The 101,049-nt window shown below is 33.1% G+C and overlaps 1 protein-coding gene and 1 long non-coding RNA gene across 2 annotated transcripts; one reads left to right on the top strand and one right to left on the bottom strand.

Annotated features, from left to right (window-relative positions):
- Positions 1-37,215: 37,215 nt before the first annotated feature.
- On the bottom strand, positions 37,216-38,502 carry LOC146993434 (uncharacterized). The gene is made up of 3 exons (XR_015038605.1): positions 38,347-38,502; positions 38,105-38,188; positions 37,216-37,472 (listed from the first exon to the last, which is right to left on the bottom strand). It is a non-coding gene; the product is annotated as an uncharacterized LOC146993434 (long non-coding RNA).
- A 4,057-nt stretch (positions 38,503-42,559) lies between these two features.
- On the top strand, positions 42,560-100,168 carry LOC118189022 (pseudouridylate synthase TRUB2, mitochondrial). Its single transcript, XM_035359551.2, has 7 exons — positions 42,560-42,929; positions 56,817-56,933; positions 72,238-72,318; positions 84,733-84,876; positions 85,156-85,228; positions 99,363-99,499; positions 99,821-100,168. The coding sequence occupies exons 1-7, from the start codon at positions 42,806-42,808 to the stop codon at positions 100,129-100,131; spliced, it is 987 nt and encodes a 328-aa protein (XP_035215442.1). The 5' UTR covers positions 42,560-42,805; the 3' UTR covers positions 100,132-100,168.
- Positions 100,169-101,049: the final 881 nt, after the last annotated feature.

Genomic DNA, 101,049 nt, shown 5'->3' with positions numbered 1-101,049 from the left:
AAAAATGGATCCAAAATCAATAATAGCCATTATTAGAGATATTTAAGATGATGAGTTTTTATGTTTTTGATAGTAAGTTTGGTAAATTAAAATCGTTGTAAACAGGAAAGCAGTTTATTTTTTTGTAAAGAAAAATTTTTTGAACATTGAAGTTGGTATAGAAGAAGTAAGTGTATGTGAAATAGTAAGAAAAAAAAAAAAATTTTTTTTCTTTAGTTGGGGGACAAGGACTTAGAAAATGCAACTGTTAAAAAAAGTGTACTACGAACATCTGTTTGTGCAAATCAGCTGATCTACTTTGTAAATCCAAATGCCATAACAATCAAACTTGTTGTAACAGGTAATAAAATGTATTAAAGTAGTAGTACTAAAGAAAAACATGCTACAGTTTTCTTATTTTTTTAGTTACGTGCTTATTTAACTCTACCTTATATGTTGTGGTATTTCAATTCCTAGGTTTTTAATCTTTTTTTTTTTTTTTTTTCCCTCGTTTTCAATCTTAGAACTTTGTATTTATCAAGTAATAAAACAGAAGCTGCTTACAGTATCATCTGTATTCAGGCTTACAGTACTGGATATTAAGATCCTTCAAGATTCAGTGTTATTCAAGTTTGGCATGTTTGATAGTGAATACAAGTAAAATATGTTACAAATAAGAAATATTTGAATTTCAGTTATTATAGTTGATACTCAAGTCATAAAAATGTTATTTATTCCTTGTTAGTTGAAATCATATTTTAGGATATTATGAGTTAAATTTTGTAAACTATATACTTAAAAAGAAAAACCTTTGAAAATTTGTCCTTAGGTGATAAAACAATATTAAAATATAGCATATAAGCATAAAATTAGAATTCAATAGCCAAGCCAGGATTTAAATTACTAAAGTTTAAAATGCTAGATTTAAATTACTAAAGTTAAAAATAGTGTGAAGACAGTCTCATGTTATTTCGAGCTTCCCAATAATGTTTAAGTAGAGAATTCTTTGTTAGAGCAGGACAAAGAAGGAAGTGATCACTATCCATAAAGCCAGAATGGCAGAGATAATCAAGACTATTAAAAATTCCAGTCTTATTCATATGGACAGCCCAGCAATGATATTCCACTGCTAATCAAAACACAACTATTGTATCTTCACAAGGGCACCAGTCTAGTAAATCATCAAAATCCTTGAGTTTTTCCCTCAATGTAAATTAAACAAAACCCTGCTGAATTTTAAGCTTCATGGCTCAAAGTTTATCTGAGACATCTATGAAAGTCTAAGAATGTTGTTGAAACTTGAGTTGGAAATTTGTATCTCATGAGACATGCACAGTTGTCCAGTTCAGTATAAAAGTAACTCTTAGGGTTGTTTTTTTCAGTGCCAGTCAAGGCGAAGAATCTGATTTTGCATTTGTTCCAGTTTGTTCTTTAAATCCTCAAAGGCAGTTATTAATTGAGTACTGGAATATTTCATTACAGTAAGTAGGTTTGTAAGTTGTAAATAAAGTGAAAGTTGCATATCCCCACCTTACTCCTGTTGTTTAATTACATTGAAACAATTATTTATCCTTAACGTTAGTTACTCCACCCATTAATTCCAAGACCAATTCCTATTTAAGACAATTACCATGTAGTTAAAAGTTTAGAAACAATTATTTCAATGATAATTCCTCCAATCCATTAATTCCAAGACAAATTTCTATTTAAGACAATTCCCATTTAGTTAAAAGTTTAGTATTGAGGCACATGGATATTATTATATAAAACTCCAAGTCAAAAGGCTTGTGACACAATACAAAAGTTATACAGGCAGGCATGTTATTTAATTGGCACCAAGTACTCAAGTCTTCATGACATCATTTAATTAACTATTTCTGTGTACCTTTTTTGAGGATGGAAGATTATATCACCAAATTTTCAGCATACATCAATACATTTACATCCCTATCTTCTAACATAAATATAAGATTGTTGACATGTATATTACAAAGGAACAGCTGAACATAGTATCCTAGGGAAGATGGGACTGAAGTTGCTTGTGATGAGATATGAGTAAAGTGTAATGCAATATGTTGTGTTATTCATAACACAGTGCATTTATTATAAGACAGATCATTTAAAAAAATCATTATTTGAGTTTTGCATTTCTATTTTTTATTTTATTTTCTATTACTTGATTCTCCCTTTAAAACAACTGTAATAATAGAGATACAAGACTGAAATAATGATTTTGTTTCTTACCTGCTTTAAAATGAACACACTGTATGTCAGTGTTAGACTAATATCAAATTATATGGAACTAGAAGCATATCTTCTGTCCTTCATTTCTTTCCAAATTCAGTACCAAGCATCATTTCATCATGTGGTGGAATATGCGAATTAAACTGTTGGTCATACAGGTATAATTCCACTGTGCTAATGATGCAGCCATCCAAATTTTGATAGGGAACACCCCTGGGGATACATCTGAGTGTCTTCCATTTCTCGTTCCCTGCCACCAAACCACTCAAGAGGACTTTTGGCTCACTAGTCTTTTTAAATGGCCGCATATCACACACATACTATTACACTAACAAACATCCATGCACTCTCTGGAATTTGAACCCAGGCCCAAAGTAGTATACTTTTAATGAAAACATAATTATAAGGTGGCAGATGAAATTTTGGTAGTTTGAATTTATTTGACATTTCCTATGTTATTAATTTTATGTGTTCAATTGTTATTATTTTCACTTCTATGTGCGGTTTTTATTGTTTCTTTTTCGTGCCGAAGAATTCAATGAGTTCATAGTACAACATCAGTAGTGATGCGATAACTTTTTTTTTTTCTCACAGTTTACATAAATACAACTTTACAATGTTTGTAAATAATGCTTTTATATTCAATTATCTGGATTTAATATTTAAAGTAACAATACTTTTCCATTATGTGTCTGCCACCCTTTTTGACACCTGTGAAAGAGAAGCTAAACACATGTTGAGACCTAATGGTAGCATTATTGGTGGACTGTGTGTATGAACAAGAATAATTAAATACCCACATACTATTACAATAATACCTATAAGATGTGTGGCAGATGCATAATGGAAAAGTACTAAAGTAACTTCAATTAAGAAGAAGAGCTATCAAAAGCTCAACATTGGCTGGGAAATTTGTGAAAAGTATGTAATATTGAGAAAAAAATTGTGAGATTTTGCATAAATAACTAAAATAAAATAAATTGATATAGTTCAAGAAAAATAACTGAAAAGGCTGGAGGTAAAAATCCTGAGTTCATGACAGTTACTTCTGACTATGATCCTAGTATAAAGTGACCACATTTTCATTGAGACAAACCGGGACAAATGGAATGAAATGAAAATTGTAATTTAGTTATGAAAGCAGACCAATAATTCAAAAAATATATTTTATTGTATACATTCATATACTTTTCTATAAATATACAAAAATATATTTATTATTAACTATTGATAACTATAAAATATTTGCAAAAAACAATAATTTGAATATTATATTTTTTAATTAATTTAGAATTTTATTTAAAAAAATTATGATTTTCATTCACAGTTATATTTTTTATCTGAGTGAATACTTTGCAATAGATTCGGATCATTTATTGAAATGTCGTGAAATTTCTCACATGAATTGGTCAAATTATATTTTATCCTTAATACAGATTTTAGAGTTTTAATGTTCAACTGCATTTTTTCAATTGTCCATATTTTATTGATACTAGAAAACACACGTTCTGTTGCTGCATTTGTTTCTGAAAGAGCGCGTGTTCTAAAGTTTTCAAAATATTTTCATAAGGAATATTATTCTGTTCAAAATGAAGGAATAACTCCGACCATTTTTTAAATGTTTCCGCATTTGCAGACAACCAACATTTCATTTTTTCTTCAGTAACATATCTTTTTACCAATGACACCTCATCAAAAAGACCATTTTCACAAATATTATTTTTCAGAAATGGTTACTACTATATTAAAAAGATTTTTCTACATATTCCCATAAAATCTCCTTTTTTAATGTCACTAAATTCTTTTATATTCAATTTCTACGCTTTCACAAAAATCCTTCAAACTTTCAACACGTGCAGTATATATATAAAAATATGAATAAATTTTTGCAATAATATTTTCAAGATCCACTGGAAGTAATTCAGATGCTGTTTGAATAGTACAGTCAAAAGTCTTTAATCCGGACTCGTCGGGACTTCGGCGATTCCGGATTATAGATCATCAGTTTAAATATGGTAAGATCGCATGCAGAAATTATAAAATTAAAAATATGAAACCGTAATTTATAAAATAATGAGCAATTATGATCGAAAGGGTATCAAAATTTACAAAAAAAGAAGCTTAATATTTATTTGTTTACTTTATTAAACATTTCTTTCAACGCACGCATGCGTAAAGCATACATTACGCATAGTCGAAATTAGAAAACTGCAACCAGAAAACTATTTGATTTGTATTCGTGATATTTCTAATGACGAGGAATTTGATTTAAATCATATCAAAGACGGAGTAGATCGAGATGTAATACATTTAGTAAGGAATTATAAGCCGACTAAAATAAAAACATCTGCCCTGAAGATAACGATAGTGCTGACAGATCAACTTTCAGTTCATTGCTCGCCGCGACGTCCCCGCGCAGAGCAGCGTGAAATTGATAAACAGATTTCGGAATGGTAGATAAACAAAGGATAGGCCTTTATCCATTTTTTGTAGCAATTCCACTTTTTGTTTGATGGACATCGAAACATACTTTCGTTTTGTAGATCCTTTGGGAGCTCCAGCATCGGAAATTCTATTTGACATAATCGAAAGTTCAAGCTTACTTTTATAAAATTGCTCTTACAGTCTGCAAAAAATAATAAGCCGGATCCAATCCGAACATTAAGGAACAACGCAATCATCAACATTAACTGTAATAGATAATTAGATAATTTTAGCTTATACCGTCCGTTATTAAACGCGCACGCGAAAACGTATTCTACGCTTGCGCAGACGCATATGCAAGTCGTAAAGGTCTTGCGCGCACGCGTAAACGCCTATGCGCATGCGTCAACGCGGCGCATGTGCAGAAAGATTTTAGCTTTGAGATTCGGATTATAGATCATTCCGGATTATGGGTGTCCGAATTAACGACTTTTCACTGTATTGTGTAGAATGTGTGCTGGACAAGCTACTCTAATAATTTTGTGGTTCAAATGTTCGTTAAGTTCGTAAAAACGTTATTGATGCTTCTTCTAGCTTTTCCACCAAAATTTGCATTAGTGTTATCCTCACAATAGGCAATGATTTTATAGTTCAAATTATTATTTTTTAAAATAGTACTTATTGAATCAAAAATTATTTCTGAAGTTTCACCCGGCAGTGAAATAAAATCTAATATTCTAATATTAATTTCTGTTTCTAGATCAAAAAGTTTAACAATTGCGGAAAATAATTTTAAATCTTTGTGGTTGGAAGCATCATAATATATGGATATAAATGTGCATTTAAAATCTAATTGTTTCTGCAATTGTGAAAAGAATATAGTGAAAAAATATTACAAATAATTGCTTCAGTTTTTGTCGTTGCATCTGCAAATTTTTTGTCGTACAATGTTTTGATCATTTACGATGTACAATCAATTGATCTGAAACTTTGATTGTGGTTCATAGTGTGGAAAGCAAATAGCCCTTCAGCTAATGCTAGCTGTTCCTCCATTAACAATAGATATTCCTTGACGAGACGTAACGACAATGATCGAACATCACCGAGTAAATCTAACTCGTTACATCACCTATTTTAGTGTACTCTGCATATATTTTATGTGTTTTTTTATTTATGTATTTTTATTTCTTTATATTTACTATAAGAATTAATAAATAATAGGTAATATATTTTAACAGTACATTTAAAATAAGAAATGCAGATGTTTTCTAAAAAAGCGGGACATTTTTAAAAATCTGTGCGGCACGGGACAGTCCTCCAAAAAGCAGGACTGTCCCGCCAAAATCAGGACGTGTTATCCTAGTAATTTTGACATTAGTAATAATGAGATCAATAATTGAATTGCTTTAGCATTTTTCTCTTCATAAAAGAAATTGAGTAATGTACTTCAACATTGATGTGATAAGATAGAATCCTTCTGTAAGTGAAGGCAAAGAACTGAAAGATCTGCTAGAGAAAGGAGATAATTATTTTATTTTAGAAAATATTCACCAAATCATTGCATCAGGGACTTGAACAATGGAGATCATAATTAATTAATCATAGTGAAGAAAAAGACCATGCATTTTGCTTCTGTTTTAGCTGTTTTTCAGTAATAAAAAATCACTCTCTTATGATGGTTATAAGGACTTGGAGCATTTACATCTGCCTCTGAAATGAAATAAAAGATGTCTAAAAACCACCTGAAACCTCATGAGAGCTGGCACTAGAATCTGTGCGGTCACACCAGATGACATTATTTAGAAATAGGGGCCCACCAGCGGCCGAGCGGTAAAGTCGCCGAACACTGGTAGTTCGGTCCGAGGTTCGAATTCCGCAAACGGGCTGGCTGCATGGCCGTTTTCGTGGTTTTACCCATGTGTAACGTGTATACGAGCCAGTTTCTCTTAGAAAATCCTCCACAAAGGCATCCCTCCCCTTAGGCAGATAGCCCTCAAGGCTTTGCCATAGTTAAATAACCTAACCTAACATTTAGAAATAGTTGAGATTACAACAAGTGGAAAAAAAATCTAGTGTTGAAAAGGCCTAATCGTGAATCCCATAAGAAATGATTCACTTGTAATCTAAAATAAGAGACAGTAGATTCGATGCAATAAAATTATTAAATGTAGGCTTTAGTGTACAAAAGCATAGCAAAACATGTAATGGCCACTTCCCAAACTTCAGCTGAACTTTTATATCCAAATTGTTACTGAAAATATCTAAAAGACTACTTTAAATTATTTCAGAAAAAAACATTAAAGTAAGTTGGTTTATTTCATTTCTGGGACTAAATAAAAGAAAATAATTTATGCAGAAAAGCATTAAAATATAATGATTTATTTTGTTTCTGGGAAGATAAAACAGAAGAAAAGTTATGCAGTCAGGAATGCTAAGTAATGCGACATATTTTTAGATAATAGTCATTAAATGATATAAGCAAAATACATTATAAGGTTTCTTAATGTGGATGAAGGTATGTTCCATGTATAAAAATTTCTGAAAATTTCACGTATGAAAATATATTCTGAAAATTCAATTTAAACTGAATATTTATATTAACAAACATTTATCAGATGCAAATATTCTTGTCCCAAACATGTGTGCTCAAAGTCATGACAATAGATACCACATGAAAAGAATACATTTAGGAGTTCCATAAATAATGCATTAGGGATTTGAAGCACAGAGCTGATTTTTATATTATCTCTTTACATTCTCTGAATCATAAGAACTGATTGAATTAAAAATAATGCCTCAACGTTTTCTGGTGAAAGGTCTAGAAATTATGTGTTTTTATAATTATAAATATCAATACATATTTTTGAGGTTACACTGAGGAATTTTTAAAACATATATTGCAATGCTGACTCTAACTAAGTAGAGCATTACGTAGATATTTTTTTGCCTTAAGCAGAGGCATACCCCTATGTTTATTAAAATTAATGATATTTATACGCTTTCATATTCATTGAAGATAAATATTTCAAATCACAACATTCTAACACTTATAATATGTTCAATCATAGCTTTATATATTCAGAAAAATTATGTTACGAATAATGATCTATATTTATAAACTGAGAAATGTTTAAAAAATAGCAAATATCAAAGAAACAATAGATAGCAATGTAAAAAATGCTGTACTAGTTATGTAATTTTATATACAGTCAAAAGTCGTTAATTCGGACACCCATAACCCGGAATGATCTATAATCCGGACCTCAAATCTACAAACTTTCTGCGCATGCGTCGCTTTGACGCATGCGCGTAAGACCTTTACGGCTGCGAATATGCGTGTGCGCATGCGCATAATACGTTTACGCAAGCGCGTTTAATGTATAACGGACGGTATAAGCTAAGCTGAAATTATCTAATTCAGGTAATGTTGCAGATTGCGTTGTTCCTTAATCTTCGAATTGGATCCGACTTATTATTTTTTGCAGACTGTTACAGCAATTTTATAAAAGTAAGCTTGAACTTTCGACTATGTCAAATAGAATTTCCGATATATATTTACTAATATGTAAAGGATCTACAAAGCGAAAGTATGTTTCGAAGTCCATTAAACCAAAAGTGGAATTGCTGCAAAAAATGGATAAAGGCATATCCTTTGATTACCTAATCATTCCGAAATATGTTTATCAATTTCACGCTGCTCTGCGGGGAAAGGGAAACGACACGGCGCGCAATGTATTGGAAGTTGATCTGTCAGCACTATCCTTATCTTCAGGTTATTTTATTTGGCTTATAATTCCTTACTAAATGTAGTATTTCATCTCGATCTCCGTCTTTGATATGATTTAAATCAAATTCCTCCTCATTATAATTCGCTTCCGATAGTGAAGAAAGTGACACAGAGGTTATTGAAAACGAAAAAATTTCGATTGACAAATTAGTCGGTATTCTCGACACAGCAATTATAGGACTTGAACAGCGGAACTTTGTAACTGAAGAAGAAATTATGTCTGTTTATAGAATTAAAGAGAAAGTATTATCACATAAAACAAAGCAACTTAAACAACTTACATTGAAAGAAATGTTTAATAAAAAAAACAAATAAATATTAAGCTTTTTTTTTTTTTTTTTTTTGTAAATTTTGATATCTTTTAGATCATAATTGTTATTTATTTCATAAATTACGGTTTCATATTTTTAATTTTATAACTTCTGCATGCCATCTTACCAGATATAAACTGATGATCTATAATCCGGAAAAATCGATAATCCGGAATCGCCGAAGTCCCGACGAGTCCGGATTAACGACTTTTGACTGTATATAATTTAATTCTCCTTACCTTTATAGAACAATATCATCAATATTTTTTCCAGAAGGAATTTGATAGCTTAATTCATATCCTATACAAAGAATAGATGAAGATGTTTCATAATTTTTTATTATTTTAAGATTATAGAAGCTTCTCTTATCATCAGCAACAGTAACTGGGAATATTAGCCTTATTTCAGCTTCAAATTTCATTATGATTGAACTAGGCTGTAATTAGAGAATTATCTTCAAAAGATTTAAAGCAGTCTTACTGTTCAAATAACTGGTTTTTAAAGCTAGAAATTTGTGATGAAATTTTTATTTGTATATCATTTAGGTATTTAAATGCTAAATTATAAGCTTCTTCATTTGGATAGCTTAAATTTTATTAATGTTAATTTTTCACTGATTAGAAAATGAAAGTCAAAAGATAACTCGTTAAATTTACATATCTCAGTTTTTTTTTTTTTTTTTTTTTTTTTTGTTGTTGTTGTAAGATTAAAACGTATATTACTTCTTTCATTTCTACTACGAGAATTCCCCCCTACAAAGTTAGTTCTTTTATCAATTTATTACATTTTCACCTTCTCTTCAGATTAGGTTACTTATATTTAAAACTAAATATCAAATTTCTAAAAATTGTTTTCAGAAATAATTTTATGTCTTCATTCTAATCAACGACAATCCCTCTTTTTTATATTTATATAAATAATTCAATTCAGTTGTAGATTGTCAGGATTTCTTTGGTATGGGAGATGTGAAGAATTAGCAATGCTTTCGCCGGGACTCGAACCTAGACCTCTCGAATACGCACCGAGTATTCGAGGTTACATGAACACCACGAAACATTACACCACGAAAGCATGCAGAAAGGAGGGGGGAAAATATCTTAGGGAACCCAATCGCCAAATCCTGATGGCGAAGAATCATTATCCACCATCTTTTAGGTCGGGGCCACTGTAGAGTCATTAGGTTATTTTCGAGCAAGAGGATATGGGAAATGAGAAATACCCTCGTCAGGACTCGAACCTCGTCCTTTCGAATACGAAACGGATGTGCTAACAGTTACATCACGAAGGCATGCTGAAAGGAGGGAGAATAACAAAGCAAAATAAAGGAAATTTTCTCGTGGGAAATTCGAAATAAAATTTAGAATGCAAAAGTGGGCTATTGTGGTAATAATTGGCAATTAAGAAAGCATTTTTAGATTTGAATATAAGCTACCAGATAATAAATAAAGGTACAGCAGTGTAAATAAAAACTAAATAGTAGAGTAAAGCAGAAGAATTATTGCTGATTCCATGGACAGATCCCGACTATTTAAGGGGAATCATAATAACATACATATATATTGGGTTTTAACGAAACTTTCCCGCCACCTCAAATATCGTCTTCGCAAACATTATACGCTGGCGTGTTTAATCATATTTTGTCAAATGGATTTTGGCATTTGAAAAAAAAAAGAGATTTATTTTAGAACACTCATAGAGATATTAGGTATTTTTTGGAAGCAGAACAAGGGAAAAATTAGCAGCACCTTGGCCGGGAATCGAACCACAGACCTCTAGAATACTCGCCGAGTGTGCTGACCACTACACTACGAAGGCAGGAGAAATTCTTTATATACTCTCCCTTTTAAAGGGCGTCTGGGATTTTAGGGGACCCAATCGCCAAATCCTGGGTGTGGAGAATCATCGTCAACCACCCTTTTTGTTCGGGCGCCACTGTAGAGACATTAGGTATGTTTTGGGAGTAGGAGAAGTTAAAAATGAGCAACACCTTCTCCGGTAATCGAACCACGGACCTCTGGAATCCCAGCGTGCTGACGACTACACTGCGAAGGCATGCTAATAAGGCGGGAGAACTAGCTTATACACTGTGTTGTGAAATTTGTAAAAAATTATCGTTACTATTAAGTACAAGGTGTCTGAAATAGAACTATCACGCTACCAGATTAGAACCATCATTTACTTCCAATTCTGTTTCAAAAAATTAGCTACAAAATGTCACCAAATCATGTGCTACAGCTTTAAGTACTAATGTCATAACATATGACACTGTGAAGGTTTGGAACCGAAAGTTCAAAAACAAGGGCTGGGATCAAAAGCAGAGCGCTCTGACAGGCCTACTGACGTTGATGAGGCCCACTTGCGAGAACTTGTAGAAGAAAATCAGTATAGAACCCATCGAGAGCTTGCTAAGGAGTTAGACGTTAGTCCCATATCCATTAGCCGCGCTATACGTCGCATAAACTTGACGTATAATTTCAATCGCTGGGTGCCACATGAACTGTCTTAAAAGGATAAGGATATACGTTTTCGGGCATGCACTAATCTGCTCGAATATCAACGCAAGGACAAAATTCTGGACCGGATCGTCACTTGTGATGAAAAGTGGATTTACTTCAATAACACAGGCCGAAAAGAGAGTTGTTCTGTGGCCTGTGAGCCCGTTGGCAGCGTCGCAAAGCGCAATTTGACTAACAAAAAGATACCTTCCAGAATACGTTGGCTCATGCGAGCAGTGTGTGGTCGGGCGTTGTACTGCTGATAGAGGGCATTGGCCACTCCCTGAAGGTACAGAAGTGTCAGCAGCCGCAGCACATGATCCACGTATCATTGGGCCGTCATAGTGCCTTGAATACGAACTAGAGGTGACCTGGAATCGTAAGCAGTTGGCCCCCAAACCATGATGTCGCGCAGAGGAGCGTTCCACAATTGCTGCCGGGATTGAACCTGTCTCCACATCGACGCCACACTCGGAGACTATCATTGGAGAAACAGAAGCTAATCTCATCCTGAGAACACGACCTATGTGCCATTCCGTCGTCCACATCGCTCGAGCACGGCACCATTGCAGACGTTGGAGTGTATGATGTGGGGTCAATTGCAGTTTCTTAGCGGACGCCACGAATGCAGGCCACTAGTTACCAATCGACGGCAAATAGCTCTGGTCAATATTGGAGCATGCAGGGTGTCTTGAACATGCTGCAGAAAGGAGGTAGAAATGACTTGCGAGTGCGCCACCTCCTGTCGTCGAATGCGTCGGTCCATACGTGCTGACGTCACTCTGGCTGCACCGGCACCCGTCGAACTTGGCACATTTTCTTGTTCCAACCATCGTTGCCACAGCTGGTACACTGTGGACGCATCAAGGTGTGTGTCAGCTGAGGTTTGCCGTATGGACCAACCTGCCTTTCTCAGTCCGATCACCATGCCCCTCTTAAATTCTGCTGTAACTGTCTCCGTTGACGGCCTGGCATTCTCTGCTATTAGACGCGTCCTCTAAGATAAGAACAGATTTTGTACGATGATTTCCCTAGCAGAAATAACGGCACTAAAGTTGAACATTCTGCAGGTTCCTTCCCTTATATCTTTTTCAACGTGCGTTGGAGAGCTGCACATCTCACATCATTCGCATAATTCGGTGAGGTGCGTCTACCCTGAAATTTGCGTAATTTTTAGGCCTGTCCTGCTTGGTGTTGCATTTTCCAATGTTGGGTAGTGTATTTTCTCTCATATCCTTGTTTTAAACAGTGCAGATTTTTTGTACCGTTAGATAGGACGAAAAATAATATTCCAAATTAAGAGTTTTTGGAACTTCTAAAGTAATTTACCAAATTTGTACTTTAAAAAAAAACATTCAGTTTTTTTTATGGCGTTATTCTTGATTGTGACGAATTTATGATTCGAAATATTTGATTCTTCGTTTTTAGCAACGTACAGTTTCAAGTGATGAGCATTTAATTTGCACACAAATGTAGATTTCAGCAGGTAAATTAGGTACTAATTATGTTAACAGATGCGGGCTTGGAAGAGTTTGCCACGTTTTAAAATATTTTGAATTTTTGGAGAGAGATTATGTTGCAATAAGACATTTTTAATCACCAAAACGTTCCCTCAAAGCTATCGGCAAATAATGTTTACTTCTTAAATTTTATTTGAAATAAAACAGAGCCTGGTATATAACGCAATTCGAAAAGGAAGAATTTCCATATTAAAAATTAAAGGGCCTGAAATAAAAATAGAATTTTTATCTTATACAAACATACACATATACAAAGTGATTAAAAAATATCAACCAAAAATGAAAGGCAGATAGAGGGGATGAAATAAAGAGATTTTGTAATGGAATATGTGCGCTTAGAGGGGATACAGGCCGTTGTTGAGAGGTAAGTAAAAGCGTTTAGCTGGCGAAAATCATCGTTACTCTTGCAGATTTGGAGCGGCATGCATCCCTAAAAAAACACGAAATTCGGCGGTAAAGCTCAGAACCAAGGATACTGCCTTGCGGGATACTGGATCTTATAGGTCTTGGAGTTGACTTTTCATTTCCTTGTGCAACGAAGAATGTACAGTTTTGGAAAAAAGAGAAGATCAGAAGAATAAGTTATCTAGGATCTAGTTTGATAAGCTAGAAGATGAGCCTCTCACGGCAGAGGCGGTCAAATGCTTTTGCCACGTCCAGCATAAGGAGCGCAACACTTATTGTGAAATGTAGATCCGACGAATTCAACAATTCTCACGAGTTGGCAAATCATGCTAAGATTTTTTCTAAAGCCTTATTGATCGTTAGGTAAAAGATGAAAATATGGCTCGATTCTTGTAAGTATAATTCGTTCCTAAATTTTTCCTAGGCTGGATAACAGACTGATAGGTCGATATCCGTCAGGTTTGGTGAGAAGAAAGGTCTTTGCTTGATAACAAGGATCAGGAAAATAATTTAGTGTGAAACAGGCGTTAAGTATGCTGGCAAATTTACTGATAATATTTCTGGGCAAGTTACGAAGCATTTTGTTGGTGTCTTATAATGTCGTGAAAGAAAGGAGTGGCACTTAAAAACAAAGGCCATAAATTATTGATGGGTAATTTCTTTTCATCCCTCAAACTTTTTTTAAAATTTATTAAATGAAAATAAAACAAATGCATATTGAACTATTATTCTGTATAGGAAGCATATCCAAAATGATATAAGGGAAAAATTATCTGAATAGAGGAGAAACGAACAGTGCGTTTCACAAATGGGATGACAACTCTACGCTGGAAAAATAAGCTTGACATTTTCATGTTGATTCATATGCATAATCTAGTGGTTATACACTGACTACCAATAAGTATTTGGACACCTATGCAAATGATGATATCTGCGGTCCTAAGGTACGTCACGGACTCCGCCGGTATATATCGTGTAGGAAACAGCATCGGCTTTAGTCACGGGCAAGATGCCTCGCAGTTCGGAGCTCTCTGATTTCGAGAAAGGTATAATTATCGGGTATCACAAATGTGGCCGATCCTTAAGGGACATATCTAATGATCTGAAGTACCCAAAATCGACAGTGGCCTATGTGATTAAGAAGTGCAAGGTGTGCGATGATTGTCGGAATGTGCCCCGAGTCGGCAGACCAAAGAAACTGAAAGATAGAGACCGACGAGAGCTGTCCAGAGAAATTCGGAAGAACCACACCCAACCAATGTCCCTCATCCGCGAGGAGTTTCTACAGATATGCGGGAGTATTGTTTCAATGAATACCATCCGTAAGGAAGCACATTTGCTTGGTTTTCATGGTCGTGATGCTGCCCATAAGCCTTTGATCACAAAGTCCAACCGCGCTGTTCGGTTAATGTGGTGCAAAGCACATCGAAATTGGACCGTAGATCAGTGGAAACGGGTTCTTTGGAGAGACGAATCAAAGTTCACCCTTTACCGTTCGGATGGCAGGGTCTGGGTCTGGCGTCTACCTGGAGAACGTCTCCTGCCAGAATGCATTGTGCCAACAGTCAAGTTCGGCGGAGGTGGAATTATGGTCTGGGGGTGTTTCTCCTGGTATGGGCTGGGACCCTTAGTCCCCATTCATGGTAAGCTCAACTCCGATGCCTACTGCACTATTTTGGATGATAATGTGCTTCCTACGTTGTGGCAGTTTTACGGGTTGGACCCGTGTTACTTTCAGGACGACAATGCCAGTTGTCATGTTTCGACGTTAACCAAGGCTTGGTATGGTGCCAATGGAGTTCATCGAATGGACTGGCCTGCCAAGAGTCCAGACCTGAACCCTATCGAAAACCTCTGGTACGAGTTGCATCGCCGAATTCAGGGGTGCAATACCCGTGCAAATTTGGCGAAGGAACTTCTATGTCTTCTCCAAGCCGAGTGGAAGAATATACCACTAGCTGTCATACAAAGACTTGTGAAAAGTATGCCCTGGAGGGTCCACGCTGTAATTACCTCTCGTGGAGGCTCTACCAATTATTGATTTTGAATAAAATTATTTTTTCTTTTCTATCACAGGTGTCCAAATACTTATTGGTAGTCAGTGTAGCTGCTGGGAAGTCAAAACTCGAAATTGCAGCTTGTTGCTTTTCCCTCGTGTCTAACGTGATTTATAAGCCGCTTTCTCTCGAAGTCTTCGACGAACTTAAAAAGTTAAATTAATTAATTAAAGAAATTCGAGGACTATCTGTGTGGGAAGAGATGCCGTCGTAGAAGACTTCCTAAGGAAAGCAGGCACACATTCACGTTTTATATGAGGAAAGCCATGAAATCTTTCATGTTCGCCTGAATTTTAACCCCGGTTGACCTACCAGTGTTCAGCGATCTTACCACTCTTTCGCTGGTGGGTTCCTCCACAAAAGTATCCATATTTTAGGCAACTAGCAATGTACTTCTGAAAACTAATGAGCAGATTTTAACGAAATTTGCTATGAATATACTTTAATAACAGAGAAAGAGATGTACTATTCAAAAATCATTTCGTACATGCGCTATTGTCAATAAAGTTCACGATGCAAGGATTTCGAAAATCCACGTTGTGATATCGAACTAAAAATAAGTGTAATATGGGCTATGTGTCCTTCTCACAGCCAGACAGGTCGCGCAAGGTGACGCCATACTGGACATGAGGCAGTTAAGGAATCCCTGTGTCAGGCGATCCCACTTCTACAGCAAGGCAGTTTTCAACTTCGCTTTAGTTCTTGGAGGGGGAAATGGCGAGATTAAACTGGACTACCAAAAGCGTCGTCGAAGACATGTTTTATAGGATTAAGGTGAGGACATCTAGCTGGCCAGTCCATGTTGACAAATATACTTTACTTTATAAGTAATGGTTGACTAGCTGAGCCCTTTATAGACAACCGTTATCGTTTATTAACAGGAACCCACCACCAACTGCGCTCCTGGAAAGTCGAAAAGAGAGCTCTAAGATCTCTCTATACCTTGTAATAGTCTGGAAGCATTTGTCAAACACATGCAGGGTGTGTGGCTATTCAACATAATGCCTTTTCAAACCATTACACTTCCACAACCATAATGATCTTTTTTCTGATGAAGAGGGGGTAGTATCTTGTTGCATACTCTCTCCAGATAACAGAGGCGTAGCTAGGTTTTCAGCGCCCGGGGACAACTGAAGATTTTGCGCCCCTTTCTCTGTGCCAAGAACTGAAACATTTCATTCTAAAATTTCGTAACATCAATTTGGCGCCCCCTGAATGCTGCGCCCGGGGACAGATGTCCCCCCTTGCCCCACCCTAGCTACGCCACTGCCAGATAAAGATACGCTAAGAATCAGTGCCCCAGGATGAATCGCGGCTCACCTGTGAAAAAGCACGCTGCTCCGCTGAAATCTGGCTCAAGGCATGTGTCATCTATACTATGCTAAACATGCTCTCTTCCGTGCTGCAACCAGAGATTTTCCTGGCATACAGCCCTATCTCACGAAGCTTTGAGGCAGACCGTAAAACTCGAGTTACATTGACAGCACACATCTCACGTAACAGCTGTAGCGGTCCTGTGTCGCCGCCCTGAATGTGCTAAATTATGACTCTTTCATCGTTTTAAATGTTTGTGGACCTTGTCCAGGTCTTCTTGATATAGATCCATTGTGTACTTCTCGGAAGTGCATATAAAATAGGAACGCTATAGATCCATTGTACTGAAACTACTTCCGGAAATTGCAAATGACACTGGACTTTACATTGCAGCCATCTGCGCTTTTGACTGTCCTATCTCCAATCTACTGACAATCCTCCCTTATTCCATCATCTATACATTCTTGGCTACTAATTTTACCTGATACGTCATAAAATTTACCCCCACTCTTGCGAGAAACACAGCAAATGTTGTGAAGAAGTACAAGTACACAAATCGCCGAAAACCCTTCGTGCGGCCTATATCCCCTCCGCAGATATGCGTACGCTTTATATTCGACATGTTTCATCATAATTCTTTAGAGCCATAATTAGTATCTTTGGTTCAATACTTTTTGTAAAAATTGACATAATTTGCAAATTTTCTTAATTTTGCACTTCAGTGTAGTTATGCCAAAGCCGTCTTAACGCATGTGTCTATTGAGGAACACATGCGTAACCTCAAGTGCATACGCCCTATAGCCCCAAGTGCGTACGGGCCCTATGCTTATGCGTTTATATTTCACTTACATTTCATTTTTCTGAGCAGTGGCTAGCTACATATCTCTTCAGGTGTCAAACTGATGTTACGAAATTTTAGAATGTTTTTCATTCTGTAAATTTTACTACTTTCATGGGGAGGGCACAAATAACCACTATAATGGTTTGGTTTATTAGATTACGGCAAAGCACTCGAGGGCTATCTGCCTTAAGGGAGGGATGCCTTCATGGAGTACTTTTTATGGGAAACTAGCTCGTATACACCTTATACATGGGGAAAACCACGAAAACGCCCATGCAGCCAGCCCGTTCGCGGGATTCGAACCTCGGACCGAACTACCAGCGTTCAGCGGCGTTACCGCTCGGCCGCTGGTGAGCCCCTATAATGACTCTTCTCATTAGGGAACAGTAATAAAGGAGGGCAGAAAAGTGATTTGGATCGTGCCTTTCTAAAGGGCTTTACAACCTTTTTTTTCGCTGTTCTAAAGGATGTTTTCCGCGAAAAAGCGCGAATTAGGGAACTTAACAACATGTTTCAGCTGTTTTTAGAATGATGTCTGTTTGTGTGTGAAAATTTTTTCATCCACAATAACGCTTGCTGGAACTTCCAAAAATTCCCATTTTCCATATTTAAGCTTTCTACATTCGTACATAAAGAGTTGATTAGATTTTGGGCAAAAGTGGACAACTAGAAGTGGTACTTTGCTTGAAGCTCATAAGGCCTGTTTACACTACTTATACTCCAACCTAGAGCAAAACTTGTCAGCAGTCAATGTGTGAATGACATTTTTACAAATTTGAAAATGTGCATATAAAGCATATTTTTATTACCCATTTATTAATTTTTAATTAAATCATTAATTGTAATCCATTTAATTAGATTAGCTTAAAATATCTCTCTATATAAAATTGAATAAATAAAAATCTTATAAATTATATGCATATTTTATTAGAAATTTTCCTTTTATTAAAGCAGAAATATCAAAATTTACTAAAACATTATTGATGCATTTTAAATCACAAATAATCATAGAGAAAATTAGAATCCATAAATCATATATATTTAGGTTTCTGAATTCTGATTTCTACAGAAAAATAAAGTTTAAAAAAATTGAATTTTAGATACAGAAGAATAGTACATATAATGATAATAAAATTACTTATAATTTCTTTACAAATAATGAATATAAATATTTATAGGTAGCATGCTTAGTAAGATTAAGCTCTAAATTATGGAATTTTTTAAATAAAGTTTCTTTTCTCATTATATTTAACTTTTCAATTAGAACTGCTTCAAGTTTCATGCCTAAATATAGTTCAAATCTGGTCTTATCTTTTTTTCTTTTAATGGAAAAAAATTCTTTTGCAAGCTGTATTGGAACTTAGTATAAAAAAAGATATAAAGTAAAAAAAAAAAAAAAAATATGAATGGGTGCATTAAATACAAAGTAATGCTTTTTGCTTTAATAATAAGCAAAAACCACTACTTTGTATTTAATGCACCCATTCATATCTTTTTTAATTTTACAGTTTTTCTCCATACTATATCAAATCTGCATCTTCTTACTTTCCAGTTTTGGCATTTAAGACTTTTATATCAATGGGAACAACTAGATTTTTCTTAATATTAATACACTGGAAGTGATACTTTTAGCACTTGGAACAGGCTTTTGTAAAAAGACAAGAGAAACTTCTGAAATTTGGTATTTAAAATAGGTACATGATTGAGAACAACATATTATATTTATAAGCGTTAAATGTATTTTGGAATTGTGCTAAATGCTATGAGAATAAATTCATTATGAAGCAATTAAATGTATTAGCCTTAGTCCATAATTTCATATTTATTTCACTTTTCCAATAAAAGAATGCTTCCACCAAATGTAACTGTTATATGTTATTTTTAAGGATACAATTTAGCCACTATACAAAGAAATGGACTGACATAGTTGACACTATATTGAGAATTCTAAATATTTAAAAAAATATATGATTAAATCATTGATTTGTGAATCCGAAACCATATATGACCACACGATGACTTCCGCGAAAGTCATCCTGTGGTCATATATGGTTCAAGTCCACAGGATGACTTTTCATGTATCATTCTTTTTTTTTATAATTGATAGGAGGAATGAATACTAAAAAATGACTAGTGTTTATAATTAAGACTGAGCCATAAAGTTAACAAATTAATTAGATTTCATTTATAAATGATCAACTAGATGCTGATAGTTCACTTAAAGCTCGTTACTATTCTGTCAATTCCACGTCTCAAAATGGTTAGAGGCCACATTTCTTAAAATCTGAGGAATATTTAGTTGCAATATTTGAAAATAACAGAAATCTGGAATAAAAACAAGTGAAACGTATCATCCATCTTCTGTGAAATATACCATCTGCTTTCTTAACAATTAACAAGAATTCAAATGTAACTTTACCAGATGTCCTTTAAATTCTATATGGGGAACATATTTTTATATGTCCTAAAAGCAATTATTTTCTGAAAGCTTTACAAATATATTGCACAGTCAATCACAAAAACAATTGCCATTGGGACTTAATCTCTTCTTATACTGGCATGACATCCATCCATATAAGAGATCATTCAGCTACCATGCAACTAAAAAAAAATTATTTCAACAAAAAAGTGTTTTAAAGCATAAAAAAATATGTTACATAAAGACAATAAAACTTAAATTTATAATTTCACTTTTAATGTTACACAAAATTTAGATCCTTAATAACAGCACAATCAAGATTAAATATCCTGTTACATTAAAAACTTCATTAATATCTAATTCATCAATCATCTGCATATTTTGTATGTAATCAGCCTTTATGAAACCAGTCATACAAGAAGAAATTCCCAATAAGTTACCGAAAAATAGAAATCTGGTTTTCATATAAAAAGCAGGAAATTATGCTTAATTCTTTTCAGTCATTTGCTAAAATATATTTGAAAATTCCAGAACAAGTTAAAATGGGTTCCCGGATAAAAGACCACTGGACAAATCCCATTGTGATAATTGCGGGTGCAACAAATACCTATGTGGATAGCAGCCAGTGACACACTTATGAATATAATTTACTTAAATTTTTATTAAATACAGCAGTATTATATATCCATAACATTTAAATGTTAAAATACAGTAAAAGCTGGACTATCAACTAACTGGAAAATTTTTAATTTCAGAAAATTTAAGTGACATATAAAGCAGGGACAGGCCTCCAGAAACCCTGCTGATAACTTCTAAATTGTGAACAGATTTACATTTACACACCTTTCTTACATTCCCTCTTCCCCACTGCTATATCCATCATAGGGTTCTAAGAATTCCTCCACAGAATAGGCCTCACCCAAGGCTAACAGTAACTATAATAGTCCTTATTGTTGGCTCTGATTCTTCTCACCAGTTGTGGGAAGTTACACAGTTTAGTTCCCATTAGAAGTCCTTTGTTACTACTAGAGGGGAACATAGATTTCTTGTGGTGAGCAAACAGGACCAAGGTCACTGCATAGAGTGGAAATTTGAAGTGCACTTGAACACAGGTGTTCTACCAGAAATTGTTTTCACCTGTTTTACTAACAGATTTTTCATTAAATTGGTCCTCAAGTTAAATAGGCTATAGGTAACAATTTCTAAACATCTTTTAGTGTGACAGGAAATTAATATTGTAGCTATTTTGATTAATTATCCATCTACTGACTGAAAATCTTTGCCAGAACTTGACTGCAAAAATGGAAGATTCTTCAACATATAAAAAACAAAATAATTAAGTTTTGAAAAAGGTGAAAACAAGCAAAATTTAATGAAAGACTTTAGCATCGGATTAATTATAATTTATGACATTAAACTAGGAAAAAATGAATGAACAATGGTGATACAAAGTGCAAAATTATCATACAAAATTTAAGTTTTTGATATGCTATATCCTTAACTTGAATCATGATATTAAATAAAAATTGGCCATTTTCTTTAAGCTCCCACTGGAATGAATGGTGCAAATTTGGCAACATCTCCTTTAATTTTCATGATGACATTTAAGAAGAAGATATTTTAATTTTATATGCCAAAAAGCCTAGCAAATACATACAAATTTATATGTGAAGTTTTTTTTAAACATTACATAATTAATTGTAGGCTTTTGATTAGAAGCTGATAACAAATAAGAAGACAGTTTTTATAGTATTAGACCTGAAATTTCTTTCTCCATTAACAGGACTTTTCTGCCAATTGCATTTTATATATTATTATGCGGAAATTTTATTTATCAAGAATTTGCATATCCCAAGCATTTCATAGTCCATCTCTTACTGTGTAATATATACGAGAGTCAAAATATGTATTATTATAGTAGTAAATGTGCTAATGAAATAGCAATAAAATCATACAAACTTAATTAATGCAGTTAAACCGATTTTTACCATTTCATTGAAATTTTATTATCATTTTCACATATTTCTTTAGTTAGGGATAGATAAAAGAGAAATCTTAAAAATTGCATCCCTGACGCTTACTGAATATACAATTTTTAGTAAATGTGCAAATAAAATAGCAATAAAAATCATACAAACTTAATTACTGCAGATAAACCAATTTTTAACATTTCATTGAAATTTAATTATTTTCACATATTCCTTTAGTTAGGGTTAGATTTTTTTTTGTTGCCTACATAAAAGAGAAAGCTTAAAAATTGCATCCCTGATGCTTACTGAATATACAAATTTTATTTCATTTATGTAATGAATTTTTTGATATTTCAATCTTCGCTTAAGTTACATGCTCAGATTTATTTTGAAAGGAAGAATGCCTGGAAGTAAATAATTTTACATTTTATTCAAGTTGGCTCAATCTTGAAGGAAATAATTCTTAATATTTCTTCTTTATTACCTATTGCTATGTAACACCTCAAGAAGCGTTTTTTTTTTTTTTGCGATTCTTATTTTAAAGTTATTTTGGAAAATGCTTTCAGTTTACTTACACAGAGCATATTTCTTCATACCCTATGTATACATGAACTGATTTATTAGCTTAAAAACTGATCCAATATACATTCTTCCACTTATGGAATTTTTCAAAATAAGATGAAGACTGACTCCAAGACATTGAGGATTTTGATTAAAAAAATAACTTTTTCTATAGCTCCCAGAGAGAAAAATCTCCAATCAGCAAAATATGCACTGATCTGTTAAAAAAAATTCTACCTATGTTCGAACTTTGCAAAAGTTAATGTTTAATTGATTAACAGAACAGGGCATTGTAACGGTTTAAGCTATATCGACCACCACAACATTCTGAGAAAAAGAATGGCGGCTTTGAAAGTTCCCACAGACAGAGCATTTCTTAACAAATTCTCAGAAAGAAAGTGACCAGCAGCCACAAAACAAACTCAAGTTTTTGTTCCTCTTATAGTTGTCTGAAGGGAGACATTGTTCTGTTCCCTTTCATCAGTTTATAGGTGCGTTGTCTCAAGACCACCTGGTTTGAGTCCCCAGGCTGTCTTCATTATATCCGGTTTTTAATCAAGGTTCTCTTGCCAGTCAAGAGGCACTCTTAAAATTACGAACAAATGAGGATCCTCAATATTTTTTCAACATGCCCAGGACAACTTGAACAAAATCATGGAACGCAGTTTTAGAGAAGGAGTGAGAGTGAGTTACAGTAAGTGAAGAGAGAAACCTTCTCTTGGTTTTTCCAGCTTGGCCATGCGCAAATTTTATTTCGCTCTGCGTAAAGTGACATTAATATCTCTGCCAAGAGTTTACAGTGAGGTAGCCAGGCTCGCGTTACCTTACCAGACAGCATCCAACTTAGTCCGGGAACCACTGACTTGGAGAGACGATTAATTCTAAACAGCCTCTTCTTGAATTATTTTGAAACAAGAGCTTTTATCTAGAATCAGTGCTAAATGGAAACTTTATTCACAATGTCTGGTTGTTATAGTTCCCCCCTCACCCTACAGTGAGTTTATTTATTTTTGCATATAGCCTAGAAAGAACTCCAATAAATTTATTTACACTACCTCTTGCCTTCTGAATTCGTCACAGCATGGAGGACTTTATAAAGACTGGCTCATATTTATATACACAGTATGAGCAAAGCTATAAAAGCAGTGTGAAGAAACTAGCCTCTTTGCCAGCATTCAAACCTTTGTTAAGTGATAAAAGTTTAGAGCTGTTTTATTCACTTAGCCACAGGTGAAACTGATAGGGTCAACTACCCTCAGGATGTTTGTGACAGCAGTCGTATGCTTTTTTTTTTAATCAATTAACTGAATATTAAGAAGTTTTTATTGTGAAAACAGTACTTATTACAAACTAAGAGTCATCCTTTTTGAAAGTCGAATTCCTTGAACTAAAATTTTTGGTAAGCTGGCCCTTTCTTGAATTGCTTTATAACTGTTTTCTTACCTTCCTTTCTTGCTAAGTCAAAATCAGACAATATCCTTTTGCATTAGAGGTCATAGTAATGTCCTTTGTGAAATTTTGAAATACGAAATAGTTTATCTTGTGATGTTTTAAGAGAAGCTGCATGCCTTCTTGTGGCAATTCAAAAATGTATTAAAAGGTAGTTTTATAAATACAATCTACATTTCCTCCATTTGGAACACCATGAAAATTAACTATTTCAAATCTGCATTTTTATCCTAAGCTCTAAAACATTAATGCCCTAATTGCCAAATTTTTGATCTTAATGATAATCTCCAACTCTATGCAAATACGAATACCTTATTGTATTTTATTAAAATTAAAACATTTAAAAGTTGTGTTTTAGCTTCACACTGCTGGCAGTTACTGCTTCACTCTATAGATAGCTACTGATAAACATATATTCGATTACTTGCTGGGTTTTAATGGTTCATTAAAAAAAAAAAAAATTGAAACTAGTATATGCACTTTTGATATATAACTAGTAATAATACATTTGATTAACAACTTGTCTTAATTTAAAAATGTCAACAAAATAACATCTGCTAATGAGTAAAGAAAGTATATCTGACAAGTGAAAAATTAAGACTACTTAGTCAGTTTAGGACCACCGTTGTCTCTCCTAATATTAGTAATAATAAAAATTAAATTGAGATATTACAAATTTTCTCAGGGGGATTATTGAATACATTTTCTTCTTTGAAAAATAAAAATAGTTAGAATTCTATTAAAAGGAATGAATTTACTCATTAACATATTTAAAATGGAATTAAAAGCGAAGTGCAATCAACAAACCAAGTAATTATTGTCCTGACCAGAAATTAGTTGACTTTTATAATTAATAGATGCGAAAGAGTTTCGTCTTTTTCTCCAGTAAGAATCAAGATTTAAAAAGCTGTTTAGTAAAATTATTCAAATTGCTCATAAAAAAACAGAAACTGGTCCTTCTATCAAACTTGAAATGCAATCTTTAAATCGGAATATATAATTCTTATAAGAGCAAGTTTTATTTTCTTACCTGAAAAAATTGCTTCATGACACTTCTGCCTTTGATTATTTAAAAACAATGCAAACTTTGTAAAAACAAGTGTACAAAAACATATTCTCATAAGACAAAAATGAAAATTTAACATTAAGAATGTATGAAAAAGAAATTTTACATGTACATTAAATATATTTATGTAAATAAAATTTAAAAAGTAAATTCTTCTAGCTATTGCCTATGAGCTAAAGTGATACTTTGGTTCCTTTGCTAAGTAGTATAAACACAAAGTAAAGATTCAATTGTAATTCAAAAAGTAAAAACATAAAATATATGAAATGATAGTTAAGAAAATTAGAAAGCTTAACTTGATTTAAACTTTAAAGTTAATATGTAGAATAAAGTTTAAGCTATCTCAAAACACATTAGAAAAAATACTACCCCCCCAAAAAAACTACAGCTAAGCAGCGTCGCCTTGCATTTTCCCATTAACCGCTTAGTAGTAGTTTTTGTTTTTTAACATTTTTTTGTAGTATTTTTTCTAATATGTTTTGAGATAGCTTAAACTTTATTCTACATACATATAAACTTTTAACTTTGAATCAAGTTAAGCTTTCACCATTTTCTAACTTTCTTAATTAGTATTTCATATATTTTGAGTTTTTACTTTTTGAATTACAATTGGATCTTTACTTTGTGTTTATACTACTTTGCAAAGGAACCGAAGTATCACTTTAAATCATAGGCAATAGCTAGAAGAATTTACTTTTGTCGCATAGGCAATAACCACAGTGGGTTTATCTTTGGTGCTTCTATCCTACTGTCACTGTTAAAAGGTTATAGTACTAGAAAAGCATAAAAACAGTATTTTAACACATAACACATTGTGAAAATCTAACTTAAGCATTAACTATAAAGAATACTTAAAAATTCTTTTTTTCAAATCCATTGAGACAATATAAAAATACACAGGTTTCCATGCCACCCAAGAGGTACTGTGCAAGCTCGTTACCATGCTGGTTCCCCTAACCTAACATTTTTACATAGCTGCTCTTTTGGTAATGTCAATTCTGAACATTCAAAGAAAATTATATCAGCTAGTTGAAAGAAAAATGATAATTTAAGGCCTATATAAAAACTATGTTACAAGGCTTTAAACAGCCAATCTTGAAGTTAAGTACCATCAAGTGTTACTAAAAATAACAAGACAAGACCAATTTAATACGGGAAATACATTTCGGAATTAAATTTTACAAACATTCAATTCAAGGTTTAAAGCAAGAAGAAAGAAAATTCATACTAAATGCAGTCTTTGAATTTACAAGTTACGACAGTAAAATATATAAAAAAAGCTTAGGGCACAGGAAACACAAGATAAAATACTACCTACGTGAGTTTAATGCTATATCAATAGGTCAGAAAACAAAAATTAAATAATACTTAAAACAAATGAATTATATATTTAACATCTATATTTTCACAATCTCTCCACCTAATTGTGTGAAAATAAACTTACTAAATTCATATGAATTGAAAGCCTGTTTAACATCTAAATTTCTGCTAATCTGATAGGCATAATAACAAATGAATACTCCACAACCCATGCCATCATTCTGAATAGCGTGATTGGGAAACGAACAATACCAATTATCACACATATCTAAAACATTATTAAGGCTATTTTGCCACAAATGAATTAATGAATACACAGAATTTTGAATGGCATTAAAACCAAGTGGATCATAAAACTGAAACATTCTATCTTTAATCTTTGCAACAAGTAAAACCCAATGATTATTATTGATAAGAGCTGGAATAAAAAAGAAATCAACAGATGCAAAATCAGCTTTTTTCCATACATTTTGAGTTTTATTACCTGACTGAAAAAATGGTGTATGGTAACATTTGGCAGCTATAAAAGAAGTATTATAAAGAATGGTTAAAAAAAAAAAAAAAAAAAAAAAAAAGCATCAATAATATTGTCACTAAGCCAGCCAAGCCGAAAATTATTATTTACAGCCTTCAGGGCTAAAATTTCTTCTTTTGAAATATAAGGATCGAGAGATTTTATATCGAGAAATGTTAGAAGTGTTTCCCCAGCTGGAAGAACACATTTTGAAATATCAGATACATTAAGCTCAGGGGTAAAAGTATTATATTTAAGTAAATTGCTACCCTTAACCTTAATTGTGGTATCCTGTGATGATTTATGATCATTCACATTAATATTATTTGATAACCCTAACAAACCTTCCTTGACATTTTTTTTTTTATTATAAGTATCGGGATAATCTAGAATTTTACGTTTTATACCTTTCATAGATGTTGTACGAAACAGAGTTTGACGTGATAATTTTAAATTTGGAGCAACCTGAGTAAATGGCATTTTATCAGAAAAATCTTTCAAATGGTTTGATTTTATTGCACCTTTACAATTAGAAACTATATCTTTTAAATTCTTTGTTATACTAGGTATTAATATCTTTTGGATCGTCGGATGCGGCAACATAACTAATAATTCAGACATTAAAGTCTTACAAGTGTTAATTTTAGGTTCAGTGTTACACACAACAGTATCTGAAATAGCATTAGATTTTTTAATCAATTCTACAGGGGAGGAGTTTTCTGCATTAAGGATATCTGTTGCAATTACAGAAGGACTTAATTGCCTGCATGTAATTGAATGTATTTTATGTACGTGTTTACATAGTGTGCTGAAGTCTGGACAATTACACTTATATAAATGATGACACAGATTTAGACAGGAGAGGTTAATACACTTTGACATAACAATGATCTGTTTCTGAACATAGTTCATGCAACCGCTTAACTGTATATTGAATATTTTTATGTGTCTGTGATTTTATAGACCACAAACAAGGATGTGTTTCTGTTACATCACTATCAGGTATTTTCATTTCAGATTCACGTCGTTTATTATACGTTGGTGGGTAGATGCTCTCTTTACAGTTAATTTCAACTTTATACTTATAAGCCATGTAAATATCTTCTTCAATTATTAAAAGCACATTAATTAAATTATCGAGGCGTCTGTTAAATTTACGTTTTAAGTACATAGTTTTCAATTTATTGTGAAATGACTCGCAATACATGTTAGTATCCGTGAATGCATGAGGGAAGTTTTTGTATGCCATTGACCACAGCCTTGCTCGGCAATAATACTCCTCAAAATAATTTACAAACGATGGTGCAACAGCTCGAAACTTTTGAAGGAAATTATCCATCATAGAAATAAATAAAGAAGAACTAGTTTCTTCAAGCAATATAACTAAATAAAAATAAATTTCATCCCTAAGTTTTTGACTTGAAACCATTCAAAATAAACTAAGTTGTCATGCACGATGTACATGCCATTTACATAGTATATGTTTAATACCTGGACCAAATGCTTTTTCAAATGCAGGATGTGTAGTTTTATCATCATCTGTCATTAAACAATTAATATTAAGCTCAGGTATTACACATTTGATACTAAGAAATAAATTGTACATCGTATCCTGATCCAACTGATTTGAAATAAAATGTGCTACGGGGTAACCACTACCAAATTCATCTGGGACAATTAAATTTAGCAAATAAAAATTATACTGATTTGTTTTGCGAGTAGAATCTATACATAAAATCCAGCTACAACCTTTAATCATCATTTCTTTTTGCTCCTTTGTCTGCAATCCTAATGCAAAAGACTTATTTGCAAAAGACAGTGTGTCAAGGCCTTTCAGACCATACAATGTTGGTTTTCCTTGAGGTTTGTAAATAAGAATAGGGTCATACGATTCCTGCCTAAGTTTCTCAACCATGGCAGCAACAGAAAGTGAATCATCACTAAGAGAAGAAATCATTACACGCTTTACAGTAATTTATAGTCCTACGTGTTACAAAATTATCTTTAATACTTAAGCTATTATCACGTGATCCACTTCCATCTCGGATAAATTCCTGAATTTGATCGGTGGAAACACCTAACTGAGCATAAGTTTTGATTTGATCACGACAAATCTGACTAAGCTGTTGAAATTTGGTATTTTCAAACGACAGCTCATGATTGTGACCTGAGTAAAAAATAGCTGTCACAAGATCTTGTTTCTCAGAAACTAAAATTCTGGATGGGCATCTGAAGCCTAATGGTAAAGAACCTTTAAGATTTTTTCTACTTGAAATTGGCACTGGTTTTTTTTTGTGTTACATTGAAGTGACAACAATAATAATGGTATGCTTTAATTACTTTATGTTTATTCCTAGAACACTTCTTAAAAGAACTGAATATTTCCTTAGAATGACATTCTAACCACAGCTGAAACTCCACCATTGATGAAAATGTAAGCTCCTTCACATCCATCTCACAATTGTGAAATTCAGCCAAATGTTTATTATGATCACTAATAAACCGCAAGGAGATGCCTTGCAATCAGGAAAAATACACGGTTTACGAATATTTAAATTATTTTTAGAAGAGCAAAACTTCTTATGATGAAAAAGGTTACTGCGGGTTTTACAGTCTATCTCACAGTTGTCACAAATATATGATTTTGAATCACTTTCAGAAGACACAGATTTACACCTTTTTTTATGATTAAAAAATGACTGTCTTGAAGCATATGAGGTTGATCTTTACATTATGGTAACTTGGCGATTTTTTGGCGAAAATTTGGCAACCAACTCTCCTACAGCAACCCTCTATTTTTTTTTCCCCGCCGCCATTTTGTCTTCACTAAGTAAAGACATGTTTCTTTTCTTTTTATCTACTGAACACTTCTTCCAACAATCTAGTAGCCGAATTACACTTATGCTAGAAATTTTATCAAACAAAACTGCTTAATCATGACAAATATTCACTGCAAAATTCGGAAAAAGTGCACAATACCATACTCCTTACACGTTTTTCAAAATAACTCATACACATAAACCATGTACACGGCGACTTATTTTTACTTAAAAAAACATCCCAGAATTGCACAAAAATGGCATTGTGCACACTCTTCACTATATCCATGTACACTGCTTTTTTCTCATAAATTAGAAAAATTTCACGAAAATACATGACAATTTTCTCAATCTTTAAACCCGGTAAAAAGAACATATATGAAATTACCTGATCGCGAAAAAGTATTTACCCTTTCCAAATATGAACATTTCCACATATAAAATAAATAAAATATCCACAAACTTTTACCTCTAAATCCTCTATTACATTATACACGTCACCAACGAATTCATACCGCAAGCATTACAAATACTTAGTATCAAATATTTAAATTATTTCCATGCACGTTTACTTCAACTTAAACATGTACTAAATTCCTACAAACATAAAATTCACAAAATAAGTATCATTTAATTAAAATATCACTAAACCATGTACACGTCGACTTATTTTTACTTAAAAAAAACATCCCAGAATAGCACAAAAATGGCATTGCGCACACTCTTCACTATATCCATGTACACTGCTTTTTTCTCATAAATTAGAAAAATTTTACGAAAATACATGACAATTTTCTCAATCTTTAAACCCAGTAAAAAGAACATATATGAAATTACCTGATCGCGAAAAAGTAATGAACATTTCCACATATAAAATAAATAAAATATCCAAAAACGTTTACCTCTAAATCATCTATTACATTATACACGTCACCAACGAATTCATACCGCAACCATTACAAATACTTAAGTGTCAGATATTTAAATTATTTCCATGCACGTTTACTTCAACTAAAACGTATACCAAATTCCTACAAACATAAAATTCACAAAACAACTATCATTTAATTAAAATATAATTAAATTCAAAAACACTACTTAAAATATAAATGAGCACATACATTAAATTAATACATACATAAATACCCATTTCGAATTCACTTTAGTTACGGCCATGGGATCCAAAAATTCACAAACACTGTTTCACACAACACAGAATAAAGCCAAATACAAAATTTCCAGATTTTTTCCCGATTAAAGAACCGTAATTCGTCCATTAATATCACATGACATATCCCATGATCTCTCATTTCCCTCACACAAAATAATGCGTAATCGGAACTGAGTACTGCTCACATTATTACCAAAGTCCCAGGTAGTAACCTTTATCACCTCCAAAATGTCGCCAAACTACCAGTTACCATATTGTAAAGATCAACCAAAATATCCAAAAACTTTTACCTCTAAATCATCTATTACATTATACACGTCACCAACGAATTCATACCGCAAGCATTACAAATACTTAGTATCAAATATTTAAATTATTTCCATGCACGTTTATTTCAACTTAAACGTATACCAAATTCCTACAAACATAAAATTCACAAAATAACTATCATTTCATTAAAATATAATTAAATTCAAAAACACTACTTAAAATATAAATGAGCACATACATTAAATTAATAAAAATTATCTTACATTCCTAATTACTTTAAACTAAATCATTGCTAATAACAATTTTCCCAATAATACCAAATTCCTTTCCAGCTTACATTTAGAACAATGCATAAAAATAATATCCTCAAATAATTAAAAATACTAACTTACCTAATCTTCTTCAGAATCTTGATTACATGGCGGATACACTTTTCTAATTCATTCAATAAAATTATTGAAAGATTGTTTCTGCGAATTTTTCCTCCATACTTCCTCCGCTAAATAAAAAGCAAACTTCTCTTTATCACAATGCCTAAATACCCATTTAGAATTCACTTTAGTTAGGGCCATGGGATCCAAAAATTAAACAACACTGTTTCACACAACACAGAATAAAGCCAAATACAAAATTTCCAGATTTTTCCCCGATTTCCCCCCTTTTCCGATTAAAGAACCGTAATTCGTCCATTAATATCACATGACATATCCCATGATCTCTCATTTCCCTCACGCAAAATAATGCGTAATCTGAACTGAGTACTGCTCACATTATTACCAAAGCCCCAGGTAGTAACCTTTATCGCCTCCAAAATGTCGCCAAACTACCAGTTACCATATTGTAAAGATCAACCGCATATGACTTCATGCACACCTCGCACGTTCTTGGATATTTATTTTCTATTTCATCATTCTTTATGGTAGTACATAAATTATCTTTATTTAAAATTTTACAGTTACGTTTGTGTCTTGATAAAGTTTCTTTACAAGAGAAATCTTTCTTACAACATGGACAAATTATAGTCCTTATATTTGGGTTAACAGAGGTAATAACTTTGCAGTTTTCTTCAACATACCCATTTTCAAATTTCTGTACAATACTTTCACCCTGGTTGGAATCATTTGCATCCCCAAACTTAATGTTAGAACATTCTGAATAATTTTTAAGAATAGAAAACTTGTTAAAATGAAAATATGGATGGTAAGAATTAAAATTTGCACAAGAACCAACAACTGATGGGCAAGTATTGGAATTGGTGACAAGCTGAGTACATGAAACACAGCTGCAAGCCAGTAGGCTGAGAAGTGACTAACAACATAAAAGAAAATTTAGATACAGATGTAGTAGCATTCTGCAAATCTGAATCAGAGCAAACAAATGAACCCTTAAAAATTGGAAAATTCGACATGGAAGTACAAGAATTGAAACTGATACCAAGATGAGATGATGATGAATTGGAATCCGAAGAGCCTGCAGGTTGAGAATTAGACACTGAATTTCCAGGAAGTTCAGAAATAGCTGCAGTATCAGGAAGTTGAGATCCAGTAGAATTTAAAACACCTGATGTAGTGCGGAAAGTACATTCGAGAGCTGGAAAATCCAATACATCCAAAACACTGGAACTGCTATCCAAAATCGTACTAGAAAATCCATGTTTTAAAACATCTGAACAAAGTGGCTTAAGAGGTGGATCCAAAAAATTTACGCTAGTGCCAAGTGAATATTCAAGAATCTGATTGGAAAATCTGATAAACTCGAAATACTGGGATTAGTATTCAAAACAGAGCTAGTAAAACAATCATGCTTTAAAACATCTGAATAAAGCTGTTTAGAAGAAGAAATATGACACAATCTCTAGAATTACAAACCCGAACACTGGAAACTAAAGAACGTTTCACAACATCTGAAAAGAGTGGTTTGGAAACAGAAGCACCAAGATTACTACCCAAATGAGTACTCAGAACAGAAGGAATACTGGTTAATGCTGGGAAACTGCTAAGGGATGTAGAACAAAATGGTGCACTTACCTCTGCAACAGTCAAACTTCTCCTGATATCTTTTACAAAAATTTTGCCCAGCTGCTGATTACCTCTCCGATTTAGGTGTAAACCGTCTCTGGATAAACAAGTACTCCAAGAATAATCAAAAGAGCTGCAAAAGAAAAACCCATCTTTACCTTCGTATGTTGCGAGAAGTCTTGAATTTATTTTTAGTATCTTCCTATTAAGTTCTTGTAGGTGATACGTGTTACAATCTCGATATAAATCCCGGCATCGTGGGAGAACACCTGAAAACAGAATGACCTTCGGGTTTAATCGTTCAATTCCCTTATATAGACAACCATATTTACGATGAATTTCATCTAAATCGTCATTTGAATTATTGGTACCAACGTGGACGAAAACTAAATGAAAATGGTTGTTCATAAAGGCAATCAATCTCACGTGTCAACCTTTCAATCCTAGCTCCTGGAAAGCAACGAAAATCAACTTCGTAATCAAGTAAATTCGCAGACAAATATTCTTGTAAATATTTAATCATAGAATCCCCGATTATGAGTATTTTCATCTTTTCAAATTGCTTAGACAAACACATAACTAAAATAAGATAATTAAAACTCAAAATATCAGCGCTAATACTACGTACCCTACTACCACAGCAGCACGTGCAAGAAAAATGGCGAAAACCTGTATTGCTTACTTCCAAAAATTACATTTGGCTTCATTTTTAAATTTTGGCGCAAATTACGGTAACCTCTTAGTGTTGCCATCGGTCACGTGAGACCCGCTAACTTCCGTAAACTCTCAGCGTTTGTCGTCGCATACAAGGAGGTTAGAATAGATGGAGTAAGCCTTCCCCGTATGTTCCCATGCAATGAAAATGAAGCCATGATACGTCACGATGCGTGACGTCACGACTGATATGTGCCAGTCGTCAGCCATGTTTTTGCGACCCTTTAGGGTTGCAATTTCGGTTGGGGGCCAATCTTTGGCTCTTTAGCCGTATTAGTTAAAACTTTAATTATTTAACATTTTAGAGGACCTTTTAGAGAATCTTAAGTTCCGATTTTTCGCACTCATATAAAGATGTGTGACTTCTCTCTCGTAGTTTTTTAAAATGACGAATTTCTCATATGATTCATGATGCGTTTTTAAAACATTTTCACATATACTTCAAATTCATATATAAGTTACAAAAACTTTTTTGTCAACTTACTTCTGAATTTTCAGTTTATACTTTTACATACATGCATACAATACATGCATAATGTTAGACAACTCAAAATGTACTTTTTGACAAGAGATTTCCCGCAGCTGTATTCTTAATTTCCATGAGGTTATAATGGGTTTGAAATCACGTTTTCATATTTATGTAATTACTTTTCTTTTATAATTCAAGGTAGTTTCATGTATTATATAAAAATTATAAGCCTTTCAATACAGTACTTGTATGATAATTCTTAATATCTTAACTATACCATTTCAGTACTGATGGAGTTAAGCATATTACTTTTATTTACATTACATGTTAAATTATTTAGAGAACATTAAAGCTGTGGCTACAAATTTGTATGAAGAAAACTTCAGTAAATTTTAAGTTTCTAAAGCTTTTCTGAATCAAAAGTTACTTTTCTAAAATTGTAAGCAACTTTTATATGATAAGTGGATAAATACATGCTGATGCTTTAATATATCTAGCAAGTTCGCATTTTAAACTTCTGAAAAATTTAATAGCTTGTCTGCATAATAATTCTTGTTTTTCATTTTTAATCTACTTCTTGTTTATCATTTTTAATATGCAGTTTGAAGTTTGCTCACATGGAATCGAATGTTTATTATTGCAACAATTTGGTTAAAAATGTTATTTTGTGTGCATATCCAGAAAAAGGTAGCTAAAAGTTTTATGATTTTAAATACTGATTTGAGATATACACCTTTAAATTTTGATGTTTTAGCAGAATGCTATAAAAACTATTTCAATGCTCTAATGGCTGTGGGAATCTATATTTTAAAAATATATTTTTATATAAATTTAGCAATGTAAAAATTCCATATCAAAAATACTATTTTTGTTCTTTATTTAGCTAAAAAGAAAATTTTAAAAATTAATAAATAAAAAATAAAAAGAATACCTTTCCACACAAAATTTAGACACTATTTACCGATACATTTGCTATTGAGAAAATACTTTATACAGTACATAGAAAAACTGGTAAATTTATGAATTAAACAAGGGAAAAAACATACATAAAATTTAAAATTTTAATTTTATATTTGCTTTATATGAGTAGAGAATTTTATATTTGCTTTATAGAAATAGTGAATATTTGTTAAATTCAAATTTCATTCCTTGAAGCAATGGCACAAGAAAATTATTAAAATTAATTAAATTTTACTATTTTCTCGTGAAACAATGTTGTTAATATATTATTACACATATCTGAATATTTAATGATAATTCAGTACTCTTCTGTTATCGGGATGGAAATCAAAAATGTATGTATACACACATACATATGCATGGTTCATATATACATACATTCAATATACATCCATATAGAGATTTCTGAATCCAGTCCCGATAACAGAAGAGTACCAATAATTCTATAATTAGTTAATATCCTTATTAATTAATTTGCATAAGTAAAAACAAAAGTATTATTTAGCTTTAAATCTACATCTTTTGATAACAAACATATGCAAAATACTTGTACTTATAGTGAAAATAAAACAAAAATTGTTATTTTTCACTTTTTTTTCTAACACAGTGCAAGTCATTCCATTATAATCAAATTTTATTAAAACACAGTAACTGGATTTTTTCCATTAAAGTCAACACCTTTATGTAGAATATACATAAAGTCAACAGCTTTGTATAGAATGATATAATGCTAGACCTACTTTACCTGAAATTTTATTTATATTAATTTATGGGGAAATGCCAGAATAAATGCAAAAAAACCATCTGAATAAATCTTAGCCGACACTGTTATGATAGTATTTTTGTTTTCAATAAAATGTTTTTAAAGTATACCATTTTAGTTCAGTTTTCCCCCCTATTAAAGGAGCTACCCTAAGAGACATATTTTATTTACATATATCTCATTAATATGTTAAAAATATAGCTTAAGTGAGTTTTATGTGCATACTGTAAGGAAGGGGAAAGCCTTAATTCAAAACCTGTTTTAAAGCAGTAAGTAAATAAATAAAATACATTGCTTTTATTAGCATCTCAAAAAATAGTGTTTTGGCTTCTAAAAACAAATCCTAAGCATCACATCATGATAGATAATAATCTTACGTAAGAAGAAATATCTGATTAGGAATACATTCTTTATATTTATTTGATAAGATCAAAACATATATGCAACATCACATTATGAAAAATCCTGCGAATCATTACAACACTGTAAAACATTGATTAGTAAGGTAAACATCAGTTGATCATTCTTTCACAGTAGCAATAAATTTTTCATTTAAATTCTTAAAAATATGCCAAAACAAATTTACGATTGGTGCTTAAGATTTAAGGTCACACAAAAGTAAATTTGATTTAGCAGAGCTTGATATCTTCCATAACATAAAAGTAACTGCTACATGATGGAAGATTTTGTGAACAAAATACAAACATTTTATAAATACTTAACCTTAATGACTAACTTCAAATTAATCCAATAATGATGGAAACAATAATGTAATTGAGTACTGCAAATTTACTTTGTATGATATTTCTATGTAAAATCTGAAATTTATAATAGGTGAAGGACTTTACATTATTTAAACAATGAAGCCCCACTTCTGAAAGCGAGGACTTAGACAAGACATATAGGACATTAAAACATACATTACCATATTATTATATTACTCAAAATTATTACTTTCAATAATACTGTTCTTTTGCTTACTTAATGCATATTCCTATATATATGTAAAATTTAAAATTAAGCAAAAAAGTTATTTTAGTTTAATCCTGATTTTGAACAAACCTCTGTAGACTTTGAAGGCAATCAAATACAGGTTTCTCTTTTTTAGGGGCAAATCTGAAGAAATGAGACCTGTGTCTGATAGGCCTCGAAATCAGTAATTTTAATCAAAAACTATATCAAATTGAGGTTGCTTTTATGCCTCATTTTAAATATGATTATTATAATAAAATACACATTTAATTATATATATATAACAGCAAAATTTAAACAGTATTATGAATTATTATCTATTAAAAATTTCAATTTTTAATCTATTCTTAAGCACTGAAATTAAAGCTTAATCATATAATGCCTGAATTTCAATATTTTGATTTATTTATAAAACAAATTAATCCATTTTTAATATGAAACATTTTTTATGAAAACTATAAAACTTAAAAAAACATACATTTTAAAAACTGGATATCATTGAATGGTAGTTTGGTAAACCCAATGCCTTTTACATGCTGTGGGGTCAACAGTTGTCTTGGATTAGGCACATTAAACAAGGCTTTAGTTTTTTAAACCCATCTTTCCTAGAACATTCAAACTGGTTTTCTTCAAAATGCACCTTCAAATTTAACAAAAGCATGTATGAAGTTTAACATTAAAATCAAAAACACTAGTATTTAATTACAGTTGCATGTACTAAATGAATTTAATCACACTATTAAGAATGAAATTTTGTGAAAAATTTTAACTTTTATATGAAAATAGGACAAAATTAAGAATAAATAATTAAGTTTATGAAGCTTCCTGAAGGACACAGAATATATTTACCTCACTATACAGAATAACCTAAACAATTTATAATTTATGTAATACTTACCAATTTTTAAGACTGGCGCCAACTGATATATTTGGCGACAATACATCAGAATCAAAATACAGCATAGACCTTTAATACACTATTCGTACAGTAAAATTTAAATAAAAAAACGCCTATTACAATCCCAACTGAGACAAAGTTTACATGAAATATAGAATACAATTTTACAAACAGTATAAACTATTAGCAACAGTAAAAAACAGTATTGGCGATATTTTGCTGCACAAATGCACACACATTCCACAATTGATTTTATATTGGTAAAATCATTTCAGCGTCAATAAGTGACAGCTAAATGAAAGTACACATTTTGAAAAAAAAATAATAAGGGAATTTTTCTCATATGCTATGAAAAAATACGAAGCTGCACTTACTTCACAAAAACACGCTCCTGCGACCGAAATCCATTGATCTCGACCAGAAAGAATTACTTCTTCTTCGTCTTTTTTCATTTTTTGCTAAACAAAACATCCTAAAGTTATTTCTAGAATGATTTGACAATTTGGTGCAGCACATCTATCCATATTTCTCAAAATCAGGTCGAAACGATCAACAAAGCAATGCTGAACTAATAGCGAGTAGCAATAAAGTCAGAATAATAGAAATACTAAAATACCTGTTTATGGCATTTACTTATGAAATTAGCTGCGTAGCAGCGGGAATGATTGACATCCTTCACTACATTCACCAATTTTATCTGGCTGAGCAGTTTTAATACAATCATAAACAAAGCTTTCGTCTTATCCGTACGCTACACGGCAGCCATGCTGGCTCATCAGTCGTGACGTCACGCTGTCGATCCTTCCTCGGCTTCAATTTTGTGACGTCATGCTTACTCCATCTATTCTAACCTCCTTGGTCGCATATATCTGCAAACCTCCATTCTTTTTACAATTTAATATCTGTGTTGCCAAAATATTAAAACTTAAAATTATGCTTTATATACAAATACTATCAAACCTGGTACGCTGCTTCGTCCTATTCAGCGTGTCTTTCCATTGGAAGTGCAATTAACGGACACCCCCACTGATCCCATAAACGATAACTCTTTTACTAATTATATTTCTTCTATTTCTAGTGATGAGCATTCAGATTCTAATGACTCTAGTAACATCCTGCAAGGTACAAAATTGTCAAGATCGGGACGTGTGATCAAGGTGCCTCAGAAATTAATGCTAAACGAATTAAGTGGATTTAAAACACAGTAAAAAACTAATCAATTGATAGAGGTAAAAATAAAAATAGTAAGCTATATGCTAAACGGATTAAGTAGATTTAAAACACAGTAAAATACTAATCAATTGATCGAGGTTTTGACCACATAGGTCTCTTCGACCAGGTAATGTATGTCTTTGAGCCAACCTGAAGTCGACTCAAAGAGGCGGAGAATATTGGAGACGGCTGCTGCAGACAGACGATTACGTAACGGCTGGGCGAAGTCGACAGAAGGAGCTCCGCATTTGATTGGACTATGTTTTATTAATCTCATTTTTTCTTTAACTGCAAACTAAGCGGGAAAATTCCCTTTTCACTCAGTTATATGTATGCATTTGATAGGGTAATGTAACGTTTTTCGGCTTGTGTGAGGTATCCAAATTAAATCTTTATATTAATAACCCTGCTGTGATTATTAAATTTGTAACCTGCACGTTGTAGCCCTGAGAGTTGCAAGAAAGGAAAAAAGAATAACAATCACGTGATCTATGAGTAACAACCAGACAGTTCACTGCTTACTATAAATAGAATGGAATATATGGTTTTCCTATGTATACGATCTAGTTTCTCATAGAAAGTTCTCCCTTTCCTTAGAGAGCCTTCGAGTGCTTTGCTATAGTTAAATATACCATACCATACCACAGAAAGGACTATAATCTTTTTACAGTAGCTAGAAAAAATATATTGTAAAAGGAACCAAGTAAAACTTGACGCACATACCTTGGTCAACGTGAAGATGAAGAAGTGTTGTTAATCATGTCTGAAAAGCACAACATACAATATATAATATTTCGCACCAACATTAGCACGCATGCGAATTGAGTTGTTAGATCCATCATTTCGCATGATGTCGGATCCGTCACACAGACACTGGTATAGACCTTGCAAATCAAAGATGTGCGTTTGAGTGTTTGCCATCAGTGTCTGAGATGGAATTAACACTCGAACACGAAATTTTCGATTTTATCCGTTTAGTGCACTGTCTGTGAGTTTTTCACTAAAGGGATCGTACAAATTTTGGTTTCGTTCATTCGCTCTCCCAACACTGTTGTAAGTTCAGCTTGGAATTCTAATAGTCCTCTTTTCTGCCTCTCAGAGTGGAATGCGACCCTATGTTCTATGGTAATTATTGCTAATTTGGATAAGTACTATCACCCTTTTTAATTTGTAAAAACAGTTTAGAATCGCCCTGTATATATATATATATATATATAATTAGAAGATAAATTTTAGTACGCACGCTAAAAAGTTACCAAAAATTGTGGCTTCCTGAGAACTTTAACATAAGCATATTTAGTTGCTATGAAATGTCTGAAAAAGGAGAAATATACAACATTTGAATATTTACAAGTAAAATTAATAAAAATAGTAAGCTATATGCTAAACGAATTAAGTAGATTTAAAACACAGTAAAAAACTAATCAATTGATCGAGGTAAAAATAAAAATAGTAAGCTATATGCTAAACGGATTAAGTAGATTTAAAACACAGTAAAATACTATTCAATTGATCGAGGTTTTGACCACATAGGTCTCTTTTCTTTTGTTCTTATTACTTAACTCTTATAACTTATATATATATATATATAAAATATAGATAGCTATAAAAACTGCATTAGAAAGAAGTTGTAAAATGAGTTTAAACTAATTGATTATGGCAAAGCACTCAACAATTATTTGGATGAGAGATGCCTTTGTGGAAAATATGAGTTCAAATAAATTTAAAAAGGAATTTTATAACAGTAAATAAAAGATGGAATATCAAACAGAAATACATTAGAAAATGCATGTGAAATAATGTTAAGTAAACTGGTTATTAAGCGTTTCAGAAGCCTACAGTATTAATATTAACATCAACACAGTATCTACAGTATTAACATCAACACGTGAACAAACAACGTCTATTTTGAAGAAAGAACATATGTTTCCGCATAAGCTTTAGTTCCGAGTAAATGAATTTCGCCTTTCTCGGTTTATCTGAATCCTTGCAATCTTTTGCATCACTAAGACGGAGCGTTCAGATAAGTAGAACTTCTTTTCTCTAAGCTAAATCAAATATCTGTCACTAAAGTACCTTTAAATTCATTCATTTATTATGATCATTATTATTATTATTCTCATTTTATTATGTTCTGGCATTAAATACTTAGTAATTGCTTTAAATCATGTGGTTCTTTTTGGTTACCATCTCGTAGGGACGCTATCCTTATCAGTAGCCCTTATCAGTAGTGTTAGCCCTACCCATTGGGGCCCCTTTGAGGAATGTCTCGAGAGCTAAAAACACGATCTCGGGCCTCAATGAATGTACAGAGTTGTAGTTTTTGCTCCTTTAATCTATATTTGCTATCTATTTAAATTAAAAGCATGTATTAATACAGTGTGCCTCAAATTGATAAAATAGTACACATATAATAAATTATGACCATTAACTTAATAAATAAATAAAATGCTTATTTTTTTAAAAAAATTAATTAATAATAATAATAAAAAAACTCCGTAATTTATTTACTTATTTATTTTTGCTTATATGTTCTCGCCTTGTTTTGGATTTATGATTTTATCTGATGCTGTTTTCTGAATATATAAATATGTTGGAAACCGCAATAGATGATGTTACTTAGTTTAATGTATAACTTTGCATGATATTATATGTATCTTGATCTTATGTGTCTTCTGTTACTGTGTCTCAAAGTAGAGGCTAATATTGGTTTCCATGTAAAAAAATAAAAGTTTAAATTTAAAAAATTTTAAATTTTAGTTTCCCTGTTATAGCAAAAGTTAGCTTCTAAACTTGACTTATACTGTTATGTGACTGTACCCCCAAAATTTATTATTTTATTATTAATTTTCCCCATCTTTACCTCTATTCAGCTTTACAAAACACACTCATTACACACACCTGGAAGACTGTATTTAATGTAAATGATAACAACTTTGACTACACTCATGAACACAATCGTGTTTTTTTTTTTTTTTAACAAAATTCTCTTACTTCCTTTCCTTTTCTTTCTATAGGCCCTTTTTTTTTTTAATTATAAATAATTTTTTTTTTCCTCTCCATTACTTTTGGGCCATTTATTTTTTACTTTATTTTGTCCCATCTTTTCTTCCTGGCCTTTCGAACTCGTATAAAATATACGAAGTTCCTTTTTACTCTCCTCTGAAATACGAAATTGTCCCCCTTTCTATATACCTTTCCTTCGCACCTATGCTTGATTTTTCGCCCATCGGTGCAGAAAGACGTAGCGGGTGCAACAAAAGACATCTGTCTACTTTGTCTGTCTGTCTGTCTGTTTATCTGAATAACAAATCAGTAATTCTTAATGCATCTTTTGGACTATGAATACTTCTAAACATTTAATTTTTGTATATGGAAAGAAGAACATACACACACAATTCGCGCTGGCAATTTTATCATTAAAATTATTCTTTATTATTAAATATAGCGATATTCGTCGCTACTAAAAAACAAGAGATTTAATTATAAATAAAACGTTAAGCCAAAAATATGGGGCGGAATTGAAAACTTAAAATTCGATAATATATCTTGAAAAACTGCGAAACTTCGTAGAGAAACATTATACCGGAAGTAGAATTAACAGTTCCGGTTGAATCCTTGTTTGTTGTTGTTTACATCGAAAACTCATCAGTTCATGCTTGGCAGTTCAGAATTGTTTTCCCTATCCGATTTCCTTCGACAGGGAAAACAGTTTTCGCCGCATACAATAAATCGCCAAACTTAGCCAAGTCAAAGAATACACGTTCTCTGGCCAAGTGCCGCTTACTGCAAATTTGCCGTAAGGGCAGGTAGCGTGAAAGAAATTTGTCCAGTTTACGGAAGGGTTAATTCATGTCTCAAAAATGAAAACTTTTACTTACGCGCCAGATGTGTGGAAATGTCTGAATGGTATATTTTGCGTATATAAACCAGCCCATTTGCCTACTGCTCATGTTCGCAACACTCTGAAAATTGTACTGTGCCGAGGTAATATGAAAAATTATTATTTTTTTATTTATTTGTCCGTTTTAAGTAAGTTATATGTTAACTATTTTGATTTTAAAAATCAGAATGTATTTTGCAAAGAGACAATATTTACAGTTGCCTGGCTTCATTTGGATTGGACTATCTCTGTCTTCAGAATGATTAGGTTAAACTTGGAATTAGTCGGGCAATTAGGGATGAAGGATATAACCTATGCAAGGATCAAGCAATATGTATTTTAATATTTGATATTTATTTTCACCGAAATCACTGAAGAAAATGTATGCAAAAGTGAATCCTGTGCTGCAAGCAATCATGAAAAATTTTGAATCTGGGAGTATTTAAATGTTACTTGGTCATCTACTTTGTGAAAATGGAAACTGCCATGAGCATAATAAAATAACTATAAATCGTTTTCAAAAAGGAATTTAAAAGAAGTGTCAGATATATGGTAACAGAAGAGGTAAAAGCTTGAAAATGCAACTGAGAACAAATGTTTGTAAACTGAGAGCAAACATGAGGTTTTGTGCAAGTGATAATTTTCATCTCCCATAGTTGGGTCTGTCTCATTCTGAAAAATCTGCAGATGCTCTTTTCCATGGGAAGATAATAACGATGGACGTGGTTGGGCCATTTATCTTAGTATTTGGTAAAAGTCATTATAAGCCCAATATAATGAAGCACATTTAAGAACATAAGCAATGATTGCCTTTTCACTGTTCTATTTTTTATTGGAAGTGGAACTTTCAGCTGATGTGATGGCAGGTCCAGGTTGATCACTTCTAATACTTTCAGAAATGAAAATTTTGGTTTAATCCTAGTATCCGGTGCACACGGGATTTGGCTACTTTTGGCGACTTTATGATGAGCAGTAAAAATGGGACATGTACGATGAGTAGTAAACAGGTCATTCAAAGAATATATATAGTATATATTATATAGACGTTCTTTGGATCATTTTTGGTGTTGGCGATAATTTTCAAAATCACGCCAAGGCTGCACCGTATACTAGGATTTTACCAAAATTTTCTCTCTCAGTCTTTCATAAATTTATTGTTATTCCTGGAGAATAAGGGGTTGATCTTTACATTATGGTAACTTGGCGATTTTTTGGCGAAAATTTGGCAACCAACTCTCCTACAGCAACCCTCTATTTTTTTTTCCCCACCGCCATTTTGTCTTCACGAAGTAAAGACATGTTTCTTTTCTTTTTATCTACTGAACACTTTCCAACAATCTACTAGCCGAATTACACTTATGCTAAAAATTTTATCAAACAAAACTGCTTAATCATGACAAATATTCACTGCAAAATTGGGAAAAAGTGCACAATACCATACTCCTTACGCGTTTTTCAAAATAACACATACACATAAACCATGTACATGCCGACTTATTTTTACTTAAAAAAACATCCCAGAATTGCACAAAAATGGCATTGCGCACACTCTTCACTATATTCATGTACACTGCTTTTTTCTCATAAATTAGAAAAATTTCACGAAAATACATGACAATTTTCTCAATCTTTAAACCCGGTAAAAAGAACATATATGAAATTACCTGATCGCGAAAAAGTATTTACCCTTTCCAAATATGAACATTTCCACATATAAAATAAATAAAATATCCAAAAACTTTTATTTCTAAATCATCTATTATATTATAAACGTCACCAACGAATTCATACCGCAACCATTACAAATACTTAGTGTCAGATATTTAAATTATTTCCATGCACGTTTACTTCAACTAAAACGTATACCAAATTCCTACAAACATAAAATTCACAAAATAACTATCATTTCATTAAAATATAATTAAATTCAAAAACACTACTTAGAATATAAATGAGCACATACATTAAATTAATAAAAATTACCTTACATTCCTAATTACTTTAAACTAAATCATTGCTAATAACAATTTTCCCAATAATACCAAATTCCTTTCCAGCTTACATTTAGAACAATGCATAAAAATAATATCCTCAAATAATTAAAAATACTAACTTACCTAATCTTCTTCAGAATCTTAATTACGTGGCGGATACACTTTTCTAATTCAATCAATAAAATTATTGAAAGATTTTTTCTGCGAATTTTTCCTCCATACTTCCTCCGCTAAATAAAAAGCAAACTTCTCTTTATCACAATGCCTAAATACCCATTTCGAATTCACTTTAGTTAGGGCCATGGGATCCAAAAATTAACCAACACTGTTTCACACAACACAGAATAAAGCTAAATACAAAATTTCCAGATTTTCTCCCGATTTCCCCCCTTTTCCGATTAAAGAACCGTAATTTGTCCATTAATATCACATGACATATCCCATGATCTCTCATTTCCCTCACGCAAAATAATGCGTAATCGGAGCTGAGTTCTGCTCACATTATTACCAAAGTCCCAGGTAGTAACCTTTATCGCCTCCAAAATGTCGCCAAACTACCAGTTACCATATTGTAAAGATCAACCGAATAAGGTTTTAACATGTAGGTGGAGTTGTTTCTTTAATTTTAAAAGGCTGAATTTCCATCCTAGTATTTCTGAGCGAAAGACAGGACTGCATTCAGAAATTCGAATTGATTTTTAAGATATACTTATTACTAAAAAAAGAGTTTTATCATGAAATCGTGCTTCAGTTTCATAAAAGGAGCACTGAAGTACTTCTTATTTGGGCATCAGCTAGAATTATCTCCCAGACTAAGAAGTACTGGAGCTGAGCTCCAGCACAGTTTAAGCTGTGTGTTTGTGTTTATTTTTTATTAAGTTGATTTGTAGTATTAATAACAATTTCTTTTTTATCATTTATATTGTAATGTCTGTTTTAATGGTAGAAGTCCCTTTACACTGTCAAGAAGTTCATCTGAAGAGAGGTAACTCAAGTACGTGTATTTGAAAGGAAATTTAAGCTGACATTGATCATTTTAAGCATATGGGATAGGAAGTTTAGTCAGTAACACATTTTAAAAGTTACTATATGTTATATTATTGAATATGAATTTTAGAACCAATGTGAAAAATGTGATTTTTAATTATAAGTTCTTACAGAATCCAAATTTAGGACATTCTTTGATCAAATTAGTTATCAAGATGCTGCTAGAGTCTAGTATTTAATCGCTATTCTTGCATTTGTATGTAACAAGTTTAATCTGTAATTTAAAGTTTTTATATTCTTTGTGTTGTAGTTTTTTTAATCTGCAGGTGTAGTATTTTCATGAAATATTTAAATAAGGAGTATGTTCCATAATACAAAAGTGCTGAAAATTATTTGATTCTGTTTTGCATCTTACTGCTACTTATTCATTCACCTTCCATTCTTGGATTATTTAATTTTATTTTATTTATCATTAATGCAGTTTATTGCTGTTTATTTTTAATCATTATTTATTACAGAATTTTTCCTCACTTAGAAAGCCTTATATTGGACTATAGACTTTGAATTAAAAAAAAAATAGTCTCTTACAAAATAAACTATTTTTTTGTTTTGTCAGAAATAGAGATCACAATCACAAGCTAGAATATGTAACTGCATTTACATTTTTAATTGCATAAATGTTAACTCATATGGTTGAAAAATTCTATTAAATAATCACAGGATTAAATTAAATTTACATTATATATTAAACTAATTTCACAAGTTTATTTACAGCTTTTCAAGAGATACAGAACAACTACTTTAGCAGAAGCTAAAATAAGAATATGCAGAACGAGGGAAAACTATGCTTGGGAGAACCCAGGCCTTGCACATATAGTGTTTCAGATGCCATTTAGGCATGTTAACCACAATGCTAACTCCCAATGAGTAGTGAACACCTTCATATTGTAAAGTTAGTCCTAAAACTGTAAATCAAGGTTATAGATGTCGATAAATAAAGAGTGTAATGAGAAAACAAAAGTATTCTTTTAACTAAGGTGTCAAGGAAGCTACTTGTAAACTTGAGCTAAAATGGAGGGTGAATTCGACAGAATTATTACTTTTGTAGTTTTAAGTAAAGTTACATTGATCTGTTTCTTCTTGTACATGTTTAAAAACTCTAGATTTTAACTTTCTAAAGCCGGAGGTATAGCAGTTGTAACCAGGAAAAGAACGTTCTTTAATGCTGGCTGTGGTATAACTGTCGTACCAGCCATCCCCTTCCTATTTTAGAGAATCGCCTATCTGTAGATCTCTGGGTGGTCAATTGTCGCTCTCAGAATAGCCGCTGGCTACGCATTGTTTCCCTCTTCTTTTCAGTTTGGCTGCATTCTGGCAAAAACCGCTGGTTTCGTCTCGTGCCAATATACTTGAAAATCAAATAGAAGCCATCTCCTTCTCAAACGTTAGAGCACTGTCTCATAATTTTAGTGCTAACTTTTTTAGTACTAACTTTTGCTATGATTAAAATGTCAGCGATTTTGTACGCTGTTCAAGCTTACCATATTTAATGCTTTTTAATCATAGCAAATAAGATTAGATTAATATTTTAGATTTAATACCCTTCTAGAAAATAGCTGAAACTGCTTTTATCATTTACTTCCTTTTTGACCTTTTTTTTTTGGAGTGCATAAAACTCTTAAAAACTGTTAACTCTTTCAAAGTGCTTCTATTATGTAGGCAATTTTGTCTGATTTATTAGGAGATAAATAAGAGACAATTGCATGCATAATAATTTTTGTGATTTCTCATTCATTCAATGATTTCATTCAATGATTGCTTTGAATGATTTTCATTCATTGTAAATTAAATAAAACCAATTTATCTTTAGACCCTCTTTCAGGATGGCATCTGCCAAAAAGTATTTAAATATCACTAAAGCTCATGTGACTTCTACTAAATGGAATCAAAACATCAGTTACTTTGTATAATATTTCGGCCAGTTTTATTTGCTGAAATTCTTGTACTCCTCAAGAGATAAAGGGAATTAAGACAAGTTAATAAAAATTTTATCTTTAAAAAAGAATGTTATTTTGTCTGTAATAAGGTGTATGTCAACTTACTATTAAATGTATGAGAATTAGATTACGGAAAAGCAGGCGAACGCTATCTGCTTAAGTGGATGGATGCTTTAGTGTAAACCTTTTTAAGAGAAAATGGCTAATCTTTGGAATATGGTAACAGGTAGTTTGGCGACATTTTGGTAAGGTGATAAAGGTTACTAGCTAGGACTTTAGCAGTGTACATGGATAAAGTCAAGAGTGTGCGCAATGCCATTTTTGTGCAATTCTGGGATTTTTTTTTAAGTGAAAATAGGTCGACGTGTAGATGGTTACCGTGTATGTGCAATTTTTAAAAACGCGGCAAGCAGTTATTGATTCTGCACTTTCTCCCAATTTCGCACCTAATCTTCGTCATTTTTGTTCCATAAAAGTTCGACTAGCAGTTCGTAATTCGGCTAGCAGATTGTTGGAAAAAAATGTTGAGTAAAAAAAAAAAAATGCCTTTACTTCGTGAAAACAAAATGGCGTCCAAACAAAAACTAGCAGGTTGCTGTAGCAGGGTTGGTCGCCAAATTTTCGCCAAATTACCATAATCCAAAGATTAACCGAGAAAATTGCTCGCATTTACGTTCCTGATCGAAAACTCCACATGTAATTAACCCATTCTCCGGGTTTGATTGGATTAATTTTGTTCGCTTACTGAATTACATCAGAGCACACAAAAATTACCTGTATAAAGAGAGGGATGCCTTCGTGGAGGACTTTCTAAGGGAAGCTGGCTTGTATTTATGTTACACAAAAACCATGAATCCAACACTTTAGCCGGGATTCAAACTCGAGCGAGCTACAAGTATTCAGCCATCATTACCGCTCTACTGAAGGTCCTGTAAAAAATTGATAAAGAGAAAGTATTGAAATAACTGGTTTAATTTACTAACCTATATTTCTCAATCGACAATACATAAATTAGGCATATGAGGGGATTATTTGTGAATAAATAAGCTGTATTGCACTATTTTCCACTATTTCATATTGCAATGGAATTATTGCATTTCAAAGTTATTTCTCATGAATTAATTTTGCTCCATTCAGGATTTTTTATATTTTCAAAGAGAAAATTTCATACTTTAAATAAAAAAATACATGAGAAGATACTTTATGCAAAATTTGGTGTAAACAGTTTTCTTGATTTTGCTTTGAAAATATTCTAGGGTAATCGTTTTTATTACTGGAAGAAATATGAAAAACGGATTTACTATATTGGCAGTGTCAACACCCAGTATTGCCCTTATTCTTTTGAAAACGTGAAAGATTACTCTTTCTAAAATAAATTAGAAAATATATTGTGTGCAAAGAGAATATTCGTTGAAAAGGAAATAGACTTCAACCTTTGGATATAACGATGGTTTTAGATGAAATTTCTGCCTATGAAAGGAAATTGACATATAATTCTTCATAAACATTTAAAACTGTACTGAAAAATACTTTTGATGATTGTATGTATAGGTCACGGATTTTTTTTTTTTTCCTCAGCTAACATAAAAAAAGCCAATTTTACAAAGAAAAATTCTCGTTAAAGATATACCTCCTTTGCCTGATAGTCCAATGTAATATTTGTTGAAGTTAAATGATGAAACACAACCAGTGTATCTCTGATTTTCTTTTTTATATTATAATAACAAAATTATCGAAAAAAGCAGATTTAAAGCTCTGTTATTGTTATGTAAAGCTTTATTATTGCTGTAAGTTCATCTCAAAATCTAGTTGTATTGAATCTCATTCTAATCATCTAATAGTAATAAATATTATTACTGAATTTATTATTATAATTTCATTAAATTAGTCATTACCATTATTTTGTTAATGAATATATGTTATTAAAAATTGTATTCCAACCTGCAGACTTACAAAGCTAGTTCGTATTTATTATATTTTGTAAAACTTTGTTTTGATTTTCTAATTTCTATTACAAAAATATGTGAATATAAATGAAGTGTGAAAACAAAGTTATAAAATTCACAAATTATTGCCGAGATTGATCAGAAATAGTAAATGAAATATAAGCATTGCATACATTTTGTTCTAAAGTGCACTATTTATTTAGAACTTAATTTGGTACTATTCAGTTTTGAGGGCCGTCAAAAATCGGCAAACTATTGTTGATGCCAGTGCTGCCAAAAATAATTGCGGCAACCCTAACGCAAGAAAGGAAGTATAATACTAAATAACTATCTAAGATTGATGTTTTAATTTAGATGAAAGGTTAATTTCATATAATACTTTTTTATTATTACAATTTATATGAAAAAGGCTAAACATGCTTGAATGGAAGCATAAGAGTAAATAACTATGGCTAATCTTTAGAATATGGTAACAGGTAGTTTGGCGACATTTTGGTAAGGTGATAAAGGTTACTAGCTAGCAATAATCTGAGAAGTACACAGTTCGAATCACAGATTATTTTTTCTCAGAGAAATGAGAGATCGTGAGACATGTAATGTGACATTTTCTGGAAAATTCCAATCAGGATTTTAGCTAATAAGCACTTAGAAACAATTTCACTGCTAAAGTGCAGAATTGGCCACTTATTTGTTTGGTGCTTTTTACAAGAGTAAAAAGAATTGGATTTTTGTCAATTTTCTTTGACTTTTTAAGTGAAAATAGGTTGATGTGTACATGGATAAAGTCAAGAATGTGCGCAATGCCATTTTTGTGCAATTATGAGATATTTTTTTTAAGTGAAAATAGGTCGACGTGTACATAGATACCGTGTATATGCAATTCTTAAAAATGCGGCAATCAGTGGGCAATTCTACACTTTCTCCCAATTTCGCACCTAATCTTTGTCATGATTAAGCACTTTTGTTCCATAAAAGTTCTAGCATAAGCATACGGCTAGCAGATTGTTGGAAAAAATGTTGAGTAAAAAAAAAAACAAACATCCCTTTACTTCGTGAAAACAAAATGGCATCCAAAAAAAAAAAAAAAAACTTAACAGGTTGCTGTAGCAGGGTTGGTCGCCAAAGTTTCGCCCAAAAATCGCCAAGTTACCATAATCCGAAGATTCACCATAACTATTTCAGATCATTATTATAATTCATATAAAAATTGGTAAACATAACTGAATGGATGTCTGCATTGCTATTTCGCTACCGAGTTATCGCTAAAGCATAGTTTCATATCGTTGGTAGTTCAAACATAATTTTCTATAATGAATCATGCCTTTTCTTTGAAAAAATTCTCGGTAAAGTGCAGAATCGCCCACTTATTATTTTTCTGCTTTTTACAAGGGTAAAAACAATTGGATTTTTGTCAATTTTCTTTTACTTTTTAAGTGAAAATAGGTCGATGTGTACATAGATAAAGTCAAGGGTGTGTGCAGTGCCATTTTGTGCAATTCTGGGATTTTTTTTTTTTTGGGAAGTGAAAATAGGTCGATAAAGGAAGTGAAAAATAGGTCGATTTTTTGGAAGTTAAAGTAGGTGTACTTGGATACCGAGTATTTGCAGTTCTTAAAAACGCATCAAGCAGTGGGTGATTCTGCACTTTTCCCAAAATTCTATTGCAAACTTTTCGTCATGGGCTGTTCCCAAATTGTTAAATCCGTAGGATATCAAAAAAGGATTTAAAAATTAAACTAGTATTTCAATGGCATCTTAAGAAATATAGAACTATATAAACTTACGCAATCTGAAATCAGCGCGTACGCTAGATTTGTTGCGCTGTTAAATGGGCGCGTTTGCTACATTTGGCGCTTTTGCGCATACATTTTCGCTGCAATTTTTTTACGGTCCTCAAAACAGAATAGTACCCTTCATTTAAATGAAAGCAAAATAATCATCGAAAAAATCTCAAATCAAGCAGCCCATCTACTATGGAACAGTGTCTGACAAACATGTAAATTTTACTGCATCCATGGAGGGGACTAACGACTTTTCTCATTAGGAAAATATCAAAGAGGGGGCAAAAGTGTTTTGGATCGCGCTGGTCTGAGGGCTGTATTATGCGAATTTCAGCCCGGTTTTAGAAGGTTAAGAACAAGGACAGAAATTTTTGAAAGCATTGTTTGATTGATATTTTAATTTGAATTTATTGCCAAAAATGAAATACAGTTATTAAAGCAATTTTTTTTTTTTGTTTTCTTACAATAAAAGTCAGTTATGAAATAAACTGTTTTAATGTCTGTTGGCCGTTCTGCTGCTATGTTTATTCTCTTCAGCTTGAAATGAAATATGGGATGTCTGGAAATATTCTGATTGGCGAAAAGGCTTTAAATCATTTAAGATTTTAGGACGTATTTTTTAGCACATGTGGAGATAGATATTCAAAATTGCTGCTGTACAGTAAGCAACATCATTATGTATGGAACACCCTTTAGAGATATGGATCTGTCAATGTTTTGTATTGTAGTGTATCATGATATGTTAGTGCAAATGTGACTAATTTCTCTAGCAGAATTTTGAATAACAGTGGAACTTGTGGGGAAAAAAACCCTACAATAGATGCTAGTTTACGTTTGAACTAAAAAGTTACAGAAGAAAAAATATCGCAAAAGTAATTCTCTTATTTTTTTATAAAATTTAAATAGCTGGAGTACATTTCATTGCTTGTAGATATCTGAAACCAAGAGCTATGGTAAGCATCTAGATAATTTAGCAGCAACCTCAGTATTGGTTACATCCATTTCTGTGGAGTTATTGTTGTGTATTCTGGCTGACCTTCTTTTTTAAATTTCTGGTTGATATTATCTAGCTGTTACCTGCGGTATTACTTATGCAGGAGAAAAAAGGAAGTTTATTGACCAAGGTAAGATTCATCAGCTGCATGGGAGTTTGAATTTATTATCCCTAAACTGCAGCTCCATATCTTATTCACTGTATTGTCAATATCTGAAAGAAGAAAAGTTATTATTCTTGACATACACCCTGAAATATAAGGACATGGTTACAACAAGGAGTAGACATTTATTGGGAAGTCTGGCTAGTACTGAAAGTTGCCATAGCATAATTGTCCAGATACCTACGGTTAATTAGAACACAATTCATATACTGTTTGGTTAAATGAAATAAATGATAAAATTGAGTAGAATATCTCATTTTATATTGTTTTCTTTGTAGGAAAATAGTATGTGCGTTAGTAAAAAAGGGAGTTAAAGCTGTAAAGCTCGGTGTCTAATTGATATTTGAAAAGCTATACAGATGATTAAAACATCAGGGCTACTGATATTTTTGGTTCATTCAAAACACATGAGAATAATACCTTCTGCAGCATTTAAAATAACTAGTGGTCTTGCTCATGGGTAATTTTAAATAGATTTTCATATTTCAAGCTGTGCCCGATAATGACTGTGGAACGTACTTCTGATATGGACTCTATGATGTTTGCTAAGTGTAACCAAAACTAGATTAAAAAAGCAAGTGTACAGTAGTGGCCAAAATTGTGGACACTTTTGGAAATTTTTATGTTTTTGAACTTTGCTTATAGAAAACATTGCGTTTCACAAAATGCAAACGTGTATATATCATTTTAAATAGAATTTATTACTGAATTCAATACAAAACACAAACTTCAATTATTTGCAATACAAAAAAAGTTAAACGATAATAGTTATCGATATACATTAGATAGTGATGATTGCAGTGAGTTATCAGTACTTAGTAGGGTACCCTTAATTTTTGATTACAGCTTCACATCGACGTTTCATTGACCTGACAAGAGTTCATATGGCTGCACCGGACAGCAGAATTTAGGGAAAACAAAATGAGGGGCTTGGTAGCAGAATTTAGGAGCCAGAGAGACTGCATCAGGCGCTGGCCCTCAGTAAACCTTAAGTATATGTGGGAATTTATTTATTCAGTTAAGCATGTGCAAGAAATGGGCGTAAGTATAATAAATAACTAAACTAATACAATTCAGGCTTGTCTCAGTGCACGATAGAAGCAAGATAAAATTTAGCGGAACAACTTGTCTTTAGTTGCTAATATCATAATACATAGCCAAATATGTATAGTGAACAGTAGATAAATTTTATGATGAAAGCCGCTAATCTGAAGGCTTTCGGATATTGCAAACCAAAGGTGAAATTTTCCAATTAGCGTATTTTGTAAAGAAATGTGGAGAAGCATTAATAAATGAAGAATATAGAAAAGAAGTTTTTCACTGTGATGACAATGCTCCTCAATCATCAATCAATTACCGGATGGCGAAATCTATAGTATGATTCTAGATTCAGAAAATACTGCTACAGACAGAGTGGACAGAAAGACAAAAAAAAAAAAAAAAAAAAATTCGATTGACAAGCTAGTCAAAGTTCCAAACGTAACAGTTATAGGACTTCAACAATGGAACTTTGTAACTGAATAAGAAATCATGTCTGTCTATAGAATTAGAGAGAAAGTATTAGCTCAAAAAATGAAGCAACTTAAACAACTTGAAAGAAATGTTTAATAAAGTAAAAAAAATATTAAGCTTCTTCTTGTAAAGTTTGATACCCCTTTAGATCATAAATGCTTCATTATTTCATAAATCACAATTTCATATTTTTAATTTTATTATTTCTGCATGCCATCTTACTAGGTTTAAATTGATGATCTAATATGCGAAAAAATCCCAAATCCGGATCTGGGACTCTGTACTGTATAAATTAGACAGACGTCAGCTGCATCAACTCTCTAGCCCGCCAATATCAACTGTATAGGTTTTCTTCTTTCAATGAGGAACATTTTAGCAAATGATTTCTGCCTATTTCAAAATTCTGGTTGAACAGAGTACACAAAGAACTGTCATATATACCAGTGCAGTGCAGATATTTAGCCAGACAATCACGTGTGTTCTTGAAACGAAATGCTGCAACTGCAATGGGTCTTAGATATTACAAATTAAATCCTTCCATTTCCTATTCTTAATTTCTTTAAGTAATTGAACTTCAAAATTTTTCTTTGGTGTATTTTTTAGCATTCTTTTCATTGATGTAAATGTTACCCCACTATTATTTGACTGCAAAATTTCAATTCCTTTTTTTAGCTAGTTTAACAGCCCATTCATTACTAGTAATTCCAATGTGAGCCGTGATCCACTGTAAGAGAACAATCATCCATTTTGAGGCTAGAAGATAAAGAATTCTGCAAGATTTAGTAATTTTTTATTCTGCGACATTATGTGCTGAAATCACTTGAATGGCTAAAGGGTTCTGAAAAAATAACAGTATTTTTGAGTTTGATTGTTCTAACAATAATTTGTTCAGTTGCAACACTAATTGCCTCCAGTTCTCCATCAAAATTGGTTTGAAATGGACTAAGGGAACAGTAGACTGCAAAAAGCTCTGAATACACACCAGCTCCAACTTTGTCAAGCATTTTTGATCCATCAGTGTAAATATGAAGCCAATTATTCTGTGGATACCTGGAGTAAATTGTTTCCACAGCAGCTGCTTTTAGTTCACTGTCAATTGATGATGACTTTGTTTTAGCATACATCAAGTAACATTCAATTCTAACTGATCCTATGTGGATAGCACTTGTTGGTTTCAATAGTTCTTCTGTGTGAACATCCAGGAGTGAGTAGTATGATTTCAGTTTTAAAATGTTCTGCAAAAATCTCCTGATTCTTCGGGAGATTCTAAGTCTAGAAATATCATAATATCCCCATAACTCTGTCAATGATAATCTGATTAATTTTTTATATAGTATTAAAGTTCTGTCCTGAATAATTTTGTCCAGTGGATTGTTGCCTGCAAGGGCAAGCATTGAATGTATTGGAGTGGTTTCCATATCTCCAGTAACAAGCCTCAGGGCCTCCTTGTGAATGAAAGACTTCAAGTTTTGAAATGTTTGCATTGCTACAGGTAATCAAGGCTTCACAACTATAGCAAATTAATAGCTTGACATTTAAATTATATGTTTTATTTAAAGTTTCTATTCTACAACCGAATTTTACCCCTGTGAGTCTTTTAGTTACCATAAGCTTTTTTTCAAGCTCTGTCAAATATGTTCTCAGTATTTCTCCTCCAAGAGAGCATTTGTCAAGTCTCACTCCTAAATAAATAGTTTCTTCTGTCTTCCGGATGCTTCTACCATTATACTTCAAGTCCATATAAGTTGGTTGATGATCAAAGTAAATGTTTGGTACATAGTCTTGTCAATATTCACTTTCATTGATTTTCTGTAGATCATTCATATAATGCTTCCAGAGCCTGATTGATCCTAAGCATCATTTTATCATGCCACATGCATATGTAGTGGCATTCTGATCCTACCTCTGTTGTCAAGACACACACTGGCATCTCATTTGTTGTGACAATCTAAATTAAATAGCCATCCTTTAGGACAGTTAATTTCCCCTAGTTGTACTGCAAGGCAATCTGACAGCTCATACATATAGTGACAAAATTCTACAACCTTGTAATTATCTGCTGAGAGAATGTTTTCTCCAGGTGAGCAGCCCAAGTATCATGTACCAGTAAGACCCACTTTCACTTATCACTTTCAGAACAGGATTGAGATATGCTAGAAAGGTAGTTGCACCCCTCTCAGAATACAATTGAATTAACTGACCTGATGTAAAATGCATATGTAGTTTTATTAGAACAGTAGAAAAGTTTAGTAGAGTGTGTTGCAGACACCTAAACAGTTTAACTTATTGTATAGTGCATTGAATATTAGCTTATATAGCTGTCAGGGGAGGATTCGCCATTTATTGAAATGTAGTCTTCCTATTGTCACCATTTCTTAATAAAAATTTTTTTTTTTGTATTCCAAAAATTATAATCATTTTTATATTTCTCCAGTGCTAAATTTCGCAACTGTATCCGAGTTTTTTACAGGTGCTTATACATATTACTTTGTAACCGAGTTTGTAACCTTTGTAATCATGGTCATTCATAGTATCCAAATGGTTGTATATTTTTTCTTTTATTTCTACTCAGTTAAATAAGAATGTATTGCATTTCATTATTTATTTTCTTCTGTAGATTTAAATGAAATGGAGAAAAGGACCCCAAATGACTTGGTGCATTTGAAAGGTACCATTGCTTCTGGTAAAGCTTTTGAAGTAGAACTCATACCAAATTATGCTGATCATGAATTAGGTAATTGAAGTTATACCTCTCTTTAATTTAGTTAGGTTTTTTTTTTTTTTTTTTGTTTTGCTTATACAAAATTATCTTGAAGTAGTTCTAAATGTTTAATTCATTTTATTTGTATGTCAAGTGCAATATTATATTAGTTTTTTTTAACTTCATTTTTTCTTAAGTGGTACCTTATTTTATCAAATAATTCTGTTTATGTTATAATTTCAAATTTCTCCCCATTTAATGCATTTTTAAATGAAATTCAGGCTTTTATGATTCTAAAATTTGCATTTTTAAGAAGTTAATGATAATAAACATTTTCAGTAGTTTTTGATACAATAGTAGACTCTGTACAATTTATTGAATTGCAGAAAGTATTTTAAACATGTCTTTTTAATCATAATGTTTATTTCCAAAATGTAAATATAACTGAAATTGTTTCCCCTCCCCCCCATAATACATGTAAGGACTGTTATGAAAGTTTTGGAATTAAAAATACCACTCTAGGGCCTCTCATATCCACAGTTAATATGTTCCAAAATTTTTGTATTTCGCAGACCCCTTAAGGACCGGAGCGTGAAGAATGAAGCGCGGGCCCGTTGAACTGGAACGTCACTGGCCCGTGCATTTTCAGCAGTTAAGCCTGATTTTACAAAAACAAACAAACAAAAATCGTATAAAATCAGCATTTGGATATAATGACTTCAATTTTTGAAGTTGCGTATTTTATGTACTTGTTTTTTATATGTATTAATATGAAAAATATCACATTAATAGAAATAAATTAAACAGCCAAAATACTAAAATCATAACTATAACACAAATAAATACTATAAACATGAAAAAAATTCAAATATGAAATTTAAAAAAAGTAAACAAGAATTACCTGTAGGTAATTAAATTCCAATTTAAAATCTCTGCTGTGTGTGAAATAATTCAAAACAAGGATTGGCACAGTCCTACATTGCATATTTTGCACTCAAAATACCTTGTTTGCTTCTACTTTTCCTTGATTTTAGAGCACACAACACATCTTATCCTACCTTTATTACCTTCTCCGTCAACGTAAATTTTTCGAAAATGTCTTGGAGTCTTTGGTGATTTTGGACAAATTTTTAAGTTTTTAAGTAAGGTCTCTTAGTCATGTCTAACGGAATGAAACTGATTATAACCCCAACACATGTCCCAAAACTTCTTCAAAACACACCCAGAAATATTTCATCCTCAAATCCTGTAGTGTCCTCCCACGATGACCGGAATGTGATCAAGGAAAGATCACCCCATTGGCAGGATATCCGTTACTGATCTCGTCAATATATACAGTATATATAATTATACGAGGGCAATCCCAAAAAAAAGGTCTCCTATATTTTTAGATATACAAAGCACCATTTATTTCCTATAATTGCTACATCACTTTAAAGATTGAAGAATGCTTTATTTTTCAACATAATCGCCATTTCGGTCGATACATTTTTGTAGACGCTGTGGCAGTTTTACAATGCTTATGTCATACCAGCTTGCTGCCATGCCCTTCAGGAAGCGTTGAACCTCATCTTTCACCTCATCATCGGAGCAGAACCATAGCGGCGAAGAAGTTCGCGGGAAGAATCAACCCATTGCCGTTTGTGGTCTTCTGTCAGCATACGCGGCACCCATCTTGCACACACCTTCCGATATTGCAACTTTTCCATTAAAATCCTGTGGATGGTGCTTCTGGAAACCTCAGGAACCAAAATGCAGAGAGCATCCAGAGTGATCCTCCGATCTTTACGCATGAGTTCCTCAACTTTCGCGATTGTCTCGTCGGCAGTTGACGGCCTCCCGCTCCTTTCTTCGTCATGAATTTCAGTACTACTGGCTGTAAACTCTCTACACCACTTGCGAACGTTTTTGACATCCATGCACGACTGTCCATACGCTTCCGTCAATAGGTGGTGAATTTCAACCGGTTTAACGCCTTTTGTGTTGAAAAATCGAATAACTGCGCGCACTTCGCACTTGGCGGTAACGTTTATCGGGAGCTCCATTTCGAATGGCTGCCAAGCCAAGACTGAGCATCCGAGCGAAGGGCCTGTGTCCTTATGTGGTAGCGGAAAAGGCACCACTCACGACAGTGTTGCCAACAACCATATTAAAACTTTCTCTATGTCCCCAAAAAATAGACCTTTTTTTTGGGATTGCCCTCGTATTATGTACCATAATATAATGCCTCGGTCATTATATATTATGATCATTCAAGGCATTATATATAATGACCTCTTAAATCGAGTAAGAAAAACAAGAAAGCTAGCTCTTTCCTGAGAAATGCGAGCGAATGAGGAGTGAGACGCATTACACATCGAGAAAGCTGATAGTCTTTCCCCTTCCATAATAATGTTGTAATGTTGCTTTTTAATTAACCAAGAAAGTTTATGTTAAGTTTCAAAATAAATAGAAAAAAGGACAACTGGTTTAGAATTTTTCCATCACCAATGTTCAGTGACGTTACACCTGCTATAGTCAGTTGAATGCACTTTCCTAACAAAAAAGCAAATAACATAAACAAAAACAAACAGCTGGATGCACTTACCCACATTCTAATAATGAAAAAAAGCAAAGAACAAAAAGCAAAAACAAAACAAACAAATGCCTGTGCCCCTTTAGTTCATAGGCGCACTTATAAAGAGCCGCGATTCCCAGTTTGTTTATACCAATAAATCTATCAAAATCAGAAGCAAAAAACAGAAAGTAATGCCAGTGCATGAAGTTCAAATGCCGTATGAATCAACACGTGTGAAAGCAGTTAGCGTTTAGATCCATGTAGTGGCTTTTAAAAATTCAAATAAATTGTTACGTTTTAAAGTCACGTATATGCGGCACTGGGCTGGTAGAAGTGGAATCATTGCTTAGCGTATATGGGAGGCTGGGCTGGTAGGATTGGAATCGTTGTGCTGGATATACGCGACACTGGTCCTGAATGGGTTAAACATGAAAGTCAACACATGACTGGTTATGAAATCCTGCCGAACATGAAAGATGGCAGAGATGTTGCAGATCATTCCATCAGAATTTGAACAAGCAGATCCTTATTTAGGTAAGAAAGAGATATAAATTACAGATATAGCTTTAAAACTTGAGTTGCTTATAATTTTTCATGCTTCCTTTCAACTTGACAAGTGCACCGATGTTGATTCACATTCCCAGTTACTCATTTTCACAAGATATATTCACTTGGAGGACATCACAGAAGAGTTTTCATTTCATAAAACACTAAAAAATATTTTGAAAGGTGAAGGCATCATGGAGAGGATAAGTACATTTTTTGAAAGTAATGACTTACAGTGGAAAAATTTGTGGGGAGTGTGTATTGATAGAGCCCCAGCCATGCTTCAACCACCGATCTCCTCCAAGGTCATTTAAGAGCTCACGCCCAAAGCAAAGGGATTGCACTGCATCAAAATGCTTGAAAGATGTTCTTTGGTAACTGTAGTCAATTATGTAAAATCTAGTGCTTTCAATACTCTTCATTTTAAGGAACTACGTAAAAAACATGAGCTCTTATCACAAAGTTCTTCTTATCTTCACTGGTTATCAAAAAGAAATGTTGTTGGCTGAGTCCTTGAAGTGAAAAATAAAGTAAAAGTGTTCTTAGAAAAGAAGGAAAAACATGAGTTAATGATATACACTGGTGTGCAAAAATTAAGGACGAGACGGTTTTTTCAATATAACTTTGTACAAAAGCTTTCCAAATCAATACATTTAATACCGTAAGATCCCCAATACGTAAGGACATAGTAATGTAAGCAACACTTACTAAAAGAGAAATCAGAGGGATAAAAAGAAGCTTTATTGAAAACGTAGCATGGAGCGCAATGCGACTGAAGGCAGAAACATCCCTGTGATGGGTGTCCAGCAAGAAACATCCGGTCTTTAATAGGGGATATGATCTCCCCTGACTGCTAGGCAGGTTTCACAGCATCTGCCCATGCTTGAGAATGAGGGTGTCAATGAGTTGTTGAGGCATTGCTGCCCATTTGTCTTGCAGCGCCAATCGAAGCTCCGGAATCGTTACTGGTGGTAAGGTACGAGCTGCCAAGCGTCTGCCTAGAAAATCCCATACATGCTCGATGGGATTGAGATCCGGAGATCGTGCCGGCCAATCCATACGTTCAATATCCTCACTCTCTAAGAGCTGTTCGGCAGCTACTGTGCGATGACATGGTGCATTGTCGTCCATGAAAAGGAACTGCGGACCCATAGCGCCTCTAAAAAGACGCACATATGGAAGAAGAATGTCGTTACAATAACGGGTCCCGTTGACTGAACCTGCGTCGAAGATGTGAAGGTCTGTATGACTACCAAGCATGATGCCTCCCCAAACGAGAACACCGCCACCTCCATACCTGTCCCTTTCAATGATGTTCGAGGGATGATTGCGGCTTCCCCGCTCTCTCCAGATGAGTATGCGATGATAATCGCTACTCAGACTGAATCTGCTCTCATCTGTAAAGAGTACTCGTCCCCATTCATTGTCTCTCCAATTCCGGTGTTCCTGGCACCACAGAGAACGTCTTCTCCGATGGGCAGGCGTTAGAGGTACACACCGTACAGGGCGTCGTGCAAACAGACCGCTAACGTGCAGTCTTCTGGCCACGGTAAAATGCGATATCGGTCGTCCAGTCGCCTGTGTCGTGTGTCTAGTGTTTTCTCCCGCTGTCTGCCGCCTGTTTCTTCTGGCTTGTAAGGCAATATACCGGTCATCTGCGGGTGTGGTTCCTCGTAGACGACCACTACTAAACCCCCGGATAGCTGTTCCTGTAGTTTGAAATTGTCTCCAAAGTCGTGAAACGATGCTGTAAGCAATTCAGAACTCTGCAACCACACTTGTCACACTGCGGCCTTCCTCCAACTTCCCAATGATTCGACCTCGGGTAAAAGCATCCAGATGTCGTCTAACAGATTGATTATTCGCCATTCCTCGCTGAGGCAGCAACTCGGTGTGATTTTAACTGCTATACGGCGTGCAATCTCTTTGTCAGAAATACTGATCTTACACCGACAACATGCTTTATACTACTCAGACACTCCCCCATTACGTCTACCTGCATATCTGCGCATGTGCTACCGTACATCACCTTACTTAATCTCCTGATTGGTCTTTCTGTCTGCTCTGCCTCTTCGTTCAGCTGATATGCTAATTTTCCGACTTTGTCCTTAATTTTTGCACACCAGTGTATGTCATCAGGTGAACCAATAGTTGTTGCGGGAACTCCTTGTCTATAACAGCCCATCGAACAATAAAATTGCAAAGCTCTGGAATTCGACCTAGGTCACGTACAATGGTCGTTGAATAATGAAAAAGTATAGTCGTTTCATATTTTCCCTCTTGCGCAAAATGGGTACAATCTAGTTTCCGTTAGAAATTCCTCGACGAAGGCATTCCGTCCCTTAAGCAGGTAGCACTCACTTGCTTTCTCATAATCAAATAAACTGAACAAAATATCGTCTAAGAATTGTCATCTGATGTTTAAGAAATGTAATAATTGAGAAAGGTACTTCAGCAGATGCCATCTCTTCATTAAAAAAATCATATAAAACGTCTGAGGGTAAGTACTTTAAAAACTGCAGTTGTAGCAATTTATCCTTTCCCTAACTAAAAGTCGCACCGATGTACCCAGAAGAATCAGTTGATTTTTCTATTGGATAGGGGAAAAAAGGCTACTGTTTGGAAATATGCAAGGGCTACTGCTTTATTAGGGTTAAGTCCGAAATAAGATTATCAGTGTATAAAGTCTATGGCGTTTTGGGATCAAAAACTTTTAAAAGGACTTTTGAAGAATTACCTTTGAGCCTTTGTGAAACTAAACGGAGATCAGAAGAAGGGTGTATAAGACACCTTTATTCAAACACAAAATTGACAATTGACCCAACTTGTGTTACAGGTAGGCAACACTTTTGGCTTAACAGAAGTATGTAACAAATAATAATTTCAAGGCAAACAAAATATTTACTAAGAATATATGTTATGATAACACTTATAAGGTATTTCTCCTGCCTTCTTAGCATGCCTTCGTGGTGTAGAAGTCAGCACGCTAAACGCGTATTCGAGAGGTTCGTAGTTCGAGTCCCGGCGAGGACACTGCACATTTTTCTTCTTTCCCGATTTAAAAAATATACCTACCTAATGTCTCTACAGTGGCGCTCGAAATAAAAAAAGGTGGTGGAAGATGATTCCCCACCATCAGGATTTGGCGATTGGGTCCTTTTTCCCAGTTGCCCTTTAAAAGGGGGGTATATAAGGTATTTCTCCCGCCTTCTTAGCATGCCTTCGTGGTCAGCACGCTTGACGGGTATTCGAGAAGTCCATGGTTCGAGTCCCGGCGAGGGTATTGCACATTTTTCATTTTTCCTGCTTTAAAAAAATACCTAATATCTCTACACAATTTTCAGATTGGAGATACCGGCTTTGAATCGTGAAGAAGATTGAAATTTTACAACTTAAGCACAGAACAAATGCGAATAATTGCATAGCTATTTCATATAAATTGTTCCCATCTGCCCATCCCTCTAATTTATATTGTGTACTTCAAAATATATAGCTGAAACAAATATTTAGGATAGCTGTTCCTGTAGTTTGAAATTGTCTCCAAAGTCGTGAAACGATGCTGTGAGCAATTCCGAACTCTGCAGCCACACTTGTCACACTGCGGCCTTCCTCCAACTTCCCAATGATTTGACCTTGGGTAAAAGCATCCAGATGTCGTCTAACAGATTGATTATTCGCCATTTCTCGCTGAGGCAGCAACTCGGTGTGATTTTAACTGCTATACGGTGTGCAATCTCTTTGCCAGAAATACTGATCTTACACCATCAACATGCTTTATACTACTCAGACACTCCCCCATTACGTCTACCTGCATATCTGCGCATGTGCTACCGTACATCACCTTACTTAATCTCCTGATTGGTCTTTCTGTACGCTCTGCCTCTTCGTTCAGCTGATATGCTAATTTTTCGACTTCGTCCTTATTTTTTGCACACCAGTGTATTTCAATAATGAAAGCTGGATGTAAAGAGTAGGTTATTTATATGCTATCTTAGAACAGTTACACAAATTAAATTTGAAACTGCAGGTTAAAAAAACGCGCCATAATCACTTTGAGATAATATCGAGGTGTTCCTGTTTAAGTTGCAAAACTTGCATGATAAAGTAAATCTTGGAAACTTTGCTATGTTTGAACACCTTTTCTACGAGACTGAAGAAACAGGAATCAAGGAGACAGGATTGTAGATAATTTGCAGGAGCAAATTAATGGCCACCATCAAGCCCTTAAATCTGAATTTTCTTGAGTTCTTTGAGCAAAGAGCTGCTTGAGTACGAAACCCATTATCTTTGAATGTTACCATCATTGCTGATGAAGTGCAGGATAAATTTTTAGAGATGCAAAATTCCTGCTCAGTGCGTGATTTGTTTCAGGAAGAAACATTACATAAATTTTGGATTACTATGTGACATTTGCATTCTGAAGTTTCCATGCTTTCCTTCCGAATATTAATGTTATTTACTTTTACTTACCTCTATGAAAGTGGATTTTCAGCTGTTCTGCAGTGAAGATAAAAACCAGAAATAAACTGGATGTTCAAGATGACATGTAGTTGGTCTTAACAAAAACTCAATCAAGAATTATACCACTTGTTGCAAGCTGAGTCATCACCTTTATCTTTAATAATAAATATTTAATACAGTCAAAAGTCGTTAATCCGGACTAGTCGGGACTTCGGCGATTCCGGATTATCGATTTTTCCGGATTATAGATCATCAGTTTAAATCTGGTAAGATGGCATGCAGAAATTATAAAATTAAAAATATGAAACCGTAATTTATGAAATAAAGATCAATTATGATCTAAATGGTATGAAAATTTACAAAAAAAAAGCTTAATATTTATTTGTTTACTTTATTAAACATTTCTTTCAATGTAAGTTTTTTAAGTTGCTTCGTTTTTTACGTGATAATACATTCTCTTGAATTCTATAAACAGACATAATTTTACAAAGTTCCGCTGTTCAAGTCCTATAATTGCTGTGTCTACCGACTAATTTGTCAATCCAAATTTTTTCATTTTCAATAACCTCTGTCACTTTCTTGACTATTGGAAACGAATTATAATGACGAGGAATTTGATTTAAATCATATCAAAGACGGAGTGCATCGAGATAAAATACTACATTTAGTAAGGAATTATAAGCCAAATAAAATAAAAACATCTGCCCTGAAGATAAGGATAGTGCTGACAGATCAACTTCCAATTGATAGCGCGCCCGCTGCGGCGTTAAAGATAAACAAAGTTTAGATAAACAAACGTTAAAGTTTAGATAAACAAAGGATATGCCTTTATCCATTTTTTTGCAGCAATTCCACTTTTTGTTTAATGAACTTCGAAATATACTTTCGCTTTGTAAATCCTTTACATATTAGTAAATATATATCAGAAATTCTATTTGACATAATCGAAAGTTCAAGCTTACTTTTATAAAATTGCTCTAACAGTTTGCAAAAAATAATAAGCCAGATCCAATTCGAAGATTAAGGAACAACGCAATCTGCAACATTAACTGAAATAGATAATTAGATAATTTTAGCTTAGCTTAAAACGTCCGTTATACATTAAACGCGCACTCGTAAATGTATTTTGCACACACGCACAAACATATTCGCAGTCTTAAAGGTCTTACGCGCATGCCTCAGCGCGATGCATGCGCAGAAAGTTTGTAGCTTTGAGATCCGGATTATAGATCATTCCGGATTATGGGTGCCCGAATTAACGACTTTTGACTGTAATTAATAAAAAGTATAATTTCTTTAAGACCTAAAATATACTTTTCAAACCCTTTGTTTTTGGTTTGATTGAATAAACATGGTGGAAGGGAATGGACAACTTTTGGGGAGGAATGGATCAAGGGTCAGAATTTGAGGTTTGGGAAACACGATCCAGATCATTAGAAGGTTTGGTGAAGGTTTTACAAAATAGCAGCATTCGGTTTGTTATTTGCAGAGACACTGTGACTTGTCAAATACAAGCTGCAGATCATTTCTGAATATCAGGGTGCATTAAGATGTCTAGAAACCAGACTTGGTGAATTTCATTCCTCTTGCATTGAAATTGATGATTCTTATGTTTTTCGTGCACTTCATGTTTGCTCCTCCAAACTGTCTCTTGATAAAGAACTGAATTATTTCAAAGCAGTAGCTATTGAAATGGGTTTTTCACCCAACATTATTAATCAAGCAGTTAAAAAATGCTCATCTCAACACACCAAAAGGCACACTCTTGTTTTAGGAGATTATAAGAATTCTGTTGTCATTCCCTTCTTTCCTTCAGTTAGTTAAAGAATTGCACACATTTTGCAGAAATTTAACTTTCAGGTCGTTTATTCTCCTATCCATAAAATTCCGAATTCCATACTCAAGGATCCCTTTCCGGATATGAATTCCTGGGGTATTTACAGGATTCCTTGTCAGTGTGGTTTAATTTGCATTGGTCAAACTACGAGAGCCTTAAAATTTCGCGTTAAGGAACATGCAGCATATGTTAGAAGAAAGGAAACATAAAAGTCTTTTGTTGCCCAGCATTGTTGGTCCGAAAATCACATTTTCAATTTTTCTGCAGCCAGAATTACTCAAAAAACATCTTCCATTGATGAATTTGATTTTCTAGGGGCATTTCACATTCAAAAAAAATCTTTCTGTTCTAGTTAACGACCCTAATTCCAATTCATCTTTGCCTTCAGCCTTTAAGGAAATTATGTTTTAGTTCTCATTTTATCTACAGATAGCACCAGTAGCTTTACTCTTCTCCAGCTATTCTTATCTTATCAAATCAGTATATCTTATCTCGTTCATTTGCACTTTTAACAGCTGAGGATGATGGTTTGGTAAAACCATCGAAACTAGTCCTGTGATAATTTGAAAATATAATGCTGATTTTTTTTGTTTCACTTCTAAATTAATCAGGAAGTACCTAAAGACTTAATGGTAAAGTAATAAGAAATTGTTAATTTTCTGACAGTTTTCTTATTAAATAGGAGAAATTTCTTTTAAACAGAAATTTATACATTCAGGCCTTCTAGATATTTATGAAGAACAATTTTAAGGTAAAAAAATTTATTCCTCTGGAAATCAAGGCTTCAGTACTATTCTATGAATATTGAGAAACAAAACGAATATTAGCTCCTTTAAAGAACTAGAAACCCGAAAATGTTTTAGAGGCTTTTAATCCCGTATCTTTGCGTGATGGACTGTTGCTTTGATTTGGTATCATGATATCTGATCCAGGCTTTATCAGGGATGAGTATTCTTTCAGGACCTTTTTTTTATTTATTGAAGAAATGCCCAATAGTAGTGATAATGATGAAGCTTATGTTTTTCATTCAGTAAACATGTTCCATTTTGCATAACTCAAGACATTTTCTGGTTTTGTTTAATAATATGACATTTTGCTATACCAGTATTTAGCTTACTATTCTATGTGTACAGTCAAAAGTCGTTAATTCGGACACCCATAATCCGGAATGATCTATAATCCGGACCTCAAAGCTAAAAACTTTCTGCGCATGCGCCGCGTTGACGCGTGCGCGTAAGACCTTTTACGACTGCGCATATGTGTGTGCGCAAGCACAGAATACGTTTTCGCCTGCGCGTTCTGACGGCATGGACTACACAATCGTAAAAGCTACCATAAAGGCATACCCTACATTCTTCGTAAGCTATTTCAATAAGCTTCTGTCAGTAGGACTTTTTCCAACACCATATAAAATAGGGCAAGTGGTATTCCTCAAGAAAAACAGAGATCCTTCAGAAGCCTCATCATTCAGACCCATCTGCCTTTTGTCGGCGATGGGGAAGGTGTTGGAGAAGCTAATCATCAACAGACTGCGCCACCACTTGCATCTCAACGGTTATCTCAGCAGCAGCCAATATGGCTTCAGGACTGGTTCATCGACGGTGCATGCCCTCCATAATATAAAGGAGGCAATTCTGGAAAATAGACACAGCGGCCACCACACGGCTATGGTCAGCATAGACTAAAGAATGCTTTCGATACGTTGTGGTGGCCGGTTATCAAGCGGGCATTACGAAGGGCCAATTGCCCAAGTAACATATATAGTATAATAAGCAACTACCTGCAGGATCGGAAGCTATTAGCGGTGCATAATGCAGGCATTATCGAAAAGGTGCAAACTAGAGGATGTCCGCAAGGATCGTGCGCCAGGCCGCATTTATGGAACTTAACGTTCAATGAAGTACTGACAGCGACGTGGCCGGCGCACAGTAAAATCATTGCATACGCGGATGACGCGGCGCTTATCGTAAAGGGTACCACGCGAGAAAAATTGCAGAAAAATTGCAATGAAGTTTGCGCGATCTTTCATGACCAGTGTACCAAACTCAAGCTCACAATTGCAGAACATAAGTCAGAAGTCCTTTTAATTCCGAAAAAAGGAGGATCCTTAGTAAGACGACCCACCATAAAGATTAACAACCAACGCCTGCAGATAGTGGACCAGCTAAGATATTTAGGGGTCACTTTTGATCATAAGATGACCTGGATCCCTCACGTGCAGGATCTCAAACTCCGGACGGCAGCCATAGCCAAACAAATGAAACTCTTTTATGGTCACAAATGGGGGCTTAACCCCCATATTCAAAAGGTATTGTACACGACAGTCATCGAGAAGATAGTGACGTATGCTGCTGCAGTATGGGCCTACCCAATGCAAGGAAGGAAGGTCAGACATCTTAACAGCATGCAACGACCATTCGCATTGGGAATCACACGGGCCTACCGCACCACCTCCACCGATGCCATTAACGTACTTGCTGGTCTCCTTCCCCTGCACATCCGGGTTGAGGAGGAGGCAGCACGCCAACACATTTTGCACCTTAAGAAGGCAGTTACTTTTGATGATGAAACATACTACCCGGATGAGTACGAAACAAACTTCTGCCCTCTTGACGTCCACCCAGCAGAGAAAGGCAAAGGGATACTTATCTCAATTAATCCCACTGCAACTCATCACTCAAGGGAAATGACCATCTATACAGACGGGTCTAGATTGGACGAAAGAGTGGGATGCGCCTATGTCACCACGAAACAAGACAACGCAATCGAGAAATGGAAGGGACAGTTAAGACAACATAACAGTGTCTTTCAAAGCGAAGCAGTGGCAATTGCACAAGCGATTCGCTACCTGCACTCGCACCAGCATAGCCATGTCACCATTAAAACGGACAGCTTATCATCGTTATATGCCATTTGGAATGCTGATCATCCCTCGGAGATTATACAGGGAATCCAGAGAGATCTTAGAAGTAACCCCCAGTACCGCACAAAATTAGAGTGGATAAAGGCTCATGTTGGCCACTATGGCAATGAACTTGCCGACTAACTCGCCAAAGAGGCAACAACTGATCCGCCTGATGCACCAATTATCATCCCATGGCCGCATTCGTATTTAAAGAAGACACTACGCCTAAGGGCTACTGGCATGTGGCAGAACGAATGGGACCAAAGCACCACAGGGAGAAGGACCCACTACTTCATCGGCTATGTGGACACTAGCCGAAATGTAGCGAACGCACAGTTGGTAAGGTTCATTTCCGGGCATGGGCCCTACCCGGAATATTTCTTCAAGCGTGGCATAAGTCACACAAGTCAATGTGCATGCGGCGACACAGGCTCACCAGAGCACTATCTAACGTCATGCCCATTAACAGAAGGACTGCATATCAATCTCCCTGAAACAAATCGCCAGCCGTTCTGTAAATATATGATAAAACAGCGGCACTTTATTAAAAAGCTGGTACAGTTGATGGACAGACTGTCCGACTTAAATACAGACTTGTGTCAGCCATAGAACAACCCAGCATGTAAAAACAACTTAAGCATTTTAAAAAGGACATGTATTGCAATGTAGGAAAACTGTCATTCAAGTGAATTGTAAGAAACTATAATGTAGACTAGAAACTCACAGTATAAAGACTGCCTGTATTCATACCTGGAAAGTCAGTTGCATTTAACAATGTGCATGTACTGTGTAAATAAATTTCGGCAAATTATACCGTAAGACCATATATAATGAACCGATATATAATGTAGGCATAACGAATGTATGAAAGTGCTTATATCTGTAAGCAAAGTAATGTAAGGGAGTGTAATATATGTAAATATTTTTGTGTATCAGTAAGCTATGTATAAGTAAGTTATGCAATTTAAAGTAATGCAATATAAATGCAGAAATGTCTAATAAAAATGCATGGGTAACATATATGTTTTGTATTATGAATAAGGGATATAGGATGTCTAACGCAAAGCAATGTATGTATTGGAATGTCTATCTCATGTACTGGAAAATTATGCAATAAGTACCCAAATAACATGTAATGTAAGTAACCTGTAAGACTATTATGTTTGTAAATATTTGTATCTAAAAAATTAATCAGAATGTATCTGCAGGTATCTATATGCAACTGCAAGTATATGTAACCTAAGGTTAAGCAGTGTAGGTAAAATTAAGTAATATGTGAAGCAGGCGTGCCTGACTATGTATGTATATAAAAATAATGTAACGCAAGGCACATGTAATATTGGCATATGTAACTGTACATGCAAACTGTATTTATATGCAATCTACAAGTAATGTAGGTATATTTATTGAATTGTACAGCTAAAAACTGTAACTGTACACAAAAGTAATCCAACACAATGTAAGATTAATGTAATTCAGGTAATGCATATGCATTGTATGCCGGAAATGAGAGACAAAGTCAGTATGTAACTCTGTAAATCACGTTATCCATAGAATATGTTAACCAGCAAACAAGAATGTAATACTAAATATTAACAGCCCTTGTATGGCCATGTAATTGCAATTTTGAAAGACTCAAGGTTCAACTCTAGATATTGGTGGATGTGGCGCTACACCAATTAACCGACGGTAAAGGGGTGGTGCCCACGTCCCCCGTCGCATGTCGCATGTATAACGGACAGTATAAGCTAAAATTATCTAATTATCTATTTCAGTTAATGTTGATCATTGTGTTGTTCCTTAATCTTTGAATTGAATCCGGCTTATTATTTTTTGCAGACTGTAAGAGCACTACTATAAAAATAAACTTGAACTTTCAATTATGTCAAATAGAATTTCCGATTCTGGAGCTCCCAAAGGATCCTACAAAACGAAAGTATGTTTCGTTGTCCATCAAACAAAAAGTAGAATTGCTGCAAAAAATGGATAAAGACATAAAGAATGTGACAGAGAGGTTAGTGAAAATGAAAAAATTTCGATTGACAAGTTAGCCGGTATTCTCGGCACAGCAATTAACGGGACTTGAACAGCGGAACTTTGTAACTGAACAAAAAATTATGTCTGTTTATAGAATTAAAAAGAAAGTATTATCACATAAAAGGAAGCAACTTAAACAACTTACATTGAAATAAATGTTTAATAAAGTAAACAAATAAATATTAAGCTTTTTTTTTTTGTAAATTTTGATACCCTTTAGATCATAATTGTTCTTTATTTCATAAATTACGGTTTCATATTTTTAATTTTAGAATTTCTGCATGCCATCTTACGAGATTTAAACTGATGATCTATAATCCTGAAAAATCGAGAATCCGGAATCGCCGAAGTCCCGACGAGTCCGGATTAACGACTTTTGACTGTATATAAATATTCTCTTTCAACATTGTGTGTGCTTTCCCAATGTTCCCATTGTTCACAGATGGGGATAGGCACTCACCACTTGGCTCATCCTGCACACTATATGTGCCTTCCTTTAAACGGTCCCACTGCTTGAATATGACCAAACCGTTTATTCCTTCTACTATATATGAGTTTTTGGCTTATCCTGCACACCACATTTACCTTTTTTGAATGCTTATATTCCTTGAATATAACCAAACTCCCTATTCTATTATACATTAATTTCATAATTGGAAATGTTTCCTAGCTGCTTTTATGTAATTTAATACATAATTTGTTATTCTTTGTCAGGTAATGAGCAGTGCATACTTCTCATTTGCCATGGAAGTGCATTTTTTGGTTTGATATTAATTGAACAAACGATAACTGAATGATGGCTTTCTTTGCATTAAGTAAGCATGTCACAGTTTATCTTTATCTTAATGGGCAGTAATGAAAGAATGACCTTCATCTAATCAGTACAGTGATTCCAAAAGCTTTTGAAAAGGCTCGCAAATGTGTTTGATAATTATACATGTAGTTTATTTTTATGAAATTTTCATTGAAGTTATTTTTCATGTATTTTGTTCAGTTTCAGGTGCTCGATACCAAATTCAAGATATTAGAATAAAATGCTTATCATGGCTGGGAAGAAATGCATCTGGAGTTATACGTAAGTATAGTTATAACTTCCTGTCTTTTCAGTGTACTTTAATTTTAAAATACTAGAAAAAGATTTCCATGTTTTTAAATATGCTGTGATGCATTCTCTCTTTATTCTTTGATTTTTAACTATGGTGATTATATCCTTGTGGTATGATGATATGAATTGAATGCACTAGCCTTTAGGGATACTTCAGACATTCTGTCTTTTCAGATTTCTGCATAAGCAAGAAGTGTGGTAATGAAGGTTTAGGCCTAATAATTCAAAGACATATGTCTGTTGATTCTTTTAAAATACTGGATTAATTATGTAAATAAATATATATAGGTGTATGTTAACACTGTGAGGGGGTCATTTTAGATAGGGTCATAGTATATATATATATGTATAGTGTAACAAGTATTTATTAACAGGTTTAAGTTACACATGGACATTACATTTAACTTTAAGAAAATTACAGAGCAAGAGTGATATAACCTATCAAGTGGGACACTTGGCTTTTACTGAGTCCTTCTCTGGCTACTCACCAGAGGGCAGCTTGTTGCCACAGTTAGTCCAACAGTATATGTTAAAGGATTGGTTACAAACTCCTCCTCTGGCTCCGCCGATGCTCTGGCAAGGAGACAGAACTGGAGGATTTGGGAGCTTTTGTAACGTGTCTAGTCTAAGTTATTTTGGTTTCCTGGGCAAAGGGACCTCTCTTTAAAGCACTGTCCGGAACTACAAATTCTTGATTATTTTGGGAATGCAAAGTAACTTTTGGTGGTCTACCTCTCTTCCTGAGAGGAAGAATGGAAGAAATGGACAAGTTTTTGAAAGGTGTTAGTGCAGACGTATGGTATGTTCCTAACAGTTCTGATGATTTATGAAGGCTTGAAATGACATAGGAAGTAGGTGATTTCTGTGTCATTACCAAGTATGGACCATCACGCTTTGGTATGAAGTTTGAAGTCTTTTTGTTTTTTGCATTGCTATTGGGATGTAAATTGAACCATACTTTATCACCTGGTGATTAAAACACTTGTCGCCTTCCTTTATCATATTGCTTTTTATGTTGATCTAGCTTTATTTCGATATGCTCTCGTATGTCCTTTGTAATAGTTACGAATCGTTTAAGATAAAGTGGGATTTCAGGAACAAAGTTATCATTTTCAACCACAGCTTTGAAATCATGAACAACATTGTCGACTGTCCTCAACTCTTTCCAGTGTCCGCAACACTGGTATATGGCCTGTTATGTTGCAGACGGCCGTACTCATAGCGAAGCGAATAACTGGGAGTTTTGAATGCCAGTTGTCATGTGCATCTACAAGGATTGCCAGACGAGGTTTTTAAGTTTCTATTATTCCGTTCCACAGGATTTGATTGAGGAAAGTAAACTGGTATCAAGTTTTGATTAATATTTAATGTGCAGCAAACTTGTTGCATGACTGCACTGATAAACTGGGTTCCGTTATCGCTGATGATTCTTCTTGGTATACCATACAGCATGAATACTTCTTCGATGAAGGTTATAGCACAGTTGCATGCTGTAGTTTGAGCAAGAGGAAATAATTCAACACATTGCATAGAACAGTCTTTGACAATGAAGATCCATTGTTTTTCAGTGTCAATTTTTGGCAGTGGTCCAAACAAATCAATAGATATGATCTCAAAATGTTGAGAATAGACAGGGGTTCTTAAGCAGTTCAGCTGGATTTTGATTGGTAGCCTTGTAGCAGTTGCATTCAGGACAGCTTTTCACATAGTCAGATATGTACTTTTTCATACCAGTCCAATAATAGCGTCTGGCAATTTGTTGGAATCTTCCTTCCTTTTCATAATGTCCAGCCATTGGGTCATCATGGTGCTTTCGCATGATGGATTCACGATCGGCAGTTGGAATTACTAACTGGTCCTCTTCTGAATCAGAGTCAGAGACATATCGGTAAAGAACACCTTGATTTATTAAGGATCCCCATTCAGTCCAATTGGCACATTCTTCAGTTTTCTGAGCGGATTTGAAACTTTCTATAATCTTTTTAAAGTTTTCATCTTTAAGTTGAGATTCATGCATGTCTTTTGGACTTCTTGTGGGCATGTCCACTACAGATATGTTTGAAATCTTGTAAGGTGAAACGTCATGTTCCGAGCTTGGACGGGACAGCATGTCAGCGATGACGTTTGCCTTTCCAGGAATGTATTGTACTTTCAGGTTGAAAGAAAAGTCCAAAAGGCATTTTAAAGGTTGATCATCAGATGCTATAGTTACTGACGTCAAACCTTCCCCTTGAAGTAAAACGATTCCAAGAGCATAATTGCTTGCATCTGTTTCAAGAATATACGATTGAGTTCTATTTGCTTGCTTCAACACAGGAGGTGTTATGATCCAGTTTTTTAGAGTTTCAAATGCTTTTTGCTGGTTGAAACTCCATTCCTATTGGACTTTCTTCTTCGTCAAATCACTAAGAGGTTGTGATATTTCCACAAAGTTTTGTATATATCATCTAAGCGAAGTGGCACTTCTCTCTGTTTGCATACAGTTTGAAGAGCAAAAGCCTTTCGAAAACAGCTTTGAGATCGGAAAGGTGTTTCCCGAATGATTCTGACAACATGATTATGTCATCCAGATAGGTGAGGGTTAGGGTGTCCTCAAGTCCATTGCAAAAACGGCCTATCAATCTCTGGAATGTTGCTGGGTCATTCCGAAGACCAAAGGGCATAAGAAACGATATGTTCCGAAGAGACACACAAATGCTGTCTTGTCTTGATCATCAGTATGAACCTTCACTTGGTGATAACCTGCACGAAGATCAAGGGTGGACATAAAAGGAGTAGGTTTTGTCTCATGTAACTGGTCATCCATCCTTGGAAATGGGTAGGAATACGGAACCGTAATCACATTCAATTTCCGCTAATCTATGCAGAGGCATACTGTTCCATTAGGTTTCGGTATTAAAAGAACTGAAGATGCATACGGGGATTCACATTCTTCAATAAGAGCTTGTCAATTTCTTGCTTCAAGATTTCTTTCTTGGCAGGGTTCATTCTGTATCGTGGTACAGCTACTGGGGGATGGTTTCCAGTTTTAATTCATTGTTCTATGAAAGGTGTTGCTTCTCCCCTTGGTTGGAAGATAGTTGAATATTGACTCAATAATTCATTTAATTGTGATCTTTGATGAGCCAATAGATGTTGTCCTTCACATTCTGTTAACAGTACAGTGTCAACTTCCGATGTACATTTGATTCGATTATGTACATTTGATTTCGGATTTAGAATCATCATCAATAAACTTAAACTTTTATTGCGGATTATCGTGGTAAAACTTCCAATGATTTTGTAGATCTAAAACAATTCCAGTGCTTCTAAGAAACTCCGATCCTAAAAGTGCCCTGTTACCCTTTGCTGAGGGAAGTGCAAATAAAGTTATGCGGAATGATCTTCCTTCAATGTGAATGTCTACCTGGGTCATGTGGACTTCTTCGTCCCTTTGAATACCATCGGGAAGAGTGACCTCCATAGTAGTTTTCTTAAATTCTGATCCCTGTTCTTTCAAGAGATTATATGTTTCTCCCACTATAGTGCGAGTAGTGCCAGTGTCAGCACAGTCAATTCCCGTAAATGCGTTGATTTTTTACTCTTAAAAGAGTCGTGTGAGGTGTCTCTCCAAACACAGTATGTAAGTTTATTGCTTAGAAGTTGGCTGATTCTTGATTGCTTTGAAGTCAGCTGATCAGTTGGTTGATTTTCTCTCATGCCAGAATTCCTTGTCGCTGAGTTTTTAACAAGTTAAGATTTTTATAATTTTTAGGACCACTACGTTGAGACGGCTTTGGAGTGTTACTACTGAGGTTTCTACTCCTGATGTTTTTATCTTCTTCATATAAATCTAATTTATCAGCCAGTTGAAGCGGATCAGTCCACTCGGACCAATGATCCACAAAATGTTCTGTATACTCAGAAGGGGACTGTCTTTTAATTTGGTCTGATATTATCAAATCCTTTAATTTCTCAAAAGTATTGGCTTTTAATTCGCCAATCCAGCCATCAAAGAAATTTCTCTAATCAAAGTAAAAATCTCGCCATGTACTATCAGGACTTTTGCAATGTTGTGAAAAGAACTGTCGAAACTTTTCAGTGTTTAATTTGAAACTCTTTAAGAGAATTTGTTTGATGTTGTCATAATCTTGTGCATCACTAGCAGATTCCTTTGCAATCAGTTTTGCAACGTCATTAGGTAACAAACCTAAGAGATACACTACCCATTTCCCTTGAAGTATGTTGAAAATTGTTAGTTGTCTTTCAAATAAAGTGAGAAAAAGGCTCCATGCCATCACTTTTTGGATTAAAGTGAGGAATTAAAGTTTGTAATTGTAACTTAGGGATATCTATGTCAGTGGGTTTCAAAGCAGGTACGAAATCATGAATAGCACCTGAACTAGCTACTTGTGTTTTCAATTTCTCAAGCTCGTGCTTGCGTTCTTCTATCTCTTTCCTTTCATTATATTCGCATTCCTCACGCTGTTTTCTTTCATTAAATTCACGTTCTTCTATTTCTTTTCGGTCCGCAATAATGCTATAAAATAGATCTTTAATGAACTCTTAATTATATCCCTTACTCATTAAAATGGCGTCCTTAATATCGACTATTGCCATTAGTTCCGTAACATTTACACCAAGTTTGTTTGCTAGAACACACATATCGTGTTTACGTCTTTAAGAAAAAAAGCGACATGGTGATGTGTTTCACTTAAAATAAATTCTTCGATGAAAAAAACACTTTATTATGGCACTAACCAGAAAGATGTAATGAGGTCACCTAATCCAGAAAAGATTTGTAGTCATTTTACCACAGAATAGCACTATACAATCAATGTCAAATAAGATATTAAAAAACACTCTCTTCCTTAAAAGAAAACATTTTACAGGGCTTAGAAATGGCACAGTTTAAATACCATCGATAAAATCCTTTTCTGTTAATTATTTCTAGTCTCAAAGAACAAAATAAAACATTCATGGATGGCAATACACTTATGAAACTAAAAGAATTACGCACATCTGAAACATATATCAATCAGTATAAAAAAATAACATTTTCCAAGAAAGAATCTTCCTCTTCTTTATATCATCAAATATAAACAATTTTCAGCAATGTAACTGGAAATGCTAGGAAAAAAAGTGTCAATAAATAAAACTGTTATAGAGGCAACAGGGTAATAAACATGTCATTGAGCTACAAGTTTGTCAAGTTAAGCTCAAATCGAAACTATGTTTATAAGATTGAATACATTCAGCATATTATAATAACAATTTCCAATACAGAATTTTACTCTTTAAATGCCTCACTTTGAATATATTACACCTTTTTATGTTTTACCACATTAACTATTTTGAAACAAAACTGAATATTATGATTATGCAGTTCTTGACCACTCATTATGTGTAAACAAAATGAAAGAATTTCTTAATCACTTCAAAATGATACAATATTCATAAAAGATATATATATATATATACACTTTAAGAACACAGTAAAGTATTTTGACGTTTTCATATTTAAGTATTTTCACGTTTTCAACATTAAGAGTTAACACATTATAGATTATTAGTGTTTAAATGCAAAACAAATTATATCGTTGAAACCAGCTATTTGTTGCTGATAAGCCATCAGAGTGGCACACTTACACACAAAATTTTCATACCTGATGGGCGAGGTATTTCATTGTCTTAAGTTTTAGGAGTTGTATCCAGCGGGTGTGGTTGCAAGTACTCTTTCTGAAAAAGAAAGTGAGCAAAAGCCAAGAAAAATTCTTAAAGCTATTGTTCTAACTATTAATATTCGAAGAACCACCATACTGTACTTGCCTTAGAGTAGAAGATCTGTTAGTTTAACTAACAAATGTCTTTATTAATAACTAAACATTACAGATATCAACTTGATATTACAATATAACTGCAAATATTATAAGATTCAAAAATTTAATACAATCCTTACTTAGGATTACAAAGAATAATAACAATAATAATAAATCTATCTAGGAAAGAACACCTTTTAATCTTCTTCCTCAAAACCCAGACAGTTAATTTTTTAACATCTTCTATTCTGTGAGAACAAAAGTGGTCCCATGCTAGTAGGGCAGGTTTCTTTACCAAACTCTATGTAACTGTAATATTCCCACACTCCGCGAGGAAACAAGAAAAGAAATTGCATAATTCCAAATAGATGAAATTTCCAGAAATGAATGTAATCAAAAACTGAGTATCAGCATATAAGATGCAGTATCGATGTATAAGATGCACACCGGTTTTTCAGACCTATTTTCAAAGGAAAAAAAGTGTGTCTTATATATGGCAAACATATATATATATATATTCGGCAAACATGGTATATCTTCTTTTGGAACTGTTATTCCAGAAATTTTGACATTTTTCTAATAATTTCTTTGTCAAAATATTTTTAAATTATTCATATGGAGTAGATAGAACAACTTATATTGCATCCTTTTTTGTAGCTAATTTAGCAAGTCAGCTAACTCATTAACCACTGAGGCCAATATGACATCTTATCCAGTGGAACTTGATTTTTCTCTTAATTAATACTTCTAATAAAATCGTATGGGCTTTATAAACCAAATTTTTAAAACTTTTAGCAGATGTAATAGCTTGAATTGCACTTTGACTGTCTGAATAAATATCATCTATAGCATGTTTTATAGAAATCCATTCTAATACTTTTAGAATCACATAAACTTCTGCTGAAAAAACTGAGTTATCACTGAGTCTAAATCCTTCAGTTATACTTATTGATTCATCTGAAAAACCTATAAATGAACATCCAACTTTGCCATCAATTTTTGAACCCTCTGTAAAAATTTTATAAGCTTTTTTTTGGGGGGAGGATTTCTTTATCCCATTCTAATTTGCAATAAAGAGCAGGATGTATTTTATTCTTTAAACAATGAATTTCATTTTCTGAAATATTTATATTCATACCAAATCTATGGACCAAGCCTTGGCCTTTCTTTAAATCAAATAATAATTTTGTACTTAATTATTTCCTGATTATAAATTACTTAAATGTTCTTAATTTTGGCCAAACTGGCAAAAGGTCTTTAATTTTTTACTCATCTGACATTTCTGTTTTTTTTTCGACTGCCATTTTGAGTAGGAATTAACATTTTGGAGGAATATTTTTTTGTTGATGCATTGACAGATAATATTTGATGAGTTGTTTGAATTCTTTCCTACTTCTTAAAGTAAATTGTGGATATTTGAGTTTTAGAAGTAGGAGGCCCTGTTTCAATTGAAACATAAACACTTTGAAGTAATTCTTTTTGCGAATGAAGAGTTCATAAAATATTACACCAAAAACAAATTTTCCCTTTTTCCGATATGAGTTCTTTTATTATGCGGCTCTAAATTTGGTGACTTATCAACATTCTGGCAATTTCAAAATCAGTTTATATACAAAAATTTTTATTCTGAGATTAGCGAAATTTTAACAATTATTTTACAGACATAATAACATTGGTAAATATGATAAAAATATTGATAATAAATTAAAAGTGTACTTAAGAAATGAGATTAAAATAAAACATTTAAATTTTCTCCTGCCATATTTTAAAGTGATATTACTTTACATTTTGGCGATTTACAAATATTTTGATTGTGAAAAATAAACAAGATAATAAATGCTATAATGTTTCTAAAACACTTCTTAGAAAAAATAAAAATGCACTGTAATTATTTAAAAATAAATTAAAATTTTTTAAAATTTTTTTCATGTTAAATTTTTTTTTTCCATGTAATTATTTAAAAATATTGTTGCGAAATGTACAGACGCGGTAAGAGAGTTTCTCCGTAAAGCAGTTTTAGTGTTGCCATAAAATGGCAAAGGAAGGCAGGGTTGCCACATTTGGCAAGAAATCACCCATTTGGTGACAAAATTGGCGATATGCCATGGACGGATGGAGAACCTTCTGGAACGAATTCCTACCGGTTTACTCCAGAATGTTCTCGAACACGAGCCGAAAGCTATATAAATCCTGCTGGTATGCAGACAGGGAGAGTGTGTGCCTCATCTAGCTAGCTGATAGTCAATCATTGAGTGAGTGTCTCGAAGTCTAGCGCCGAGTTGGTCGTCAAGTGCATCGGAGAGTCTCTTAGTGTATCGCGGTTAGTGCCTTGTCAAGAGAGCAGGGTTGGGATTCTGGTGCTTTGCAGTGAAGCTGTCTCCACTGTGATAGCCTGAAGGCTGTGTCACTGATTGTTCCAGCAAATGTATAGTAGATCTTCGATGACTGTAAAAGTGTTTTGGACCTGTTCTGATCAATATTGGTAAATAATAAAGTGTATTTCGATACTTCATCAAGTGTCGTCGTTATTCACTCCAAATCTACGAACCCCGTATGAACGTGAAGGAAGAAAATAATGTAACAATTGGTGCCAGAAAAAAAAAAAAAAAAAAAACCGATGCCAGAAAAAAAAACACAACAATATTTAAATGTGTATATTATTTTCCTCTTAAAAACTCACTTAATCGTTCTCTTCTCAGAATTTTTTTCAAAAATCTTCTAACATTTTTCTCTTTCAGAGTTGGTAGGGATAATTTTGCTTTCGGATTTTGGACCTTGCACGTCGAAACGTCTAAAGGCAAGATTTATGGATTATTGTTTTGAAGACAAGATTTATAGACCTACAGTTTCCAGAAAATGTGATGAAATGAAAATGGTCTTTGTGCTATTAGCACGTAATGAATGTTAGGAAATTTTTGATGAACTATCTATCTTTTGGGGAATTTTTGGAAGAACCATGGAAATAAAATCATTTGAATTTTCTCCTTTCCCTCTCAAGTTTTTCTCTTAACATGTTTATTTTCCCTTTATTTTATTATCTTTCCACCAGACGCAAGTATCGAAGCAATCAGAGAAAGCAAAGGAATTGAAAACCAACAATTAAATGAAAGATTCTTCATATAAGTGCTTGCCTTAAATTTTCTTGCTTGGTGCTTCACTAAATTTTAAAAGCTCTGCCACATTGGCTAAAGTGACGCTCTTGACCTTATATCATATTTATTTTTAATATTCATATTGTTAAAAAAAATAAAATTAGCAGTTTTTTTTTCGTATTCTAAATGCAAGCAGTTTTTTAGAATAACACAAATTTTTAATTAAATCTGAAAATTCTAAAAAGAAGAGGAAATTAATTGAAAAAGAAATTTTCTCTCTCTTTATATATATATATATATATATAAACCTCTCGAGAAAATTATTCTTCAAAGGTAAATTGTTGAAACATAAAAAATCCGGAGATGAAGCAAAGACTAGTGGGAACCTTGATATGTTTATTGAAACAAATAAACAATAAAAAAGATGCTAAAGAGAAGGAAATCGATGTAAATTACCTAAAACATTAGGAAAATTTTCAAGTTAAAAAGATGCATAAACATTTTGCTGTTGCTACAAAACACAAATTTTTTGGTCATTTTTAATCTATAGTAATAATATTATTTTTGAATCATTATCATAAATTATGACTGTTGTAAAATGTTCTTAGTGCTTTTTCATGGATATTTTTAGAAATAAAAAAAAAAAAAAATTATTGTAACCATGGAAATCTACGAGGCGTATTCGGAAACTAAGTACCGCTTTGGAAAAAAAAAAAAAAAGTAGTAAAACAATTTTTTTTTAATCCAATTTTATTTTTACATGAAAATACATGTCTTAAAATATTTTTCAACATGGTTTCCGCCAATGATCAAACACTTGTCATAGCGGGTGACCAGTTTTTGTATACCATCGTCAAAGAAACTTCCCCCCAGTTTCAATAACCACTACTCCACAGCATTTTTCGTGTCATCGTCAGATCCAAAGCGCTTGCCACCAAGCTCGCGCTTCATGTGCAGTAACAAGTGATAGTCGGACGGCGCCAAGTCCGGGCTGTACGGCGGGTGATCGAACTGCTCCCAATGAAACTGTCGAATTAATGATTTAGTGACACCAGCAGTATGGGGCTGAGCACTGTCATGGAGCAACACAATTCCTTTACTGAGCATTCCTCTTTGTTTGTTTTGAATGGCATGCCTTAGTTTTGTTAAAGTCTCACAATATCGTACCGCATTAATGGTTTCACCTCTGGGAAGAAATTCAGTAAGCAAAATGCCTTTCCTATCCCAGAAGACAGTGCACATGATTTTTTGTGATGACATTGTCACTTTGAACTTTTGTTTTTTCGGAGAATGAGTGTGTCTCCACTCCATCGATTGTTGTTTCGATTCTGGTGTGAAATGACACACCCAAGTTTCATCACCTGTCACAATTTGGTTTAAAAAGTTTTCTCCCTCATCACTGTACCACGTGAGAAATGTCAGGGCACTACCAAGTCGCTTTGTTTTGTGAACATCAGTGAGCATTTTTGGAACCCATCGGGAACACAGTTTGCGATAATTCATGCGGTCAGACACAATTTCGAACAAAAGAGTACGTGAAATTTGTGGAAATGCCTCTGAAAGAGTTGTCATTGTGAAACGTCTGTTCTCATGAATTGCTTCATCAACTTTCCTTACCAAATCATCGGTGACAACAGAAGGTCGACCACTCCGAGTCTGGGCGTGGACATTTGTTGGACCTGCATTAAACATTCTTACCCACTTTCTCACCATTCCATCACTTATCGCGTATTCACCGTAAACTTCTGTCTTCGGCCGGTTTAACATTCCTTACGTTCAAAAATTTAATTACGGCATGAATCTCGCAGTCAGCAGGAGAACTAATTGTCTTAAACATTTTGAATGTGCACAGCAAACTGAAAACACAACATAGAGCAACCAAACTGGTGACAATTGAAAGTCGGTGAACAAGAAAGACTAGTGCGCATGCGTGGGCCGCCTACCACAGCGCTGCGACGGCGCTAGAATGAAACAGTACTTAATTTCCGAATACGCTACATATTATGACTAATCCATATCTGAGAAATGAGATTCTGGTAGCACTGGTTTAAATGGGAGGATTCCTAGTAAAAAGAGCCCTGTTGGAAGCGAAGTCCCACCTAGCTACGGAACTAATGTTGCGGCTATGTGGGATTTTTTCAAACCTCGCCGAAAATTTTATAGTGTGTAGACTACTCCAGCTTTTTGTAAAAGACTGTTGATGAAATTGGAATTTCATTTTCTTTTAAAATTTTAGTGAGAATAATAAATTTTTTTGTTGCTGTTCTATTTCAGTGCAAACTTTTTTATTTCTGTTAATTTGATTAAAATCTGTATTTGCTATTACTTTCTTAAAGACGTTGGAGTACCAATTTATAAGTTTTATTGTAGAAAAGTAAAATTCTCTTTTATCAAATAGTCTTATTTCTTTAAGATTATGAATGTCAAGATCTAGATAATCTATAATTTATTTTTATTGGTTTTATTAAGTTTTAGACAGTTTAGGTAGATGTTGCTAATTTCAATAAGATAATTACTGTTGGAAGTGATATCACCAATACATCTGAAAGTGTGTTCAGAATTATTGAAATCATTATCAGAAAGGTTTTTAAGAAATTTAAATTCTTTGGAAAAAAAATATTCCTATCTTTAATAACAAATATCCTAGGTTGCATAAATGAGTTGAATAAGAACTCCGAATGGAATACCATTTGTTTGTAGGTAAAGAAATTTTTAATGTTTTGTCTAGTTATTGAAAATTGAGAAATAGAAATATTCTTTCCATTTTTGCAAATTCAGAATAGTAAGCATTTCAGGAAAAAAAAATGTCAGCTCAAGAAGACTTTCGTGGATTTCTTTAAGTGGATGAGACGTATAGACATTTTCAAAGTCACAGCAGACTTTTAGCATTGCAAACTTTTAGATTTTTAACTTTCTCAATTATTTGTGAATAATCCAGTATTAGTTTTTATCAGCATTAGCTTTATCAAAAACTAAATTATGAATTGATTTATGCAGATTTGTGAAAATATTAAAACTTTTAGTGTCTAATAAATTTATTTTCCTTGATTTTGACATTAGAATTTTTACTAGTAGAACTTTCACTGCATTGGGAAGGAATACAGAATTTTTGGGTGAATGTTATAATTAAATAATTTAGAATGGTCTATCAGCTAATTTTGGATAACAGAAATGTAGTGGTTTTCAGAGAGGAAGGGATTCAGTTGAATCTTATGTATGTCCTTTTGGTGATGTTATATCAGATTTGATTGCATTTATCTTCCTTTGCATATATTTGCATTTATTTTTTGTGGTTTTTGTATTTTTTAAACTTTTGGTGTTTCATATTTCTTCAGTTCTTCTGAATTTGGTTTATTTTGCATATTTTTAGGGAATTTTGAAATATATTGGTATTCAATTTCACGCCTTTTGGGTTTTTGTGGAATTGGTTCTAAATTTCTTACTTTTTGTCTCTATATTAATGTATATATATTTATACTGTTTTCTTCTGTTAGCTATGGCAATCAATGATGGATGTAAAAATGTGACAGATTATCAAGAGAGTAAATTTCTTTCAAAGTATGAAATTAAAGGAAAGTTTGGTCAGGCCACAGACACATTCATGGCAGATGGAAAAGTTAGGGAACGATCTACATTTGGTATGTTAAAAAAAATTTATGCAAGACTTTCATAGTTTTACAAGTTATTTGAACACGTTTGAAAATGACTATTTAATAATAAAATTTTTACTCACTAGATAAGTATTTATAGTCTTGTAATTATTTGTGGACAGCATGTGTGTATTATTTCTCCTTCCATTTTAAAACTGTAATTTACCTTGTTCAGTTTTATTTTGAAACTTGAACTGTACTGATATAGTTTGCATATAAATTTAATTTTAAAGAGTAAATAGCATTTTATAACTTTGTCTTTTTAAGCTCATATCCGACAAGCAGCTATTGATCGTTTGTTAGCATCAATACAAGCATCTCATCAAGCATTAGCATACCAGTAAGTATGCATTCTATTTAAAACTGAAAATATGTATTTTATGTCTTTTAATACAAATTTTCAACATAATATTCTAAGAAATATGTGCTACAGTACTTTATCTGTAAAATGGTACTGTTATAAAATTAAATAATGTATAATAAGGACGAATTTTTGACGTGTATGTCATTTTGCTGTTTTGGAGGTGTATGCATTAGTTTATTAGTATACGTATTTTGGAGCATGGTCTTGATTTGATAATGGCTCTTCCAGTCTTTGTGAAAGCATTTACTGCTGTGCATGTGGTTTATGTCATGTTTAACTGATAAAATATTGTTCTGCATTGAGTTGACATACTGCATTTTTCAGTTCTTGTGAGTAACTTGAGAAACTGCAGTTTTCAACAGAGCCATGCAGACAGATTTTAACACCCGAGGGAAATCTCAAAATTGCACCCTTTGATTGTATTTTATCTTTTTTGCATTAATATTTAATTTGTTATATCTTGTCTTACCTCATTTTTAACAGCTGCGAGTACCCCTTACTTCAACATCAATATGGGTTTGTTTTTCACTTTCTTTCTTTTTGGAAAATTCATAAAATAGTGATTTCCATACCTTTTTAGACTCACAGTTTTATAACTCTGCCTAAGCATCCTTGTTATATTTATTTCAACTCTTATCCCAAGAGTAAAGTTCAGAGAGTATTTTACTTTTTTGCATTTACAAAAGAAATTGTAGGACCAGGAAGTTGTTCTAGATAAATGAAAGTTGGGAGGCATGTTTACACATTTGAAAGATTGTATATTCAAATTTTACACTAGATGAATAATTGTGGACCTAGTAGTGCCACCACGAATATGGTTAATTATGTTTGCTTTAAATACATGGTTTAAATTTTGGTTGCTTTATTTATCTTCTGAATTGGGCACTTTGAGTGAAATTTGAATCAAGAATGCCTTTAAAGCGAGGAAGAAGGCAGCATTTGCAGCGTACTGAGTTTAGACTAGGCTGTGTAATAGGGCTATGAGAAGGTGGGTTTCTTTTTGTGATCTTGCAGAAAGACTTGGCAGGCATGTATCCACTGTGTATGCAGTGTTGGTAGCTGTGGTTACGGAAAGGTACTATCTCAAGAAGGCCGGCATCTGGCTGCACATGTGTGGCCACTCAGAGGCAAGATTTCTGTATTCGCCACATGTCTGTTGTACACTGCATGTGTGCAACAAACAATCATGCTTTTGTTGGCACCAAAGCGACACAGCAGATTCTAAGAAATCAGTTATTTGAGGGACAGCTTTGAGTCAGATGACCTGTAGCAGCTATACGACTAACTTCAAACCAGTGCCATGTGTTACTTCAGTGATGTTTAGCAGAAGTTCATTGGAGGGAAAAGTGTAGATCTGTATTTTTCACCCATATTTCTATCCTACTCCTTAAATTATGCCAAAGCACCAAGTTTTGTTAAAAATCGGTGAGTAGTTTTTAAAAAAATAAGTCTCAAAATTTTAGTTATATCTCCTTGCTGTTGTTTTTGGTTCACAAAACTGAAGTGTTCTGTCAAAGGAAAGTGTTTTTGCTGTCATGGAAGAGATAAAAGGAATGTGACATTCCACTAGCCATGCCAAAAACAGACCTGTGCAAGTCTTCTGTTTAATTACTTGTTCTATTTGTACAAACTATGATATACCTACATCGTAGTACTTTGTTTTAAAACTAAGTATTTAACAAGTTTAAGTGTTTTATGACTTTGATCATATCTCTTCTTTTAGTTAAAATATATGAAATATAAATTTTATATTAACCTTTTACAAAGAATGTTTTAAATAGCTAGTTTTTTCTTGTATGATTGCAGATAATTGAACAAAAATATGCTCTTTAATACGTCATTTACTGGTCTTCATTCAATGTTAATATCGCATCACTAAATGGGACAGGATAAATGTTGGATTCTGTTGACCAAAAAGTTTGGGAGATGCTTTATTCATTTATCATTTGATCACATTTTAACTGAACTATTGTTTTCCAGGTTTTACTTTAAACTTAATTTACTGTTAAAATGTCTAGAAAATGAATAACACTCTCCCTGATAGATACAACTAAGTGGCTAAATTAAAATTTTAAAAAGTTTGATTGGAATACAAAATTTATGGAAATATGACTGTAGGAAAAAACAACATTCTTGTGTGAGCTTTGAACGCAAATGTTTCTGAAAGAAGAAATTAGAAGAAAAAAAATCAGTTTGCAGAAAACCGCTTCAAAGAAATGTCGAGGTTCAGATCATATTTTGTTGAGGTTTTCGCTCAGTGCAGTGGATCAAATATTCCAGTGAATGGGTGTATACCAGTGAAAAAGACAGAAGAAATAAGTCTAGAGAGAGCTGTTTTTCCACTAAAGGGCTATATAAATTAAAATTATGCAATTGAACACTATATCCAGGGATCGTATAGTCCTTAGGTTTTTTGGAATCGATTTTTGGTCTTTTTAAAAGTCCTTAATTTCGGCCAAAATCAGCAGAAGGTTCTTAATTTTAATCATCTGAAATTTCTGTCTTGTTTTTATGACTGCTGTTTTGAGTGTGAATTATCATTATGGAGGAATATTTTTAACAGTTCACTAAAAAATATGATTATCTTTTGAATGGGTTATAATTTGTTCCTATTTCTAATGTAAAGGGTGTGGTACTGGAGTTTCTGAGCAAGGTGTCAAACATAAGCATTTCAAAATTATTTCATTTTTTCCTAATGAAGAGCATTTTAACAACTTTCTGCTTTTGGGGAGGTGAATTCTTTTATTAAACGGCTCTAAATTTGGCGACTTATACTCATTTTGGTGATTTTTAAGATTAATTTCTATAGAAAATTATTAATTCAGAGATTTGAGAATTTTTTGACGATTTTTTTGGAAACATTATAAACATTGATAAATTTAACTAAAATAATGGTAATATATTTAAATTACCTTTAAGGAATAACATTAACCCCTTAACTGCCGCGGGCGTATATATATGCCTTGCTCAGCCGATGCGTTAACTGCCCCAGGCGTATATATACGTCCTTCCAAACTGCTATCATTTGCTTTGCGCTGCTACACCTAAAATTATTCGCAAAGTTAACGCATCGGCTGCGCATCTGGGGCAGTTAACGCATCGGCTGAGCAAGGCGTATATATACGCCCGCGGCAGTTAAGGGGTTAAAATAAAAAGCAGCATTACTTTCCATTTTGGCGACTTATTATATAGTATTTTAATCTGAAAAATAAACAAGGTAATAAATGCTATAAAGCACAGTTTACAAAACAATTTATAGCATAAAAATTTAAGCAAAATAGCTATATAATTAATTTAAAATTTCTTCCTTTTATTTTTTCATGGTAAGAATTTTTCCCATGTAATTGTCTTAGAATTTTCAGAATTGTCAGAATATGTATCAGGTTTCTCTATAAAATTAATATTATACTTTTTCCACTGATTTTTTTTTTTTCAAAATATTTCTAGCCCTTTTTCTCTTGCAGAATTGGTAGGGCTAATTTTTCTTTAGGATTTTACACATTGCAACTTGGAAAGTTGAGAAGGATTTGAAGGCAAGGTTTACAGACCCACACTTCTAGAAGGAACCAGAAAAAATTGACAAAATGAAAATGTCTTCATTGTATTAACACATAATAGATGTTTTTACAGAAAGTCTGTGATGAATTTCTTACATTTTGGGGAATTTTTGGAAGGACAATGAAAACACGATGTTTGTTGTGCTAGAAGTCTTTTTCTTAATGTCTTCCCTTTATTTTCTCAACTTTTTACTAGACACAAGTATAGAAAATATCTAAAATGTTTCATATCTTTTCGCATGGACAGGCATTTATAGAAAAGAATTTTTCTATTAATAAAGAAATTGAAAACTGACAATTTAGAAGATTCACCTCATATGTCTCAATGGATCATACACAGGGTTGGCGCAAGGCATTTTCCTACCTGATGCAATCTCCATGGATCCTAAATTCTGCTCCCACAGTCTCTCCGAAAAGTCTTGTCATTTCTAGATTTTCTTGCTCCGTGTGTCACTAAATTCTAAAAATTCTGCCCCATCAGCCCTGAAAACCAGCCCTTTTTATACATCATTTCATATTTATCAGCTTTTTCTTTACATTCTAAATGCATTTGGTTTTTCAGAATAACAGAAATCTTTAATTAATTAAAAAAATTGTAAATTGAAGAGGAAACGAGGAAAGAAACTAAAGAGGAAATGAAAGAAATTAAACTATACATAAAGAGGAAGAAAATTATTCTTTGATGATATGTACAGTTATGCAAATTAGCCAGTGTTTTATAATTTTAGACTTTACTATAAGTTCCCCTTTCCGTTTCCTCAGCATAATTCAAATCAGATAGATTTTAAACTGAGGTTTTGAGACTGAAAGATAGAGTGTTTCTGCCCTCCACTTGAGATGTTGCATTAGTTTCTGCCAGCTCTGATAATTTTTAATTATTCATCTTTGCATTATTGCCACTAACATTTGAATTTGTTACGACAGTAGAGTTACTGAACCAGCTTAGATTAAAATTAAATTGTGTAGTCTTTGACTATTAGTCCACATTTTTAGTTTGAATTTGACTGTTCCTGTTTAATTGCATCACCACTAGCTGTAGTTGATTTTATCAACATAGGAACGTGACTGTGTGTTCAAAATTTTTTTTAAATAAGAGGTTTATTTAAACCTTTATATGACTTTGTAGCTACTTTAAGACAGCGATAATTTGCTTGATGTCTGTAAGAGGTTTTGGACTATTTAACTTTTTACCAGATCAAGCGAAACATCGTTATGTACACTGTTAAGAGACTGGCAAATTAGAAGGTAAAGCACATAACTAGCGGGAACATTGCTTTGTGTATTCAAACAGAGTTTTAATTGTTAGGAAAGATGTTTAAAGGGAAGAAAATTGATATAAATTAAGCCAAAATGTCTGGGAAGGCTTCAAATTAAAAAGACTCCTAAATATTTTGTTATGTGTTGTTGCTACAAAATGTAAATGTTTTGTAGCTTTTAATGTGGAATAACTCTAATACTAAGACACAATAACACGCTGAACAAATACTAATTCAGAAGTCAAACAACAAAAATCGGCGTTATACTCTCAAATTTTCACAGGACTAGTTTCGATGATTTTACCGAACCACCATCTTCAGCTGCAAAAGTGCAAATGGTTGCGCTTTTGCAATGGCAAACATTTGCACTTTTGCAGCTGAGGATGGTGGTTTGGTAAAACCATCGAAACTAGTCCTGTGAAAATTTGAGAATATAACGCTGATTTTTGTTGTTTGACTTCTGAACCCTAATACTGTTTAAGAATCAATGTTATGACATTAATTTAAAACTGACAATTTAAAATTATATGCATTTTAAACTGTGCAATGTTATTAGATTTTGATTTTAATAGCGCTTTTTCAATAAATATTTTAAAAAAATAAATAAAATTTAATAGTTGTTATGTAAATCTGTAACAATTAAGGGTATTTAACTACCTAATTTAATTTTTTGTAACTAAACGCTCACCTTTAAAAGTTATCTGCATATTAAAGTAAGTTATGGCCTTTTATTAATCGTTATTGTGGTAACAAGATACAGCACAAAAGTGTTAAAATTAATGTGAAACTTATTCTTTGCATCTAGTGAGACTTAATGCAAAACAACTTATCATCTCTGGTGCATTAGTGGCATATTGGAAGCTTAAAATATATTAACTAGGTTACAATTCCAGGAACTCTACATGAAGCTGTAACACTAACTGCGTCAGATAGATGGAGCACAACTAACTTTCAGAACTTGCCAATCTCAAAATTACATCAGGCTTTCAGGTTTGTTCTGATCAACAGATCTTTCTCTAGGCAAGCAGCAGCACTGGCAACATCCAATTCTCTGTTGCGAATCATGCTGATCATGAATTTATTTCTCATTTTAACCTATGCCATTTGACATAAAATCTACCTGCTATTTACTCAACCTCTAGAATAAGTATGTGGCAAAATGAGACATAAAAGAAAAAAATCATAAAGCTAACTGTTAGTAAAACGTAAATAAAATGTCCCTAATCTTCTTTCATATATGTCCAACTATTATACGTGTAAAATATTTAATGCTACCTGATAAATTTTATAAAGTTAATTTTATTCTCAAATTTGTTTTATGGTTATGTTTATTAAATTATGTTTAATAAGAATGCATCTTACTTACAGATCTATTTTATTCTTAGAGGGTTATTACAAAAATGAAGTTCAGACATAAGTTGATTGAATTTTAATTGAATTTATTCGGCTCACATTAGCTGTTAGGTCCTTAATTTTTTTCATTAATGGCCCTTAGAAGTAATTAATTTCCATGTGCAGAAATGTGTACGAACCCTGTATATCGTGTCTTAAGTAGAGGATTCAAAGATGTATCTGCCGAATTTACTGAATATTCCTGGATTTATCCAAGTGTATGGTTATCAATTAAAAATGTTTTCATAAGAGATGAAACTCATCTTTTCTTTCCTCATGCCTTCAAAATGCCTAGCCACTAAAGACATTCAGTATTGTGTACAAAATCGCTTCATTATCTTACTCTAATTACTGATGAAACGGAAGCCAACACCTTTACTTGTAAGAATATTGCAGAAAGCAAGCTGTGTCAAAAGTGAGTATGGTATATAGTGAATAAAAGAGGCAAAATGATTGGAAATATATTTGCAGAATGCCCGAAGAAAATCATTTAGGCATTAAAGTTTTCTTGAGGGCATTAAGTATAATAATTTAAGGCCTTAAGAAAACAAAATGTTTATTTATTTGTCTAAAACTTCGTCTTTTTGTATTATGCTGTTTGATTTTTACAATTTAGAAAATGAAAAATTTGAACTTGTTTGGAAATCTGAATAATATGTCAACAATGACACAGTGATAAAACCATGGAGAACTGTTTATATGCACAACTTTCTAAATTAAAATGTAGATGATACAACTTTTTCATTTATGTATCTTTTCCGAATGGCCCATTGAAAGATGTTTCAAATGTGCTCTTTAGTATTTACTATTTTAACCACTTCACCGTTTGCCCGATAGAGTATCGTCAGTTTGAAATGTTTATTTAACCGTCAGCGACGGCAGACTATCGTCGAGGTGAAATTTGGCATGAACCGTGACCCCCGAGAGAGATTCGACGCTTCTTATTTTTCCTACCCCTCAGTACCAGTCGAAAAGGAAAAGAAGTGATTGATGGCTTAATTGACCAGACTCACTCCACAGATTGTACCTGAAAAGCAAACGATGGGGGATCGCTTTTTCCGAGGGAATAATCCCCCTTAACACAGATTTCGAGAGATGCACAACAATTCACACACCTTCCCATTAACTGACAAACAAGTCTGAAGGTTTTAAATGCTATCCTTTCAAATCCGAACGTGGCCTTTTCTTTTTCTTTTCTTTTCTTTTCTTTTTTTTTTTTTTGAGTACATACACTGTATACTCTGAACTCTTTCTGAAGTAATAAGAATTTCGCATAGAAATAATTCCCTTACCCCTTCATGATTAACTTAGTATAAATAAAATATTTTCTGTTTTAATTTTGATTCCTTGAAGAATTTTTTTTTTAACTTTTTGAATGTAGAGAAATGAATTCACTTTGAAAACGTACCACTTTTTCATGTTATTTGGCTGTTTTTTAGTTGAAGTGATTGTATTCGCTTTTGTTTTATTTTATTACTGTGAGAAGTAAAGGAAGTTTATAAGCGCGAAAATTTTTGGGGTTCATATTTCATCGGAAATATCCATTTTGCCCGTTCCCAAATCCATTTTCACAATCCTTTTCCAACTGTGCGTACGTACAGAATAAAGAAGTCATTTTTTCTTAAATGGGTATTTAAACAGTAAAATAGATTCAAAATAGATTTTTTTTCCTGACATCTGTATGGTACGTACATACGTATGTATGTATCTCGCATAACTCAAAAACGATTAGTCCTATAACAATGAAATTTTGTATGTTGGGCAGCTATAACATCTAGTTGTGCACTTCTCTTTTTTATTGCAATCGGCAGTACCAAATATATATATATATATACTGCCCCTTACCAGCTTAAATGTTTTTACACGGCTTTTATTTTATTTTCTCAATCTTTGGTGGTAGTCATGTATATCCAATTATGAAAGTATTATAAATGATGAAAATATGCATGTTTTGACAATGTCAAATTAAAAGAAAAAAAAATTATTTGGATAAATATTGAAATCTATTTTTCAATGTGTTCTTCAGGTTCCCATGCCTATTTAGGCTAGTTCTGTACTCGTTATGAAAAAAAAAAAAAAAAAAAAAAAAAAAAAAAAAAAAAAAAAAAGTTACAAGAAGCTTGACATCTGCACGACAAAAATTTCCCGGGATATTCAGTGCTATTTTTCGTCTCATTTTCAACTTGCATGAGGGATCGGTTAATTAGAATAATTCGAGAAAATAAGTTTAAATGAAACGCAGAAAAAATATGTTAGATGTATACGGCAAAGCATTCGAGGGCTATCTGCATAAGAGGAGGGATGCCTTCGTAGAGGCCTTTGTAAGGGAAACTGGCTCGTATACATGTTACAAATCGGAAAACAACGAAAGCGCCCATGCAGCCAGCCTCTCCGCAGGGATTCGAACCCCAGACCAAACTACCAGTTTTCAGCGAGTTTACCGCTCAGTTGCTGGTGGGCTCACAAAAATAAACGAGATGTTTTCATTTTTTGGTCAATAGTTTAACTTATTTTTGGAAAGAATAAATCTTAATTTATTCTTCTTTGGTTATTATTTCAGGAAAAAAAAAAAAAAAATAGTTGGAAAACTTGTAGGGAGGGAACTAAAATGACTACTTCTTGTATCCATAATAATAATAAAAAAATTTTTTTAAACCTTCTGGAGCGTCTAAGTCTTCTTTATTAGGACTACAGCAAAGAGTGGTTAATATCTCTTGAGAAGAGAAATAAGAGGGCAGAGGATTAATATAAAAGTGATAAATAAGTACATAAGTACAATTAAATAATTAAAAATAGAGTAAATAAATATAAACAAAAAGATGTCTAACAGCAAATAAACTCATATTAAAATTAATAATCCCAGAATAAGAATAAAATCGAAAGATTAGAATCTTTTTGCTTGTGGAAAAGCAAAAAGTAAAAAGAAAATTTCTTGCATCTGCAAAAAACAGGCTCTGGTCGCTTTTCAAATCAGGCTGCACAAGCTATCGTTTTAGTTTGATTTCCACAAGACTTCTAATCACTTGATGTTATCCACAATCTGGGATTATCATTTTGCATGTTATTTTATTTGCTCTTTTTTTAATACATATTAGACTTTTTTTTTAATCTAAATTTATTAGCCCAAAAGAGCTATTAGTCTCGTTTCGGAATTTTTGCTTTGAATCACTTTATTGCGTCGAATCACTTTAGATGACCGTTTCACTTTTCAGATTGTTGCCGCAAAATATGCTATTTCTTTGCATCATTTTTAAAGAAATTAAATATTGAAGAATTTGCATGGATTGTGAAAAAACGATGTTACACTATCAAATTTTGAATAAAGCAATCCTTCATGCGAACATGTGCACCTGAAATCGCGGATTTTGAATTTCGAATTTGTTTTTTTTTTTTCATATTTTGTAAAACTCTAATTCATTTTCAATTAATTGAAAACAAGCAGTGGCTAAATAAAACATTTTTATCTCCAACTCGCCAGACTGTTGCCATTCGGAAAAAGATGTAAGATATATGTCTTTCAGTATCAGATATGCTATGATTTTGCTGCTGAATAGAATTTATGTAGCGAAAATTTATATTTGATGAATAAAGTTAACATATGAAAAGTTAGTATTAAAAAGACAAAAAAAAAAAAAAAAAAAAAAAAAAAAAAAAAAAAAAATGTGTAAGCTATCTTACTAAGAAAACTGAACACTAATATTTTGAAATGAGAAAAGACTGAATAGAATATAAAAATGTATAGCAGCTTTTAACATTGTATCGGAATTCTAAAAATAGGCTGCTTTTAAAAAAGTGATTTTGCTGTTGAACTGTATGTGCGATGAAAGCGATGCTTATTAATAAAGCTAAGAGGACAAACAAAAAATGGATTGAGTGAGTGCAATAGCAGATTAAGGAATCAGCGAGAGTGTTAAAATACCTTAACAAACCCCTTTTGGAACGATCGTTAAAATCTGAAAAACCTTCAGATATTTTGTTACTCTATTTTGTATTTAATTGCTTATTTTGCACTTTTAGATTTATTTTCTATGAGTACTTCTTCCGACAGTAATTTGATCTAGATTTTATATTGTGCATGTACCTAAAAATGTAAATAAAAGCAACATGATTAATTAATAAATGTCTTCATTATTGGTTAATAATTTATTTATTAAATTTAAACTTTTTATATTAAGTTAATTCTTATTAATCAATTATTAATCAAATATGATTATGTGAATTTTATTTATTAAATATAAACTTTCGCTACATAAAATTCTATTCAGCAGCAAAATGACAAAATATTTGATAATGAAAGAGAAATATCTTATTTTTTTTCCGAATGGCAACAGTCTCGCGAGTCGGAGATAAAAAATGTTTTATTTGGAATAGTGTTGCCACTGCTCGCTTTCCAATCTTTGAGACTGTTAACTAATAATTAATTAAAGTATTACAAAATATGAAAAAATAATAAAACAAATTCGAAATTAAAATTTGTGCTTTCAGGTGCACATGTTCGCATGAAAATTACATTATTCAGAATTTGACGGTTGTATCTACCATCATTTTTTCACAATACATGCAGATTCTTCATTATTTAATTTCTTTAAAAATAATGCAAGGCGATAACATACTTGGTGGGAACAATTTAAAAATGATTCAGACATTTAAAGTGACAGGACGAAAAATCCCGATATGAGATTAGTAGCACTTTTGGGCTAATAATTAAATGTATGAAAATATATGAGAAGTAATTCGAGCGTGTTTTATTACAGTGCATTAAGAAAAATAGTAGCAAAACATTATTTATAACTATTTCAAATAAGCAAATATACTGATTTTTGCTTTAATTAACAAAGCTTTTATTTCACAATCAAAAATGGCATTTGCATTTGAATAACTTTCAATCGATTTTACTCTTCTTACTAATTATCAGATGCAAATCGAAAAGTCCTAAAATGCATAGCATTAGATGAGACGGATGCGAGTTTTTAACACGTTTATCATCACATCATTACCCCGAATACACACACACACACATTTATATATATATATATATATATATATATATATATTATATAAGATATTAAGATATTTTATTTATTTTTATGTAAGATTTTTAATTTAGGAATATTTCGTACGAATATAGTTTTATTATTTATAAAATGATGTATGATATATTACACTTTAAAATTATTCCTATATTTAAAATAATTATAAAAACAGATTTCCAGGGACGACATAGCTTGGTCTTAAATGGTAGTGTGCTCAAAGCTGATAATATCTCCTCTACGAGGTACCAGCTTTTGTGTTCGATGGTCGCCTTTATGGGGTTGTCACTGACGTCCTTGAGTGTGACAAGTACGGGGTTCAGGTTCATTTCAATAGAATTTCTCAATAGACCTCACAGGTAGTGGAAGGGGGAAGGAAATATTTCTCTCGTTAACTGAGCTAAATTTCAGACACAAAATGTTTACCTTTGGAAGAGAAAAATGGTACAAAATATAGAAGTTTTGCTCGCCGGTGAAGTGGTTAATGCAGAATGCAGTTTTCAAGAGAGCATCATGATGAATATTGGTGAGAAAATATTCTTTGAAAATAAATGCTATTCAAATAAATAAAATCAAATGCAAAAATAATAATAATATATCTATAATAAGTATGCTTAAATAATACAGTGGGAAAAAATGAATAGAAATTTTTAAAATAACCATTTGAAGAATTGTAATTTAACCACACAAATGAAATAATTGAAAGGAAATTCTAAAAAGGGGAAAAAAAACTGTGATTAAGAAGTGATATGAAGTAAAAATATATGCGAGGAAGAGAAAATGACACTTTTTCCCAATCACACATAATGAAAGTAAAATGGGTTTCCATAAAGAGAATTTGTAAAGTGAACTATTCTTGACACAAAGTAAAAAAAGTGCACCAATGAAAATTTCTGAATGACTGATTAAATTTCACATGAAATATTACAAAATTTGTTTTTTGGGCATAATTTGAGTTGTAGAATCGAAATATTCACAAACATTCCCATGTCATTTCAGAAAAAGTTCAATTTTGTGTCAACATATATATGTTAGAACAGTTGCTGTAAACAAATCTAACATATATCCTAAGTCGCACTTTCGAGACATGAAAAATGCAAGTTTAATTTTGTCAATCGGCTGAGTGAAATGAGAGATATTGAACTGTCCGATATTTTTTGTACAAGTATCACATCTTTTTGCATTTCAAATGGCTCTTCTCGTGCATACTTTAACCTGTGACCTTGAAATATTAATCAAATAAATATGTTACCTAGACAGATACTTTACCTAAATTTTATTTAAGTTATTTCTTTGTCTTGGGATTTAAATTTCCATCAGTGTAGTTCAGACATTTCTTAAAGATAAAAAGTGAGGCTACACTGTACTAAATATTGCATGTATCTGTGTATATGTAGACTCAGGTTAGATATGCAAATCAGCATCAGGTATTATTTTAAAATTTGATATTCAATCATGAAAACTGTTTGATACAGCTTTTATGGATGTTGCAATAAGTGAAGCTCAAATTAAATTGTCTTACTTTTCTGTTTTTATGTTTGCTCATTTATTCATTGTGAGTAGTGATAATATTGTACATATACTTCCATATTAACAGCCATTTCAGACTGATAATCATGCAACAGAGTGACTGTTAACCCATGTGCAATGAAATTTATCCTACAGTATATGCCACTTAATATTATCATTCGGATATTATTATCAGTGACCTGAACTCCCATTTATTTTTATACGAAAATATGGTAGATACATCATTTGGTGTGATCTACAGTTTGTTTAACATGATCCAACTATTATAGAATAAACTTTTAAAAATAAAGTCATGAAATATAGATAATTTTGCTATATAAAGTCAAAATAGGTTTTAAAATTTTCTGAGTGACAGAGAAATATTGCCAGGGGAGAGGTTATGCCACCAGACAGCTTGGTTTCGATCTCAATAAAGCATTTAAAATTAGGCAATAAAGCAACTTTAAATTCATATAGATTTTGAATAACTCTATCACTTTTGAAGGCTGTCATGGACAAGGTAATTCTTCAGGAGAGAAAAAAGAAATTATACAAGATTTTTTTTCTTTCCACCTTGAAAATAAATTGCCTGAAAACATTCTATGATAAACTAGGGTGCTTTTAAGTTTAACTTAAAATTTTACATTTGCATGTTCTCATCTAGAGGGATGCCTTCCAACAGATAAGAGTGTATCATCAGTCCAATAGTCTCAAGGTGTGTTACGAATAAATTATAAATGAAGATACTGTGAACAGTTCATTATCAAACTTTTGCATTTTCCTAATTTAAATGCTGTGAACAAATAAATATGCAAACATAAATAAAACAAATAAATATGAATACATATTTATTTGTTTTATATATTTAAATTTAAATTCCATTGCTACTTTCAAGCATATCTGATCTGGTCTTATCATTTAATGTTGTTATTCGGTTAATGTTATCAAAATAGCCATGGACTAACATGATCACGTTAAGCAGAGCCTATTGTAATTCCCTGTCAAATTATAGTAAGCTTTTGTGACAGTTTTTAGCAGACCCAGTTTGGCTGGATGGTTTCTGGACAGTCATTACATTAATAGAAAAAAAAAAAAAAAAAGAAAAAGACTTTATTATATTTGTCTTTTATTATATTTTCTTTCTAAGTATAACTGTTTGAATGAATAATAATTTTCAAGTAATAAAAGCCATGAATTAATTTTCTTGTTATGTGCCATTCCCATGAAAACTGACCATTACCTTTTCTTATTAAGTCCAGTTGTGTTAATTGCTTTATGAAATAAATTAAAATGAAATTTTCTCAGTAAAATATAATTATTATGTTTATTTTATAAAAACTATTCTTCCTGCCTATGATCTTAACAGATATTCTGGAGTTGACCTTGGAAGTCAAGAAGCATATGAATTAGCTAAAAAGGGAATTATTCGCCCTAGTGGAAAATCAAATCCTATTATCTATAGTATCAAGTGTTCCGAGTTTGACCTCCCGCATTTTGTTCTTGGTGAGTGAGCTGACTGTTTTTTTGTTCGCATCCTTTCAGAGTAAAAACATTCCCACATCATGCAGCTTTGAATTTATTTCCTTTATATTTTCTGTATGTCCAGATTAAAATCTTTTACCTTCCTACTTTACTGAATACAAGTGAATTTTCATAACATTTTAGCAATATTGGTTATATAGTATAAATTTATAAAGTTTATTTATTTTTAGTAGGGATTTTTTTAAGTGTTTTCTAGTGTATAACTATGCTTTATCAGAATTCTTATTTTTTATTAGAAGTATTAATTAGAAATTTGAAAAACTTTTATATATCTTATTTTAGAAGTTGGATGCATCAATGAGACTGATCTGTTCCTGGCTGAACTAATTCATCAGATAGGTGTATACTTAAGAAGTTCTGCTGTATGCACACAACTACGTAGGATCCAGTTTGGATACTTCACTACAGAACATGCTTTGTTACGAAAGCACTGGACACTTGAAAATATTCTGAGCAATATTACCTTATGTAAAGACATTCTTGATGGAGATACTTTTGTGCCTACCTCAGCTCATTTTAAAGTTGTAAAAGCATCAGACTTGGAACAGATTGTGCTAAATATGCAAAACAAGGTTAGGCAGGAGCATTTGTAAATAGTTTTATTAAAAATTGTTTTTTGTCTATAAAGAATTGTTTTACTGACCATTACTATAAGACTGTCAGTGTAGCATTGTTTGTGCATTATTGCTACATTTACATCTAACATGAGTACTTAGCTATTTTAAAGCATAACTAGTAGAAGAGAAGTTATTTTTGTGTAAGTCATGAATAGAGTTTCTTTAACATGTTAATAATAGTGTTGAGAATGAAAAGCTATAATAATTTCTTTGGTTCGCATCTACCTGATGCAGGGTGTTGCAAATCCCAGAAAGACAGAAGTCGTTCCGCAAAATGTGAAAAACACTTTATTGAAGCACATAAAACACACAAGGACAAAGATGATATCCAAAACGTTCCTTACATTTCTTTCCTCCTAATCACCTGAAGACTAACCTTTTGGTTCTGCCTCCTCTCGTTGAGACTTATAACAAGTACAACTGAATAAAATCAGTCTTTTAGGTGCTTTTTTACCCACCTACCACAAGAGGTATACCTTTCTATTATTATATCGGGAGATAAACTAGTCGTAATATGAGAATTAGATTCCTTCTCTCCTGTTTTCTTATTTTCAGTAAACACTGTTCTAACAGCTTGTAGCTGTAAAGGGAAAACCCTCTGCACCGGTTGCAAGGCACTTCTGCGTTATGTTTTAAGTCTAACAGTGTAGACTTTCCCATCTTGACCAGGAATCAGTTCAATAATCTTTGCTATAGGCCTAACTAAACTTTTTATTATCATAACCAATCAAAACTATTATCAATTTTTGGTTCACGTGATGGTTTTTCATGGCATTTCTGAATAAGCACACTGAGATATTCTTTTCTAAACTGTTTTCATAAATCTTTAAAAAGTTTTCTTCAGTATCTTAATTTTTTATTGAAATTTTGGGAATCCAATTTATCAATATCCCT

This window comes from Stegodyphus dumicola, chromosome X1 (genome assembly GCF_044657685.1).
Source record: "Stegodyphus dumicola isolate Sdum_Otavi_A_Nest chromosome X1, ASM4465768v1".
In the NCBI taxonomy this organism is placed as follows: domain Eukaryota; kingdom Metazoa; phylum Arthropoda; class Arachnida; order Araneae; family Eresidae; genus Stegodyphus; species Stegodyphus dumicola.
This window is presented reverse-complemented; position numbering and strand designations above follow the sequence as displayed.

What these genes read in the sequence shown, in the direction of transcription:
- LOC118189022 (XM_035359551.2), top strand. Translation starts at nt 42,806, where the DNA reads ATGAAAACTTTTACTTACGCGCCAGATGTGTGGAAATGTCTGAATGGT. An exon ending in TTATGCTGATCATGAATTAG is followed by an intron (nt 56,934 to 72,237) that starts GTAATTGAAGTT and finishes TATTTTGTTCAG; the next exon opens with TTTCAGGTGCTCGATACCAA. An exon ending in CATCAAGCATTAGCATACCA is followed by an intron (nt 85,229 to 99,362) that starts GTAAGTATGCAT and finishes TGATCTTAACAG; the next exon opens with ATATTCTGGAGTTGACCTTG.